The 121,896-nt window shown below is 50.8% G+C and overlaps 1 protein-coding gene and 1 non-coding gene across 6 annotated transcripts; one reads left to right on the forward strand and one right to left on the reverse strand.

The window, feature by feature from the left end:
- The first annotated feature begins 24,202 nt into the window (after positions 1-24,202).
- Positions 24,203-115,585, forward strand: SH3BP4 (SH3 domain binding protein 4). 5 transcript variants are annotated; one of them, XM_061188775.1, is made up of 7 exons: positions 24,203-24,326; positions 52,955-53,121; positions 54,049-54,284; positions 95,414-95,661; positions 100,253-102,612; positions 112,509-112,697; positions 113,512-115,585. In XM_061188775.1, exons 4-7 carry the CDS (start codon positions 95,544-95,546, stop codon positions 113,734-113,736), a joined length of 2,892 nt encoding a protein of 963 aa, XP_061044758.1. In that variant the 5' UTR covers positions 24,203-24,326; positions 52,955-53,121; positions 54,049-54,284; positions 95,414-95,543; the 3' UTR covers positions 113,737-115,585. The 5 variants fall into 5 exon arrangements, with proteins under 5 accessions (XP_061044758.1, XP_061044767.1, XP_061044741.1 ...); XM_061188784.1 differs by lacking the exons at positions 52,955-53,121; positions 54,049-54,284 and adding an exon at positions 77,214-77,289; XM_061188768.1 differs by lacking the exons at positions 24,203-24,326; positions 52,955-53,121; positions 54,049-54,284 and adding exons at positions 55,193-55,211; positions 77,214-77,289.
- Positions 84,307-84,379, reverse strand: TRNAW-CCA (transfer RNA tryptophan (anticodon CCA)). Its single transcript has one exon. It is a non-coding gene; the product is annotated as a tRNA-Trp (tRNA).
- Positions 115,586-121,896: the final 6,311 nt, after the last annotated feature.

A 121,896-nucleotide genomic window follows, 5' to 3' on the forward strand; every position in this document is an offset into this window, starting at 1 on the left:
CTGAGTAAAACTTTGCTGTCCTTTGCCAATGCTTCTTTCCTTGCCCCAGGATCCTGTTTTGCTTGGAGAGATGGGATAAGGGGCAATCTTTGCAATGGGCTCTCAGTAGCCCTCCTGGCATCGGCTCCCAGGTTTCCTAACTCTTCAACAAGGTTTGGCTGAGCAGGCGATTCCCTTAAGAGACGTCACTGGGGCCTCATGAGACCCCTTGCATCAGCCATGGTCTGTGCAAAAAGCTGGCTCCTTGCCACGGAGCTCAGCTCCACCCAGTTGTAAAGAACCTCAAGCGTGGAGTATCCTGAGTCATGGCTGGGTGGTCAACAGGTCCGAGGATCCCCAGGAGAGGACTGTGCCTCAGGGGATAAGAAGGTCCAGCCCATAGCCTGGATCTGCTCCCAGAGTGACCAGCTGGTCCTGGTTTGCCCAGGATGTGTCCTGAGAACTGACTTAGTTTTGGGCAAACAAGACAACTAGTCACCATACCTGCATTTTTTGTGTCCTTCTTCCCTGCTTTAGAGACCCTGGGTTGATGGTGGGAGGCCTTTCCTAGCTTTTTTTCCAAAGGCCTCAGAGTATTCCAAATAGAAAGTATCTCCTTCACAGAACAGCCTTACCCCTCATTCAAAATCAGTATGTATGTCCCACCACCATGAGAACTCCATCCTCATCTTCTCTTGCAACTTCTAACAGGACACAGAAGTTTCCCTCTTCTGGTGGTATTGCAATAACCAAACTATAACTCCCCTTCAAGCAAGCTGCCACCTCAGGCCCTTTGCACTAGCTGCTCTTTCTGAAATAGTCTCTCTGCTTTCAAACCTTCACATGGTCTATGTTCAGACCTCCACACAATGTTACCTCCTTAGAGTGGTCTTCCACAATCACACGTCTAAAAGTACATGTGCCCATTACTCTCCATATTCATATTCTGCTTCATTTGTCTTCATAGGTTTATTACCACCTGTACTTTATACATCTAATTATTTGCTTAATAGATGTCTTCTCCACTAAAATGTAATCTGTACTAGGAAAGGGAGTAACTACTCTCTTCACTACTGTGACTCAAAGCCCAGAATAGTATTTGCAACATAGTAAGTGCACAATTAAAAAATACTGACTTAATGTATAGACGTTAGTGTCACTCAGTCTCTTGGATTCCAGATAGAGTTGCTTTAAATCACTCTCCATATATTGTATAATAGTCCAATGACCCCTCCTCCCCCACGCCTTCTCCAGGTTTTCTAGGGAGGTCTAGATATTCCATGGATACTTCTGGTTCTTACCATCTGGGATTTCTAACAATTCAATTTTGGTACCTTGTCTCCACGCTCCTTGGGCTGTCTCTCTTCTGATTGCATTGAAATTCAGCCTTTTAAATTGGATTAGTCCATAAAACATTTAGAAAAGGCATTTGTGTTAAGGAAGATGGAAATAGTTATATTGTGGCAGTGCTGGCAACTTAAAAAGTGATACTGATAGAACAAATAGACAGAAAATGAGTAAAGATACAGGCGACCTGAACAACACTGTAAACCAACATAACATAATTGACTTTGCTAGAAAAGTCCACCCAAAAAATGCAGTTCTTTACATTCTTTACAATTATTTACAAAACATTCTTTACAAATGCATACAGACCATTCACCAAGAAAAACCTTGTGCTGTCCATAAAGCAAGCCTTAATAAATATAGAAGGACTGAAATCACACAGAGTATGTTCTCTAAACATGATGGAATTAAATTAGAAATCCATAAGAAAAAGAAATCTGGAAAACTTCCAAACATGTGGAAGTTAAATAACACATTTTTAAATAACCCATTGGTTTAAGAAAAAAGAAGATATACAAGAAAATATTTCCAAATGAATGAAAATAAAAATACAATATGTCAAAACTGCACTTATAAAGGAATTTATAGCTTAAATGCTTATGTTAGAAAAGTTTAAGTCTAGTAACAATTATTTAATCTTCCAACTTAAGGTAAAAATTAAGAGCTTTAGAACCAAAGTGAGTAGAAGAAATTAAAAAATGAGTAAAAGTGAATAAAATTGCAAACAGATAAATAACAGGGACTACTGATAAAACCAAAAGCTGATTTTTTGAAAAAGAATTATTAAAATGGATAAACCTTAGCTAAAGTCATTAAGAAAACAAAAACATACAAATTAATATCAGAAATAACAAAGAAGACATTGCTATAGATATTAGAGATATTAAAAGAATAATAAGGAAATATTATGAACATTTTCATGCCAATAATAACTTAGATAAATTCCTTGAAAAACACAAATAACCAAAACTGACAAAACAAAAAATATAAAATCTGAGTAGCTCTATATCTATTAAAGAGATTGAGTTCAAAGCAATAAAAATTATTTCCATAAAGAAAACACCAGACAAATGGCTTTATTGCTGAATGCTAGAAAAACTTTAGGAAAGAAATAAGACCAGCTCTATACGTTTGTTTGGAAAATAGAAAAATAGTAAACATTCCCCAACTCACTTTGTGAGGCTTGTGTTACCCTCATACCAAAACCAAAAAAGACATTACAAAAAAGGAAAATTACAGACATATATCCTTTAGGAACATAGATACAACCATCTTTGTTAGCAAATTGAACCCAGTAACAAGGAAACTACATCATGATCAGTTGGGTTTATGCCAGGAATGAAAGGTTGATTTAACATTTAAAAATCAATCAACATAATTTATTAACAGAATAAATTATTCTGAATAAATTCAGAAAAAATTGAAGAGAGGCAAAAAAATAAAAAGAATTTAACACAATCCAATACTCATTCATGATTTTTAAAAAACACCCTCAACAAACTGAGAATAAAAGCATCCCTCCCCAAGCTGATAAAGGGCATCTATTAAAAAACTACTGCTTACATTGTACTTAATGGTGAGAAACTGGATGCTTTCCCCTTATACTGGGAACAAGGCAAGTGTTTTCACTCTCACCAATCTTGTTCAATTTTGTCCTTGAGTTTCTAGCCAGTGCAACAAGAAAATAAAATGAAATAAAAGTATAAAATTGGAAAAGAAGAAGTAAAGCTGTTTTGTTTGCAGATCATTCATAGGGAAAATCCAAAGGATCTGATGATAACAAAGCTATTAAAACTACTAAGTGAATTTAGCAAGATCACAGGATAAAGTAACAATACGTATATGAAAAGCAATTGAATTTCTATATACTAGCAACAAATAATTGGAAAATAAAATTTGAAACAAAAACAACACCATTTACAACAGCATCAAAGAACTATGGAATACTGAGGGAGAAGTTTAACAAACTACATGCAAGACCTCTACGCTGGAAATTACAAAGTGCTGCTGCAAATAATTAAAAGAGACCGAAATAAATAAAGAGGTATATCAAGTTAATGAATTGGATAATCCAATATTGTTAAAATGTCAAACGTCCCCAAAGTGATCTATAGATTTAATGCAATCCCAACCAAAATCCCAACAAGTATTTTGGTAGTTGGGATTCTACAAGCCGATTCTACAATTTATTTGGAAATGCAAAGAATCTAGAATAGCCAAAACAATATTGAAAAAGAAGAATGGGTTGAAGAGCTAACACTACCTGATTTCAAGACTTATTATAAATATTTATGTTTGTATATTTTTATAATATTAAATTAGTTTTAAAAAATATTATGGCCAATGTGCCAATTCTTAGAAGTCCTCTACCTATTTTCACAACTTAGATTCTAGGTTGCCTACATCACTCATCTTCCCTTAGGTCTCTCATCCACTTTTTCCTGCATATCGTTTTAAAATGAAGCAGATTAGCTAACTTTTTGTCTCTCTGTACTTTACCATCCAATACTCTCAGGGTTTTAGATTTTCATCAAGTGGCTTATCACAGTATTTTCTTCAATAGACAGCTATTTTCCCAAGAAAAATTCTAGTTCTAATTCTTAAGCTAGTAAAATTTACACCTTCCTACAGGTATGGAGGATGATAGATAGATAGATAGATAGATAGATAGATAGATAGATAGATACATAGATAGATAGATAGACAGATAGATGGAAATGTAGACTTTCCTTAACAGTGCTGCATTTTCAAGATTTCAGGATAACATGATGCTAATTATTTCACTCTCTGTTAGAAGCTTCCAGTTTCTATGGTGATATAGTACCTCCAGCCATACCTGCCTGTTTGAGATCCCTTATAATTGGACTAAGACATTTGATATCAAATCTTTGACACACACACAGCTCAGTGAACAGTACATCATTTTGACCATGCATTTTACAGTGAAAGATAAATGGTTACGCATTCAGATGGTACATTAAACACATTTGTGGGATGTTAAATATTCAGAAGATAGGAATGCAGGGCTAGCACTATTCAGAGCTCTCTCAGAGTCATCCACAGTAAAACAGGGTGGTAGAAGCAGCCTCCATCTCCAAGTTCATTTTATTTATTATTATTATTTTTTTTTTTTTTTTTGGCCATGCCACGTGGCATATGGGATCTTAGTTCCCCGACCAGGGATGGAACCGGAGGCCCCTGCATTGGAAGGGCCAAGTCTTAACCACTGGACCACCTGGGAAGTCCCTCAAGTCCATTTTAGAGGGCAAATTCCTGGAAATACCAGGGGAAACATATTTAAAACTTGCTTCTCAACATAATCCCGAGTCATAATTTCTGTTACTAGAACAGCAAGTCTCCAATATACATCGTTTTATATTCAGTCTATTTTAGGAAACAAAGTAGGAGGAATCATGAGTATTTTGTAATTTGTTCCTGATGTGCTTTCCATTTTTCTAGAAAATGCATTCATCTGTATGAACTTTGTCATGGGGGGATTAAAAAGAAGACAAGAAAAGTAGATCTCAAGTGCCCACAGGTGGCCTCAGGAGGTCTCCAGCCAGTCCTTCACAACCGAGCTGGGCACACTGGGAAACGTGTTCGAGTCCCATGCCAGACTGGGGCACAAAAGACACGCTCCCCATGATCTGCAGGAAAACCTGGAATTCCCAGGGAAAACTCAAGGAGCCAGCTCTTCCATCAGTGAGAGCTGCCCCGTCTGTCTGGCCTGCCCGTAGCAGATCCTGGATGTACAGCTGGGTCAAGAGCGCATCACCGTGACAAAGCATTCACAGTGAAACTCCACGGCTCACCGTTGTTCAGAGGCAAAGGCAGTAAAGAAAGAGAACTGAGCTGTTGGTGGGCGCCCACAAGGAGCTCAGCTCTAGGGCCAAGCAATGGAGGGCAGCGGGGGGTGCTCAACCGCCCCACGGGGCTGCGAGACGGAGAATCATCCAGGTTTCTCAACAACATCCTCAAAGTGGCCGAAGCTAAAAACAGGCTCAACCACACAGCTGCTCCATTAACCCAGCACACCCTGTGGTCTGCTCTCCAGCCCTGAGGTGATGCTTTCTGAACCCCACGTCCAGGGTGAGTCCTGTCTGTGTAAAGAGATGGAATTTAACATTCTCTGTGAACACGTGACCTTGAAAGGAGAGGAGACCTTGTGCTCTGAGAGGAGAGAAGCAAATCGAATTAAAATTGGCTGGAACTTTACCCCGTGTAGACATTGTTCTCAGCCCTTCAGAGGGTTCTGGTTACTAAAATAATCCCTAATACTGAACAGATGAAAAGAAAGCATGCGAAAATTTGAATAATTAAAATTCTAAATAGCAGCTAAACAATTGGGTGGATACCCTATGGCAGTTGAGGAATAATTGCTAGGTGAATTTTAAAGATAAAATTGCTATTTGAAGAATACTGAATTTTAGACACACTCCCATAGACATCTAGAAGACATATTTTTCAGCAAAATGAGTAAGTAGGATAAATTCGTTAAGTGGTCAGTTTCACTAGATCTTGATGACATCACTCATTATTAGAACCTTCATAAATTATTACATTTCCATTTACTTGGGCACAGTGCTGGTTTCTGTTTGTCCGTTTTTTTGTTTTTAATTGAAGTATAGTTGATTTACAATGTTGTGTTAGCTTCAGGTGTACAGCACAGTGATGCAGTTTTATATACATATATATTCTTTTGCAGATTCTTTTCCATTACAGGTTATTACAAGATATTGAATATAGTCTCTGTGCCGTACAGTAGGTCCTTGTTGTTTATCTATTTCATATATAGTGGTGTGTATCTGTTAATCCCAAGCTCCTAATTTATCCCTCCCAGCCCCCCACCCCGTCTGTTTGTTTTTAACTAACGCGCAACTAAGCGAGTGCAGAGTATCCAATTTGTGGATTTCTATCATCAACATTAAGTTCTAGGTTTTCTCGTTTAGCCATTTTGGACACATTTCTTGTGACTGGCTACAGCTTGCTCACCACAAATGCGAATGCCGTTCAGTGTAACACTGACTTAAGAAAATAGAATTGGGCAGGACAATTGGTTGGAGACACACAGAGACACAATCTAAAGCTAAAAATAAAGACCATTAGGTTTTGCACCCATTTTGTATTGTCTTCTCGTTACCTCCTCCATTAGCACAAATAATTTAGTTGTATAAAGTACATCGAAACTATTATGACTCTTGTAATAAACGATTTCCTTAGCTCTGCTTAAAGGTTTCCATTTCCAATCAGACATCCAGCACCTTTCCCAGAGCTGCCTCCTTCACCTCAGAGAGAAAGAAAAGAGCTGGAAGCATTTTTGGAAAACAAGTGACATAATGCAGGCATCCTCGAGCTTGGCTCCCCCCCAGTTACACTGACCAGATGATGCTCACAGGCGTGACACAGTCCCGGGGCTTTGCCCGGGTGTAGGAGCAAGACCCTGCTTGCTGGCTGTCATTCCGATCCTCCTCCCCTTCCAATAAAGCAAAACACATGTGAGTCAGTAAGGATTCCATCCTGGAAGTAGCATCTCTGACTTGTTGTAAAGTAAGTCATTCACCAACTTTAGTCCTTTACACGTTGCCAGTAACAAATTACTTGGAGTACACCAGGCATGCAGGCTACCGCCGCGTGTTGCAACAGCCCAGATGAAACGAGGCACAGAGTATAGAATAAAACAACCTCGTCATCTTAAGTGACACACTCCAAAAAAAAAAAGGCAGTTATTTTGCAAGCAACTAAACACATTAAATCTAAGCCCAAACTCTCCTAGGGAGTTGGGGATAGGCACACTGAAGAATATCCATTCTCTTTTACCAAGTAAAGTACTGAAAGGCACCCAGCTCTGGGAAGATCACATTTTCCAAGCCCCAAATTGGAACAAATCTGCTGCAGATGGTCAAAAAACAGACTAAATATTTAAATTCAAGATGGTGCTGTAAAATCTAAGATGTCGTGAAGTCAGGCAAGGGAAGCACTGAGGTGCTCAGCCCAGATGGGGACAGAGGTGGACAGTTAGGGATGGAAAAAGATCCAGAGGGCAGAGAGGAGTGGGGGGAGCTGCCCGATCCATGTGAGCATGAGGTGTGCGTGGTGGGTGTGTCTTTGTGCCTGGCGAGGCAGCACGGGGCTGTGTCCACCAGCCTGCACTGCTGTGAACCAAAAATTAGTCCCCAGTCCTGAGTCTCACGTCCTGAGTCTCACGTTTCACTCTCCTCTTTGGGACTAACAGGAGAGCCCCTCCAGAGAATCTGCATGCATCTATTCTTGGATAAGTATTTCTAAACATTAGAACAACTGCATAAAACATGACAGCATCAGATCTACTCAGAAAATAGCAGCGAAGCCAAGAGCCAAACAAAGTTTCACCTCGGTTGTCAAAATCACTCCAGTCCCGTGAAGGCAGAGTTGCTCTCGCTTGTTCCGAGCACTTTTCTGAACAGAGCATTGTAAGAGGATTCCTAAGAAGTAAATATTTAGAAGGCATGTTGGCCGATAAAAATATTTCATTAATAAATATTTAGGGAAGTGAAAGTGTCTCTGTAAATGGTACCAAGATGAGCAATTCTTACGTCAAGAGGAAAATCTTTAGTTGGTAATAAGCAGTGAATCTATTTTAATTCTTGATTTTGGGAATCCGAACTTACTCAACAAAGTGGAAGAAATTCCAAAATCTTAGGAAACTAAAATGCCTGCAAAAGTTAAGCTTTGGGGAAGCAAAACAAAGGGATGCAGACAATTGAAGGGCAGGGGATGGGTTTTGTGGAGACAGAAGTGTTCCAGAATGATCTCTGTGAGAGAAGATGGCCAAATGGAATACACACACACACACACACACACACGCAGTTACGTATTGTCATTTTGTACTGTTTTTTAGAAATGTATTTAAATGAGCAAATTATTTGGAAGTTGCCTTGCATGTTCTGATGCTGTTATGTAGCACGGGAAGGTTCCTGACTATAATGCCATCATTCATGTATTCTCTCATCCAACCAGGACTGATTGAGCATCAGACACTGTGAGAGAGGGTGGCATACAAAGGCAAACACACCCAAGCACAGGCTTTGCCCTCCTGAAATTAGAGACAAGGAAACAGAAGTAAGCCTGGAATGAAAACAATCTGGTGAGCGACCCTGAGGAAAGTGGCAAGACGTCTCCCTTCTTGTGATGTCTTGTGATGGAGGGACTCGGGCTGACCGACCATCCTGGTTTGCCTGGGACTGTCCCAGTTCAGTGCCAAAAGTCACTCAGTCCTGGGCAAACTGGAAATTGGTTGGTCACCTAGCAGGTAGGAGTGGCCACTGCTGGGAAGGGGTGGTGAGCAGCCAGTTGTATGGAGTGGATAGGATGGATCTGGGCCTGAGGTGTAAATTAGGGGTGGTTAGCACATGGCTGATAATGAACTGGGTGCAGGGAGAGAATGCGAGTTCTCTCTCATCAAAGTGAACTGACCTCCACTTTCCTGGGGATGCTTCTCACATTAAACTTGTTGACAGTTACTAACATATCCTCCCTCACTTCCTTTTCAGTTCTCATTTACCTGATATGTGTTTGCCTCTATGTACCACTTCTTTCATCATCATATTTTAGGCCTGATTTTGTAAGGAGCATATCGTGTTTTTTTTGGTTTTTTAATTCAATTGTCCCCTTTTACTTAGAGAAATAGCCCATTTTTTCTCAGCATCATCATTTATATTCCAACTTGCTTCTGTCTTCTTGTTTTATGCTCTTTTCTTTGTTTTCTGATTGTTTGCTTTCTAGTCTATTTTGTTTGGGTAGGTTTTTGTTTTTCCATTTTTTTCTTTTGCAATACTAGACTTCTTTGTGATCTGTAGGGCAAATAGCCTTTTAATTCTGTTAATTGTCACATCATAGATTTTTAAAATGCATTTAAAATTCATTCTTAACCTTAAGGGAAACCAGCCATCAAAGTCAGCAGGTAAGCACACATTGTAATATCCCTTGAGGAAGACAGTGGGTTTGTTTAAAAATTACCTTTATTTCAGTATTTAACTCTGCTCACCCTCTGCCCTTTCCAGCCATGATTTCCTCAATTTTGAGTTCTATTTTAGGGCTGATTTTTATTTTATTCCACTATTTTTTAAATTTCTTTAATTCCACTACTTCTTTAATTATTGGTTTTGCTCCATCTCCATTCTGCACTCTCTTTCTGAAAGGCTATTATCTGTAATCTTTAGAGCTGTCCTTCATATAGTTTTTCTTTCTCTCTTAGTTTAGTCAGCTCAGGCTGCTCTGACAAATACCATGGACTAGGTGACTTAAACAATAGACTTTTATGCCTCACAGTTCTGGAGGCTGGAAGTCTGAGATCAGGGAACCAGCTCTGTCAGGCAAGGTGTGAACCCTCTTCCTGGTTTGCAGATGGCCACCTCCTCACTGTGTCTGCACATGGTGGAGAGCAGAGAGATGAGGAAGCCCTCTAGGGTCTCTCTTATAAGGGCACTAATCCCACAATGAGGGCTCCACCCTCATGACCTAATGACCTCCCAAAGGCCCCGTCTCCAAATACCATCACCTTGTGGGTTAGGGTTTCAACATATGAATTTTAGGGGAACAAAAACATACACTTACACCCCCGTTTATAAGACAATGGGCTGTGCTTCTTCTATTTGCTTCTAGCAGCACTGTTCCTGGCAGAAAATAGATATTTGCGGAAGCCAATTTTGTCAGCATACCACTTAAAAGGAAATCAGGAGCAGCAGAAGGGATGAAGCAGGAGGAGACTCTAATCCTGACTTGACCTCAGCGGGATGAATATTGAAGAAAGCAGATGCAGAGCCACCATGGTCCCTCCCATCACCCACCTTTGTGACCACCATCCCAAATGCTTCCGCCTCTGAAATGGTGCTCCCAGACTCCCATTCAGACTGCACCCTCTCATCTGTCTGGCTGCTGCCCCTAAAACCAACATACAGCAAGTTGAAAAAAATTGGTCACCCTCTTGTTATTGTCTTCCTTGTCCTCATCCATTCAGTCCAATTTCTTGAGAAAGTCCTGAGCACTGGTCACCCGCCTTCACTTCCTGTGCCTTGCCCAATCCCCTGCAGTCTGCCCTCTTCCCCCCTGCCCCTCTGCCATGCCATCACTAAAGTGACCCACGATCTTCCCATGGCCAAGCCAATGTTTTCCTGCATTCATCTTTTTAGTCATCTTTTTAGTCATCTCTCTGACATTTGACACTGCCGAACCCTTTCTCTTACTAGAAATATTTTCACTATTTTCCTTGAGAGACCCTTATCTACCCTGAATTCCTTTCTATGACTTCGTCTGTCCCTTCTCTCAACTACTCTTTGGATACTCATTCATTCACTCAACAAATATTTATGGAGCACCAACTATTGGCCGGTGGATAGAGCAGTGACAATAGTCTCTTCTCTAGTGGAACTTACAATCCAATGTGGGGGGAGGGAGGAAGAGCAAGGAGCGAGTGATGAATGGATAAGTGTGTCATCTGATGTCAAAGGGTCATAAGTTCTAGGCAGCAAAATAAAGCAAGGCAAAGCTAATAGAGAGTAACAGTGGGATGGGGATTAAGGTGATCAGAGAAGACCTCTCTAAGGAGACACTTCCTCAGAGCTGGAATAATGTGAGCGAGTGACGGATGTGAAGACCTGGGGGACCGTGCATCTGGAAAATAGAACAGCAAGTCCAAATATGCTGAGGTAGATGTCTATTAGGCATGTTCCAAGAGCAGCAAGGGGAATATGGTGGGAGAAGGAAGACGAGAGGGAAAGTGAAAGCCAAGGTGTCCAGGGGTAAATGACAAAGGCACCTGCACACCAAGGAGGAAGGCCAGTGTTCTCCAGGGAGCTGCCATTAGTCTTTTTTCTCTGTATATTTTCAGAGAGGGACCTCATCCAAGCCTAGAACTTCCATTACCACCTTCATCCCAGTGAAGCCAAGTCTACTTCAGCTCAAACTTCTCAGTGAAGAATCAGATCCTAGTTAAGGCAGCTCTACTCAGATGTGCCATATGCATCTCAGACTCAACATGTCCAAACCTGATTACATCATTTCCCCCCAGAACTTCTCCTCATCTAGGATTTGCCATGCCAGGAAAGGAGTCATGGTCCACTAAGGCCACCAGGCTGAACTTGAGGCCTCTCTCCAGACCCCTCCTCCCTCATCCCCCCAACGCAACCACCAAACTGTATCGTTTCTGCTCCTTTAGATCTACCACCTCTGCCTGTGCCCTCTGCTTTGTTACAATGCCACCATCCTGGTCCCAGTACTCAGCAGTTCTCGCCACAAATGTAACAACCAGTTAACTGTTCTCCGTGACCTAAATCTGACCCTCTTCTGGTCCATCCTGTATATGCCTGACAGAGGGGACATTTGAAGAACTGATTTCACTATATTCCTACCCTGCTTTAAGTCTAGAGTTTTTAGTCCAAATCACTTGGAAAGGGGATCGGTCCATCACTTGACTCTTAAGTGTACTCCTCCCCACACACACACACACACACACGCACACACACTCTTCCATCCCACCCCTGAGTCACCAGTTAGCCCTGGCTTTATCTCTTGCTGTTCTGTATCCCCATGCCTTCCCCCACCCGTCTCCCGTGTTCCTCTGCTTATAATGCCTAGAACCTCTTCAATTAGTTTATGCCTATCTTGCTTCAAAATATAGCCCCAGCTGGTTAAGTAAATGCTGGCACATCCATATAAAGAAACACTATTCTCATTAAACAGGAGGAGGCAGAGCTCTGTAAACTGCTTCAGAAGCATCTGTAGGATATTCTGTTTATGCAAAAAAGCAAGCTGCAAATGTTGTGCATGGGATGCTATCATTTGTGGGCAAAAAAAGAATATTAGAAATACAATAGCAGAAGTAAAGATAATTCGGTAGAATATTTGAAAAAGAAAATGGAGGTGATATTTTTAAAAACAGAGCATGCAAGAGGGAGGGGATGTGGGGATATATGTACACGTCTAGCTGATTCACTTTGTTATACAGCAGAAACTAACACAACATTGTAAAGCAATTATACTCCAATAAAGATGTTAAAAAAAAAAAAGAATAAAAACCACACACACAAAAAAAAAAGAGAGAAAAAAACAGAGCAAAGGACAAAGAGATAGAAAATAGGTGGGGGGAAAATATAAGAAAAACGGCATCAATCCAGGAAGTCAAACATCTGAATAACAGGAGCTCCAGAAAGAGAAAATGGAGTGACAATTTATTTCTTGGTTTATTAAAGAAAAAAATTCAGAAAAATTTCCCACAATTTAAAGATACGTGTTTCCAGATTGAAAGGGCTGTTAAATTATCCATCACAAACCAGAATAGATGAAAAACATCAAGAGAGAACTCAAGAAATTTCACAACCTGGAAACAAAGAAGTTTCTAAGTACATTGAGAGAGAAAAAATATATATCCATAAGATGGGCTCTGCACATTAGATGTGAAAACAGTCGGTCTCTCTGGATGAAGTGATAAAGTTCTTGTTAACAGATAACTTACTTATTCATGGGTTCCTGGGTTTTCCCTTCTCTTCGGTTGCCAGGGAGCTCAGAGTCCAATTCTAGACTCAATTGCAGGCACTCTGATCAGTCAAGTTTTGCTGGGGAAAGACTACTTCCATCTTTAAATAATATTTCAAGGCTCTTAAACATTTATTTTCCTTTAAATGGCTTTATGGCCTATGTATTATTTATCATAAACTGTCTAAATCCTTTGGGAGACACATGAGCATGAAAAATAAGCCTGAAGGAAGATCTCCCTTCTTTCCATCACAGCTTTCCAGGTGTGTCCAGCCCCTGATGGGGCTTACCTGCAGCCCAGGGCACCCCTGTTGATGGTGGGCACCCCTTCTTCTGAACTGTTCTTTCTTCCCTCTGAACCATTGATGATCTTCTTTTGCAACGGTTGTCATGTTTGGGGAAAGGAGAAAGAAAAACAACCAACCTAGACTTTTTTTTTTTTTTTAAATATTGCTACTAAGTGTTTTAAATTTATTTATTTATTTATTTTTGGCTGTGTTGGGTCTTCGTTTCTGTGCGAGGGCTTTCTCCAGTTGCGGCGAGCGGGGGCCACTCTTCATCATAGTGCGCGGACCTCTCACTGTCGTGGCCTCTCCCGTTGCGGAGCACAGGCTCCAGATGCGCAGGCTCAGTAGTTGTGGCTCACGGGCCTAGTTGCTCCACGGCATGTGGGATCTTCCCAGACCAGGGCTCGAACCTGTGTCCCCTGCATTGGCAGGCAGATTCTCAAGCACTGTGCCACCCAACCTAGACTTTTTAATGTAGTTACTTATTGTTTGTTTCCTCTACCAGATTTTTAATGCTGTGAGTGCGTACCCCCGGCTATATTCCCCATGGTTACAACAATGCCTGGCACATAGAAAGCTCTTCTATTCATCTGCTGGACTGTCATGCAAAATATCACAGACTGGGTTGCTTCAATAAGAGGTGTTTATTTTCTCACAGTTCTGGAGGTTGGAAGTCCAAGATCAAGGTGCTGGAAAATTTGGTTTCTTGTAAGAGCTCTCTTCCTGGCTTACAGACGGCCACCTTCTCACTGTGTCTTCACATGGCCTTTCCTTGGCTTGGAAAGAGAGAGCTCTCTGGTGTCTCTTCCTCTTCTTATAAGGACACCAATCCTCTTAGATTAGGGCCCCACCCTCATGACCTCATTTAACCTTAATTAACTCCCTAAAGCCTCTGTCACCAAATACAGTCACACCGGAGTTAGGGCTACAACATGGGAATATGGTGCAGGGGGGACACAATTCAGCCCATAACAGCTCTTCAATATTTGTTAAGTGAATAAATGAAGCTAGACTCTTGGAGCTTGAGGGGAGTTCAGAGATGGTCTGGACCATCTGCTTATTTGACCCAAACTTAGAGAGGAAAAGTAACCCATTCATGGCCACAGAGGCAGCAGTGGGCACACCTAGGACCACAGGCCTCACCTGTTAGGAAGCAGTGGCAGGTGCAACAGTGGCTGGTGAAGAACATCTGATGTTAAACAGCCCTGGGTTCAAGTCTCCGCTGTGCCACTTTCTAGCTATGTGTGATCTTGAGCACCTATTTAATCATTGAGAATGACTTTTGTAAAAATAAAAATAATACGAGGTCAAGCACGTAGCATAACATCTGGCATGCTAGAAGCACTCAAGAACTGTGAGTTAAATTTGACTCAGTGTTTCTTGGGGAAGAGCTGCCTTGGAAAGCATGCTCGGGATCCTATGATGATGGAGATCATCTGTGCCTTTGACTCTTTTTGCAGCTGCCTGCGAAGCTAGACCCAGAGGTGAGGGGATCAGAGAGTCCCCAAGCTCAGGCTAGGTGGTCCACCTGCACGGTGCAGAGCAGAATAAACGTCAGGAGGAGCTTCCCATGGAAACAACTGATAAAGACTTGGAATCCAAAGCTGGTATTCTGAGCAAGTGTGTAAACAGGGTGCCAATCACCTGGGCCTGAGAGTCCTCATCTGAGAGATGCAGTAACAAGGACCTAGTCACAGGGTCCTAATGTGGATGAAATAGATCAGCTCAGCAAAGAACTAAGAAACAACCCAGGAACCAGCATCCTGCTCCCTTAAGGCCACACCCTGGCCTCTAGGAGGAAGAACCAGAAATGGGTACCAGACACCTGGGCATCTTTTTTTGTGTGCAGTATATAGTTATACATTTGTAACATGTGACAGTTCTTGATCCATACTTCAAGAGCAAGTGCTTTTGCTGCTGTCTAAAAGAATCTCTAATGTATTCGACTCCAGAAACAGATGGCTCCCCTCCCCCATCTCTGAAAGTTTAGATTCTGTTGCTCAGAGTGGAAACAAAAAAGCCCCATGGGCCCTCTTTCTAAGTGCATCTGGACAGAGAATCTATCTGATTGCTGTCTCATGGCGGTTCTCTCTGAACATACCTGGTTATCTGGAGAGAGGGCAGGTCAACTGCCACTTGCTCTCTGCCCTACCCTAACCCTAATTTGGCCTTGTCTGGGGGACAGTGGCTGAAGCCCCTCAGGCTGAAACGCTGAACAATCAGCTCAAAGGGAGGCACTGGAGCGGGGATGGGGGTCACCCCAGGGCCAAGCCCAGAGCCGGCCACCTCCCAGCACCATCCTCTCCTCCTGTGTAGTGGTTCCGAGGATGCTTGACTTGCTGCTGACCAGAGGGAAGGTCTGCCTGACAGCTTCTGGATTCACTTCCAGGACCTTCAGATAAGCAGTAAGGTCTGCCGGTGGCTGGGGAAGAATGAATCATGAAGTCAAGGCTGAGACTGTTGTGGAGGCCCAATGAGCATGACCTCCCCTTGATGCCAAGGGGACTGGAGAAATAGGGCCCGTGCACTCGTCAGTGGCTGGAATCTCGGATTTTAGAGTGGGGCAGACCCAGAGTCAAAGTCTATGTCTATTCTTAGCTGAGTCATTCAAATTCTCTGAGCCTCTGTTTCTGGATTAACCATGTGGTACTTCGACACCTGGGGCCAATTCCTCGACATAGTAAACAACTTGCCCTGAAGCGTGCTTTTCAAATGCAAAGCAACCAGTCCAGAGTTCACACACGACCACCTCATTTATTAGGCCCTCACATTCCAGGCTATTATCCACCTGCCCTAATCACACTAGGGCCAGATAGCAGACAGCTAGGGGCAGCTCGTAAGCCCCAGAACCTGCTGCAATTATCCAAAATAGCCAGTCCAAGCCTGCTTACCCTGCCGTGCCCATTCCTTCCCTTGGAAAGCACAGTACAGCTTTCTCGCCCACATCCCCCTATTCCCTCTGCCTCCCACCAAAGCCTGGTGCCTCTCCATGTGGCCCTGGGGGCCACGTCTCCTGTTTCTAGGGAACTGCGAGTATGATAGGCTTCTTTGTCTTTGTCACTTCTGCATCTGCGTGTCCTATCACACGTAATTCGGACAAATCCTGGGCGCCCTGAAATCGGTGCCCATAACCTCAGAGTGGGGATGATGAGGGTTAGGGTTATGCCCACCTTCTAGGGCTGCTGTGGGGGCTGAGCCCAGTCACCCACCTAAGGTGCTGGCACAAGGCCCCTGCCAGGACTCGTACACTGTGGCAATTATCACCATCTTTATTACCTGGAAACCTCTACATCCCAGGGCCACGCTTCCAGAAAAAGTGACAGATTTATGTCCTGTTGGCTGACTTGTTCTGTGTCCATACCTAAGATGTGGAGTTTTTTTTTTTTTAATTTATTTAATTTATTTATTTTTGGCTGTGTTGGGTCTTCGTTGCTGCACGTGGGCTTTCTCTAGTTGTGGCGAGCGGGGGCTACTCTTCGCTGTGGTGTGCAGGCTTCTCATTGTGGTGGCTTCTCTTGCTGCGGAGCACGGGCTCTAGGCGCACAGGCTTCAGTAGTTGCAGCACACACGCTCAGTAGTTGTGGCTCGCGGGCTCTAGAGCGCAGGCTCAGTAGTTGTGGCGCACGGGCTTGGTCACTCTGCGGCATGTGGGATCTTCCCGGACTAGGGCTCGAACTCGAGTCCCCTGCATTGGCAGGCGGATTCTCAACCACTGCGCCACCAGGAAAGCCCCAGATTTGGAGGTTCTGATTGGCAGGGCCTAGAGCTGGGGGTGGGGTGAGCCCTACTAGGAGCACACATAGAGTATGATTCCCTGAAAGAAACCGAGGGGGTTTAGATGGTAGATAAGATAATCCAAGCACACACTAGAAGCCAGTAGTTCAAATGGTTGTTGTTAACTTTTGAAGGGTTAAAAACCACATGATGACCAGAACTTTATCTCTATCCAGTGAGAAACATGCTATTTAAATAGCCACCTCAAGTCCATTTTTCTCTCTGACCCCAAAAAAGACTACGAAAACAAAAATGTGGCTAAGATGGGTACAATGTGAAGAAAAGCTTCTTATCACAGAAGAGAAAAAGAGAAAGAAGAAGGAAGGAAAGGAGGGAGGGAGGGAGGGAAGGAGAAGAATGCTCTTCTTAAAATCTTATACATAGAAAAACCCATTCCACCAGAAGACATAACAGCAAAACAGAAGAAAAACTTTGCTAAGGAATCTGTGTCCACATCAATTCTCTGTCATTAGGAAGAGAGTCTAACTCTGCTTGTGGCCGTTCATGCTCTATAAAAATTGAAAAATTTATGTTGATAGTTGAGTTTTATGAAAGACATGGTGGGTTTTGGACCAAGGTACTATTTTCCAGTGTAATTCTCTTTTTCTTACAAACAATGAATTCTTATAAACAATGACTTCCCCCTGGAAGGTTTTAGACACCTAGGATTCTAAGGATTCTAAGGTTTTCCTTCCCGCCACGCTGACATATTTGAAATCCACCCAAGTGTCTTTCCCAACGGACTGCTGAACAGAAAGCAGTGGACTACGTGTTTTACGGCAAGGGCACTGCGAAAAGCAATCAGCACTCCCAATGGCAGCAGTGCAACAGTTTTCACTGGTTCTGGAAAATTCTAATCCCAATTTGAACCCATATTTAAGCCTAATTTAAACCCATGTTGATATGACCAGTAGGAACTGATTTTTTTGAAAAAGAAGAAAGCAGCATGCCCCTGGCCACGTGGAAAGCCATGTGCACACAATAGGAACAAGTCCAGGCAAATCTCAGACCTCCAGGCAGACTTTTCTGCTCTTCGTGCTGCTTCCTAAGCACCGCTTGCAATTCCCAAACTGACCTCACCCTTAAATTCTCAAACTGACTGAATTTTGTTAAACTCTCATAGTTTGACATTGAATTATTCACTGTGGTGAGGCCAGCCTTATGCAATTGGGGTTCTGTGCTGTGCAGGACACCCCAGGGTTGGAGCTAGCCTGTCTGTCCAGCCACAGCGTCCCTGGGGTCACACATCCCGCCTGGCACGACACCCAGTGAGCAGCTTGTTTCCTTCCCAGAGCAGGTTCTGCTTGGGACTCTGCCCCTCCTCCCGGCTTCTAAGCCTAAGACAAATTATACTTGCCCTTTGCAATCCAGCCCTGAGGATGCCCACCCCCACCTGCGTCCAGGCTGGGTCAGGTGGCTGTCCTGTGTGCACCCTAACACCTAATTGACTACTTAACGCCCTACAGAGTAATTTCTTGTTCCCACAGCTGTCTGATTCTTAGATAAAAGGATCTAAGTTGTACTTATGTTCTTATCCCAGGATCCTAGCACACTGCCTGCTATATAATAAGCACTCTAGACATATTTGTTAAATGAGTAACTGAATAAATGAGGAAGGAAATGAATATTTATTTAGAAGTATTTCTAGAAGTTTCCGGAAAGCCACAGAACTCCTTTCAGCTGACTTTTTTGTCTATCTCCCTTCTGGATTCTGCACATGCACCTGTGACACCCTAGTCATGTCCCTGTGTGTATGAATTAAGGATACCCAGCAGGACGGAGGGCTCAGTGTCACAGCATTTTAGGGTGGGAAGGATAGAGGCTTCCGAGAACGGCAAATAGGTCACCCAACATTTTCTGACCAAACAGAGACTCTCTTGCAGCTCATGACTTGTTGAATTCTGAGCTGAGGGGGCAGCAGCTGAGGATACAGCAGTATCTGAATGCCCCTTGATTCCCCGCATCCCTGCACAGTCACTGGGCTTTGGGGGCCCAGCACCTGTGAACCTCTCCACCGACACCTCTCATGGTTCTCCACCTCACTCTTTCATTCCAACTGCACTGCTCTCATGGCAGTTCCAGAAGGGCATGAAGCTTTTTCTAGCCTCTGTGAACTAAAATATTGCCTGCCGTATCAGTAAACAAAGGACGTTGCAGCCATCAAGCCATCACATTAAAGCTGCCCTGATGGTGAGCCCCAAGGGAACTCTGAATGGAGGCAGGATGCCCCCCCATCGAATCATCAGGCTGCAGCCACCCACCCTACGCATGTTGCACCCGAGGAGACTCAGGATAAGAGAGCACAGGACACTGGCCCCAGATAGCTGAGGTGCATATCAAAGGAATGATTTCAGTACGCCCAGACTCTTGCATCTTCCCATACGTAAAAAAGCGCTACACTCCTTAACTTGAGATACCTGGTTTTCCTTTATTAACAGTAGTCTTTTGATGTTCCGACTACCTGGTCTTTGTTGCAAAAACTCCTGTATATCCTGGCTCCCTCCACCGCCCTTGCCTCTTCAGAACAGTTTCTTAGCGTTCTCTGAGATGCTGTGTCCTGGGCTTGAAGTCCTCGGAATGTTTGCCAAATAAAACATAACGCTCAGCTCTTAGGTGGTGCCATTTTTTTCCATCGACACCTCAAAGTCTTCGCATATGCTGTTCTCTCTGCCTGGCATGCCCCTCCCTGATTTCTTTCACTTTGGGTCTGATGTCCCCTGTCCTACCTAAGTCAGGTGTCTCATTATCTCTTGGCTCAGGTGATTTCCTTTAGAGCATGTGCCACCCACAGGCTTGTCCCTCTCCTTCTGTCTCAAACCACCACCAGACTCTCAGCACCAAGAGAGCAGAGCTGATGCTGTCTCGCCCAGCCTCCTGTTCTCAGGGCTGAGCCCAGGGCCTAGCACACAGGTGTTCAATAAATATTTCTCAAGTGCACAACTGTCACTCTGTAGGCTTGTGGCTCACGCCGGGAGCATCTTCTCCTTCAACTGAAATCCACAGAGGGTACTCAGCCAGGCTAGGGTTTTCCCAAGAGCCCCCTCTTCACATTCTGAGTCAGAGACAGCAAATTTGAAATTCCATTCGGCCACATTGATGATATAGATTCCATTGGAAAAATACCTTATGCCTTACGCTCATCTTTTCTCCCTTAGCTGTGTTTTGTATCTTTTTATTCTCTTTTCCCCATGACGTGGACATTTGGTCATTACTGATTTCACTTCACCAAAAGAACATTATTCTTTCGATTTCCTTGTTGAGAATGCCCTTGTGCATAGAAAGATACTTTCACCATGAGCCCACCTGAGATTTCTGAGTAGTTACTTCCTAATGTGAAGAATATTTTTACAGGTGGCTAGAATGCTAAAACATTAGCAAGCTTTGGTAGAGTTCAGGGCAGTATATATCCCTTAGGAGTTATTCTTGTTTGAGCTGCTATTTCTGGCAGTGCTGTATGTACTTTGGGAAGCCCCAGGAATGAATCTTTGGTGGTGATGGTTGGTGTGGATTAAGCTCACACCACCGCTGCCTTAAATAAAAGCGCTACCATGTTGACGGCCCAAATCCACTCCAGCCTCCTCTAACTTCCTGTGCCTTTCACTTTCCTACACACAGGAGACTTCCTCAAACGGCATTTTCTCCGATACACTGAGTACATGCCGTTATAGAGGAGCCCATACTCCTGGAGAAATTTGGCAGATGAAGTCATTTTGTGAAGTCTGAAGGTCACTTTCTTGGACTCTCTGACCAACACTTTTCCCTCAGGGTAATGTGGTCAGCTCCTTGGGAACTAAGGTGGCTTGCAAAAAGGTATGTCTATGTACAGCTGATATAAAACCAGGAATGAAAGAATAACTTGTAAGTATGTGTGTGTATACATGATAACAACAGCTTATATTTATAAATGCTGTATGCTCTACGCTGAGCAATCTGCACAAAATATTTCATTTAACCCTTGCAAGTATTGTGCCCATCTCAAGATGAGAAAACACCCAGCCATTAAGTGGTGGGGCTGGCATTCCACCCCAGGCAGCTTGATTTCAGTACTCTGTTTATTTGTGCGTGTGTACATTCATATATGTATATGTACACACATCCACATCACACACATGTATCATATATACATACACACGTGCTAACGTATATGTAAATGCTTACGAAAAGTTTCCGGGTGGACACAATACTCTGTTAACTGTGGGAAAGGGTATGAAATTGGGGGTCGACGCCTACTTGTTACCCTAGCCACTCCTCTAATCATTTGAATCCTTTGAAACAAACATGGATTATTTCTGTACTTAAAAAAACCAAGTTATCGATTTTGCTGAATGTGTCTCCACTAGAAATGCTTACTGAGTCACTGAATGTTATGTATGGCTCACGTTTTTTTCTTTTCTTTTGCCTTTGGAAGGGCAAGTAGGAAAAACTGGCAGGATGAGAAAGCATAAAGTTAACAGGGAGCAGCATCTTGAGACCTCCTTGCCTTCCAGAACACCAAGGACAGAACAGTCCACAGACAACTTACCCCTGGCCACGGGACACTGTCTCTCCAGCTCATTCCTGCCTCAAATCCAAGAGCTTCGGCAGTAAGAGTACAAGAGAATCTGTTCATGTCTTTTTCGCAACTCTCTTTAAACATTCTGACTTCCATAAATTCATCCTCTCGAAGGATGCCGGCTGGTTTGAAGATGCTCATGGCACCACGATACCAAGTACTGGGTTGGTACAGCTGTGGACACCATGAGACATGCTCTTTGTGCCTCCAGGTGAACGGAGCAGGCGCTTTGCTTATTTGCACTGTACCCTGCATTTCTACCACAATTCGTTCTTTGTGCATTTTAACATCTCTTCCTCCCTCACTGATCAGTGAACTCAGCTTTTCCCAGACTGGACCTTGACTTTCTTATTTGATTGTTTTTGTGTTTTGTCCTTACTCCCTTCCTCAGCGTGGCTGCGAGCTTTTCCATGCGTTGGGCCATCTGTGTGCTTCTGGGAATTGTCTTTTCATACCCTTTGTCCATTTTCTACTGGCCTGTCTTGTTCAGTGCTTTACAGCCATTTTTACACAGTAAGGCTATTAGTCATTGGGAAAAGCAGTAATAATAGTAGCTAAAGCATAACGAATGCTACTCTGCGCCAGGCCCTCCGCTACGCACTTTACATGCTCCACTGAATTTTCATTCTCGTTTAGGAACCTCAGTCACAGGGATTCAAGCCCAGCAGGCTGGCTCCCAGGTTAGTGTTCCAAACGTGTTCTTATACCACTAAGGACATCCTGGGCCCTCACACGCCCTAGACACCCTCCTCCTCTCCGAGGCTTTTCTACCTGTCCTTTCAGGGTGACTGCTTCCTTTTGAAATCTGCAACATATATTTTAGGGCTAATTGTATCCATTTTCAGAAATTCAATTGTCCTAACACATAGATGACACCCAAATCAGAACACCAGTCTCCACCCTTCCAGATCCATGTCTCTATCTTCCTGTGTCTCCTTCTGAAAATTCAACACGGACTTCAAGTTGAGGTGGTAGAAAACCAGATCCCTGAGGTAAAGGGAGGTCTCCAAGACCAACCAAGCTGCAAGGGCTTGGGATCCAGAAAATACTGGGTTTAAATTTAGACTCATGCCCCAAGGGATCATGACACAGTACATAAGGTCTAAAGTCACCTACAAAATGGGAATAGTAATACTCTTGGCTTTGCTAGGTAATGGTGAGGAATGACTCAAGGAGTGTCTAGTTCTGGCCACGGAACAGCAAACGTTAGCGTTTCTCCCGCTGAAGACCCGTGCTTCCTTCTGGTTTCTGCGTTGCAGGGGGCTTCCAGGCCTGCAGTAGGGTAGTTGGTGGTCCCCGAATCGGTTAGAGCCCAACCTCTGGAGTGGCCTCGGGTCAAATTCTGGTTCTACCAGTTTGTTGCTGTCAAATTAATTCTCCAAGGTTCAGGCTACTCATGCGTGAAATGGACTAAGGAGGGTAGCCAAGTGTGGGATTTCTTGAGGATTAAATGTTCCAGTCCATGGAAAGTGCTTGCCACACAGTAAGTGGTGCGTTCATTCACAGAGCATTTATTGAGTACCTGCTACGTGCCAGGCATGTTCTAGGCGATGGTGACCCAGCGGTGTACCGGCCATTGAAAGTGTAAATGGCTAGACGCTATGTATTCCATTTGCGATCTGCTTAGCAGGAAGTTCTTTGTAATTCTCGATGTGACTGCCTTTTTCTTGTTCTTACTTTTTAAACTTTGCGCTGGTCCGCAGTCTCGCACCTGCTTTTTTTTCCACGGTCCTAGACAAGTGTGTTGTAAGAAGGATTTTGAGAATTAGGCGCCACCGTCCGCGGCCTGGTCAACGCCAGCTTGCGGATCCAAACCTCACCCAGGGGTCTCCGCTTGGGGCTCCCAGAGAAGGAGTGGAAGGATGGAGATGCCAGGGGCTTATGAGCGCGGCCAAAAGATCGCGATGCAACAGCCACTTCTAGATTTGCTCGGTATCAAGGACCACGATCCCGGGGGCGCCCGGCCGCCTGGACCTCGCTCCCTGGCCGGCGCCTAAAGGAGGAAGAGGAGGAGACGCCGAGGCCGGATCCCCGCCGGGGCTCGGGGAGACGCGGCGCCAGACCCAGCCTGCGCGCGCTCCCCCGCCCGGCCTCCCCGCGCGCCCCGGCTCGGCCACGCCCCTCCGCCCTCGCCCCGCCCCCGAGGACCACACCCCACCCCCGCCTCCCGGCCGCCGCGGCTCGCCCCTCCCCCAGCCTCCAGGCGACAAAGGCTCGGCCCCACCCCCTGCTTTTCCACCCCTCACCCCCGCCCTCCCCTCGGCAGCTTCAGATAGGCCCCGCCCCTCCACTATAGCCTCGCCCACTAATTATTCACACCCCGCCCCGCCTTTCGGCCGCCTTCTAGACCCCGCCCCCTCTGAGCTTGCCCCGCCCCCTGCTAGTCCACACTCCGCCCCTGCCTCCCGGAGGTCCAGGCTAGGACCCGTCACCTCCTTCTCCAGGTTTTCCTCCCACCCCAGTCTCCCCAGGGGGCTCGGCTCAGACTCTGCCGCCGCCGCCCAAGGCCCAGCGCCGGCGCAGGACCACCCCTCTCCCGCGGCCCCGCCTCCGAACCCCCGCCCCCTGGACCCCGCCCGGGTCGGGAGACCACCCCTGCAGCCGGCTCCCTGGTCTTGGTCTCGCGCGCCCCGCCCCCGCCCCCGCCCCCGCGGCCCCGCCCCGGCGCGGGGACCACCCTCCGCCCGCGGAGGCGGGGGCCAAGCGCTCGGGGCACTCTCGGCTGTCCCGGCCCTTCGCCGCCGCCGCCGCCGCCGCCGCCGCCGCCGCCGCCGCGTCGCCGCGCGGTGGTTTCTGCGGATCCGCGCGCGCCGCCAGCCGGGAGAGCTCTCAGACCGCGAGGAGAGCCGCAGGAACCCGCGGGACGCAATGCGAGCCAGGTAGGCAGGCTGCACCCCGGGCCGTCCCCTGCGGGCCGCTCCAGCCCCGCGCCCAGCCTCTCTCCCGCGGCGCCTGCTGGGGCTCGGCAGGTTTGCACGCCTCGCGGGCGCCGCTCGTTCCCCCGCCGCCTGAGTTCGGGGCTCCGGGGTGCCCGGGCGCGGCTGGCGCCGGACGGCTTCGGGAAGCCTCTCGCGCCCCTCGTGCTCCTGGGGGACCCAGTCACCCCGGCGCAGGCGGGCGAGCCGGGGTTCCGGGCACGGAGCGGCACTCATGGCCCCCGCGTGCGCCCGGGGGATCCCCCTCCCCTGGCCCTAGCGCTTCCCGAGGTCGGCCCTGAAGGGTGGCCCGCCTCGGCGACCGGACGCGTCTTCGGGGCGCTCGGCTTGGGGGGCTTGGGCGCTCCCAGGGCTGGAGGGGCCGGGGCTTCCTCTGGCGCGGCCCTGGGGAGGAGGGAAGGGCGCGCGGTCCCGGGTTAAACTTGGTGACAATGCATATTTCAAGTTCTTCGGAGACCTTTTATTTTAGGATGGAAATGAAAACCCCGATTTCTGGCTTGGCCGTCCGGGGACCGAGCAGCCGCGAGGTGACAGCGCCGGCGGCGGGCGGGTGGGGACGGCCGGCAGAGACGCACGTTGCTGAGTGGTGTTTCCCGGGAAGCCCGCTCCGCGGTGCGGATTGGTGGTCTGTAGGATCCCAGCCTTGGAGTGCGGCGGCTCCTAGCCCGGGGCAGGTCGTGCAGCCAGTGGGACCAGGCCGCGCTGGCTCTTCCCCGGGGTGTTGGGCGGCCTGCGGTGCCGCCAGGGGGGCGCAGCGGGACGGCGGCCGGGCTTCCTGCGTGAGGAGAGGCGGGTGGAGTCTCACCGGTCAATGAGATTTAAAAAGGGAACGCCGGGTTGCATTTTATCCGTGCTTATTCTTTCAAAGTTAGTGCAGCAGATCGGTACCGTGTGCTTTGTCAGTAATAAGAAGTTCGCATAACTTTTGTTCCGATCACAAAAGCAATATATTCTCTGGGTAGAAATCAGAAGTATAAACAGTAAAACAAACCATCATTGATCCCACAGTTCCTGCCGGCCTCAATATTTACACTTTGATATTCACGTTTCACAGGCTTGCCGATCTAATCGATAAGTTTACAAGTGGAGCCTCTCTTGACTAAATGAAAGCAATCCCTTTGTGCAACTCTCCCCTTCCCACCCTTCTAAATGGGTTTGTCTCCGAGCACCAAAGTTTGGGTGTATCGGCCAGGCTCCCGTCTCAGGCTGAGTCCCCTTTCCAGTGTGTGGTGTCCTCCATGCCTTCTGTAGGCTGGAGATGGAGAGAGAAGCCAGCAGTCAGCTAGACCACTGGCTCAGACTGGATTGGCTGTGGTTTTGGTTCCTTGCCTTGAAAAAATGAAGGTAATGATTCTCAATCTGCTGCTCAGGGCACCATAAAAATTAATGGGTGGTTTGCAAAGCGTTTTGACACCCTTGGGTGGACAGCGGCGGTGCTTTGCGGGGCTGGGGGTGTCCCTTGCTTTCGTCATCAAATAAAACAGTGTTATCTCCTACTTGGCCATCCTGACCAGGAAACGGGCGCCAGGAGTGACTGGTGGGGTCCGGAGAAGGTTCCTGGTTCCCTGCTCAGTACAGTCGGCCCAGGCTAAGCCCCTCAGAAAATGGGGGGGCTTGGAAGGAGACAGAACTCCCCAATCCACCTTCCCTGTCTGCTTTCTGCACGTGGGCAGATGTGGAGAGTGTAAGGGGGCTTTGACGTTAAGACGGGGACCCAGGGTTCACAGGCCTGATGCCCGCCCATCCAGAATGCCGAGGCTTGCTGATCCAAGAGGGAACAGTTAGTTCTGGGAGAAGGGCTCAGGCTGTGAACAACCCTGGCTTCCTAGGCATTTGTTTTATGGCTCTCTTGTTTACGAAATGAACAATGACCAGCTCAGATCTGCGGTGCCTGAGAAGCTTCTGTGAGCTTTAATTTTTTTCCTGTTGTCCCAAGCCTCTGGCATCGTGCTTTACGGGGCTTTTTAAACAATTGGGAGAAACTCATATCAGTTGTTAACGTCTGATACCGAAAGCGGGAGGTGCCACACAGGTTGCCTTTTGTTCCCCTAGCACAAAGCAGCGGTGATGGAAGCTCCTCTTTCTTAAGCAGGTCTCGAGGGCTCCAGTTTGTCATTTGATAGTTTCATTTTTTTTTTATTGTCGCTCCCACCAGCACTTTGTTCTGCCCAATGTCTAGTAGCTGACCACAGCCCAGACACAGGGGGGACCCAGAAAGTGGTCTGGACAAGTTGCTGACAAGTGTCCTTCCGGGGCTCATCGGCTCTTAGTACTGTGCCCCGAATTTTCTCCGCGTAGGGAGGAAAGGGGGAGTCTTCCTGGATCTTCTTCTCCACTGCTGTTTGCTAACTGGATTTCTGGTTACCCAGCAGCCTGGAATTGTTTTCCTGCCGGCTGCTTCAACAGACCTTTTTCTTATTCTGATGGTTCTAGTGTGATGATAAGATTTGCTAACGTAAGTGGGGTTTGTGCCCCGGGTCCTGGGAGGCCACTCCTGAGTTTAAATCCTGGCACCCGGGCCTGTGAAGTGTGGGAGGGTGTGTGCGCTTCCTTCTTCCCGGGGAGGAGGCCAGCTGGCTTCCCTCAGCTTCTTAAGGGGAGCCCTTGGCCCAAACAAGGTTAGGAGTTAACTGCTGTGTTGGGCCCTGGCTGACCTCACCCCCAGCTCGGGGCAAACCTCCATGGCTCCGTGTTTGAGGAACCAGCCTTGCGCCTGCCCGATACTCAACGGAGGAGAAGCCGTTGTTCAGCCAGTGGGCCTTGCTTCATCCACGTGGGTTTCCCTTAGCTTTGTTATTTTCAGATTCGATACCCGCATTGGGCCACGTTGCAGTTTTTCTTCTGAGAATTGGATTCAGGCCCCTGGGATATTTCCTAAGGCCCTGGAGATGGGCGCTAGGACTTCTTTGCCCTGAGGTCACTGCCTGATAACCAGGAACTGGGAAGGGTCACCGTGCAGGTAAAGTAGACTGCTTGGCCGGGAGGGGAGCCCGGGGGCCGTCCAGTGTCGCACTCAGCTTCCAGCGAGCTGGGTCTCCCGCCTTCCCAGCTGTTTGCACAGTAGAAGCCCCATGTCCTCCCATCACACCCTGGAGAGTTAACAAAAAAACAGTTCAGCCAGCCCTCACACACAAGGGAACCATCCAGCTACTTACTCAGGGTCTTCAGGGAGCCCGAGCCTGCTTCTCCGTGGGCCCCGAGGGCATCGTGTGTTATTGGACCGCATGTCTGATGCCATGAGGACCAGTGTCTCAGGGGAAAGGATGTCTGCGATGTTCAGCCTTTAGAAAGCAAGAGAACGCCTAAGGTATTTTAGAAACAGGGTGTGTGATGTGTTTCTAGGAAGGGTGAAATTCCTTATCGTGCCTCACTGCTTCCCATCCACCAGGTGTAAAAAAATAGCTTCCCAAACCTTCGATAAGAAAATATGGACTTGTGGGAGTAGAATGGTGTCCTGAGATCAACTAATTTAAGTCGAGATTCGGGGTGTTTTTTAACGGGCATCGCTTGCTGAGGGTTTGTGATAGACCAGGTCTGGGGTGCACACTTTTATCCTTGCAAAAACAGCGAGGGGTTCCATTTTACAGGGAAGCTAGAATTGAAGTAGTTGCTCCAATCTAATTGACCCAGTAAGTGCTTGATTTGAACCTGGACCTGCCTGGGCCCAGAGCTCTTCATCACAGCTCCCAGTGTGCCAGAACGAAAGAAACAGGTCACACCTTCGGAAGCGTGAAGACACAGGCATGGAGATAGCAGAGTGCCTGCCTCCCTTACACAATGACCAAAAAAAGGTGATGAAATCTTTAAAACCCTAAGAATTTTCGTAGTCTAAATGGAAAGCAACCCGTTTGCACCTTTGCTCCCCGAGAGCCGTGCCCTTGCGCCCGGTCTACAAGGTAAAGTTTGATGTATTTGGAAGTTTGCGATTTTGAAGGTGGGACAACTCAGACAGAATCTGCTCTGAAGTTTGTCCTTGTACCATGAAAAGAGGGTATTCTGGGCAGATGAGGTCACTAGAATAAGATTAAGATTATGGGAAGGCTGTTAAGTAAATGTAAGATAAGGATCCATCTTCCACTTTACAATCAAATAAAGGATATGCTAATGAGATTATTCTTATCTGCTCCATCAAAGCTCGTCTTCGGGGAACTCTCAGAGCTGATGCCTGGTAGCCCAACTCTTCTGAACAAATTGAAAAGAATCCTCTCCGTGAAAGGATTTTTGTGGTTCCATGTTCTTACTAAATCTCCCTCTCATCTCTCTCCCCTTCCCTGTTCTCCCAGTCTGCTTCATTGAGGAAAACCCTGCCCCATTCTTGTGAAACAGGGAAGCCTCCTAAGCTCTGTAGGCCTGGAAGGAATTCACATGTTCCCTTTCCTGGCTTTTTCCATGTTGCAGGTCCCTGAGCCTGAAGTGTGCTGGTCAACCTGCTCCCAGGAAAAAAACAAAGCGTCTTGATGGTAGCATCTGTCAACTGCCCTGGTGTAAATCCTCCCACCATGGCTGATTTCAAGCTGCCAGTTGGGTCTGGCAATATTACTAAGTATTTGACAATCTATGTAGCCAATAAGAGTGGGCTGCAGCTTGCCTTTCATTGCACTGAGCTCACCAGCACAGCCCCCCTTGTAGAATGAATGAAATGGTTGCCTGGCTTCTGCTTGGACCACGGCTGCCAGGAGCTGTATGTACTGAGGGGATTTGGATGTCCTTGAGTAGCCTAGTTTGGCCAGCAAGAGTAAAGTGCTTCAAAACTCAAGACTCCGCATTAAAATCACCTGGGGGATTTTAAAAGCTGCCCAGTGGAATCGGCATTCTGTGTGTATCCAGGGTTGAACTCCACTGATGTAGGGAATATGTGTAAGAAGAAAATTAGAGGTATGGTTTGGGATTAGGCATGGCAGACCCTGTATTTGAGGCCAAGGAGTGGAATGTTTTCCGTGTGGGGTGAGGGTAGGTTTTCCAGCAGAAGCCTCGGAGTGGAGGAAGGGCCCACATTTTCCCAGTTGCCAGTTGCCAGTCTGACTCCAGTGGCCTTCCACGGTGGCGGTTGACATTGTTTTGCCTTGGTTGCTTCTGCTGGTCTGGAACGGAGATGGGTCTTCGCAGAGGAAGGGGTCAGGATGAAGTGAGAGATCGCTTCTTGGGGAGACGGCTCCTTGGGTCGGTTTGGTGAGCTGACCTCGGATGTTGCAGCAGAGAGCTGGCGTCTAGAGGAGCTTCCCAGGACCACCCGAGTGAAGAAAGGAGAAACGCAATGGCTGAGGGCTCTTTAAGACTCTGGGCTTGGTTGCTCACGTAAGCTGATTACTTTTTCTCTGTCATAATTAGCAGTCAAATTATTTAACATGTAAGAGCTTCCTTGAGAGGCAGCAAGCGCGTGGGAAGGGGAGTGTCACTGAACTTCTGAGCCATTTTTGTGAGCAGGTTTGGGAGCAGGAAGGGGCCAGCCAGGCCCGCAGGTGCAGATTTAAGGAGGCATCACCCTTGGGTTGTACACACGCAGGGTCTGCCCTGCTGGTCAGGGGTCACCCGTGTGAGAGAGGACTGGCTCGGGCCTCACTTCCTTAGAGTCGAACCCGTGATCGTGGAAGAGCTCACTGCAGACTTGAGTGTGGAGTGGGCCTGGGAGCATGCTTCTCAGTCACCCCATGAAGATGGGGTGGGAAGGCCAAGGGGGCGGAGGAAAGAAGCAGCTGGAGGTGGGAGAACGTGTATCGTGTGTCCCTGAAGCCGAGGAGAAGGTTGGGGTGTGGAGGAAGGGGTTTGGGAGCCCCGTGCAAACAGGACAGTTCTGGGTTATGAATGATCAGAGAAGTAACACCCGGAAGTCTAGGGGCCACTGGGTTTGGCTTGTTAGAACCATGTGACCGTGGTAGTGGGGAAGCTTCTAGAAAACCAAGGACAAGGGGCATAGGCCGCTGAGTTAGTGATAAAAGAAAAAGGACTGTCTTTTGAGAATATCAAGGCAGGAAAGACCCAGAGTTGCGTCAGAGGGCCTGGGATGCTCCGGGCTGCGGAGGCCTGGTCGGGGGCTGACGGGGTGTTAGGACCAGCCCGGAGCGATGGAGGGTCCAGTGAGGGGGTGTGAGCGGCCCGGACTGTGAGGGAAAGAGGTGGGTGTGAGTGGTTGTCATCAGGAGGAACTGGTTAGAAGACTCCCTCGCCCCCCCCATGCCTTTTCACCAGCCTCTTTTGGGGGTTGGCTGGGGGCCTCATTTGCCCCTAAGTCCCAGCTCCCTGAGGCTCCTCATGGAAGCCTTTCCTGACTGCCCAGGCCAGGAGCTGACCGCTGCTTCCTCACCTGTCCGTTGTCCCCCTAGGCGGGGCTCTGCTAGGCATGGGGCTGCATCTTTATCTCTGCATCCTCGCTGCACAGACAGCACATTCCGTGAATGAAGAGGGACCAGCCAGGATGAAGACCGAGGGTGGGGCCTTACCAAGTAACCATACAGCAGCAACGCTGAGAGTCTTCTTAGACATCTTCACAGCTAAAAATTACGCTAGAGGACAGAAGTAACTTCTAGGAATAATGATCAGCTGACTTGTAAACGCTGTCCAGTGGCCCCCTCGCTGCTCTGCCCTTTACCGTTTCATTGAGTCCGGCTTCCCGCCTTTGTTTACCCGTTCATGCTGTTGCCCTTTTGGAAAGGATTTTAATTTTTATAGCTTTCGGATACAGAGAAATACAGCTCTTCCTCAACTTAGGCTGGGGTTGTGTCCCGATAAATCCATGGTACGCTGAAAATATCGTCAGTTGAAAGTGCACTTAATTACACCTAAACTACCCAACATCATAGTTTAGCCTTCTCTAACTTAAACGTGCTCCAAACACTTAGAGTAGCCGACAGTTGGGCAGAATCATCGAACACAAAGCCTGTTTGGTAATTGAGTTTTGAATATCTCATGTAATTGATTGAATATTGTACTGAAAGTGAGAAATAGAATGATTGTCTGGGTACAGAATAGTTTTAAGTGTGTCCGTTCCTGGCCCTGGTGATCACTCCCTGCCCTGCCCAGCATCATGGGAAAGCATCCAACCCACATACGCTAGCTCCAGAAAAGAGCAAAATTCAAAATTCGAAGTACTATTTCTACTGAATGCATATTGCTTTCACACCTTCGTAAAGTCAAGAGATGTAAGTCAAGGACCATCTGTAAATGGAATATCTGAAAAATGCAGGTACCTTTAAGCATTTTAAAATTATCCTAAGAATCATCGTTTTGACAAGTGGTGTCAAATATTTGTATATGTCCCTTACAGAAGTAGAAAATAAAGGTCCGTGTTTGAATTTAACTGGGAATAATGGTTGGAGCTGGTGTATTGATAGCACATATAAGTAATTCATGTAAAGGGCTGGGCCAGGGCCTGTGATCCAGGGCCACTCGGCAGCCTGTGGTGGCGGTAGTGATGGTGTAAAAGCAGTCGCCTACTATGGTCTGGTCTCACTTTTCCTCCCCATCATCCCGTCCCAAATATCCCCTTGCAGAAGTTGTGGTTTTTTCCCCCTTGTGACTTCAGAAATCAGTGTTTATGACATTTTTAGGAGGACAGCTCTATTCTGGTTTTGTGCCGGTTGGCAGCCATTTGGCTGTTTCACCTTTATGTGCTGGATTAGGAAACCAAAATTTCAAATTTTGGTCACATTTCAGGCCCATGTTGGAGTCTTCTGTAAATGGCTCGCTCTTTTCCGTCAACCAAATATGAAGCAACACGATTTGCACAACTGAAATTCATCATAGGTGATTCAAGAATTAAGTGACTAACCATCCATCATGTTCTCCTAAACACTGTTTTTTGTACCCAAGGCATCGTCAGGGAACAGAAATAGCTGAAATAAGTTTTCACCGACTGGAAGCTGACAAGTGAGGAGAGGGGTGGAGTCAGCACCCCAGTCCGAGACCTGGGATCCAGAATGCCCCTGGCTGGTAGGCTGGGGGGACCAGCAGCCAGTGGCTGGAGGCCTCTGTGCCTCTTTGCAAGAAGGCCTTACCTGCCCTAGCTACCTTGGGGGGTGGGAGAGGGAGGTGAAGCATCTTGTGTTCAACATATGTCCTTTCTAGATATACGAATTGTTATGGGAAGAGGGAAGGAGTTTGTTGTGATTTTTCATTCTTTTCTTAAAAAAACCCTGTCTGCTTAAGTCCCCCCCCCACCCCCCACCCCCGCAGTTACTCAAGTAATCGTATGTTCATCTTAGAAACCTTAGAAAATGCAAAAGGAGAAAAAAGTTTCATCAGTGGAATTCTGCCACTCATGGTAACTGCTCTGGGCATTTTTGTGTCTTTCAGGTATTTTCACATGTAAATCTAGACTCTTCCAAACAAAACAGGATGGTGGAGTGGGAACTTGTTTTTAGTTCACTAGATACCTGACGTGTAGTAATCCTTCAATCAGTCATTCATTGTTGAATGAACATTATGCTTTTTATTGAAAATTGTTGACATATCTCCAGATCAGTAAGTACAGGTTTGCATCCTCAGTTTTACCATCAAATTTATTCGGGGATGCACCCTCTTTAACAAGTCTACGTTCATGGACAGTTTCCAGTGACTTTGAAATTATAAACAGCACTGCAGTGAGCATCTTTCAATACATGTAAGTTTCTCCTTCCAATGAGTTTTTTTCTTTTATCCTTAAAATGTATAAAGAACTTTTAACTATATTAACAGTTGGGTGAACCGTATAATTGCTGCTCAGAAAAGCACGTCCAAAGGGAGTGATATTCAGGAAAGTTTCTCTATCTGTTGAATAAGACTTGGTGAACTTTGAGACCAGTCTTAGCCTTGCTGGGACTCCTTTGGGGGGAATTGATTTCTGATCATCAAGAGTGCTAATGTTCTCTGCCTTGTGAGCTTTGCGGGCAGGGGTTGGAAGTGCACATCTCAATTTTAGGGAGAGCACATACATGCCAGTTTCAGAGACAGTAACATATGGGGGAAACCGTGTGTCCTAAAACCTAGGAGATGTTTCTGGTGGACTTCTTCAGGGCTCACTCCTTCCCAGAAGGGGACGAGTCTGATTTCCATGCATTCAGCTTCAAGAACTGTCACTTCAAGCTCCCCAGGGTCCTGTCACTATGGGCATTGAGTGATTCGTGGAGCTGCGTCCCTTGATGAGCTGCAGTTTGATCTGGCACACGGTGATGGCACAGACTTCATTTTTGAGACCTTTGGGTTCATTAAGAGGAGAAAGTACTTAATACCTTCCACTGATGGTAAGGCTGTAATTTTGATTTCTAGCTGTGGTCTGGTGTCACAGGACTTCTGCATTCTGGCAGGAGAGGGAAGCTGAGTTATGGGCAGAATATTTGTTGGCCTGTGTCCTGAGTGTGGTTTTGCAAGGGGCCTGGCTGCCTCCTCTGTCTTGGCTCCGAGGTATCCATGAGTCATCGCCCACTAGTGTAAGATGAGGCGGCACTTTTCAGGCTGTCCTTTCGTGCTGGCTGTTTGTTCTGGGTGCCAGGTCCACCTCATGGAGTTTTGGGGGGCTTGAGAGCCGGGCCCTCTTGTAACTCTCTGGAACATTGCCCTAGCCCCTCTCCCTCCCCCCTTGTTAGCTCGTGTTTGACTTGAACTCATTCATTCCCTCCCTCACTCCAAATCCAGTGTATGCCAGATGGGGGGTGGGGGATTGGGGGGATGGAGAGACCACCAGGGACAGCCTCTGTGCAGGGAATCGGCCACCAGTGCCCCAGGAGAGGAGGTCAAGTTTCCCCGGGTGTGCTGGGGTTCGGGACTGGCTCCCCAAAGAAGCCCTACTAATAAGTAGGGGGACCGGAAGGAATTGGGTGGGTGCCCACAGGGGGGACTTGGGGGCGGTAGGTGGTTGAGTGAGTGCCGGGAACCGATAGGGGTGCTGGCTTTCTGGGAGCACCTGGTGGGGATGCGAGAGGCAGGTGGCAGGTGGCTGGAAGGGCAGGTCCTTCTGGGCTTCGGTCAGCTTTGAACTTTTATCTTAGGCCACCAGGAGACGATTACATGTGTGAGCCTGACTTGCAAGGGGCCCGGGAGGTGAGCTGATGACTGTGCCTCGCTCTCACAGCCCTGACGCCCCGCAGCCGCCTTGGGTTCCCCTCCTGGGGCTCCTGGCGCCCCACTCTGCGACCCACACGGGGCCCCTCTCCCTCCTGACCTGTTGTGAGAGTCTCACAGAATCATCCGATTGATGAAATGACCACCTTGTTCAGTTTTAAGAGTTACGCTTCTTACCCAAAATGACACTTAGAAACTGAGCCCACTGTCGGGTCGTTAAAAGAGTCCCAGCATCTTATATTCCAGAAAGGAAAAGGTACTGATGAAGATGTGGAGATTTTCCAGATAAAACAACATCGGAGGGACCCAGTGAGACAGATCAGAGCACCTCGCCCTGGTCAGTTGAGTCCCTGGCAGTCTCTGAGCGTGGCTGTCCCCCCAGGACACGGCTCGGGAGCACAGGCAGGGCGAGTCCTGGTTTTCCTTGTCAGGTTGCGAAACTCACCAGGCTGGGCAGTCATTCCCCACCTGACATCCCCCTTCTCTACCCCACTTGAGTTGGTCGCTGCAGAGTTGGAGCTTTGCTGGCCTTCTGGAGGATTTCTGTGTTTAACCCACATTAACCTGGCTAATCCTGTGTCTACTTCTGGGGAAAAACTTCAGTCCAACCTTCTGCTCCAGTCAGACAACCAGCTGTCCTCAACTTGCTCGGGGTAAAGCCGTGGCTTTATCAAGGTTAAAAGGGACAGAACTGAAAGCTGGAAAATGATGTCATAAACACCGCTTTTTTTGTCATTAGTGAAATTGTCAAGAAGTTGGCTGCTTGCTAAATTGAGGGTCATTATTATTCTGGAAAGAAGCAAGGTTATTTTGATGAGCAGGAAAATGGAAAGAATAGCAGTGATTCCCTTGGGGATCCGGTGTTGGCAGCCTGAGAGTAACAGGTGAGTAAGGCATTCAGGACAAAGTGCCGATTTGCGGCTTAGCAGATGATTGTAAATTAGGCATTAAGGGGAAAACTTGAGCATGTGTGACTTTGAATATGTCAGGTTGTTTGTGGTTGTCCTTTGCCTTCAGGTTTTACTGCTGGGAATTGCAGATAGGCCGCTCTGTAGAGCTGGCACACAGGGCTGGAAGGGAGTGAACAGAAATAACCGTGGTTTGGGTGTGAAAATTGGTGGGCAGGTCTGGGGCCGTCATCTCCCGCCCAACCGCAACCCCCTCCGATGTCTTTAACAAAACAAAGTAAACTGTAAATTTAACATGTTTTGGGGAGAAAGACGAGAAATGGCGGCTAATATTTGTAAAACACCTACAGGCAGTCAGTATACCAGGTCCTCTCACTTACACATGAGATCCTCCCAAAATGCAGAGGGGTAGGTGGCATTGTTCACATCTTACCGATGATGAAACTGAAACCGAGAGGATAGTTATTGTGTCCATGGACACAGTGAGTATCGGAATATACCAGGGAGTAAACAGTTTTATGTGGTCCTTATGCCTGGATATTAACCGAGGGGGTTATTTACCCAAAACATGAATGCCAGGCCTTACGTGCAGCTGTCCCATTGTGGATACGTGGGCTATTGGAGTGGCAGGATTAAGTGCATTGAAAATGATACAAAACCAGATGTGGCCCTGGAGGGTATTCATTCACGAGCACCCATCAGATCAGCGCTGCGACACGCCGCCCACTTCTCGCCCCTGTGAGCCCGTCTTAGACACCGGCATCTTGTTTGTAATGTTATATCGACTCTTTCTCACATCCTGCATTTGAGGATGCCTGCGCCTTGACTCTCTTATCTTCCTTTGAATTACAAGGATCCTCAGAAACTTCGGAAATAGTTCTTTTCACTGATGGCAAATAGTGCCCATATCAAACTAATGTGAACATTGCCTGTCTGCGGAGAAGGCATACATGCTCTCCTTAACGAAGCTAACGTTATCCTTGATAATAGGAGTAGTAAAAAAATATGTAATCCCACGTTGCTAGCAAACTGTGTTTACGTATCCCCTCTCCTTTGGGTCCTTGTCTGGCGTTCTTACATAGCACCTTTATGCTGTGCTCATAATGATGGTAATAATTAGGACATCAGTAGCACATGCCATATGCCAGCCAACGTCTTCAGCATTTTACCTCTAAACTATTCATCTTTCCATCCTACGATGGGAGGGACTCTTAGCATGTCTGGATTACAGGGAAGCTAGGGTGCCAAAGGGGAAGGGACTTGTCTGACCCATGAGTGCAGAAGCCAGGATCTGAGTCTGAGCCATCAACTTTTACCTGTTCTGCCCCGCACCGGGGGCCAGGTCTCCCCCAGGCAGGGAAATCCTGGGGCCAAGAAGGTGCTTATGGGAACCAGGCCGGGGGGCGGGGGGGACGGGTCAGGGAACGTGAAGTCTCAGGTGAGATGAGGATGGGCAGGTAACAGCCAGGTGGCTCGTCTGACGGGGACGATTCCCGACCCCCAGCCAGAGCCAAGGCTTGAGCACGGGGGAGAGACCTTAATGCTGGGGGTGGGGCGGGGGAGCTGGGCAGGAAGGAGGAGTCTCAATCTCCCCCCCGCCCCCACACACACTGCACTGTCACACTTGGCACACATGTGAGCCCTCCTGCTGTGGCCCAGTCCTCTCCTGCCTCCTTCAAAGCTGTCGTTTATCAACATCTGCACCCCATCAGGCCCTGTGCCAGACACTCGGTCAAGGTGTCTTCATGACTCTGCGTGGTAAATGTTTTAGAGGTAAATCTTTGTACCTAAAGAGCTTGTACTCAAGTAACTCTGTTTTATGGTGCTTTTCTGATTAGCCATTACATGTTCAACTAAGAATTAGTGCAGTATGGGAAGCTCCCTGCTTACCGTCATGGTGCCTCCAGTTTTTCTGCCTGCCAGCCATGGAGGAGCCCCACTGGACTTCCCTCCATCAAGCGAGGGCGGCCATCTGGTCCTCTGGGACCCATCTATCCACGGCTGATGGCATGAAAGGTGGGCTTTGGTCCACCAAGGGATCTGGGACTCCGGTTACCTTGGTGACCACAGTGATGACTGATGAAAGGTTCCAGATCTTGCCTCTTTGGCCGCTTGAACTCATGGGGGAATATTTGGAAGTAGCAACATCAGTAGAGCCATTGGTGGGCCATGGGGTGGGTGGGTTTACAGTGGTGTTTCCGTGATGGGGTACTCTGGAGAGGCACTTGAGTGCCTGGCGCCAGGTGGACCCCAATGCCGTCCTTGTTGTTTTCTAAGGCATCTCTCATTTTTATTTTAATATCCTCTTTAACCCAAGAGTTATTTGTTTAAGTATTTAATTTTTTTCCTGGTCTATTTTCCCCTTTTTCCTCCCTCTTACTTTCTAGTTAGCTTCTGGTATGACTGCATTGGGGCCAGGGGCTGTCCCATACAGTTTTCTAATTTGGAGAGTTTTTTGGGTTTCAAGAATGCTTCTGAGTGTTTGCAAGCGTTCCTTGGATACTAGCACGGCCTTTGCATTTTCTCCAGGATGCGGAGGTGGGTGTGGAGCATTTAAATTATGCTCGTTGATTATGTTATGTTTCACGTTGTAACCAGATGATGCTCTGTCCGCTGCGCTGTCAGATTCGAGGGTCGGGCTCCTGTTTCCCAACGTGACTGCAGTTTTGTCAAGGTCTCTGGATCAACTCTAGCAGCTTCTCCTTTGTACATGTTAGTTCTTTCAGCAACTCTAGCAGCTTCTCCTTTGTACATGTTAGTTCTTTCAGCAACTCTAGCAGCTTCTCCTTTGTACATGTTAGTTCTTTCAGCATAATTGGATCTTTTGATCGCTTCACCATTTTGTCAATCAAAAAATGCTCTTGTGTGTGTATTCAGTGTTTGTGGTCTGAATTTTACCTTTTCTGATACTGCTTTACTGTCATCCCTTCTGGGTCGTTTTCAGGTGTGTTTCACGCGGAGACAAGTGCTTCTCCTCACTGGGTTAGAGCCCCTTCCTGGGTGATTCACGTTTGGTGTAGTAACTCTTACGCTTGGTTCCATTGCTGCCCTTTTCCTTGAAGGGCTTGCTTCTTGCTTCCTCTTGCTGACTGTGGATTGGAAGGTAGACCTGTGGCCGGTGGCTTAGTTACATTCATTGAAAAGGGGAAATTCCTGCTGTAAGTGCTTGGTGCGTGTTGAGAGCCGTGTCAGGACTCGGGTCTGCTGCTCCCCGGACAAAGCGAGCGTTTCAGCCAGGCTTCCTCCCCCAGGTCCCCCCTTCCCAGGGTCCACAGGCGCTGTTTTCCTCCTGCGATGTTGCATCGGTGATGCTGCCGAGTTCTCTGGTTCTCTAATCGGTTGGGGTTTGCGGTCTTGAGTGTGGTTTGATTTTGTGTGTGTACCACTTGGATCTGGGGATGACTGAGGTGCAGGCAGAGTCTGGCCTGTAGACTTTCGGGGCCCCCTCCCCAGCGCTCGGTCCCTTCTGTGTGTCTGGGAGGCTGTGTGTTGTCACGTGGGCTGTGGGTTTCGGTGGGACCCCGTGGTCGCATGGCACCGGGTGCTGGCCTCAGTTGTGCCTGGTGTGGCTCTGTGACCTGCCTTTGCCTGGGAGGCCGACCCCCTCCTCTTCCTCCTGCTCATTCCTTGGTTCCCTCAGCAGACACGCCTGGCGGCTTCAGCGTGCTGGACACGGTTCAGCCATGACCTTTGCCCTTTGCCCTTTGCCAAGAGCTGAGAACACAAGCTGATCGTGTTTCTTCCTGACCTGCACATTCCGAGGCCTTCCTGGTTTCACAGAGTGAGCCTGACCTTTTCAGCACGGCATTGGGTCTGGCAGGCCAGCCTTCGAGCTTTCTGTCTGGTCTGCCCGTCTCTGCAGCTGCCCGCTGGTCCCTGAGATGCCACAGTGGTCCCCAACCTGATGCGTGTGGACCCTCCTCCTCAGGCCTTCAAGCTAAATGTCACACACACACACACACACTCTCTCTCTCTCTCTCTCTCTCTCACTCACTCTAACCCCTAATGTCTTCCGGTTTTAGTTCCAGCTACATTGGTCACAACAGTCGCAATCATTGGTATTGAGGACTGGCCTGGATGCCATCCTTCCTTTGCTCCTGAACTTAAGGGGGGTCTTGGTGAATCTCTGTACCTCAACTGGGCTTCTCTCGTTCTCCAAGCATCACATTCACCAGTGAGGGTTGCTCAGGTCCCTCCCTTAGAGTCAGTTGGCCTTGGGCTGGGCCCCTTGCATCCTTCGTTTTAAAAGCATCCTAGGTGACTCTATGCCCAGCTTAGAGTGACCCCCATTGGAACCCATGTCTTGAATGGTATCATTCCTTAGATGATGGTTTTTCAGAAATGTCGCTGTGCTTGTTAAATTGTTTTATTGTAAGAATAGAGTGCTTTTGTAACAATTCCAAATATTACCGACACCTGGCAAGTGAAAAGTGAGTCACTCGTCCCCACTGGAGCAGGCTGTGTCTCTGCTTTTAACAACCTTCCTCGGGCTAATTCCATTGTGTTGTGGATTCTTCTGCCGACCTGTATCGCTCAGGTTTCCGAGTCTGTATTCCCAAGTGGGGTTTAGGTAGAGGTTCCTTTTTTGTTTGTTAGCTTTAGGGGTCAGGATCACTTTTTGCCTCATAAAGCGATTGGCAAGGAGACTTTTTTTAAAACTGCTTTAGACCTATCTTGTGGGGCACCAGGCCCCAGTGGAAAGGAGTTAGGTGTGTGTGGCTGCAGGGCGTTGCCAGACTCAAATTCCAGAAACTACGTGAAGAAAACAAAATAGGCTACTGTATAGGATCTCCCTCTCTTTTTAAAAATTTTATTTATTTTGAATTGTGGTTTTAAAAAAAAAAAAACCTAGTAAAAAATTTACCATCTTAACAGTTCTTTAAAGTGTACAGTTGAGTAGTGTAAATTGTATTCACATGGTGGTACAACAGGTCTTTAAAACTTTTTCCTCTTGGAAAACTGAAACTTACCCATTAAACTTTTCCCCATTTCCCCCTCTCCCCTAGCACCCCCTGATAACTAACCACCGTTCTACTTTGTTTCTGTGAATTTGACTCTTTTACACAGCCCATATAAGTGGAATCATATAGTATTTGTCTTTTTGTGACTGGTGTTTATTTCACTTATAATGTCCTCAAGGTTCATCCAGGTTGTAGCACGTGACAACTGCCTTCCTTCTTAAGGCTGAAAGATATTCTGTTATATGGAGAGACCACAATTTGTTTATCCATCCCTCTGTTCTTGGACATTTGTTTTGTACCTCTTGGCCATTGTGAATGATGCTACTATGAATGTGGGTGGGCAAATATCTCTTTGAGATGCTGCTTTCACTTCCTTTGGATAGATACCCAGAGGTGGGGTTACTTTATTATAGGATAGTTTTACGTTTAACTTTTTGAGGATCCTCCATATCGTTTTCCACGGCGGTTGTACCAGTTTACATTCCCACCAACGCCGCACAAGGGTTCCAGTTTTTCCATTCTCGTCCACACTTGTCAGTTTCTGTTTTTTGCCCGTAGCCAGCCTAAGGGGTGTGAGGTGACAGCCCATGGTTTTGATTTGCATTCTCTAAAGATTAGTGGTACTGAGCATCTTTTCATACGCTTATTGGCTTAGCCTGCCCTTTTTAAACAGTATTTAGTTAGATTTTCTTTAAAGTGTTTTTGAGGAGCCTTTTTCTTTATAGGTACTTGTGGTAAAAACGAAAACTCAAGTGAATTGTTGTAGATTTTGAGGGATTCTCCCACGTACATGTGCTGGGGGAGCTTATTTCTGAATAGACCATTTAGAAGGAGGAGTTCCTTGTGAAAAGTGGGCACACCCCCGCTCCCACCCGCCTCTTCCCCACATTCATCCCAGAAAGCCACTTTCCCCTTTGCAGGTTGTTTAAGGAGTCGATATAGTTCAAGTGCATTGTGATGGATGACACCTGTGAAACACGACTGTCACCCTGTAGACTTGAAATGTGAGAATTGAAGCCACGCACGCAATGCCTCTAAAGAGGGGCCATCGCTTGTCTCCTCTGTTTCTTTACAAGTAATCCATGCTTATCACAGATGTAGAAAATACAGCCTGCAGAAGAAATGAAAAGTCATCGGACTCCCTGTCACCCCATCGCTGTCACATGGATGTGGTGTTAGAAACGGGGTCATTCGTGCTCACTCCTGCAGCCTGCTTTTTTCACTCGGCAGCTGTGAGGAACGGCGTCCTCTGGCCACACCGATGTCACCCATGCCATGCGGCTCCTTAGCCGTCCCTGGGACGAGTTGAGTGCCGTGGTCTGAGAAGGTGATGTCAGCACTTCTTCACGACCCCTGCATTGATTGAAAGCAGTAGCTCACCCAGTCCTGTGCATTCCTGTTTGGACATCTCCCTCCCAGCCTCGCTGCCTAAAGTGGAATTGTAGCAGGCGTCCTCCGGCAGGAGAAGCACCTTCGCGCTGCAGATTGGTAGCTTCCGTGCTCTGTTCCGAAATGGAGCCAGCAAGGGGCTAGCCCCTCACTGCCTGTCCTGCGGTGGCACCAGGCTGGAAGTGACTCCAGCTTCCGGGGGAGAAATGCACGTTACACAGCCTCTGGGACCGTGAGGCTGCCTCACCCCTTCGGCCGGACGCTTCCCAGAGACCCCCTCCTTTTTCTGAAGCCTGAATTTGGGGGCTGTGGCTCGCACTGCCCACACGGAGTGCGGGCCAATCTCGAAGTGTTTTTCCTGCGTCCACTTTGGTAGGTGTGGTTTGGAACCTTCGAGAAGTAATGTTTTCACTTGCCTCCGTGGGTCAGCTCTTCACCTGGGGGAAGGTCAGTTGGAGATTCGGGAAAGGCGTGAACTGGATCCTTTGCTGCCCCCTAAAATGTGCAGTGTCAGGGGCGGGTAGGGTGGGCGGCCCTGTGGACTCGCAGCCCTTGGCTAACAGTTAATCTGAAATGCAACTCTGGGTTTGCCAGGCCCGCTGGGAGCCCAGAGGCTTCTGGAATCTTTAGCTCCACTTGGCCCTGAGGCTCCTGCCTTGATGGGCTGGCCCTTCAGCTGCTCCGCGAGGCTGGAGCTCCGTTCCCTCGCTGCATGGACCAGCTTCCTTAGCTCAGAAAGAGTGAGGGGTTCGTGCCCAGCACAGCTGCTCCGGCTTCTCTGTACCCCCCCCCCCACCGGCTTCCCCATTCTCTGGCAGGTATTGGGTTGCTTTTGGCCCCTGGGTGGGAGGAGGGGCAGGAATTAGGTGGCTCTGAGCCAGTCTGTGTGCCCACCCTGGGGCATGCAGTTCATCCTGAACCGCTCAAGCCTGCTGCCCGAGACATGTGGCGATTTGTGATGGGGATAATTGTAAAACTTAACCCCGATTACAGGCGCGTGTGGAGTGTGCCTGGCTCATGTCTCAGCCCAGCTGGTAGCTGCCTGGCACCCCGAGGAGACAGGGCAGGGACATGGGTGTGTGTTGGCTGGGGGTGCGGTGATTTCTTGCGATTGGCTTGGTGCAGAGCTGGACGTGCCTGCCAGTGTCCAGCGGCTCTGTTTTGGAGAGCTCTTCGGGAGAAAGGAGCTTGGTTTGGGTTGAGTTGTCTTCCCCAGCAGGAATCCTTCCAGCCTGTGAGCTCGGGGGCAGCACAGTACCGAGCCCTCTGCCCTCAGCTGCTGCCCCTTGTCACTTTCACAGTTGGAAGAACTTCCCTGGGGAAGTTCAGTCACATGCCAAGGCCACCGTGGCAGACCTGAACCCAGACGTCCTGCTGCCCCCGAGCTTGGGGCCCCTTCCATCCAGGGCCTGAATTCCATCCTCTAACCAGCTTTCACCTACCCTTGCTTGGAGGCTCATGCCTGGTTCTAGAATCCTACCTAGGAAGCAGGCCCTGTGAGCGTCTTCATTCAGCGTTTGGGGAAACCGAGGCATCGAGAAGTTCCCCCAAACTTTGAGGGTCAAAAATCGAACAAAAGTGGATTGACTTGGAGCATTCTCTCTTCCCTCCCCACCCGCCCCAGCCACTTTGCTGCTTCTCTTCCAGAAAGGAGCTAAAAGAGGATGTGTTTCTTTCCTCCCGTCTCATCCTCGGGGATCCTCCACCCAGAGTTTCCAGGTCGCACACAGACGCTGAGCACTTCTGTAAACTGATTGATGACTCCAGAGCACAGGGGTCTGGGGCAGAGTTCAGTGTCAGGGACAGTGTATGTCCCCATACATGCCGGCGTCTCCTAGGGTTCGGGGCCCAGCTCTCATCCAGTGACCCCTCTGAAGGACGCCCCCAGACTTGAGGGACCTCATCAGGTAATCCATCCATCCGTGCCGCGGGGCCCCCCAGGTCACCTGGCCAGGTATGTATAAAGGCCCAAACAGGACAGGTGGTATTTGGGCCCTTCTCCTGGAAATTGCTTTTTTATAAATACAGGCCATGTTTTCACTTCTATTTATTTATCCAGCCTCTCAGGTTGTGACTTCCTGTTGATGTTATAGTCAACTGAGAGTTCTGAGTCACCAACTTAAATCCTTAGGAGAGTGGAGGGCAGTGTGTGTGTGGTTGAGAGGCCTTTACATAGAGCTTCCTGCAGCCATGCTAGGCCTTTGTTCTCTTGCACTTGGGCTGAGCACGTCTGTTGCTTGTTTTATAATAAATAGAAAAGCTTGTATTTTTTGCCCTTCTGGCTGGCAGTGGATGTAGGGGGATCTGTCAGCGGAGAAGGAGGGAGGGGCCTGGAGAAGGGGGTTCGTAGAGGCCAGGCCAGGTGACCAAGGTCAACATCATCAGTATTAAGTCCTGTTGACAGTACGTGCCCTTGATACGGTGTGATGAGGGTACTTCACCTCTGCCCCCTTCCTCCCCTGAATCCACAAACCTAGTCTCACCATGAAAAAACCATCAGACACATTCCAGCTGAGGGGACACTTACAAAGAACCTGCCGAGTCCTGCTCAAAACTCTCAAGGTCGTTGAAAACAAAGAGCCTCTATGGAATTGTCACAGCCCAGAGGAGCCTCAGGAGACAGGGCTAAATGTCATGTGGTGCTTGGATGGGATCCTGGAGCAGAAGAAGGACATGAGGGAGAAACTAAGGGAATCTGAACAAACAACTGGACTTTAGATCGTAATAACGTGTCATCCTCATTCGTTGGCAAACGGGCTGTCCTAGTGCACGATTTAATCATTGGGAAATTAGGTGTTGGTTGGCATATGGGAACGCCCTGTGCTATCTTTTCTATAAATCTAAACCTATTCTGAAAGAAAGTTTATTTTAGAAAAGAGACAAAACAGCGGCAGGGAAGGCCAGTGGGGGGCAGGGATTCCATGGCACGGCTCTCAGGCCAGGAATGGCCCTCTGCTCCTGCATCTGCTTTGTGCAGTGACTGCAGCTGGTGTCCGGAGGGCGCCCTGCAGTGCCAGCCGGTGGTACCGGCCGCCCCCTGCCAGGGAGAAGCCCAGGCCTCCACACCCGGGCTAGTAGCTGCCTTTTCTGCCAAGCATGGTGCCCAGCCCCCTCCAGGTCAGGCCACGGCCTGTCTCTTCCGGCCAGCGTGTTCTTTGTTCTCTCCTGGACCGGACTTTGAACGGTGAGCTTCTCTCCCAGCCAGCGAGGAAGCTGGCTTCCAAACACAAACACAGGTCATCCCTGCCAGGTGAACTTGAGAAAGGCAGCAGAGCAGCGGGGACAATGGGCCTGCTTATAAACTGCTCTCAAATTCGGAGTGTGGAGCATTAGGCAGGCGGTGGGAGTTGCGGTGGTGACTGAGGGTCCCGCTAATCCTGTTAGCGGCTCAGGGGTTGATGCACGGAAAATGGCATGAGATGGTGAGACCATCTCTGCTCCGAAGATGGCTGATTAAAGTATGCACGGCTGCATCGAGGCATCGGCTGCTTTAGGTACTTTCTGCTGGTGCGGTGAGTCAGGGCTCAGGGAGTGAGCACTGTTACACGCCCAGCACCGGGAAAGTCACTGAGCGCACATGCACACGTGTACACACGCACGCAGGCACAGGGCCCCTGCACTGGAGCTTGTAATCTTCTTAGGCCAGAAGGCTTTCCTAGAGGACCGAGCTCCAGGACGGCATGGGGACAAATGTCCATCTCCAGCTGGACCTGCCGTCCTCCGGCCAATCTTACGTGCCCAGGAATCGCCTGGTACAGGGGCATTCCCGACCAGCTCCCGAGTGACAGGGAGGAGGTGGCCGGCCTGGGGACTGCACTCTGAGTGGCAGAGGCTCAGTCTGGGCTGGTGTGGGGTGACTTCTGGAAGGAGTGGGGCTCATGCTTCTCCTTGGGGGCCGGGACTGAAATTTTTTCAGGTGGATAAATCGGGAGATAAGCCTGAACGTGAGTACAGGGGTGAGATTCAGCTGGCAAGCGACAAGGTGGTGGCAGGTGGGAGAGCAGGAGAGATGGCAGCCGTCCTGGGCGGCCCTTGTGTGCACCCGTGGTCCCTCATCGGAGAGTAAAACCGCGAGCACCTATGTAGTGTCGGCCGGGGACCCCGAGCTGTTCTAAGCGCTTCACGTGTACCGTTCACTCCCCACAGCAGCCTGCGAGTTGGATGTCCGTTTGGATGCCGATTTTGCGCCTTTTTATTTATTTATTTTAATTAATTTTTTTGGCGGGGGGGGGGCCATACCGTGTAGCATGAGGGATCTTAGTTCCCTGATCAGGGATCGAAGTCATGCCCCGTGCAGTGGAAGCGCGGAATCCTAACCACCGGACCGCCAGGGAAGTCCCTTTTGCACCTTTTTAGAGACGAGGGCAGGTTTGCTCCTTGCTGGAGTCCCCACTGGTGGGGGCGTGGTGGGAGCTGCGCTCCTGGACCCCGGGCAACCCACCCAGCCCGGCACCTGCTCAGGTGGGGTTTCTCAGCCTATGTGTTTACACGGACGAGCATCCGACCGGAGCTTAGGGTCCCTGCCCTGGGTGAGCTCTGGGTCCCGGGAACTTCTGGGCTCACCGTTCTCGCAGACGAGCGCTGGGTCCAGAGGCTCACGTATGTGATGGACATAGCGCTGGGATGGCCGCTTTGGTGTTCTGACCCCACCAGGGGCCTCTTCCTTGCTGTCTGGGCTTTCCCGAAGGTTCTCTCTTCACCACTCTTTGCTTCCCAAACTCAGGTGTGCCGATCTCATCCCCGACTGAGACTCACAGTACGTTTGAGTTAATACCACCACATTCCCCAGCCATTCCTGGAAGAAACTCCTCCAGATTCCTTACATGCTTAGGGTGTGCTGCGAAAACACCTTTTCTGGTCTTTTCAGCTCTTCAGGGCAGGCAGGCTGTGCAGCTTGTGGAGGGTTTTCTACAGAGAGCCTGATTTTTCGGTACTGAATGTGCCCTGTGTCTCTGCCGGCTGTGGGACAGGAGCCCCAGGAGCAGGGTGGCCGCCTTGCCGTGGTCCTCAGGGGCTTTGCTCTCACGGCCAAGAGCAGCTTCACCTCCCTTCCTCACTCCATCTGGAAGCACTTTGTCACTCATTCATTCAACAAGTATTTGAGAGCCCGCTGCGTCCGGGGGTGTAGGCGGTGGGCAAAGGGCAGGGCTCCCGGCACAGTCTGCTTTCCGTCCGTGGGCAGCAGGGACCAGATACCCTTTCCCTGTACCCCACGACCCCCCAGGCCCAGCTGGCGTGCACTTGGCCGTGTGTGCTCACCGAACAGGGTCACCCTGCGCGCTGACCTCTGGCTGGGCTCCTTCCCTGCTGCAAGCTGCAGTCTCGCCCATCAGCCCGCGTAGAAAGTTCTTTTGTTCCATGATATTGCCATGATTGAATCCATGCCGCAGCCAAACAGGATGTGGTCTGGGTCACTCCCAACTTCCAGCAATCGAAGGTTCTTGTTTTCTGCTGCCTGAAGAGGGACAAACCCCACAATCACAGGGCACTTCAGGGCCCTGGGTGGGGAGCCCTGGATTAATGAAGAGCCCAGCTCAGCAGCGTCTGGGACCTGCGCCTTTAATTGCAGGGGAGGGAGCGGGAAGAGGTGGGGCGAATTCTGAGAGTCATAATCCAGCCCAGGAGGACACGGCTTCCAGGTGAAGCTGGAGGCCTGTGAGTTTGGTTTGGGAGGAGGATTTCTAGGTGGGGCCCTACTTCAGGTCGCAGCTGGTCTGTTTCTCTGCAGGGCGAGGTGAACGGGAAGCAGTGGCTCGATCCCCAGCCCAGCAGTGATACCCCTATTCCATGGGGTATCAGGGGCCAAGCCATGTGGTCCCTAAATCTTGAATAGATACAAATAAAATTTAAATATCTGGGGTGAATAGCAAATTGCAGAAACAGTGAACACTCGTATAGACTGGGATAGCCTCTACCAAGGCCAAGAAGTGGAACTTTACCCTTGTACCCTTGACTTAGAAGTTCTGTTGCCCCTCCCCAATCCCAACACCCTCTCACCTGCCCCCTTCCAAATGTGTTTTGTCTAATATGCCATAGGTGTTCAAGGTAGTCCCTCCAGAATTTTGTGGTTGTCATTCCCTTGCTATTTATAGTTGTACAGCATAGCTAGCATCGTCTCCTTAAGCAATATCGTTTGTTTTTCACGTCTTCTCATTTATGTAAATGGAACCACACGCTATCTGTCAGTGGCTGGCCATCCCTAATGTGGCCCCCGTGATCCCCACCTGCAGGCATTCACAGCCTTGTGTCATCCTCCCCGGATGTGGCCAGCCTAGCAACCTGCTTCTAACTGATGGAATTCATCCAAAGTGATGGGTGTCCTTGCCACGAACAGGCTACATAAGATTATCACGTCCTTCTTGAGAACAGACTTTCTCTCTGGCTAGCTTTGGCGAAGCAAGCTTCCATATAGAGGGGCCCACATGGCAAGGAGCTGAGGCCCTCAGTCCAACAGCCATCCAGGGACCGAGTGCTGCCATGAAGCATGGGAGTGTAGGAGGAGAGCCTTCCCCAGTCGAGCCTTCAGTGAGACCCCAGCCCGGCCTAGGCATTGACTGCAACCTGAAGCAAAGGACCCAACTAAGTCACACCTGGATTCCTGTTTGTGGTCTTTTGTTACCCAGCACTAGGTAACTGATAGACGTCCTTCTGCATGTTCCCTTTTGGCTCATGTGTTCTTGAGGTCCACAGCTGCAGTTCTCTGACACGGTTTTCCGTGTGTACTAGACCTCAGTTTCCTTATTCCTTCTGCTGTTGGGGATCAGAGCTCTTTTCAGCACTTTGCTGTTACAAGTCGCCTTTTCAGCATAGCATCTCTATACCCATCTATGGGACAAATCTGGCTGTGGGATGGAGGGTGTCCCCTTCACGTCCCACCAACCACATTCCAGGTCATTCATGTTGTTACACATCCTCACCAGCCCTCCATCCCTGATGTTGTCTGACTGTTCATTTTGGGAGGAGGTCTGATGGAGGTGAGAGGGCTTTTAATTTATGCTTTCTTCATTATCAGCCATAAACTAATGTTTATTGGCTGCTCCAGTTTCTTCTGATCTGAAGATCGTTTTCATGGTTTTTCCTATTTTTCTTACCGTATTGTAGTTCTTTGAATTTTCTGGAAAATAAGCCTTTCTTGGCTGTGAGCATTGCAAATATTGCCTCCCAGTTTACTTGCCCACACGGGCTTCAGAAATCCAATGAGGCACTTCCCGAATCCTGTCCTGGGCGATAATTTGCAGAACTGTTTTCCAGGCGTTTCCAGTTCTGGCCCATGGGTCCTTGGTCTTGGCCAAGGCATCGTGCCTGGGAGATTAGGTCCCACTTATTGTAATTATTTGTTGCTGCCTTCCCAAGGCGTCTCTCGCTTTCTGTTCCCCTCTTGGCTCACCCTCTGGTCTGGGAGTGCTTTCCTGCTCAAATTGCTTGCTTTAGTCTCTTAGTCATTTTTGGAGAAAATCTGAGTCAGCGCTGGACCTCGGGCGGGCGCGGGGTGCACCCCTCCCGGCCCTGCAGCTTTAAATCTGCATTTCACTGTGGCCCCTGGAGGTGGGTGTTTTACTAAAGGAATACGGGGTCTGGGGAGCCTGGGCCCAGCGTGTTTAGAACGAATGCATTCCTGGAGGAAGTTAAAATTAGAAAAAGCGGCTACACTTCCTGCCATTCAGCCGCAGTTGGCTGGTGTTTGTTTGCACAAGGATTCTTCTGGTAACAATCTGGGGTCGGTTTCTGGTGGAATGTGAGGTGAAGTCATGATTTTCGGGATGGAGGTGATCCGTTTCCATGGCAGTCTTTGTTGTCAGAATCACGGCTTTGTTTGTGGATTCTTGTAGAATTATGCCGGCATGAAAAAATGTTCTTGAAACGACTCCTTTTTATAGCTAGCAAGAAAGGTTTTCTTTTTTGAGAAAGCTCTTTAATGGGAAGCTGATACCGTGGAGTGCATCTCTTTGTCAGTGAACTCTGGAAGGAGTGGACCTGGACCCATGGGGGCTTGGCTCACCCTGCCCCCTCCCAGGGGGGCCACCTCCCACCTCTCCCCTTGAGGCTGGACTTCTTGGGGAGCCCCCTCTGATTGGCACAGCCTGGGGGCCCACCCTCGCACCGCCCTTCCTCCAGGTTTAGCAAGTAAAAATGTACTACATCCCAGTATGTTTGACTATTTGGGACATACTTAGAGTAATAAAATTATTTGTTGTGTATCCGAAATTCAAATTTAACTGGGTGTCCTGGATTTTATCTGGAGGCCCTAACACCCCCCCTCTCACCCCTGGCGATACTTTGTGGTCCTCGGTCTTGGTCTCTCTTGGTCTCTCCCAGATGAGGAGGGATGTCGCCTGCTCTTGGCTGGCTGGTGGCACCTGTGGCTTTTCCAGGGTTGTCCCTTTTGTGTTTGGACACTTCTTCGTGCCGGCGCTGGGCCGGTCGCTCTCACCTGCTGGGGTAAAGCTTGCGGTCAGGCGGTCATGGATCGTGCTGTGCCCATTTTATGGATGGAGGGCATGCTTGAGGGCTCGAGTAGCTCATAAACTTCAGAGTCCTCCTGCGTTGTCACTCGAAGCCCAGAGGCTGGAGGGCACAGGAGAAACGGAGCGTCATCTTCCCTGGAGAACAGAAGTGCTCATCAGAGGCTCACGCCCAGGGAAGCAGAGGCATCACAAGCTCGCCTGCACCGCACTGCCCGGAAGTGCCGTCCCTTAACCGGGGGAGGTGGCTTGCGTGTCACCAAGACCTGGAATCACGGGTCTCTTTGTGGGAGCCCTGGCTAGCCACTGGGCCTTGAAAGAGGAGGTGGGATGTGTGTGTAGGAGTTTTCTGGTGGGAGGCTGATCTGGCCGGAGTGAAGGGAATTGGCAGTGGGTGCTAAGGAGGCTGGTGGGGTGGGGCCAAGCTGGGGGGAGCTTGAGCTGGGGCAGAGAAGCCTGGCCCGCAGGTGGGGTGGTGGCAGGAGGGAGAAGGGCACTTTGTGTTCATGGGTAGGGGAATAATCGCCGAAGGTGAGGGAGCCGGAGGATGGATGGTGTAGGTGCAGCTGGGACCATCCGGGAGATAGCTGATCATTTGCTCCAAAACTGGGATGCAGATCACAGGTACCTGGGGGACTTTTCTTTTATGTTCAGGCAACAGGTACTACTAATAGAGCATCTTACCTCGTGCTCCGTGCAGGGGCTGGGATGCAACATTGAGCCAGGAGGGTGGATTCCTGCCCATGGACCCTACAGCTGAGCTTGTGAAAGATACAGATGCTGATTCCTTGAGGGGATTCTGTAGCAATTTACTGAGTGTGTGCTGTGTTCCAGGTGGTTCCGGAGGTACAGCATGGAGTCCTTGCCTTCAAGGAGCATTTTCTCTGGTGGAAGAGAAAGGACATAAACAGATGATAAACAAAGAATGTTGGGAGTGATCCCTGAAGCCAGGTGGAGGCATGGGCGGAAAAGCTGTGTTGTTTTGAGAGGGTGTGTAGTAGGCTGAATAATGGCCCCCCAGGGATAGTCACATGCTAATTCCCAGAACCTGTGAATGTGACTTTAGATGGCAAAAAGGACTTGGCAGGTGTGATAATTTAAGGATCTTGAGACGGAGAGATTACCCCGCATATCCGGAGGGGCCCTGAATGTAATGTAATGACCAGTGTCATTTTATGAGAGAGACAGAGGGAGATGTGATTACGGAGCAGAAGACCATGTGATGATGGAGACAGAGACAGAGTGATGGGCTTTGAAGATGGAGGAAGGGGCCACACGCTGGGAATCCAGGTGGCTGCTAGGATGCCAGCAGGGAAACGGATTCTCCCTTTAGAGCCTCCACAAGGCACCAGACCCAGCAATACCTTGACTTTCGCCCAGTGAAACTGGTTTCAGATTTCTGGCCTCCAGACTGGAAGAATAAATTGGTTTTAAGCCACCGAGTTTGTGGCAGTTTGTAACAGCAGCCCAGGAAAGTAACACAGAAGTGTGGGGGTTTGAGGAGGTAGCATTCGAGCAGAGCCCTGGGTGTAGGTGACCGAAGGTCCTAACTCATGATGCTTTCAGAAGGTGGGGGTGGGCTTCCCTGCTGACCTGTGGGCTGGGACCATGGGGCCCGAACCGGGATACAGGCCCAGCTTAGAGTCAGAAGTTCCTTGAGAACCATGAACTCTGATAGCCTCCAGCCTGGACCTGAGTGAGCCGCAGTACATTTATACGTTTTTAATGTAAAAACGTCAGTCGGGATATAAATACTCTTTGCTTTTCTCCAGTTTTAGCTGAGTGTAAGTGTATCTTATTAATGGAACCAAATATTTCCTTGGCTTTCTAAATCGGGAATTTCTAACAGTACAAAATAGCCCACCGGCTTTGACCAGAAATGACCGGGAATGTGCACACACATCACTCAGCTGGGCTCGTGTCTTGACCAGAAGGCCCCCAGTGGCCTAGTGCCAGCTTGACATTTGCCGTCTGTTCTCGTTTGGGACCCTCGAGTGCAGAGCCTGAGACGAGGACTTGGGGATTGGTATTCTGGGGAGAGGTGGTCCCCAGAAGCAGGAATGGGACGCAGGAGGGCGACATGAGGAAGTTGGGGAAGCACGTGCAGGGTGAGTTACTGCTGAGCTCGTGGTCCCCTGACTGCTGGGGACCCTCCCGAGGAACCTTAGCATCATCCCTCTGGAGGACGGGCTGTCCCGGGGAGCGTGTCCCTGCAGGCTGAGTGAGGGCTGTGGGCCTGGCTGCTGCGGAGGGGTGGTAGCCGCCCATTTGGAGGGTATCTTGACAGCACAGCGAGGGGGTAACTGATTGCACACAAATCCAGTACGGTGTGGCCTCCACGAAATCCAGCCTTGACTGTTCCCTGTGGATCGTGAGAAAGGCAGGTATTTCAGCCCCATCCAGCGAGAGCTGAGACAGGTCTGACCAAGGTCTGTCCTCACGACTGTCAGTCACCAGCAAAGCACACGGTGTTCAGACGATCATTGGAGAAATTTCAGATGTGTGTGGGGAGTGATGGGGACCCAGAGGTACCGAGCACCTCACCCGCAGAAGGACTTTCGACCCCTGTGTGTAGCATCCTCTCTTGATACCTGTTTGGAGCCCGGTCAGCCCAGGTGGTACCCTCTCCGTGTCCCAGGAACCCCTTCTCCATCCAGGGGTTCTCTCTCCATCTAGTTCTGTACTCACACCAGCAGCTTTATGTCCTGGCATCTTCTGTTTTCAGCCTTGTCTTTTATTTAGGTACCTGCTTTCTCTTAAACTTCCATTCTAGACCGCAGGACCCACGTGTTGTATTTATGTTGTCCGTCCCTCTGTAGCTTGCAAGGAACAGAGCCGAGTGAGGATTTGGGAGATGACGGAGGGATCTGTCGACACTCTAACCTCATGTCCCTCAAAGCCAAATGCGCACCATCCAGGAGAGCTTGAACTGTGTTTAAAGTTGTGTTATCCTTTTACACCTAACCGGTGGTTGCTTGTGACGAAGGTAAGAATAAGTAGATATGCAGAGCAGTCACTGGGAGGAGAGACTCATCATAGAGCTTCAGATGGCTCTGGCGGGGAGTGAGGGATGGTAAACACAACCCACCTTTCATGTTGCATAATAACTACCTGGGCTGGAGGGTTCTGACCAGGACCTGATTCCACAGTTGCTCACTCGTTCCAGCCTGTAGTTAGGAGCTGGGGGATAGGAGAGAAATGACCCCATGGAGCTGTGCCCTTTGCCCAGCCTTGCTGGTGGTGGGAAACTGTGGTCACCCAACCCTGTGTCCACTAATGCAAGCATCTGCCCAAATGCCCACCACTCCAGTGGACAGCCGGCCATTGAAATGGCTTCTTCAAGTTGGCTTTTTTTTTTTTTTTTAAACTTTTTTGGGGAAGATTGCATTTTTTTTAAAAGTCTCATTCAAAAAGTAGGATATTCCGAGGTTGGGGACCGCCTTGCATTTCTGGATAGCATTGTGCTTATCTCAAAGAAGTGATTAAGAAACTGAGGATTCACTTTGGGGGAAAAAATAAAAATACAGAATGGTCCTCTTATAACCAGAATCAGGTCGTGGGCTTCAGAAAATGTTTGTTGCAGTGATTCTGTTTCTGACCCAGTTTCTACATGTCTTTGAGAGTAGGACTTGTTATCTAAAAGTAGGGAGTGGTCTGTGATATTGCAATACGTAGCAGATTAACGAATTACAAATCGTTCGATGCTCTTATAAAGTAGGTATTCCGCCCTTTCTCCACCGCTTTGGCTAGGTTTATGGAACTGAAATGAGCCCTCTTTGCAAAGCTCAGCGGGGAAGGGGCCTCTCGGGGGCCTTATTCTGGGTGAGTCGGGCGTGGAGGGGAATTTGGGTCAGCTGGACAGGTCCGCTTGGGTGGCTCCAGCTGCGTTTCCCCCCTCCTGCCTTTTTCACAGTTGCTAAGGTGAGAGGTTGCCCGGGTGAAGGTCCCCAGGAAGAAGAATCCAAGAGGTCAGAGGGTGGGTGGTCCTCATTGCGACAGCTCTGCCCCAGCTCTGCCCGAGGTCAGGAGGCGTGAGCCAGCAGGAGGGCAGCTTTGAGGAAGGAGGTAGCTGCTGGGATTCTGGCAGAAAGGGACCAGCGCTGGACACCATGTGTGCAGGGGCCGAGGCCGCCGCTCACACCAGGCCAGGTAATTCCCCGCCCCACCCGGCACCGAGGAACAAGGGTACACATCCCAGGGTCACACGTTCAGGGGCCGAGCCGGGATTTGAGGCCCTGTTCAAACAGGGTCTGAGCTTCCACCACGGACTTGTCCCAGGATTTTCAGCCTCTTCTACGTTTGTCGGGAGGCTCTTTGCTCTGTGCCATCTCCCAGGACTGGCACAGAAACTCCCTTCCTGTGGCTCATAAACATCAGGCAGGATGTTGCACTTCTTCCTACTTAAGTAGACTTGGGAAGGGGGTGTGTGGTTATAACTGCTGTCTTGGAAGAAGGAAAGAAGGAAGGCCGCTCAATGTTGGAACCCAGGCCGGCATTTTATACCCTCACAGGGAGACATCTGGTTTGACTGCAGCCTGCTTTGTCTTTTTTTTTTTTTTTAATATTTTCTCTTTTTATTTTTTGGCCAAGCCACGTGACATGTGGGATCCTAGTTCCCTGATCAGGGATCGAACCCGCGCCTCCTACATGGAAAGCACAGAGTCTTAACCGCTGGACTGTCAGGGAAGTCCCTGCAATCTCCTTTTTCTGCCTTTGTTTTCTCTGCACTTGACTGTTAGTCTGTTCATCAGGGTCACGGGGGCTGCTTTGCACCGGGGGTTATGATCCCAGCTTCCCATTTCTTGACCTCGGTCAGTCATTGAACCCTGTCAGTTCCCTCGTCTGCTGAAAAGGACACAGTGATGACGGCCTTGCCCACCTCCAACCACCAGGAGGCCAGCTGGAGAAGCACCTTGTCAGCTACCGTGCGTGATAGCAGTGGTTTTCACAGTGTGGTCGAGGAACCAGCTGCACCAGCATCACCTGGGTGCAAGTTAGAAATGCGTATTCTCAGACCCGGCTCAGGCCTCGGCGGGTGGTGGAGACCGGCAGTCTGGGTTTGAACAAACCCTCCAGGTGAGTCTGATACGTGCCCGTGTTTGAGAACCACTGCTTTATTCACATGTAAGAAGTTAAGTTCTCAGCCATTTATGCTATAAGCATTTTGCGAGTTTTCCACTATGTATTTGGCTTAAATCTCTGGACTTTTATGTTTCAAAGAAGAGAAAGGCAGGGTCCCTGCCCTCAAGGTGGTCCATAGGCTAGTAGAAAAGAAGGAAAGAGTATACTCTCATGTGATATGGAGATAAAAGATGATAAAGTAGGAAAAAAGAGAGAAAAGAGTAATCTCTCGCATGATATGGAGAGCCCTTTTACACTTGAGGGAGCCAAGGCCCAGAGCCAACTTAGGTCATGGAGCAAAGGTCATCAGGCCAGTGAAGGGCGGCGCTGACCTGTGAGCTCACAGGTCTGACTGGGGACCATCTCAGAAGCCTCCGTTTCCAGACTGCCTTCCTTCAGGTGGTAGCTCCCACGCCCAGCCCCGGGCTGGTGCCGGCTCCCCGATTATTCAAAGGAGCAGGTTACGGTCAGAATCAAAAACCTAGGACTTCCCCCGGAAGCACTCCCTCATCAGCTTTTAAGTGGTGATCATCAAGACATTGGATTTAAGCCTCCAGCCCCGCTGGGAGCCCAGAACTGTGACCCGGGTCAGATTGTAAAAGTCCCTAAGTCATTGGTCAGTGAGTAGCAAAAGTTAGTCTAAGCCTGGAAGAAATAGAATTTTTTTTTTTTTTTTAAGTGGAAAAAGCCAGTGTCCATGGATCTTCCGGTCTTCCTATATGGGGTGAAGGTCTTTCTCTGAGTGTGGGTTTCATGGCTGTGTCTGGCATGGACCACAGCCTAGTACATCCTCTTGATTCCCCATTTAAAGTCAAGTGGCAACACAAAGGCTGGCGAAGCCGTCTGAGTCCAGAGTTCTTCTGGAGTTTTATTGTTTTCTCCTTAAATGTTTAACGTGGTCTAGTTTGCCAGCCTGTTTTTAAGCGATTCCCTATTATCGAGTCTTTTACAAAATATTCCACCTGACCAGTCCTGGAAGCTGCTCATCTCACATAATTATTTATGTGATAATTAAATCCATTAAAATGTCCATAACAAGGCCCACCAGCTCCATCCAGTGGGAGCAGAAGCCTAAAGGAGGAGGAGAAGGCAGCCTTCTGGCCACAGGTGTGGGCGTCCACATACCTGAGAGGGAGTGGGCACAGGTCACACACAGGGGCCTCCACCCTCTTCCCCGCCCTGCCAGGGAGGAAGGATGCTCAGAAACGCCGGCCACGGACAATGAACTAAACCACCCACTTGATACCATGTCAGGCACCAGGTGGGAACCCACAGATGTACAGGGTGAAACCACTGTGGGCGTCCGGTTGATGTGTGTCTCAATAATCCCCCTTTTGTGCTTCATATTCAATATTGGTTTCATAGACGAGAGAGGAAAGGATATTCCTTAATGCACCATCTATGCCATTTGAAATGTTCTGAAATTTTAGGAGAGGTGAACCAGTTCTGTATTCTGTGTAAGAACATTCTGCCCCATAGATCAGGCACGGTTTCACTTGGCTGCGTCACCCACCTCGTACCTAAATACTGTTTCAGTGAACAGTTTTACTAGTGTTTATTTTGTTAGCATTAAATACAAAGGTCAGTCTGCAGAAGCGTGATTTTTCTCAGTTTTGTCAGTTGGTTGCCTTGTAGTTTCTTCCATAAACAATGAAAAACCAAGGGTGAAGTCCACGGCCAGGCCACAGGACCCCGATGTGCCTTGAGCATCCCTTGCGAAGGGACCGGACCATGGTGCTAACCTGCGCTCAGGGCTGGGGGCCTGGAGCCCTCCTCTCTCGAGGTTAGAGCCAGCTCCAGGAGACAGTTTCCAGCGCATGAAGTTTACCTTTGGGCCGTTCCTGTGTCCGTATGGAGCCACACCTCCCATCGTTTGCCTCCCCTTCCCTCTTGCCGTCTCAGATCCTACCTGCTACCTGGCCAGCCCTCTGCCATTCGGCTCTGCACCGTGGGTGCTGCCCACCTCTCTGTGGCTTGAGCCTACCCCAGCCTGGCCCTCTGCCCCGTGGCCTTTGTAGGGCTGGTGTAGACCAGAGGTTGGCACACTTTTACTGTAAAAGGCCAGGCAGTAAGTATGTCGGCTTTGTGGCCCCTCGGGTCTCTGCGGCAGCTACTTTTGTGTGTCATTGACACACAAAAGAACCACAGACAAACCGTAAAGGAACAGCGGGTGTCCCTGTGTTCAATAAAATTATATTTCTGGACACTGCGACCTGAATTTCATATAATTTTTATGTCATGAAATAGTCTTTTGATTTTCCCCTCCAACTGTTGAAAACTATTCTTCATTCACGGGCAGAGACACGTGTCGGGCTGGGTTTGGCTCTGCTTTGTGCTTTAGCGCTGCTACTTTGGTGTTTCCAGGTGTGGTGGGTCAAGGGTGGGCGAGAACCGAGCCCTGCCACGGAGAGATCCCAGTGTAGCGATTGTCAGATGCTGGATGTAAAGGATCCTTTGGCTGGTGGATCTGTCTGTCTCCATTGTGACGGTTGGAAACCTAAGGAAAAAGCTTCTTGGTTTTCCAGTTTCCCCCAAACCACCCTGGAAACGCTTCCCCTCCAGCTTTGAAGAACTGTGCTGGGCGTCTGCGTGGATATAGGGCCACTGAGCACATACTGGGATTGTAGGAACAAAGCACGCAGGTGTGGGTGTTCAGTGACATCAAAGGACCACGTAGGTCCTGCTACGAGAGGCTTGGTCCTGCAGCACGGACGGCTCTTGTGGGGTTAACACAGGCCAAGCTGTAGGTCGAGGTGGATCCGAGGTTACAGAGCATTTTTGAATCTGTCACTTTCAGCTCTGAAGATAGGCAGCATGGTGAGAATTCCTAATCCCGTTTTGCAGGTAGGTTGTATTAGTTTGCCAGGGTGCTGTAACAAAGGACCACAAGCTGGGGGGCTTAAACAACGGAAATTTATTGTCTCACAGTTCTGGAGGCTGGAACTCTTAAGACTGAGTGTCCGCAGGGTTGGTTCCTTCTGAAGCTGTCCCAGAGGAGCTGTCCCAGGTCTCTCTCTGGCTTCTGGTGGTTTGCTGCCAACCCTTGGCTTGTAGAAGCATCACCCTGACCCCTGCCTTCATCTTTATGTGGCGTTTTCCCTGTGTGTGTATCTGCCTCCAAATTTCCCCCTTTGTAAAGACATCAGTCATATTGGGTTTAGAGTCACCCTAATGACCTCATTATAACTTGATTACCTCTATAAAGACCCTTTCTCCAAATATGGTCACATTCTGAGGGTCTGGGGGTTAGGGCTTCAACATAGGCATGGGCTGGGGGGCATAATTTCATTCATGACATAGGGCAAGTGGAGAGAATGGCTGAGTGTCTTGTTGGGGCCTGTCCTGGGGTGAGAATTGAAGACAGGGCCGTCATCTCTGTCTTTGTTGGAATAGAGTCTACTGTCTAAGTTTCTTGAACCTCTAAGTTTACCTACCAAGCTTTCCAGACTTCCTGAGGTAGGATTAACTCTGTAGCTACGTCATCAGCCGAGATTGTAAGCTGTGGCTAAAACAGCTACTAAGTGATGCGTGAGGGCGACCTCAGTGCTGTTCTCACTGGACTGTACTCATGCTTGGAGGCTCTGGAAGACAGCAGAGTCTTCTCAGCATTGCTGCTTACAGCTCTGTGATTCTCAGAGATTTCCCCCAAACCTCGGCTAATAAAAGCACTGATGTGTCTGGAAACAAACCAGAAAATCAGGGAATTAGGCATGTTCTACACTCCAGAGCTTTGGGCTAACCTGATCCACACACACTAAGTCCCGTGTTTTCTTTTGGGGGCCATGGGGACTGATGGGCCCCTGGTGACTGGCGGCTCCCTCTTTGGCCGAAGGACCACGCCCCTCTCCTGTCAGGAAAGCTGGTCTTTGTGCAGAAACCTGGGGCTTCCAGAGAGGTAGAGCCTGGAGCTGGGGAGGTGGAAAGGGGCCAGCTGGTCCTGTTCACCTAATCCCCCCACCCTGGACCTCATCGGCATGACTGTTCACGGCCAGAGTTGTGAACACCGAGTGGGTAGAGGGCTCCAGGTGTGCACTTGTACCTGCCCATGGCCCATCCAGGAACCTGCCAGGGTCCATTTGAGGGAATAGAGCTCGGCTTCAGGGCCGTTGGGCTGTAAACAGAAGCTCTGTACCCAGGAGCCTGCTGGAGTAGACAAGAGCAAAGCCCAGTGGCTCCCTAGGCCCTTGCCCCAAGTGCTGAGCGGCCCGGCGCCTAAAGCCGCAGTGAATGAGGATGCTGCAAATGGACAGTGAGGGGAGGCATCCTTCTCTCTTCATAAAGACCTGGTGGCCGTCTGCTGTGGTTCCGCAGAGTGTATAGTTACTCTGTGTCTGGGAGATGGGCTTTAGCGTGAGCGGTAACGTGGATGCCAGAGGCTAAGGCCGTTAGCCGCACGGAGATGCTCTTTGCAGGGAGACCCCGTGGCCTCGCCAGCCCCCAACCACTTCTTGCCCTTCCTGAAGGGCCTGCAGGTGGATCCGTGCAGGGGTCAGAGGCCCAGCAGTGTGGGCCCCTGGTCGGGATGTAGGGTAGAAAGTCCCATCCCCCAGCCTAGATATGGGGGCTTTGGGGTTTATAAAGGAAAGGAGACATCCAAGTTTTTAGGCTGGTATAGTGACTTGAAAAAAAAAAAATACAATAAATGCATACTATTCTCACCATAGAACAAAGTGGAAAGATTAGAGAAGTCTGAAAAAGCAGACAAACACCATAAACCCACTTCTGAGAGGCCACCTCTGCAACGTTTCACTTCCCCCGGGTCTTTTCAGTGCCTCCGCCCCCTAATACAATGAGGTTCTCACCTGCTCTGTCTTGACAGTCTTTGGGGTCCTGCGGGCCATCTGATGATAACCCGAGGTCCTTGGACCCAAGAGCAGCGTGGCGGACGCATCCAAAATCCGCGTGATGGGTGGACAGCAGCCTCTGAGTCCTGAGCATCCTCCCCCATCCCCGCATTTTCTCATCTTCTCAGGATCTAAATCTTTTGTCACATTTGAATATATTTCCTCGGTCGTTGCTGCCTTTTTCGTAGCGTTCATCGATCTCACTGGAGTTTTTGCTTTTGCCTTTGTGGTTTCATATGTTGCTTGTACGCTTAGGTCTGTCTCTACCTCGAGAGTTAACTGTACACCTGCCGGATTTTCTCTTTGCTTCCGGTTGATTTCCTTCCGTGCCTCCCTCTCCCTCCCTCTGGGCTTTCTGTACATCTGGAATTCAATATACCGTGGAAGCCCCAAGGGGAAACGATGTTCTGAAGACCGGCCAGCTGCCCCGGCATCTCAGGGGATAATTCTTGCCCTCTGGTGATGCTCCTTGTAATTGCATGTGAATCATTTACGCAGCTGAGGGTCTGTTCTGGGCTGTCTGTTCCGGCGAGGACAGTGATTTAGGGAAGGTATCCAGGATGAAATTTTCTCCTGTTTCACAGTCTGGCCAGGTGCAGGGTTCCTGTAAACCTCGGAGCAGCTCTGTTACTGCCGTCCAGAACGTCGGGGTGGCGGGGGGCTGCCATGCGGTGGTAGTACCTTCAGTTCTACCATCCATCACCATCCTTGTTTAAGGAATCTGTCACAGACATGGCCTCCATGGTTACTTGTTAGTAACCGCCTCCTAAATGACCAGCAAGTGGGGAGGAAACCCCACTGCTGGGAGGGCATCGGGAATACATCTTTTGGGTTCAGCTGATAAGATTATTCTGTTGAACCAACACTGCCCGTCTCTGCAGCAGAAGTAACAGCAGGTGAGGGAAGACGGAGCAGCATCGGGGAGAAACAAGCAAAAAAAGCCCTTGTGGCAGGTTGGGCTCCCAGAAGCCAACGGTGACACAAGTCACCATGCAGGTTTACTGTGACGCCCTCTTGGGGTCGGCCCCCTTGGAAGGGACTGGGGGTTGGGGGCAAGGGGAAGCCCTTGGAGACCCCACAGACACTCCGCCCCTGGGACTGCACTTCCCACTTGTCCGGGTTGGGAGAGGGGTGGCGGGCATCCTTTCACCCCTTCGTAGCTGCCCCAGGGCGGGGCCGTGACCCGGGGGGAGGAGTGCCTCTTTCCAGGAGGCAGTTCTAGGAAGCCGGCCACACTCCCAGCAGCCGGGATGCAAAGGGGTCCCGGTGCCCCATCCCAGCGATCCACCGCCGTCCTCACCTTCCCGATAAATGCAGTTTAGAACATAATCTGCTCTTGGCATGGAAGAGTCTTGGAGGGAAGAGGTGGAAATGAGTTCTTCAGCTGAATGAGACTCTGAATCTTAGTCACGTTTCCCCCTTTTGTCTGGTAGCATCTTCCTGCTCTGGACAGAAGGCCGGGTCCTGGGACTGGTCCTCTGACGTCAGAGAGCTGGGCCCTGTTGCAGGTGAGTGCTGCAGACAGGGCATCTGATGAGCAGCCGGACCGGGGCCTGCCACAGGGAGGTGGCTGTGTCGTGACCGAGAGGCACAGACCCGTGTCGGGAGACGGGCCCCGCGTGCCCGCAGAGCCTCTCGAGAGGGAGAGGTCGCTTCCCCGTGACCTTTCTCGGCCTTTCCCGGCTCTGCAGCCCTGTCTTCACATCCTCGTCAGCTCTCCGTGTCCCCACGTGGGAAAGTCAGATGTCGCCGGTGTGCCTGGCACCGGCGAGTTCCCAGAACAGCCCCTGGTTTCTGTTTACCTCCACGACGTCCCTCTCTGTGGCCACCAATGGAATGTTCTTGCTCTCCCCAGAAACCAGCCGGGCAGCTTGTCCTCCTCCCCGACAGCACAGCCCGGGGACGGAGCCCAGGTTGGCTGTCCTGTGTGCTTACACAAAGGAGTTATTCTTAAAACCTAAGAGGTTCTGAGTTTCCCGAACAATGGGCACCAGTGACGAGGTGCGACGCGTTTGGCTGTGTGGGTCTGGGAGAGGTTAGTCCTGGGAAGGAGTACCATGGCAGAAAATGTTAACAGGAAGCATTAGCCCGTGTTCGGGAGGAAGAACGGGAGGCATCCGGCAACTCCCAGCAGAAGGGAGAGTAAAGGGTGGCCGGGTAGAATGTTCTCGGATATTTTCTCGGCTGTTCTTGATCTTCCTGTGGCTGGCAATATTGGTAGGAAAAACCATTTTGTAAAATCAGTTGAGTAAGATCATCTACATAATATGGTGCAGGCTTCATGTGTTTAAAAAAAATGAGACTTTCCTCTCCAGGTGAAAGGAGTGGGTATAATTTAAAGGGGTCATTTGCAGACCCGGGGTGAAGAGGGGAGTTGAGACGGAACAGCTCAGAGACTGCTTTCTTTCAGGGTCAGGTTTGAATAATAAAAGCCGTTCCAAATAAAGTGCCTGAATTAGTGAAGGTTATTCTTTACATCATGTGCGCCTTCTGTTCACCTGGGGGAAGATGATTGGCTTTGGTTCAACTTTCTTCCCTCCCCAGCTTTTATATCACATTTCTTTGTTTTCCAGTATCAGCCTGTGCTTTAGGACCGAAAGAATGTTTGGGGACGTTTGCAGGTTATGACCCGGGGGCTTTTAATGGTGAGTGAGGAATTCAGGAGTGTTCTGGTCCCAGGGTTAATCCTCACCCCACTGAGGTCTTAGAGACTTAAAATATTTCTGCCCAGGAAGCAGCCATCAGCAAGCCCTGGAGGCTGTGGTCTGTTTGGGTTGCAGTGAAACCCAGTGAAAGGCATCCACATTCCTCGCATTCTTTTGGACTGGCATTGGCCTGAATGCTGGGGTTTCTGAAGTCCAGCAAGCAAGTATGCAGCTGGGTTCTTTTCTGTAGATAAACGTGATAGATGCCAGCGGTGGTGCGGCAGGGCTCCCTGCCTGACCCCCACAGGATGCCACTTCTGCATTTGAATTGGGGGTCTGGTGCAGACCCCCTCCTGAGCAAAGCAGAAAAGGAGGTCAATGGGGCCCCGCCTGGGACCCCTCTCTGGCTCTGGCACTTCCCTGGGTGTCACTTATGTGGTTTGCTTTTTCCAGCACTGAGCCAGGATACCCGGGGCAGCGGGACCTCTGGGAAGAGGAAACAGGAGGTTGAGATGGAGCCTTCCATCTCAAGATGACCTGAAGCAGTGCCCGCTGTTCTCATCTTGTCATTAGGGGTTCCTGGGAGTCTGGAGGATCACCTCTGCTTGCCTTGGAGATGACAGACGGGCCCTGTGCGGAATTTAGGGGAGTGGGCATGTGTCTCCCAGCATTTAAAGAGACCACCCACACTGGCTGTGGCCAAAATGGGATCTTGACATCTGGCCAATTTTTGTGGCTTTTTTTCCTCCAGAAACATAAATGCAGTGTGTCCTCTTTGCTTCTTAATATTCAAGATCTGATTTGTCTCAAGTTCATTGTGAGGCAGAGCTTCCCAGGGTTTTGCTGGTGCCTAATTTTGTGATTTGAATGTAATTCCACCTCTGTTATCGCTGTCAGGAATAGTTCATTGAAGGGCTGGTGGATGCTGCTTTTCAAGGTGATGGACCAGGTGAGGGGGCAGGAAAGATGCCTGGCTCCAGATCCCTTCACTTTAAGACCCCTGTGAAGGACCGGTGTAACCAGCAAATAGCAGCTTGGCCCGACAGCTCCTTGGGGGGTGTGCCAGCCAAGGAGGAGCCCTGTGGGGAGACAGAGGTCAAGGCTGGTTTCCATGGTCCTGCCAGTGGCCGTGGAAGCGGGAGCTCCAGCCTCCGCTCACCCTCGTCTGTCGTATCTCCTCCAGCCCAGGAACACTCCATACGTCCTGCCCATTTTACAGACAAGAGGTGAGGCTCAGAGAGTGCCTCATTCAAGTTCAAGTTCAGAGAGTTATTAATAAGCCTGTTTGCGTGCCCCAAGCCATCCTTCCTTATTGGGAGGACACATGAGCTACGTGGGCCAGTATCCCCAAGTCCCACTCCGGCCAGTAGCTATCAACTGTGAGTCACAAACGTGAGCCACGTAGGTAATCTTTAGAGTAAAAATAAACAGATGGAATTAAAGGTTTTCTCTTAGAACTGTAAATTTACTTAAAACGGGATGCAGTTAGGAAGTGAGCTGGATGATCTCAAAGGCTGGTGCTGTCCAGCTGCCTGGACTTGTCCGCTCTTCCTGTCGGGGAACTCTGGCCAGGCACCGTCTGGACCACGTGTGCAGTCACTGACAAATTCTTGCTCTGCAGGGGTTACTTTTCAGACCCGGGATCTTCACATTTTCTGACTGTGAGTTTGTTTTTTTCATGTGAAATTCACATAGCATTCAATTAACCATTTAAAAGGGTACAGATTGATTGGCATTTAGTGCAGTCACAGTGTTGTGTGACCACCACCTGTCTCTGGTCTCAAAACATTTTCATCACCCCAGAAGAAGACCGCCCTCCCCATTAAGTAACTACTACCATTGCCCCCTGTCCCCATGCCCTGGCCACCACTAATTGGTTTACTTTTGAGGTTTGAATTGGGGGCAATGTATGTAAGGGAGATCCTGACTTTCAGGTGTCCTCAGGACAGAGCAACCAAGGCTGGCATCCCAGGCCTGCAGGGCCCCTCTGGAGGTGAGGTCTGACATCACAGTGGTCGGCAGGTGATCCACTGCGGGGATGGGGACCCGGCCACGCATCGCCTGAATGTGAGGCGGTGCTCAGCCTCTTTCAAAACCTCTGTATGAATAAGCCTCACGTAAGCGCTGCCTCATTAAATAAAGGCTGCAGTTGACTGTGAGTGAGGTCAGGTGCCAGGGAGTGAAGCCTGGAGAATGCGGGCGGGTGAGAAACCCACGAGCTCCCCCAGAAACGGCATCTGCATCCTTACAGGCCTTGGGTTTTAGTCTCATCACCAGCCTGCCTTTTCACCCTTCTTAAAGCAGGCGTGTCATGAGGACCGCTGAGACATTTTTAACATACTTGAGGCTCTGGAGATAAAAGAGGTGAGTCAAAGAAAGATTCCACCGTTGTTTATTTCCAGAGCCTTCCAGTCTCTCGCTGAAACCTGCTTAGACTACAAAGAACTTCCCAATCTAATCAGAAAACCCCAGTTTCCCTATCTCTGGCTGGAGTTTTTCCCCTTTTGTTCATTATTTAAAGTTGACTGGGCCGACTGCAATTTAGGAAGGACAGAGTGACTGTATTTCATTCTTGGGTCAGAAAAATGGCTATGCAGAGAGCTTATCGCGTTGGTCTTTTCCAAGCAGAGACAAATTTCAATTAGGAGCACATAAGCATTTTGCATAAATTAATTTCCTTGGTCCTCGGTTTCCTCATCTGTAAAGATGGAGCCAGTCTCAGAAGGTTCTCAGAGATAAAAAGGAATCGAATATGCACTCAAACTTGCTCAAGAGAAAAAGTGGGAGGATTGTTGGAAAGATCCAGAGATCAAGCCTCCAGATCACAGAAGATCTGGGAACCGGGATTTGAGACGTGAAACTGCTTTTCAAGAATCGAATTGCATGTTCCCTTGTCACCCGGCCTCTGCCGCTCAGCCAGCGTGCACCTGGCCTAGGAATGGCCACCAGCCAAGGCCCAGCAGTCCTGTGCAGGATGTGCCCCTGGGCCGCTTTTGACTTTCTCAGCTCCCTGCTCTTAGAAGTGGGTTGGGCCCCACTGACCCTTTTGAGCTGGTCCTCAATTGCTGGGTCGGCAGGCAGACAGTGGATCGGTTCACCTATACGTGGTATCTGTGGCTGACCCATCGGAGGGGCGGGGCCATGGGGTGTCCAGGCTGGGGGTGTGCCTGGACCGGGCAGTGAAACTCCCAGGAGAGTGAGGAGGTGTCTCGAGGGCTCAGTAGTTGCGGCACGCGGGCTTAGTTGCCCCTGTCGACCACCCGCACAGCATCTCCGATTTTCAGGTATGAATCAGAGCAAGCCCAGGTCGGCTACAATCCAAAGGTGATTTTCATAAGCCAGGTCCTTCCCATTCTGTAAAGGACCAAATATCATTGGGACTGAACAAAAAGCAACAGAAATAATAACCAGATAAAGGAAAGAAGAGTTTCGTCTGGGCTTGGGCTGAATAATACTCTTGGTCAAGGGCAGACCTTCAGGCCCTCAGTCAGACCCAACATGGGCTTATCTCCCGGTCACCTTATCTCCAAGCCGGTCTTAGGCCTTCCTCCAAGTTAGGGGTTTCGAGGGCAGAAATCATTTGAGGACTCTGATAAGGGCTATGGGCTTTCCCTTTAGAAAATCAGCTATACCTGTAAAGTTGTACCTATCATTTTGGGGTCTTGAGGACCCTCTAAATGGACCGACAGCTAGAAGCCTCACGGGGACACACCTGTTACTGATAAAGATTGTGTTCAATGGGCCAAGGCCCAGACCACTGGGCTCCGTCAGAGGACACCCCAGGGATCTCTAGATTTCCAGCGGACTTAATGTAACCTGAGAACCGGGCCTCCCTCTGCTTGGGCATAAATACTAGTCGTGAGGCAGGTTTGCATATGTCGCTAGGAAATAGTTCGCCCTCCTTGGGATGCTAAGTTTTGGTAGACATTCTTCAGGGTACCACTCACGAGTGGGCTTCAGAGTGAATCTCACTAAGCTCCGGTTGATGGGGTCCTGGCCACAGGGTGTGGCCTGGGCTCTGAAACAAGCCTGTCCGCATGTAGATCTCAGGCACTAAAGCTGTGTGGCTCTGCCCACCGGCCCTCAGTGGTGCCTTAGTTTGCTCTTCTGCAGAATGGGGATGGGGGCTGCAGTTAGGGGAGGGCGGTGCCTTCACAGTTCGCTCCCGCATCGTGGTGGAGAAGTGGATCTGGTGTAATGAAGCTGAACCCACAGGGGTGGGGACGAGGGCCTGCAGGTGGGGGGGCCTGAGTCTCTGCATCCAGGTGGCTCCAGGCCCCCATCCTGTCCTCCCGCAGCTTGCTTTGGCTGCCCCAGTCTGTTCCCATTTTTGCTTAGCGAGTTTGAGTTGCGTGTTTAGAGTCCTAAACACCCCCCACCCCCGATTCCCCGCACCTGTCCCTACTGGGGATGCCTTGCCCTAGTGGGACCACAGTGCCTGGGGGCTCTGGGTCAGCACCCTTGACCAGCGGCTGCCTCCTGGCCGTAACTGGGGTGCAGTTCGCCTTGATTCCTCCTGTTATGGCTTCTTCCCTTTGCTGGACCAGCCTCCCTCCTGACTACATGTAGGGGTTTTTTTCTCCGTCCTTTAGTAGTTTACCCCGATTATAACAAAAATATATCTCAAATATATCTCAGTTTTTTAAATAAAGGTATCTTTTCAGATTGTTCTCCGTGCACACACACATTTTAGCCTGAATTGGGTTTTTGATGGGCACATTTTCAGGTGTCCCGATGTGGTGATACTTAGTATATTCACGAAGTTGTACCACCACCACCTCTAGTTCCAAAGCCTTTTACCAACCCAACAGGAGACCTGGGAGCAGCCACAGGGCATCCCTCCCTTCCCCAGCTACTGGCAGCCACTGACCTGCTTTCTGTCTCTCTTGATTTGCCTCTTCTGGGTATTTCTTATAAGCAGAACTGTACAATACGTGACTTTTTGTGACTGTCTTCTTCCATTTATCGTAGTGTGTTCAAGGTTCACCCACATTGCAGCATGTGTCAGAATGTCCTTCCTTTTCGTACTGGGTGATATTCACTGTATGGAGGGACCACGCTGTGTGGGTCCATTCATCCGTCACTGGTTCCTCGGGTTGTTTCTGCCTTTGGGCTCTTGTGAATAGCGCTGCTAGGACGCATCATACTGTGATGTTCTGACTTAATTTTAAGAGCCATCTTCTCTCATCTCCAAGTTCTTGTCGAGATCCCTAGTTTTAGACTCCAGCTCCCTGCCCCCACCAGCCCTGTCCCTCCGCCTGCACGCCTGTCCCTGGTATCTTACAGATCTCCAAGAGCCAGGGCTTGCCCTGGACTTGAAGTCACCCTTGGCGTGGACTGGCTTGGGTCACTGTCGTGCAGTGGCTGGTCTGGTGCTGTCCCCTGTGGATTCACCCATCTGTGAGCTAACACGGCAGTGCCGGGAAGTGCTGCTTACTGAGTGAGGGGCGTCAACAGCAGGCCCAGGCCAGGCGTCTCTCCAGATGTGGCCCCTCGGTCGCCTGCATCAGGACCGCAGGGAGGCTTGTTGCGAGAAAGCAGCCTCCTGGGCCTTGTCTGCGGTGGCTGCCTTGGGGCTGCCCCTCGTGCTCTTTCCCCCCCGTGCTCTGCGGGGGAATGGGGGTGTTGGCCCGGGGGTTCATCTGAAATCAGTGCATCAGGTGGGCTCCCTTGCCTCCAGTAGAAAGGCCGGGGGGAGAGGAGGTCGGGGGGAGGTTGGAGCAGCCCTTCCCTGTGTCCCCAGATTCCAGTACCTTCCTCCCCCTCCACCACCCCACTGCTGTCACTACCCCAGGGCATTCCTGCAACCTCCCACCTTGCTGTCATTGTACCTTTACTAAACTCGACTCAAATGATGCTAATCTGAGTGACAGCTCAGCCTGTCTGTCCCTACCCAGTGAGAACCTCAAGGTGGGCCCAGGAACCTGTGTCCTGCGAGGGAGGGGTTTTGACCTCCGGGTGGGTGGGGAGCAGGCAGAGCCCCTGCAGCTGTCCAGCTCTAGCCCTCTGGCTCCGACCCTAATCCTGTCCTGGGCTGGCCGAGTGGGGGCACCCGAGAAAGCTGCCCTCTCTGTACTGGGAAGCCGTGCTGGGAGCGTGCTCTCTCTTCCTGCGGGGGGCGCGAAACAGAGAAAGGACGGCATGTGGGAGGGGGGCTCAGGCTCGCCCCCCCCATCTCTTCCTGCTTTGTTCCCATAGGGAGCTGCTGCTTCGTTTCCTTTCTTTTTTCTTTTCCTTTGGGCCTGGGCATGTTCAGAAAATTTCATAAGGGCTACTTGCTGCTTTGGGGGTATCGTACCTGACGTTCCTAGGTTTTGATAAAGAATAGATCAACCGGAAACCTCTGGCGTAGCATTTTTATGGGAAACAAAGTATATTCTTTTTCGTTTTTAATGATTTGTAAGTGTAATACAAAAACCTTCCAGAAAGGAAACCAGCTGGACCGAGGCAGCCAGGACCACCGGATGCTCAGAATCATGGGTCTCACTCTGAGATGCTGCCCGGGGCTGCCGGCCTGGATTTCTGCTGGGCCCGTGTCCCCAGGAGGGCGTGAGCCCGTCCGAGGATGCGAGTGTTGGCCTGTGCTGCCGCGGGCCTCCAGCGCCACCCCTCTGTCCCATGGCCCTGCCCGTGGACCCAGAGGGGCCGAGACAGGAGATGGTGGAGGGGGGTTCCAGGGGGGTCGGGCAGTGACAGCAGCGAATTGTCCACATGGGATCCAGGTAGGATGAAGGTATGGGGTCCACGCGGTATCTGTGTGTCCTAGGACAAGTTGCTTCTCCACATCTGCTTCGTTATCTCTACTCACCGGATCCACTTTGGAGATTTAAATTAGTTGGTAAAGCCTGTAGCACAGAGCCCGGCCCAAGATAAAGGGTGTTATCTTCCTAGTTAGGATTCAAACGATTTCTGTTTTTGTAGGGTCAGGGTGGGCTCGTACCTGAGAAATTGAGTAGGGGGTCCAGATGGCAGGCAATTTGAAGGACGTGGGTGTCCAGGTGAGGCATGGGTAGTGCCCCAAAGAAGGCACAGAGGGGATGGGGAGGGGAGCCGGCCAGAGAGCAGGTGACGCCCGGAGTAGGGGCCAGTGGGGTGTGGCCTCAGGACCAAGTGGACCAAATCCTGCATGCACCCTGCTTTTGTAAATAAGGTTTTATTGGGACCCAGCCATGCGCACTCACTGTCTGTGGCCGTCTTTGCCTTTCAGAGGCAGAGCTGAGTGGCTGGAGTTGAGGCCAAGTGGCCCACGAAGCCCGTGATCTTCCCTGTCTGGCCCTTTCCAGCAGTGGTGTCCCCAGGGGACATTGGCAGCGTCTGGAGACATTTTTGCTCGTCACAGCTGAGGTTGGGGGCAGCTACTAGTGGCTAGTGGGTGGAGGCAGGTGTGCTGCTGGCCATCTGCAGTGCACAGGACGGGTCCCACAGCGAAACATGATGGGACCCCAAATGTCAGTAGTGCCAAGGTTGAGAAACGATGCTTTCCAGAAAAAAAAATTTCTGTTTCAACTAGAGAACGGACTGGTTCGGGGGAGGTGGGCGGTGCTTTTGTTGGAATGGGGATGCAGGAAATGGGGCAGGGTCTGGTGGGGGAAGATGAGCCAGGCATGCCGGCCCTGAGGTTGCCATCCTGAGGGCGTGTGGGAGGTGCTGCAGAGACAGGGCTGCCAGGCAGACCAGGCTTTGGGCATCAGCAGAGACTAGGTGGTCCCATCCCCGCCCTGTTCCCTGGGGTGGCTAGGCCCCCTAAGGAGAATGCTCCAGGGGACAAAAGCAGAAGGGCAAGAGGAAGGATGGGGCAGGGGGTGGCAGCAGGGAGAAGATGCCGCTAAGAATCCGCTAGACGGCTGGGTATGAATGGTGACAAAACAAAGCAAAGGATGGGAATGGTTGAGGAGGAGCCTCTTTCTACGGTGGGTAATTTTTTTCTTCCCCTGATCCTTTTTCTTACCCCCTGTATAAAATAATCATTCTCGGGCACTTTTTAGTTGGAGGCGAAAGGAAAGCTCCTCCGACTGCCCTCTGGCACCAGGTCACACTTTCTCCCTGGCCAAGCGCCCCTCCTGTGTCACCCTCAGAACTGGAAGGAAATTAGCTGATTATCAAAAGGCCAGGGACCGGGATTCCAGGGCCTCTGGTGAACTCACCCTCCCCGCAGGAAACCTGTCGGGTCGGTTGGATTCCATTTCATCTCTGCCTGGTACAGACTTGTAGCAGAGGCTCTGCAGAAAAACAGCGAGTGATTTCACGCCATGTTTGTTAATTTATGCATTGATTACAAAAACAGAACAAAACCACAGAGCAGACACTTAGACTATCGTGCTAGCTCTGCCCGGCAGCCCAGCTTGGGGGTCCTGCTCTGGTCTCCAGGAGCCGGGCTGCTGTTGGCCCAGCGGGCAGGGGAGGAGCAGCTGGTGGTCTTGGAATGGTCTAGAAAGGAGCTGCTCCAGCCCCGCCGTCTTTGTGCTGGGCTCACACCAGCCTCGGGCTAACGCAGCAGGCCCTGTGGCCACCCAGCTGGGAAACCTTGGACCAGTGACCTAGCTTCTCTGCACCTCGGTTTTCTCGACTGTTCGTTGGAAGGAATGATCAACCGTCTGTGTAATGGGGTGGCCGTGACATGTAAATCAGTGGGCACAGGAGCACTTAGAATAGTGCCTGACACACGACCAACAAATGCTGTGAGTGTAGGGCGGGGCGACAGGCACCCTTATTTTATTGCACTTCGCAGATACTTTTTTTTTTTTTTTTTTTAACAAATTGTAGGTTTGTGGCGACCGCGCATTGAACAAGTCTGTTGGCATCCTTTTTCCAGCAAGAGTTCCTCACTTTGTGTCTCTGAGTCACGTTTCAGTAATTCTTCAACTATTCCAAACTTTTTTTTACTTTTTAAAATAAATATTTATTTAACTATTTCACATAATAACTATTATATTTGTGCTGGGGATCCATGATCAGTGATCTTTGATGTGACTGGCAAAAAGACGATTCACTGAAGGCTCAGATGATGGTTAACATTTTTTAGCAATAAAGTATTTTTTAATAAAGGCCTGCACATTTTTTTATTTTTTAATTTATTTTTATTTTTTAATAAATGTGTTTATTCTATTTATTTTATTTTTGGCTACGTTGGGTCTTCGTGGCTGCGCACGGGCTTTCTCTAGTTGTGGCGAGCAGGGGCTGCTCTTCCTTGCGGTGCGCGGGCTTCTCATTGTGGTGGCTTCTCTTGTTGTGGAGCACGGGCTCTAGGCTCTCGGGCTTCAGTAGTTGTGGCTCGCGGGCTCTAGAGTGCAGGCTCAGTAGTTGTGGTGCATGGGCTTAGTTGGTCCGTGCCATGTGGGTCTTCCCGAACCAGGGCTCGAACCTATGTCCCCTGCATTGGCAGGTGGATTCCTAACCACTGCGGCACCAGGGAAGCCCCTGCACATTTTTTAGACAATGCTGTTGCACAGTCAATAGACTATAGTACAGTGTGTAGAGTAAAACTTTTCTATGCACCAGGACACCAAAAAATTCATGTGACTCGCTTTATCTTGATATGTGCTTTATTGCAGTGGTCTGGAACTGAACCTCTGTTATCTCGGAGGTCTACCTGTAGTTTCCCAGGGCTGCATAACAAATGACCATAAACTGCATGGCTTTGAACAACAGAAATGGATCTTCTCAAATCTGGAGGCTGCAAGTCTGAAGTCAAGATGTCTGCAGGGCCATGTTCCCTCTGAGGGCTCAAGGAGGACTTCTCCTTGCCTCCTTCCAGCTCGGGTCGTTTACCCACCATCTTGACACCCTCTGGCTTGAGCTACATCACTTCCATCTCTGTCTCCATCGTCATGTGGCCATCTTCTCTCTGTGTGTCTGTGTCTCTGTATCCCAGTGTCTTATAGGGACACCAGTGATTGATTTAGGGTCTGTCTGTGATTTAGGATTCGAGTATATCTTTTTTGGGGGGACACCATTCAGCTGACGGCAGTGGATGTGGTTGGCTGTCTTACCTGTATTATGGTTTCTGTTGTAGTTCATGTCTGTGTCTTCATCATTTCTGCGGGCCTGCTAAGAGTAGGATGATCTTGCTTTTCTTTGTGTTCTTGCAGCAGCTAACAAGGTGCATGACAAGTGCTCAGCACCCCTGTAGTTAGTGACTTAAAGAGGACTCCACTTCTGATAACCTTCAGGTTTTCAGGACAGACGTGAAGAAGGCTGTGAACATAAGAAGTCTTGCTTTGGAGAAGCCGCCCCATTCATATACTGTGAGATTGGAGCAACCTGTAAGCCCTTGGTTGGTGTAAGTGCTACTCATTGAGAATTGTTGCTGTGTGCCAGGGATGCTAGAGGTCCTTGCTGATCTCGAGCTCACGGCCTGGTTGGAGAGACACACAATTAAAGGAGCAGTTACAGTCATGCGATCAGGTCCTGTTGTAGGGGAGCCCGGGGTGCCAGGGCTGGTGACCACAGATACGGTGTTGGCAGAGGGCAGCCTATTGCTTTAAGGACTTGGGACGTCCCTCAGACTCTGGCAGCTCCCCGTTTGCCCTAGCATGGGCACACAGGGGACGGGAACGTCCCTGCACCTGCCCACGGGTCCCGCGGCCCCCGCGGTACGGCAACGTTTAGTGACTGACGCAGCGACTGACCCAGCATCTTCGCCAGACAGTCTGTCATCAGAGTGGGCTCTGTTTGCCCCGGTGAGAAGCGTAATAGTTAAGAACGTGCTCCGTGAAGTTCTTTTAACCGGAGCTGAGGATGAAACCCGAGTTACCTGCCAAGTTTTCACCCATATTGTTACTGGATTCCCTTACGTGCATGTCTTAGGTAAAGAAGGCCCCAAAGGGGTTGACACCTCTGCGTCTAACTGGGCATGTGACCGCTTCACTAGACAAGAGGGACGTTCCCTTAACTCCCAGCCAGCGTCCCACAAAGTCCCAGACCGCTCTCACAAGGGCCCAGGTCTCACCTGCCCGGCTGGCTAGGCCGAAGTCCCCGCGGGGCTGCTCTGGGCAGGAACCAGCCCGCCGCCTGCCTCTTGCCTGGCCTTCCCCCGACCTGCCTTCCCTTGTTACTCGATGTCCAAGGTGCTATCGTGTCCCCGGAAGGTCACGTCTACTGGCACCTCAGAATGTGACCTTATGTGGAAATAGGGTCTTTGCAGATGTAACTGGCTTAGTCAAAGTGAGTGGACCCTAATCCCATGACTGGTGTCCTCAGAAGACAGCCACGTGGAGACACAAGGAAGAAGGCCACGTGAGATGGAGGCAGATTTGGGGGCATCTGCAAGCCAAGGAAAGACAAGGCTTGCCCGTGACGCCACGAGCCAGGAGAGAGGCCTGGATCAATTCTTCCCGAGCCTTTGGGAGCAGGGCCCTGCAGAGACCTTGATTTCAGACCTCTAGCATCCAAAGCCGGGAGAGAACGGTTTCTTTGTTTTAAGCCACCCCATTTGGCGTGATTTGTTACAGCAGCTCGGGAACCAGCCCGTCCGAGGCCTCGCTGACCCCAGGGCACCTTGACGAGGTGTTAGCACAGCACACCCCGGGAGCCCCCGGGGACTCGGAGCGGCCACGTGGGGCGGGGGAGGGGGAGGGGGAGGGGTGGTCAGGTAGGCCTCTGTCTGCGTGGTTGGAAAGCCGATCGTTGAAGACCCTGGTGCGTGTGGGCACATGGGGGCCAGGCTTGGGGCATCAGCTGCAGGTGATGCCAGATAATTCCGTCCGGCGCAGTGAAACCCTCCAGTCAGTGGAGGCTCCCCGGAGGCCTGGTTCTCAGCCCAGCTCTGTGATTAGCTCCCTAGCTGCAGGCAGAAACCCCACGTTTCTGCTTCGGTTGCTTCTTTATACTTCTTTATACTCTGAAAGGCGTGTCATGTCATCGTTGCACTTCTGTACGTCATGCATCCTTGAGGTTTGACGCCTGCGTCACCCACACTCCTTCAAGCTGTGTCCCCATCACCCAGTGGCTCCCTGTGCCCCTCCCCATCTGGCCCCGCCTCCTCCTGCCATCCACTCTTGCTGACGTCTGCGGGTCCACCTGCCTGTTCTCATACATCCTGTAAGACACATGCTCCTGGGTTTGGCTTCCGTGTTCAGCTTCATGCCCGTGGGCCACCTCAGTGTGGTGTGGATGTGTATTTCCTATCAGTGGTACCATATGAATGTGCCGCCATTGGTTTATTTTCTCCTGTTGGTGGACGTCACAGTTGTTTCCAGTTTGGGGCCATTATGAAAAATGAATCCAGTCCAAACATCTGTACGCGAGCCCTTCTGTGGACATCCACTTCCTTTTCCCTTGGGTGCGTGTGCCTGGGGTGGAATGGCTATGTCTGGTGCATGTAAAGTGTTTATGCTGCGCTTCGTGCAGGTGGATGGTCAGTGAATGATTCCTCCATCTGGGGTAGGAAGTGATGGGGCTGGGCAGGCGGCAGGTGGGCTAGCGGGTGGACCCGTCTCCTCCCCAGACCTGTTCTCACGCCTCCCCTTTCCACCCTTCTGACAGAGCTGCTTCGTATTTACCTAGTTCTGGCTCAAGGTTTCTGCAAAGGTTTTCTTTGAAGAATGTGTCCTGCTTCTAAAAATAAAACCTTGCATGCTCCCTGGGCCCTTCTGATACAGGGAGTTCTCCCAGGTGCTTGGTATTCCTGTGATCTGCTTCAATTCAGACTCAACGCCCAGCGAAGTGCGGTTGGATCTCTTCTGGAGGCAGCGACACTGACACCAGGTATTGGGGTTGAAGGCCACGAAGAGGTCCTGGGATTCCTGAGGCCACATCAGGCTGCTCCGTACTGGGCCTTCTGTCTGGCCTTCAGCCGTCACTTACTTGTTAAAACACATGTTGACCCCTTCAAGGTCAAATGCTTTTTGGGCACAGTGGCCCATGGATTCGCAGAGCTTACATCACCCGCATTGCAGGCTTGTGCCCTGTTGGGGGATGAGTCATCTGGAGAGTCCCTGTGTCTGTGCCTTGTGTACGTCTGCGGAACTTGCCTCCAGGACTTTAGTTCCCTGGGTGTGTTGACCCAGGACCTTGTGTGTAAGACCCAGAAACTGCCCTTGGGTGGTTTTGTGATGGGTCGGGGTGTGGAATCAGTGACAGCAGAGCATTCCAGGGAGGATTTGTTGAAGGGTAGATGGGTTTGGCCAGGGTTAGAGGAGCCAGAGAGAACCTTCCAGGTAAGGTGAGTAGCATGCCCAGCTGAGTGTGCCGAATTTGGGGAGGAGACCTGTTAGCTGGCCATTGGGACCCTTGTAGCTGGGGGTTGGGTGGGCATGAAGCAGGGGGTTGAACAAGTGGGCTTTTTTCCAAGCGGTCGGGGGGGGACCTCGGACCACCATTTGAAGTTGAGGCAATGGGGCCTGGGTTCTAAGTGAAAGGACTGTTGTAGGTTCTTTGGTGGCCGGTGAGTGAGTCCGGGCTGCACGGTGATTCTCTGCCCTGTGTGTGCGTTAGAATCACGGGAGAACTTTTTAAAAATACTGCTGAATCTCCCGGGTGGGACTGTATTATTCAAAAGCCTCTCCAGGTGGTTGGCATTGGCATCCAGGGTGGGGAAATTATTAAGGGGAGCCCTTTGGGGTGCAGGGGTGCCGGGCGTGGCCATGGGGTGGAGCGTGGGAGGTGGAGATTGGAAATGGAAGGAAGGGAGCCAGAGAGAAGAGGTGGCAACACACCAGCCGGGCTCAGACTTAAAGGTAAAGGAAGAGGATAAATAACATTAATAACAATAGCCCTCACCGAGGACAGTGGTTATCAGAGGGGCGATATTGGGGGACACTTGGCAGTGCCTGGAGACATTTGGGTTGTCTGGGGGTGGGGATGCCCCCAGCTTCTGGTGGGTGGAGGGCAGGGGTGCTGCCAGCCATCCTGCAGTGGGCAGGGCGGTCCCTCGCAGAGCATGGTCCCACCCAAAGTGTTTCTGGCACCAAGAGCAGGAAACCCTGACTTGGGGAGAGCTGCGTGCTGGCTCTTCCCTAAGCACTCAGCGTGAACCAGCAGGTTTTATCCACACGCTTTGAAGAGGTCAAGAGCGTAATTTTCCCCAAGTTATAGATGAGGAAGTGGAGGCCCCAGGAAGTTAAGTTACGCCCATCTGAGGGGTTCCACCAGGGATGAAGGGGAGGTCATCGAAGGTGAGCAGGTGGTGACCTGGGTTTTGAGTAAATGCCAACGCCTCCAAGTGAAAATGCAGAGAATTTGTGGTTTGCAGGAGACTTTGTAAGTTGGTTTGAGTCCGTGGTACATCACTGTTTGCGGACATCAGTGCTGGGCCAACTGGCGTTCATCTCCAGGCACGATGACGAGGAATGGTCCTCATTGAGCGCCTCCTATGCGCTCACCTGGTGAGCCAGATTTTACGATCTTCCTGCTGCAGGTGATACAAATAGACGCTCAGAGAGGTTAAGTCACTTGTCCAAGAGCACACAGCTGGAGCTGCCGGTCACATTCCGATCTGGCTCCAAAACCTTGTGTTTCCTTCTTTATAGGATGCTGTCAACCTTAATTTAGTCCTGCCTACAGGTGAGGAGGAGGAGGAGGAAGACGCTGGTGATAAAGGATCAGGTGAGGAAAGCAAGGGCCACGCTAGAAGACCAAGCAGGGCCTCAGGGAACAGAGCTGGGCCTTTCCACATCCGGGCTGGAGGCAAGGTGCTGAGCGTGCAAACCTGCCATGTCTCCCCTTGGTGGTGCCGGATGAAACGAACTGCTTATCTCCTAGGCTGTAGAGACGGTCGGCCTGGGGGGAGAGGATGAGCTTATATCCGCTCACAACAAATGTTTCCAAAACAGCCTTTTCCTCCCTGGCGTTTTCCCAGTATTGGTGTAAGTTGAGGAATGAGAGAAGGTGGGATTCGGCTTGTGCCAGAAGACATATTAAACCCCTAAATGCCCATCAGCAGGCTGTCTGGCCTGCAGGCCTCTGCTCTCCCCGCCGGCCTGGCATTCCCTCAGCCGGCCTTTCTCCTTCCGGACAGCGGGTCCCATCGAGTCTCCGTTGTATTCGGAGCTGTGCTCTCCTGCCCCCTCCGTCTCCGTGTCCCTGGGGAGCCCGAGTGCCCCCTGCAGCCTTATCTGTCGCCCTCAGCTGCTTTCCCGCTCGGCTTCTACCAGCGGCTGGAAGTTTCTGTCAGGGTTTTGCCTCTGCACTGTGGCTACACTGGGTGTCTTTCCGTGTTCCTAAATGTTTGTGCCTTTGGTGCATGTCCTGCTGCAGACCCGTTGGGCCCCCTCGGAAGGAACCTGACCTCGTGGCCTCGGAGCCCCTGCGGTGGAGCCCGGGGCGGGGGGCTGTCCCCGGTTCTCCCCGCAGCTTAGGGGGCACTGGCCTCCTATTTTCTAGTGGTTCCAGTGTGTTCTCGGTGAGTCGAAATGTTCGGAGAGCCCCGGAATCTTGGTGAGAGTAGCTTGTTGCACACCCCGACTTATTTGGTTGCCACCGAGAAATGCCTCTGCGGGGCGCTTGCGGTGACTTAGCAAGATTTTCCACAGTAACACTCGGGATATAGGGGTCCGATTGCCCCCGGCGTCGGACTCAGCCGTCAGGAATGTGAGGTGAGTGGCCGTCGGGCGATGGCCTGATAGTTTGGGATCTTAGGAGAGAGTGTTCCGGAAGCGTGGAGGCAAGACCACACTTTGCAGAGGCCGGGACTCTGTTTTGGGGTCTTGGCTTTCATTTGCTTCGTGGAGTTCCATTTGTGTTAGATGTGACAGAAAGAGAGGAAGCCGGGGAGAAGTTCGCTGGGGGCAGGAGGCCACGCCGGCCAAGGAAAGTGAGGGTCTGAGAAGCCGAATCTGTGTCCACACCCCTAGGAGGGTGTGTGACTTTCCTGAGACTGCCAGAACAAACTGCCACACAGTGGGTCACTCAACACAACCGAAATTCATTCTCTCATGGCTCTGGAGGCCTGAAGTCTGGGACTGAGGTGTCGGCAGGGCTGGCTCCTCCTGAGGCCGTGAGGGAGAAGCTGTCCCGGGCCTCTCTCCTTGGCTTGCAGACGGCCGCCTTCTCCCTGTCTCCACGTCATCTTCACTCTGTGCCCACACTTCCCCATTTTGTGAGGACACCTGTCATATTGGAGGAGGGCCCACCCGTAGCACTTTATCTGAACGTGGTCATCCGCAAAGACCCTGTTTCCAAATAAGGTTGTATTTGCAGGTAGTGGAAGTTAGGACTTCAACATCCTTTGCGGGGGACACAGTTCAACTCATAACAAGAGGGTATTAGAAAAATGTGAGCATCTGTGACTTCTCAGTGCCGTCCTCTCCCCAGCCTGGTGGCTTTTAGGTTTTAGCCAAAAGATGCTTGCTTAAGTGCTTGACCTGAACCCCTTGGTCGGGCCTTAAATAGCTCAAGCAAATGGAAATAAGGTACAGTGATACTAAACTTTCACTACCCACAACCCACAGTTGTAGTAACTAGCAATGGAGATAGAATTTATGAAGTGATTAGTGGTTTATAAAGAAATTATACTACCTCATTTAGTAAAGCACCTATGAGCCAAGGAAGTTTAGTTCTTTCCTGCAGTGAAACTCATAGCATTCCAGACCATGGTGGTGTGTAAAAAAAAAGAGGTGTGTCTTGAACTTGGTGAAAAGTACAGGGCTTATGCGTGAACTGGGTCAGTGTAAACAGCATGACCACAAACTCGGGGGGGGGGGTTGTACCGTGCCCGGGGGCCCCTGTGCCCTGTGTGTGCACACGTGATTCCCATGTGCAAGCTCTCGCTATGGTCCTCTTGCACTTGGGGACATTGAGGCACAGAGGTCAGACTGAGCATGGCTACGTTGGTGAGTGGTCAGGTGGGTTTTTTCTGAAGTGTGACATTGACCCGAGTCAACCTGAGTGGCAAGAGTTGTCAGCAAGTGAAGTTTGCAGGACAGAGCTTGCCAGCCAGAGGGAACTGCCAGTGCAAGGGTCCTGGGACAGAAATGAGTTAAATTCAGAAACTGAGTGCACAAGAAGGAAACAAGGTCGTGGAGGAGCAGGTGGGGCCATAGTCACGTAGTCCCAAGAAGGAGGTTCGGTTTATTGTGACTGCAGGGAAATGCCCCTGGAGAGACTTACTTTGCTGAGGGGCCCAGCTGCTCTAAGGAGAATGGTTTCGTGGTGTGTTTTGGGGGCCGGAGGAGCAGGGAGACCAGGTGGGAGGCTGCTGAGGTGAGTCCAGAGAGAGACGATGAGGTGCTTAGCTGGGAGCAGAGAGCAGAGAGAAGAGGTCAGATCCACATACTTCGGAGGTGGAACTGCCTGGATGTGAGGGGTTTTGACAGAGTCCGTATGGTTCCCAGAGCTTAATTTACACTCTGCCCCTTTACAGGAAGAGTGTGCCAGTCCCTATACACTGTCCTGGCACTCATTTTTAAATAAACAGAGACCCACCCTATTTCTGGAAGAAAAGATAAAATAGTATAAAGATGTCAGTTCTTACCATTGCTGTGCCAACAAAAACAAAAACCCAGTGGGGTAACTTTTTTGAAGGAATGAAGAGGTGGGAAGACATATTACTTAATTATTCCGAAGTTCATTTGGAAGGAAAAAACAGGTTCAAATAACTGATAGGAGACTTTGAAATAGACTGGTTCTTGGGGGCTGGTCCTTCCAGATGGCCAAACTTGGTAAAACTCCCGGAGTTACATAAGGGCTGGTGTTGTTATAAAAATAGGCAGACTCATGACATGGAATTGGCCAGATTCAAACCCTGGTGTCTATACACATTTAAAAAGCATTAAGATGACATCACGGAGGGGACAGATTGTTCGGGAACCGATAAAGGAGTAATCGCTTAGCTGTTTGCTAATTAATTTTGTAAAGTTCCTTGCCGAGCAGCAAAATAAATTCTTTGTACATTGATGTCAGTCCACACACCATTTATTTTTAAATAGAGGAAAATAGATGTGAAATGTTTATCAAATTTTTCATAAGGGGAGTCTTTTCTGTGCTTCAGGGTGAAATTACAAAGGAAGGATTGATAGGGTCAGAGAGCTGAGACTTTACCTAAAGTTAGCAAATGGATGGGTGTGCCTGAGCAACAGTGGGGAAGATATTTGAAACTGATATGAAATTTCAGACTCTAATCAAGCAAAGGATGCAAAATGATGGTCACGAAGCAGGAAATAAGACGTAGTCCATATTTGAAAGTTTCTGACCGATGGTCAAAGGAATGTGAATTTAAACTTGGTATTTCGTTGCCCAGTTGTCATATTAGGGAAGGCTTTCTCAGATTGCTGGCAGAAGGGTGAAAAGGGACCCCCCCCAGTGCTGTGGCGAGGATAAATGTCTGCAGCTTTCCAGGAAAGCATTTGGCAATGCTTCTTCCTCTACTAGAAAGTCATCTTAAGAAAATAATCCAAAATTCAGAGGAAGATTAGGGATAAAGATGGTCACCAACCGCCCTGCCGTTTATAGTAGTGGAGAGTCGGGAGCCTTCGGTGAGCAGCAGGTCAGGGAGCTCCCCCGCCTCAAGCCCCGCTGGTCGGAGCTTTGGTGATGACTTTCCATCAGGAACGATTCTGTTACTGAATCAGGTCCAGCTGCTTGTCACATGCAACATCAGTGCTCACAAGTGTTGGTAGAAAGGAAAGATGCCCTTAATCGGAATGCCGGCAATCTGGGGAGATGGTGGACTCAGCGTCCCCCAAAAACCACCTCCAGAGATTCTGCTTAGCCATGAAAGCTTTTGAAGGGAAACAGGGAAGTCATCTCAGTTAATCACTGAGGTAGGGGGGTCAGCGCTGTGGCCATCCCCCACTGTGTACAGACTTGTCAACTCCTCGTGATCTTTCTTTAGATACTATTTTGTTCACAGTTTGTTGGCGAAATTACTGAAGGGGGAGCTGGGGAAGAGATCTCGTCATCTGTTAATTACTTATTCTTCATTTCTACTTCTTCCATCTACGGACAGAACCAACAGATTAGGCAGAGTATTTCGTGATCAAAAGATTTGAAAGGTGTGCTAGGGCCAGAGGTGAGTAGTGCATGGGGGCATCTGGTTTAAGGTTAATGACAGGACAGAGGGGCCTCCTGCAGAGAGCTCTTTCCTCCAGAGGGCTTTCTCCTGCCAAAAGCGGCTGCCAATTCTCAGGCACCGGCTGGGTGTCCAGCCAGTCGGCTCAATTCGGACACTCTCTACCTGGAGATGAATGAAGTCTGGTCCCACAGGTTGAGGGCTCAGTCCCACAAGACTGCCCCCCACCTCCCCACTTCAGACGCGCATGACAAGTCCATGTTGTCACCTGTGCTTCTGACCAACTGGCTATAGATTGGAGCTTGCCATGACCCTCCCTCCTTGGGTTTGATTAATTTGCTAGAGCAGCTCACAGAAGTCGAACATTTTACTAATTAGATTACAGGTTTAGTATAACAGGATATAACTCTGGAACAGCCAGATGGGAGAGACACGGAAGGCAAGGTATCGAGAAAGAGCACGGAGCTTCCACGCCCTCTCCTAGCATCCCCTCCCCAAATCTCCGTGTGTTCACCAGCCCAGAAGCGTTCACAACTCCAGCCTTGGGCTTTTACCGGGGGCTCATTATACAGGCATGATTGATTAAATCATTGGCCATCTGTAATTTATGCAACTGTGCAGCCTCTCTCCCCTCCGCAGAAGTCAGAGGGCAGGACTGAAAGCCTCCATCCTTAGGTTACCTGGGGACGGCCCCAAAGTCACCTCATTAACATAACAAAAGATACCTTTACTGCTCTATTTGCTTAAGAAATCCCCCAGGGTTTTAGGAGCTCTGTGCCAGAAATAGAACACAGACCTATATATATATATAATATATATCTATATATATATAATATATATATATTTATTTATTTAATATATATATTATATACTATATATCACAATCAGGTATCCTCTGTTTCTTAGTTAGTAGAATCATGAGGCCAGGGGGAATAGGAATGCATTTTTTTCAGTTATTGGGAAAATGACTTTCCCCAAGTCATGGAGCTGGAATTGGAAAGGCTGGATTTAGATCCACTGGGATTAATACATCGTTCTAGGCGCTCAGTCAAGTGTTTGAAGGTGTTTGGAATTAACCCCGCAGATGGCATACTGTTATACACGCTCAGAAAATGGCCTTGCAAGGCTGGAAAGAACCTGCTGGAATCACGGTGTTTGGGAAGGAGAATGGAAGTTTATTTTATAAAATGTGTTGTTGTTTTTTTTAATTACAAAAAGTAGAAAACTTAGGAAAAATAAAGAATAAAATGATCCATACGATTGCCACACCTGGACGTGGTCGCTGTCAGCATTTGGTGTGAAAATTACTCTTCTTTTTTCTAGTAAATATACATTTCTAAGAACAAAGTGGAATGAGTTTTATTGTGAAGTTTGTGGATTTCATTTTTCTCAGCGTTCTGTTGTATGGGTTTTCCATTCTGTTGAGTATTAGAAAACAGATGTTAACAGCTACGTAACCTGTCCTGGAGGTAGAACCCCCTCCTGGATCACTGTAAACAGTGCTGTACGTAAGTCACTTCATCCACATCTTTGATTTCCTAAGGACAGATAGTTTGAGGGGCAGTGGGATGGGAGACAGAATAAGAATCCTGTCCTCTCTACTTTCCTTAATAAATATTGATGAAGTATATAGATCAGTGATTGGTGCATTGCCCTGGATATCTCAATTCGTAATTCATGGACACGGTAGAACTTCTGTAAAGAAATTCGTTCATTCCATGAGTTTCATTGGTTGTTTACTGTGCTAGGTGCCAGATCCTTGATAAATGGGTGGATAAAACCGAAACAGTTCTTCCATCCAGGGGAGGGTCTGGCTGAGAGGCAGCAGTGAACCAGTCAGCTGAGCGCTGACCTCACCTGGGTCCTCAGGAGTTGGGCCGCATGTAGCCGTCTCTTCCCCAGCTCTGGGGGCCCATCGACAGGCTCTCACTGTATTTGCTGGTGGTTTTCAGTGGTGTCGTCTGGTGGGCGTGGCTCTGGTCTCTGCCTGGGGAGTGTTCTCACCCTGCTCATCACCCGCCCCCCACCCCCATTACCACTTTGGTCTCTGCAACTCTTGCCTCCTCCCCGGTCTTCACTTAAACTTGAACTTGAGCCTCAGACGTGGCACGTCTATCATTAATGAGAACCATCAGTAGATTTGGGGGCATCACGAAGCCTTAGGAGCTGCCTCCCCAGGCAAGCTAGCTCGTCTGAATCTGGCATTTTCATCTGAGTCTCAGAAATGAACCCCAGGGAAAACCTCTTTCAATAAAAACCAAAAAAGCCTCAGTTTCCTCACCTGTAAAATGAGTGGCACCAGCTACTTTGTGTTTCCCAGAATGGTAGTAGCTAAGATGAACTTTAAAAAAATGTTTTAAGTTAATATATACTGGAAAAGATTTATCAGTATATCTAAGGAAGACCTTTCTTTTTAAAGGATAGAAGCTTCCTTTTTAATGCTATAGAAAGCTGCCTTTAAAATAACTTTCTGGAATAAACTTACATTGTTAAAGTAGGTTGGTTTAAAGAGAAATATTAAATAATTTGATTTTTAAAAACATTTATTTATTTATTTATTCATTCATTTATTTATTTGGCTGCTCCGGGTCTTAGTGGTGGCATGTGGGATCTAGTTCCCTGACCAGGGATCGAACCCGGGCCCCCTGAATTGGGATCACGGAGTCTTAACCACTGGACCACCAGGGAAGCCCAGTAATTTGATTTTTTTTTTTTTTAAGGAAGACAGTAGATCAGCGGCTAATGTTTGGAAACCACAAGTCTTTCCAGTGCTGATGTTTTGCAGTTTTGTTGAACTCATCAAACGGGGGTCAGGAATCTGAGTCTACCCCCAGCCAGCCGGTCAAGTGAATGGGCCTCTCTTCTCATGTCTTTTGTAACATCTGCAGAGATAATCGTGCTTTTTCTTTCTAGTCGCTGGCTGGGGACCAGAGTGGGGAAGTTTTTCTAGTCTGGGCTGATCACAAGATTTTACTTCCCAGCCTGTCTGCTGCAGCTCTTCCCATGTGACTCGGGGAGGCTGACCCCACCCCACCAGACCTCCTAAACCCCGTGCTTGGGGAGCGCTTGACATGCACGTGTCGGGTCATCTTTGAACTCCTTGCCATTGTCAGCAGCAGGGTGATAGGGCAGGAGGACATGTGGGTGGAAGGCGTCCACATAGCACACACGGTGTGTTGGGCAAACCGAGGTGTCTGGGCTTCCGGTCCCATGCAGGCCCAGAAGGTCCGTGCAGGCCCGGAAGGTCCCGAGCAGGCCCGGAAGGTCCTGAGCAGACCCGGAAGGTGTGGTGGAGACATCACCCCTCCCCCTCCTCTTGGGGTCAGTTTCATACATGTTGTCATGCCAACTAAATGCTCAACAGTTGAGGGAAAAGACCAGGTCTCCATCCACTTGTGTCTTTGGTGGTCCCCGCTGCACGGTGGTGCTGAATAAATGTTTGGATGGAGCATTTGTCCTTTCAACAGATGGCACCACACACCAGCTTGGGCCAGGCACTGTGCTTGGTGCTGGAGGATTACAGAGGAGCCAGGTATCCAGTTGGCTTTCGAAGAGACGAGGGTAGTTGTTCGGGAACTAAGAAATCGCGTGCAGAATCACAGCTGTGATGCCCAGAATGCAAGCAGTAAGTACCCAGAGAAGATGACGGATGAGTCCCGAGAGAGCTCAGAGAAGAGGTAGGATTCCATCGGCAAAGGCACTGTTTGACGGGGGTCCCTCTCAAATGGGTAGGTCCTAACGTAGCAGAAACTGGGGGCACTGTTGGGTCTTCAAGTCAGTGGGGTGCGGAGAGGGATGGAGGCTTGAGGTCGGGGGATGGCTGGGGGGGTGTTTGGAGCCGAGTGAAAGAAACAGTCGCTGTGCTTGGAGAGCTCAGGGCATCCAAATGAGAGTGTGACGCAGACATGGAGGGTAAGTTAGTGCAAGGAGGGTCTGGAAAGACAAGCCAGGTTTGGATTGACTTCTACAGACTGTAGGAGCCTCTGAGGAGGCTGAGATTGTTGTTGTTTTGTTTTAATTTATTTATTTTTTATTTTATTTTATTTTTGGCTGCTTTGGGTCTTCGTTGCTGTGCGCGGGCTTTCTCTAGTTGCGGCGAGAGGGGGCCACTCTTTGTTGCAGTGCACGCTTCTCATTGCAATGGCTTCTCATTGCAATGGCTTCTCTTGTTGCGGAGCACGGGCTCTAGGCACGTGAGCTTCAGTAGTTGTGGCACGCGGGCTCAGTAGTTGTGGCACGCGGGCTCAGTAGTTGTGGCTCGCAGGCTTATTTGCTCTGCAGCATGTGGGATCTTCCCGGACCAGGGATCGAACCGTGTCCCCTGAATTGGCAGGTGGATTCGTAACCACTGCGCCACCAGGGAAGTCTGAGATTGTTGTTTTTACCCAAGGAAATGATGGGATTGGTCCAGCCCGCCCTGAAGCACAGTCTCACAGCTGGGCATCAAGTAGACTGGAGACAAGAGACCAGGGCGTAAGAGGCTCAGGCCCCGTAGAGGCGGTGGAGAGGGGCTTGGCCACCCCTTCCCCTCCCTGACCCTTACCCACAACCCGTGATTCTCCAGACTCTGATTTCCTTACTTTGTCACTGGCTGGTGAAAACGCCCCGAGTCATTGGGCCAGCTCTCTCCAACGATCACACTTTACACCATAAAAGCAGCAAGTGAGAAGCGGGCACCCACAACTGCGGGATCCCCTCCCACACACCCCGTAGAGCCTGAGGGGGTGTTGAGCTTGAGTCACCAGCTTTGGGTGAACAGAGAAGGCCTTGAACGTGTGCATGTTGCCAGCCCAGCGCCTGCACACGAGAGCCTTGTTCCTAGAAGCAGGTGCAGCTCTCGTGGGCTGCTCACCCAGGCACTGTGGTCCCCTGCTCGGGAGGTGCCCAGGGAGCAGGACACACGATTCTGCCCGCGAACCTCATTGCTCTGCCCGGATGGCCGGCTGGGGGCCTCCGATACCTGCGCTGCTGCTCATAAATTGAGGTCACTGTTGAGCCAAAGTGAAATGCATCCCAAACACTGGAACAACCAGCTGATTCCCTGTGGTCCCCTCTCTCCGGTGGGGCCATGCGCTTTCCCCCCAGAGGAGGCAGTGTCCCGCCACCACGATGGGAAGGTTCGAGTTTCGCTGTGTAGGACCATGCTCTCGTAACCGGAGCCTGTGCCTTCCCTGCCAAGAGAGGAGAGCCTGGAAAGGGGACACCAGTCACGTTTTGCCTTTCCACTTGGGCCGTTGCCCAGACCGGTTGGGTCAAGGATCAGGAGGCTGGGGGAGCTGGGGTGCTGTTTGGAGTCTGTGGGATGGGCCTCCCTCCAGGGCAGTTTGCTTTGGAGGGAAAAGGATGTCGTAGATGTCTACAGGCACGCAGACAGGCTCACTGTCACCCCGCTGGGTCACCACCGGCTCGCCTTCCTCACGGGATCTTCCTCGACGTGGGGAGGTGTGAAACCAGGTGTCCCTGGTCCATCCCTGCAGCCTGACGGGGCACGTCAGCTTCTCCGCGGGGGCACGTCAGCTTCTCCGCGGCGGCCCGTCAGGTTGGGAGCCCAGGGCGTTGGGTTTCGGGCAGTTGCTCACAGGAAGCAGATCAGCTTGGGAGGGAGAGTATCTCTGGATTACGTTCATCCTTGGGAACATGTTCTTTCTTGGGGAGAGAGTGAGGTGGGGACAAATGGGTTGGAGTGTTTGTCCACAGAGCCTGGTGACTGACATCCCCCGGAGCGGGTCGAAACTCATGCTTTCTTTTTAACCCAGAGGAAATCTGATGAAATCAACATGATACTCCTACTCCAGAAATTAAAATCAAATGTGGAGAATGAGTCATCTTAAACAAGGCACGAACAGAATTCTCCAGGGAGGAGCCCAAGGCAGTCTCGATGCCCGATGCCCTCCTGCGGGAGGGGTCCAGGCCCAGCGCCTTCCTTCTGTACCTTCCTGGGTCTGGACCACCCGGAGGACCTGGCGCTTGGCTGTGCACACGCTGGGGTCCTGACCAGGGTGTTCTCCACCCTGCAGATGCTCGTGTTCCGTTATTTTTCTTGGTTGGTTTGTTTTTTAATTGTTCCTCGGGCAGAACGTTGGCATACAGGCCCCTACAAGAATATTCTGGGATTCTAGGATCTGGGGAGTGGCAAATCCACGGGGGTAGCTGAGGGGCTGTGTGCGGGGTCGCGAGTTTGCCACCGGAATCTGTAACTAAGTCTGTCCTTGTACAGCGGTGTCGTCTGTTCAGAGGCCAGCCCTGTAGTTAGCAGGGAGGAGCTGGCAGCAGGCTCTTTTCTCTCTAAGTGAATTGGCCTTTATACTAAAGACAAGAAAACCTCATTAGCTGTGGCTCAGACATTAGTAAGCTTTAATGTCCCTTCCTGACTTCTTAGACCTGACTTCTACCATGTGGAGGTGAAGGGGGGAGCGGGAGGCTTCCCAAGTCGAGGCGTGGTTCCGGGGGTGGGGGATGCAGTGGCTGCCACAGCCTACCCTTCTGAGATGTTCTGAGGTCCAGTGCCGGCCGCCCTGACCAAGAGTGCGTGCAGCTGCAGGCTGTCCCCGAGAGGTGGTGGCTCCTGGGGCCCGTGGGTGAAGTCCAGACCCTAGTGGAGGGTGGCCAAACTTGTAGGCCAAGCTGCCCAGGTACATCCCAGGTGCCCACCCAGCTAACCCATCAGTGTTTTAGAAATGTATAACTTGGATTTCCAAAAGAGGGTAAGATTCCTAAATTTAGCCTGCTGAGTATAATTAAGTCACATCAGCCATCTGGGGGGACATTTGACACTTTCGGGGGATTTGGGCTCTTTCAAGGAGATTATCCCAGGAATGCCTACCAGATAGCTCCAAAGCTGTATTCTTTATTTAAATGGAGTTCATTTGCTCATTCATATTTGAGAGCCTGCTCTGTACAGGCCTATCACAACCCAGGGAGCGAGGAAACAGGCTGAGTCCCGTGGCCTCAGAGAGCTTACGTTCTCTTGGAGAAATCAGGCTAGAAAGCGAAGAGCACAGGATATGTCTAGTGTTAAAAAGGAAAGTAGGGGAAGAGGGTGGGCTGAGGGATGCTGCTGTTGCAGACACCTGAATGCAGTGAGGGATCCAGTCTGGCGAATAATAGGCAGGGGCCTCCCAGGATGCAGGAACAGCATGTGCAAAGGCCCTGCAGTGGGAGGGAGAGAACATCAAGAAACGGGACCAAAGAGCCAGCAGGACCCAGGATGCTGGCCTTGAGGGCATTACAAGCACGAAGACCTAAGGAGCTTTGGAGGGTTTTGAACAGAGTCCCGACTGACTTTTTTAAAGTCCTGGCTGCTAATTGAGGGGTGGACTGTGGGAGGGCAGAGCTGGACGCGTTAGACCTGGTGGAAAGGAGCTGATTAGTGAGTTGAGAGGTGACAGTGGCGTGGAGGTGCTGCGGGGAGCTCAGCCGGAGCTGCCCGGGGTGGCATGTGCACGCCCTCCACGGAGGGGGGGGGTAAGGGAGGGGCTGCTGGGGAGGGACATGGGCTTTGGGGCTGGCTGAGTGAGCCCTTCACCCGTTGGCTGAGATGGTGAAGTTGGGGAGGAGGTTTGGGGCAAACCCCAAGTTGGGTTTGGACCTGGGAGGTGCTGGATGCCCATCAGTCCTAAAGGGGAGCCCTCGGTGATTGAATCTGGCGTTCAAGGGTCACTTGTCAATAAGTGGGAACCCAGCCACGTCCACTTGTGCTTTGAGGGGGCTCAGACCGCCTGGGCATTTAGATTTAGGGTTCCTTAGAGTTTTTCCCAGTCAAAAGAAGACGCACACACACCTTCATTCCTGACACATCCCTCTTGGAAAGGCAGGTGATGAAGTTTTCCTAGTATTACCTTCCTAATTTTAAAAAATGTTTTGTTGTGGACATTTTGAAATATGTACATAAATAAGAAAATGGTAAAAATAATTAATAATGAAAGTAATAATAATAAAAATTAAATAAGAAAATAGAGAAATGGTTAAAAATAGAAAAAATAGCATAACGTATAGTAATATATACTAGTAGTATAACATACAGTAAAATGCAGTGTTAGTGAACCTTTGTGAGCTTATTATAAAGCAGATCAGAGCATCAGGTCATCTAACCCACGTTATTTTCTTTTTTTTTTAACATCTTTATTGGAGTATAATTGCTCTACAATGGTGTGTTAGTTGCTGCTATATAACAAAGTGAGTCAGCTATACATATACATATACATATATCCCCATATCCCCTCCCTCTTGCGTCTCCCTCCCACCCTCCCTATCCCACCCCTCTAGGTGGTCACAAAGCACCGAGCTGATCTCCCTGTGCTATGCGGCTGCTTCCCACTAGCTATCTATTTTACATTTGGTAGTGTGTATATGTCCATGGCACTCTCTCACTTCGTCCCAGCTTCCCCTTCCCCCTCCCTGTGTCCTCAAGTCCATTCTCTACATCTGCGTCTTTATTCCTGTCCTGCCCCTAGGTTCTTCAGAACCATTTTTTTTTTTAGATTCCATATATATGTGTTAGCATATGGTATTTGTTTTTCTCTTTCTGACTTACTTCACTCTGTATGACAGACTCTAGGTCCATCCACCTCACTACAAATAACTCAGTTTCCCACATTATTTTCTAATAAAGCAGGGATTAATTCAAGTGGCGTGGCCTTGAACTTGGGCCACTTGAATTTGAGGCTCCAGGATCCTGGCTACAGAGCTGAGGTCAGCATATCAAGTCAACCGGGAGCTTGCAGGGCTGTGGGGAGGAGGGTGGAGCAGAAAGAGGGTGGGGAGAGAGAAGGCGGTGTTTCTGGTGCCACAGGTGAGGGCAGCGAGCTCCCGGGAGCAGAAGGTGAGACACGCATGCTTGAGAAGTGTGTCCCTGGTTCGCATGGGGGTGGAGGTAAGTGATAAACCTGGGTGCCCAGGTGAGCCTAGCAGTGGAGGGCTCTGAGTGCCAGGGCGGGAAGTCCACCTTTAAAAGCGAGTCACACCTGGAGGGTTTTGAGCTGCAAGAGGGACCTTTGAGAAAATTAAGGTCACATATGGATTGCACCAGGGAGGGAGTATTCAGGGATCTGACGGCCACCGGCGGCCGCAAAGGTGTGGTGAGCTCTGTTAAGCAGGGCGGGAAGCTGACAGCATCTTGTAGCTGCGCCTCCGGGCAGGCGGGTCCCTCCAGTGGTCTCTCCACGCCGGGGTCTGGAGGAGGTGGAGACACAGAGCCTCAGCCCTGAGCCCTCACCCTGAGGGTGCCAGGAGGGGCGAGCCCCCCAGGCGTGGCCCAGCCAGGCTGCCTGCCTGTCTTTCTCTGCTGTAAAATAACATGCCCGAGGCGAAGGTTGGTGTCTGCACTCTGCGAATGTATTGGTGGATGTCAGGACTGGGTCCAAAGACGGTCTCCCCCTGCCCCTGGGAAAAGTTGCCATTCTGGGCTGTCCACGGGGCATTGAGCATCACGGGACAAAAGGGTCCTGGTCCCGAGGAAGAGAGAGTGAATGAGCGCATTGAAGCTCCTGTGAACGAGGCTTCTGGTGGTCCAGGAATCAGACTCAGACTTCAGTCCCTGGCTGGTAAGTGGCGACATTGTCAGGGCCGCGCAGTTAGTGGCTTCCAGCTTCCTTGAATGGCAAGCTCAGTGCGTGTATCTGTGTTTTAAAAGGACTGCACATCTCTTTATGTAGCTGCTAACACACAGTGGGTCAGGGTAATCACTGTGTCCCCCATCAATGACCAAACAAAAACAAGGATCTGTCTCCCAGAGTCCCAGTGGTGGTCTGTGCTCTGTTCTCCCTGCCCAGCCCTGAGGCCCTGCTTTCCGCCCCTCTCCCCCCCTCGCCCCCGGCCCTCCTGCCTTCTTGGCAGGGGCGGCAGGAATCTGATCGCTCTTAAATGTTAATTTCCGCTTTTCTTGGCCGCCCTTGGCAAGCTGTCTCAGTGTCCTGTAGGGGCCTCAGCTGAGTTCTCGGCTATCACGCTCCCAGCCCTGGGTAAAATCCGCCCCATCCGGACTTCAACCAGCCCCTCTGTTGAGGACGTGGCCGTCTGTGCGGGGCTTTGAGGCGGGCTGGGGCTCGTCTGGATGTCCTCTCTCCGTTGCCATGTCCACCTGTGTCTCTCCCCTCCACCAGGTCTCTTAGCGGCTTCTCCTAAACTGTGCCAGTAGTTTTCAAAGACAAAACGGCATTGCTGCTTCCGTTTATGTCATCAGCAGCCAAAGTCTCTCGATCAGAAGCCTTCTGTGGCTTCCCGTAGCGTCCAGGGCCGAGGCTAGACCCTTGGCCGTCACGTTCTGGCCCCTGCCCTCCAGCTTCCGCAGCGCTCAGCCCGCCGTGTCCTCCAGGCCTGCGTGCCCTGCTCTGCCTGGCTATTCCCCCCGCCCACCCCGCTTAGAACCCAGGCGCACCTCACCTCCTCTGGGCAGCTGGCCCGGTTCTGCGGAGCCTCGCTGGTACAGCAGGCCTTGGGGTCCTTGGGAGCAGGGCTGTGCAGTAAGGCCTCGAGATTGTGCCCATCTCGGCTTCTTTTAAAACCCTCCACTAGATGCTCCCCACCCCCGTAGTGAGTGGGACTCGGTAATACTCCCAAGGGCGGTGGGGGGCAGGGCTGGCGCCTCTTTCACTCCGATCTCTCTCGAAGCGTGGTCAGGATGTGCTGCCCTGGGAGAGCCCTGGCGTCCTTTGTCCTGACGCGCACCGCTGCTGGGGTCCCCGTGTCCTGAGCAGGAGCCTGTGGGGTGGGGGGCCTGGAGGACGTGGAGCAGGAAGGGCGGTCCCCTCTCTGGGCGTGCCTCTCAGTCCCGGGAGCAGCCTGGCCTGGGCGCGGGCTGTCAGATCCCGCAGCTAACCGCATCCCCTGGCCGTAACCGCCGCCGCCTCCCAGCTCCTTACCCTGTGTCCGGCTGCCGCCTCCCAAGAGGCCCTGTCAGACCCAGAATCTCAGGTAGGAATTGTCATTAATGTGACAGCCCACCCATCACACGCAGGCTGCGGGCTCAAAACCATCATAAAGCTCTCCTCCCTCACCCGCCCACCCACAAATCCCATTTTATCCTCTGCGTTGATTCCCACCAGGAAACGAGGCTTCATCTTTTGGATCCGAAGTATTTTCACGTTCTCTCGTCTCAGTAAATGGCTCCACACGCGGCCACAGGTTGCCTGGTCGGGGCAGAGCCGTGCCAGCCCGGTGACCAGACCTCTGGTCCAGCTCCGACACAGCCTGTGCGGACAGAGCCGTGCGGCCACCGTGACTGATGGGCGGGGGGGGGGGGGGGGCCGGTGTCCCCGGCTGGAGGGTGGACTCTGGGTGGGGAGGAGCCATGCGAACTGCGTGGGGACCGGGAGACAAAGCCCGGCAGCACTTCCTGGCCCCAGCTGCCTCATGCCTCCAGCTGGGTCAGTGCTGTCCTCTCCTGGAGGCCCAGCTCCGTGCACAGTTCTCTGCGGAGAGGAGCCTGGGGGCGGGAAAGGGAGTCCGAGCGCGTGGTCACATCCGTTGTAACCTCACAGGGCAGGCATGGAAGTAATCTGGGATCCCACTCAACTGGGGAAACCATCCAGGTGCTTCATCTCTTCCTTCAAATAACTGGCATGTTTGTGAGTGCTGATGCATGAGTCACAAATAGAAGTGTGTGTGTGTGTGTGTGTGTGTGTGTTTTGCGGGGGGGTGTTCCGGATGGACTGGGGAACTCCAGGATGGGAGGTGGGTGGGAGGAACGGCGGTCTGGGCGCAGGTTGGGCATGTTTTTAAGGGACGCGTCACCCCCAGGCCCCCCTTTGCTCCCTCCCCAGAGAGGCAGCCACTGCTGTCCTGCCTTCTGTGCATGTGTGTCTAGGTCCCCTGGCCCTGAGGATGCCAGGGCCCTTGCTCTCCCCTTCTGCCCTCCTCACACACTGTATGAGTCAGCTAGGGCTGCTGTAACAAAATGCCGTAGGATCGGGGGCTTGCCCAATGGAAATTTATTTCCTCACATTTCTGGAGTTTGCGAAGCCCAGGACCAAGGTGCTGATTTGGATCTTGGGTGAGGGCCCAATTCCTGGCTTGCAGACGGCTGCCTTCTTGCTGTGTCCTCACCTGGCAGACAGCAGAGAGAGAAGTGAGCTCTCTGGTGCCTCCTCCTGTAAGAGCCCTGATTCCACCCACCTCCTCTAACCTCATCCCTCCCCGCCCCCCGGCAAAGACCTCTCCTCCAAATATAACCACATTGGGTGTTAGAGCTTCAACAAATGAATTTGGAGGGGGATGCGTTCAGCCCATAACCCAGGTCTTCTCTCCAGGGTGTTCAGGTGCAGGAATGCAGCCTTCTCTGGCCTCGGGATGACCTGGAATCCACCCTAGAGCCACTGCCAGCGGGTCCCTCAGAGCCAGGACTGGGGCTGCTGATGCCCGCCTGTGTTGGCCGAGGCAGGGGGGGTTCCAGTAGCCACTGAGCCCTGCCCCCTTGTTCTCAGCGCCTTGCCTGGGTTCTCTTTTTCTCCTTCACACAAATCAAATCAGAACAGTGCTATTACTACCCCATGTTACAAACATGAAAATGAATCTTGTGTAAGCTATTTAACTCAGGGTCATCCCCGGGAGCCATAGAGTGTGGACGCAAACTCGGCCTGCTGGCTGCATGCTTACTGCACGCAGAGCCTGGGGCCGGGCTATGTCATCCCCACTGCAGAAGCTGTGGAGGGTGGCGCTGGGCCCCCAGGTCCCTCGCATGAGGAGGGCCACCCTCCTGTGTCAGAAGACGAATTTCCAGCTGCCTGTGGGCAGCAGTCAAAGAACAAGGGACCTGAGGACAGGTTACATGAAGCCAGCCATACTGGGGTGAAATTCACCTGCCCTCGGGTAGCCCTCTGCTCCAAGTGCTGTGGCCCAGCTGTGGCCAGCTGTGGCCAGCTGGAGCGATGTCTGCCCAGGTCCGCTCTGGGAGAGCATGTGAAATTCCCTGCTCTGAAATTGGCTCCTGGCAGGTCCTTTCCTGTCCGTTGGCCCTGGTGAGAGGTCTGCGTGGAGCCAGTCACCTTGTTCACCTCCAGAGCCCGCCACATGCCCGGGTGCCCCTTTCCCAGAGAAACCGAGGCCTTAGGAGAGAATCTGTGTTCTTTCCCACAAACGTTTCCTTTGCTGACTTGGTAACAGCACAGTGATCCAGTGAATACACCACGTTTCATCTGCAGAAGTCACACAAGAATACCTTATATCCACAAGTGGCCACATGTGTCTTATTTGTGTTTGTTTATTTGGGGTCCAGGGAGGATTTAGGGAGCGTGTGGGCAGGGAGCCGTCCCCTCAAATCCACGGCAGCGATGCCGAGTGCTGCTTGCCCAGGGCTGGAATCACAGCGGTGGCTGTTCCTACGATGGGACCAGCCACTTTCTGGGCAGAAGGAGATTTATTTCCCCTTCCCTGAACCCTGGAACTCGCGGTGTGGACAGATCCTGTTTTGTCCTCCTCTTTGACCGTAATGAATGGGCCGGCCAGGTGCTCAAGCAGATCTCACAAGCCTCATTGTGCCCCAGGAAGAGGGAGTGCAAACAGCAGGGTAGGGAACACTGCCGGGGCTGTGTGCAGCAAGAGAACAGATGAGACGGGCATAAAGTGGGCATAGAATCCGGGGAGTGAGCCCTGCCTGCTCTGCTCCCTTGGGCCAGGAAAAGTGACACGGCCTCTGGAAGAAAGAGGATTCCCACTTGCCATCAGTTTACTCTTGAACCGTGTTTCACTTGCTCAAGGGAAATTCCTTTCTTCTTCCCCTGCTCACAGGAAGAAGCACATTGGAGGGCCGATGCCGTAGCGCAGCACGGTTGCCTGAAACAGAAGCTTCAGCAATTGCTGGAATAACTGGAGGGGAAATATGAAACCTTAGCCGTTCACCCGGCAAGAGAGTTTCAAGATGGCAGCTCAGCGCATCCGAGCTGCCAACTCCAGCGGCCTCCCGCGGTGCAAGTCCGAGGGGACCTTGATTGACCTGAGTGAAGGGTTTTCAGAAACAAGCTTTAATGATGTCAAAGGTGAGCTCCTGGGAACGGTACTGGCTGGGGTTTGCAAGAGCTCTAAGACCCAAGGACTCCTCCTCTCCTTACAGGCTGCCAAGTTCACGTTCAGATAATTAAATCTCAGCTCTCTAAACTTCATCGTGTTATGAATTCAGCCCTGGAACAATATCCACTTGTTTTGTTTTGATGGGTTGGGGGGTTGTTTTGAATTTTCCTCTTTGTAATGAAACTTCTTCTTAATGCAGAATATGTTTCTCTTTTCGTGAGTTTTGGTGACATGAAGGTAAGAGCTTGGTGGTGTACAAAACTAAGGGGAAGGAGAGTGTACTAAGTCAATGAGGTCCTGAGAGCCACTGGAGAATAAAAAGGGTGGCCGGGGGCAGGGGTCAGCATGCTTTCTCTGCAGAAGGTCAGAGAGTGAATACTTGAATCTGTGTAGGCCGTACGGCCTCTGTCACAGCTATTTAACTCCGAGATTGTAACGAGAAAGCAGTCACGGAAGAGAGAAAACAAATGGGCATGGCTGTGTTCCAGCAGAACTTTACAGAAACGTCCGGCTGAATCTGGCCGGGGGGGCCAGAGTTTGCCAAGCCCTGGTTTAGAGGTGGCCCTGGGGTTTCCCTAACAGCCACGTAAAACTGGGCTGGTGATAAAGCCTATCTTTTGGACACCGAGGTGGATGCCAGTGGGTCATTTTCCTTCTAGAGTCCATCCGGCCCTCACCGGCCATGGTCAGTGTCTCCCGTGAGCTTCCTGGCATCTTGTGTTTCATCGTCCTCATCACCATCACCACCATCAGTTGACTTTCCCACCACGTTTACCGAATTCTGTTGAAATGATCCATTGCGCTGCCCACAGACAGCTCAACGGCAAGAGCTTTCGCTTTACCTTTGTGTCGTTAGCCCCTGGCACAAAATCGGTGCTAAATAAATATTTCTGGAACTAATCTGCTACCTCCCAGATAAAATCATGATGCACGACCCCGATGTGCTAAAATCATAACGTGCCTGTTTCTGCCTTTCTTCTTCTCTCTTCCAGTTATCCTCAACTTCCTCTTCTTCCTGTCTGTCCTTTATGCTTGTGGCCCTGAGCATTGCTTAAAATGTTCTTTTAAAGAAAAGACTAGCAAGGGAATCATGAGGTTTTATTAATAAGAGCAGCGGACCTGTTGGGTGTTGCTATACATAATCACGCCGTTTGTTTTTCGTGGTCTGGTAATGGGCATTGTTTTCTTACTTTGTAACCCAGCTAGTCATGGTTGAAGTGGGAAACTGGGAGCTCAAGTCGTGCAGTTTGGGCTGGGATTTTGAAACGAGGGGCAGAGAGCTGAATTTTAAAAGATAATGATGATGCCGCTGCTGATCTGGGAGGAACACTGCAGCTGGGGGAGGAAGGCAGGAGAGACAGCTGGGGATGTGGGGAGGGGCTGGTTAGCTGGGGGCGGGGGGGTGAGAGACCCCCTGACTCCACTCCCGAGGGGCAGCGTGTGGCCCAGGCAGCATTTCGGCCCAGCTGCTCCCCACACATGCCGATGGTAAAGCCGGCTTCAAGGTGGGAATCTATTCCAGCCAGAATATCTGCTGCAGAATCTTCTGCCCTAATGAATGTTTTTCCTGCATAAGAACCGAGGCAGAGGGTAGGAAATGTATTATTCAGTGAACTGAACCTCCTGACACCCAGGGATGTTTTTTTTGTACTAAAATCAAGGTACCTGGGAATCTGGGCAACACTCTCCAGAATTCATTAAGATGGAATTCGATACGGATTTTCCTGCATTTGATTGGATGGAAGCCCCAGCCTTGTGTACACCCCAGGTGTCTGTGGCCCTTGTCTGATAGAGGGCCGGGTCTTGGAAGGGAGCTCACACCGCGGTCCACTTCCACGGGGGCCCGACGGGAAGGGGCGCCGTCTCCCATCAGACAAGCCTCATCCTTGAGTGGAATATCTATTACTACTCCTCTCCTAAGGAGAGTGCTTGGAATTTTGAGTAGAACCATTTTTATTCTCCAGTCTGGTAAGAAGACTAAAGTGATCATTTGCACTGATATGTTTTCTCAGGTTATGTACACAGCCTGCCTAATAGCTTTGGTTTTTAATTTAAAAAATATTACTGTAAGGGAATTATTCTGGAGGAACATAATAGGGATATAACTTTTGAGGAACTCTAACAAGATTTTAGTAGCTGGCCAGCTTTCTTTGATTTTCATTTGGTTTAATTTTTATGTGACATTTTCATTAGATGTGTCAAGGTAACTGGAGCCTGTGACTGCAAAACAAAGTGGGAGGGAAAATCTCATATTATCCCCTGACCCCAGCTGACCCATCTGGCTTCTTCCACCTCCCCTCGAAGCCATTATCTTTGACTTGGCTGTTTTTATTCATTGGCCCCCTTCAGTATTAAGTGATTGCTGTCTGGTGTGATTTTATAGCAGAAGGGCACAGCCCAGGGGGATTCTAACTTAGCCTTTGGACAACACCTTGTCCCAAAAACATGGATGTGGTGTCTCTGTTGTAAGCTTACAGGATGAGCATTCATTCCACGGATGTTTACTGGGCACCTGCTATGTGACACAGGCCCTGTTCCAAGGACACCACTGCAAGCAAAACATAGCCTAACAGAGCTTACACCCTAGTGGGGCAATGGAGCCCTCCCCGACAAAACCAACATAAATATGTATGGTACATTTTATATTGGTTAATGATGAATGCTATGGCGAAAAATTAAATTAGGAGAGGGCCGGAGATGCCTATTTAAACATAACATTTTGTGAGTCTTTACCTTGTACTAAGCATCATCATGCCAATCACTTCATCACCATCATCTTGCTTAATCCTCGCCAGAGCCCATCGAGGAAAGGTGGTTCATCCATCGTGAAGAATGTCAGGCTCCGGAGATCACACCGCTGCTAAGGGTATAGATTCAAATCCCAGGTCTGGTGATCCCAGTACCAGCTTCTACCCAACACCCCAGACAGGGTGGTAGGTGACAGCCTTCGAGGCCCAGATTCACACCCTGCTAATAAGCATATCTCTGTAATTTAGTTAGTGTAAATAAATAGAAGCTTCCTACTTTATTGCCTGAGACTTTGCTGAGGACATGCAATTTAATTTTCATTATTTCCTTTATTTATTTATTCTTAAAGTTTTTTTTTTTTTTAATGTGGACCTTTTTTATTTTTTTAAGTCTTTATTGAATTTGTTACAATATTGCTTCTGTTTTATGTTTTGGGTTTTTTGTATGTGGGATCTTAGCTCGCCCACCAGGGATCAAACCCACAACCCCTGCATTAGAAGGCAAAGTCTTAACCACTGGACCACCAGGGAAGTCCCCTCACTATTTCCTTTTAAAGGAAAGGGAAACTGGCAAATGATTTTTTTTGGGGGGGGGGCCAATTTGGTAGAATAGGATGTCTGTTGACTTAATCATATATTAGACAAGATGTAAGTGTAGTTCCACTAAAAATGTAGTCCTTTCTTTGTTTGTTTACATAAGCAACTAAAAAAAGTTTACTTTCATTTGTTTGTTACAGGAAGGCAGCAAACTCCGTAAAACAAGGGACAGTTGGGATGGGGGGGTTGGAGAGAAATATATGGGCTTATTTCCATCAGAAAGAAGTTTCTTCATCCTCTGAGTATATGTACTTTGTTATGTATGGGAGGGAGAGAAAACACTTAGGTTTCTAATTATCTGTTATTTTTCAAAACACACCCTACTTGTTTAGATGACTTTTTTTTTTTGCTGTTCCAATTGCTGTTTACCTTGGTAAAACGCAGTTGAACGCCAAGAACCATAAATTAGCTTGAGTCACCGTTTAAAGTGTTGGGATTTTTCAGATTGCTTAAAGAGTTGTTCAAAAAGAATGTGAATTACGACCAGACCTAAACCTTTGATTTTCAAGGGATGACAGAGAGACCATTTCCATGTTGTTCTGAATGATCGTTTAAAAGAGGTTGAAAGAGACCAACCTCAAAAATCTTATTTCATATAAACAGTTTGATGAAGAATGGGTTCAACTTGGAAACTAGGAAACAGGCCTGATAATCAAGGGAACCTTCCCCTTGGTTTATGTATTTTATGCTGAAGGCAGGACATGGAATCAGCTCTTAGACACCGAGAGATTCTGTTGCGGGTCTTTTCCAGTCCCTGGTTACATGCATTGGATCACTTAACTCAGCATCACTGTGTTTTCTAAGTAAATCACATTCAGCTTCTCTTTCGACCTAGCAGCAGTCCTGGTAAGTTAGTAACATAAAGAAAAGTTGGGTCAAAATGAGATGTTTAAAACCTGGGACATATTGATAATTCCATTATGCTGATTCATGTTTCTGTGGATGGTGGAGAGACTCTCTGTGGCCTTTACACCTGACTCAGACTGTGCATTGGGAAGTGATAGAATCTGGGGAGACAACGGTCAATTTAGGCTGTCGGCCAGGTGAATCGCTCACCAGATTTTACTTTGGTTTGTTTCTGTCGTTTACTTGCCGGACTCGTTGTCTCCATGTCGGGGGTGATGGTTTTCCAGACCTCTCTTCTCCCTGGTTTTGACGATGCTCTGCCTCGCCCTGAGGGCCCGCCCTCACCTCCTGTTCTTTGTGTTTTACGCAGTGCCTTCTCCCAGTGCCTTGCTCGTAGACAATCCCACGCCCTTTGGAAATGCAAAGGAAGTGATCGCAATCAAGGACTACTGCCCGACCAACTTCACCACCCTCAAGTTCTCCAAGGGCGACCACCTCTACGTCCTGGATACGTCAGGCGGGGAGTGGTGGTACGCACACAACACCACGGAGATGGGCTACATCCCTTCCTCTTACGTGCAGCCCTTAAACTACCGGAACTCCACCTTAAGTGACAGCGGGATGATCGACAATCTTCCAGACAGCCCGGACGAAGTAGCCAAGGAGTTAGATTTGCTCGGAGGATGGACAGATGACAGGAGGGAGTCGAGCAAAACCTACAGTAATAATCCTTTCTGGAACGGTGTCCAGACAAACCCGTTTCTCAATGGGAACGTGCCAGCCATGCCCAGCGTGGACCTACCGACTCCCAAAAGCACCGTGGACTTGCTCCTCTTCGACACAGGCACATCTTCGTTCACCGAGTCCAGCTCAGCGATGACCAACAGTGCCGGCAACATCTTCGACGAGCTGCCGGCCACCAGCCGCCTTCACGCGGAGCCGACGGTCAGGCGGGACAACCCTTTCTTCCGGAGCAAGCGTTCCTACAGCCTCTCGGAACTCTCCGTCCTCCAAGCCAAGTCTGACACTCCTGCATCCTCGGGGTTTTTCACGGGCTTGAAATCGCCGGCCCCCGAGCAGTTCCAGAGCCGGGAGGACTTCCGGGCTGCCTGGCTGAGCCACCGGAAGCTGGCCCGGTCCTGCCACGACCTGGACTTGCTGGGCCAGAGTCCCGGGTGGGGCCAGACCCAAGCGGTGGAGACGAACATCGTGTGCAAGCTGGAGAGTTCGGGGGGCGCCGTGCAGCTTCCCGACACCAACATCAGCATCCATGTGCCCGAAGGCCACGTGGCTCCAGGGGAGACGCAGCAGATCTCCATGAAGGCTCTGCTGGACCCCCCGCTGGAGCTCAACAGCGACAGGTGCAGCTGCATCAGCCCGGTGCTGGAGGTGAAGCTGAGCACCCTGGAGGTGAAAACCCACATCATCTTGGAGATGAAGGTTTCAGCTGAGGTGAAAAGTGACATTTTCAGCAAAAGCACAGTGGGCCTCCAGTGCCTGAGGAGTGACTCCAAGGAGGGGCCCTTTGTCCCCATCCCACTCACCTACAGCTATGGGGACACGGTCCGGGTCCAGCTGGACAACCTGGAGCCCTGTATGTACCTGGCCATCGTTGCCCACGGCCCGAACATCCTCTACCCTTCCACGGTCTGGGACTTCATCAATAAAAAAGTCACCGTGGGTCTGTATGGCCCCAAACACATCCACCCGTCCTTCAAGACGGTGGTGACCATTTTCGGGCATGACTGTGCCCCCAAGACCCTACTGGTCAGTGAGGTCACCCGCCAGGCCCCTAGCCCGGCCCCAGTGGCACTGCAGCTCTGGGGCAAGCACCAGTTCGTGTTGTCCAGGCCCCAGGATCTCCGAGTCTGCATGTTTTCCAACATGACCAACTACGAGGTCAAAGCCAGCGAGCAGGCCAAGGCCGTGAGAGGGTTCCAGGTGAAGCTGGGCAAGGTGAGCCGCCTGATCTTCCCCATCAGCTGCCACAATGCCAGCGAGCTCTCCGACTTCACCTTGAGGGTCCAGGTGAAAGACGACCAGGAGGCCATCCTGACCCAGTTTTGCGTCCAGACCCCACAGCCACCCCCGAAAAGTGCCATCAAGCCGTCCGGGCAGAGACGGTTCCTCAAGAAGAACGAGGTCGGGAAGATCATCCTGTCCCCGTTTGCTGCCACCACCAAGTACCCGACTTTTCAGGACCGCCCTGTGTCCAGCCTCAAGTTCGGCAGGTTACTCAAGACAGTGGTGCGGCAGAGCAAGAACCACTACCTGCTGGAATACAAGAAGGGCGACGCCATCGCCCTGCTCAGCGAGGAGAAGATCCGGCTGAAGGGGCAGCTGTGGACCAAGGAGTGGTACATCGGCTACCACCAGGGCAGGGTCGGCCTCGTGCACGCCAAGAACGTGCTGGTGGTGGGCAAGGCGCGGCCCAGCCTCCTCTCCGGGCCCGAGCTGAGCACGGCGGTGCTGCTGGAACAGATCCTGCGCCCGTGCAAGTTCCTCACCTACATCTACGCCTCCGTCCGCACGCTGCTCATGGAGAACATCGGCAGCTGGCGCTCCTTCGCCGACGCCCTGGGCTACGGGAACCTGCCGCTCACCTTCTTCTGCCGGGCCGAGCTGGGCAGCGAGCCCGAGCGGGTGGCATCCGTCCTGGAGAAGCTGAAGGAGGATTGTAACAGCACAGAGAGCAAAGACCGGAAGTCCTTCCAGAAGGAGCTCATGATGGTAAGCGCCCGCTGGGGCTCGGATGCGCGGAGGATGGGGCTCGGTCCAGCCTCAGCCTCTCCCTTGCACGTGTGGGAACGGGTGTGGTGTCGGGAGTCCGTGGACCGGTGTCTGGGCCCCCGTTCTGCTCCCTGAAACTCACACACACCTGGGGATAGGCATTGACGTGGGACCGGTAGGGGCCCCCAGACAACTCGGAGCCACTGCGGCGAGGGTCGTTCAGGTGTCTTCCTGCTGAACTTGTGAGCTCCTCTGGAGGTCCAGAATGCATCTCTGCCTGCCTGGTCGGGGACGCAAGGGGGCCCTGTGCTCCACCCGCCCCTGTTTAGGTCTCTTGGGACAAGATCCATCCTTTCATCAGACTCCCAGCGGGATCTGTGACTCGAAAGTTTGATGAACCACCGCCCCAAAGTCTGACTTTATCTTGTTGTGAATTTTTCTCTCCAGGCCTTACGTGAAGGTTCTCCTCTCTCTCTGTGTCATTTCCTCTTCCTCCTCCTTGCATGTGTTTGAGTTGGGGTGAGGACGGCCTCTGTTTTGCCAGCACAACTGGGAACTTGGACCCTAAGAAGTAAAGAGGGGGGAGTTAAGAGTCCCACTGCTGGGCACAGCCGGCCCACAAGCCAAATGGGAAGCTCTCTGGGCCTGATCACGGCCTGCAACAGGCTTGCGCTCTGCACTGCTCATGCCGCCCACAGGTGGTCCACTCTAACTGCCGGTTCAGTTGTGGTGGCCTTGGAGGAGTTACCTGGGAGAAGCCTAATGTCCTCTGGGCATCCCTGGTCAAATCTGTGCCGGACATTCTCTGTCGACTTCTTTCTATGATAGAAGCCGTCTCAGGTCTCTTCCTGGTCCTCATGATGTGGACACGTCCCTAGTTTTTGTTCCCACGGGAAACCCCCGGGACTCGGTCATAGGCTTTTCTCTCGTGTTCCGCCGACTCCACACGGTCCTTTCCGCCTCCTAATCTCTGTAAGGTGTGACTCCCAGCACCCCTGAATTTCTGCCACTTCAACTCCCCTCCTTCCCCCCAGCACTTGCCATTCTGAGTGAATGCCTGTTGGAACGGATGGGCCAGGCGTGTCTGCGTGAGTGAGGATGCACGCGTGGACAGAGGTGTACAGCTGAGGGTCATCATTGCATGCACGTCCTGGGCTGCCCTGTGGGGCTGGGGGGACAGAAGGTATACGGTCCATGGTGGCATGGCCCCTGCTGCGGGGAGTATGCTGCATTGCAGCCTGGCAAGGGATCGGGGCGTGAAGAAAGACCCCTTGTCGGTGGCCCCAAGATACTAGAAAGTGCCAGATGCGTGGAGCAAGATGAGAACCTGACATTGCCCAGAGGAGGGAGACGGGAACTGGAGGTGGCAACCGGGGGGTCATTGGGGGCATCCATCGCTGATGGGTCGCCGATGGCAGCTTCAGTTGAGGGGGCGGGGGAGGAAGCCGGTTGTCATGGCAATGGGGGGTGAGGCGGGGGTGGGGATGGGCAGCAGAGGAAGCTCCCCCTGCGCTGGATGGGGCTCCTGCACAGCGGGGACCCAGGACCCTCCCTTCAGGGGCTTGCCTCGCCGGCCCACCTGTGAGATCAATTCCCGGAGCTTGCTTCCAGCCCGAGCTGCCCGGTGCCCTTGTGGATGGACCTCGCACAGTGGGCGGGGTGAGCGTCCAACTGGGATCCTCCGTCGATGGTGGAATGGTGTGCATTCATGGAACATAAAGGGTATTGACCGTTCCTTCGTCACAGCTAGAAAATGCCCACCTGGAACTGGCAGAGGTGCAGGATGCATCAGCCTGAGTGGCTTCCTCCCGCCCTGGACAGAGGTGGCTCTCACTTCCATTTCCTCCTCATTTCTTTTCATCTTTTTTTATTCAACTTGGAGAACTTTCTCTGAGAGCAGGTTTTTCAGGTGGCTTCCTTGGGTTAGTGTGTGTGAGGACGGGGGTCTGTGTGCATCCCAAGTCCCTCTCCCTGCCCCCCCCCCCGCCAGCCCCACACCCACCAGGACTCCCAGAGAGGAGGAAATGAACCTTGACCTTGGCAGGGACTTGGCCCCGAGACAGGTTAGATTTGCGGTACAGAAGTGAAACTGGTTTTGCAGCATTTCCCCCGCTCCTCTCCTATCTCTTCATCTTGTGGGCTGGCAGATTTGAATGGTTGGCCAGACTTCTAGAAACCACAGGCTGATTTATCCCAGCGTGTCTCAGGAGTCACTGGAAACCAGGTGTTTTATTTCCAGGGACGTAACAAATCACTGAGCAGTCAGGCTTCCTATGGCCTCAACCACTGATTTAACCCGCCCCCTCTCCAGCCCTGTCACAGCCAGACCACCTCTTCCCCACCCCTCTCATTTTGAAGGTAGTTTTCTGTTTAGTATGGCTCCTTGGTTTGGAAGCAGTGATTGAACGAATTAGAAGTGGTGAAGGTTTGGGATGGTAAATTTGTGGGGAGATGGGAAGGAAAAAGGAATCAAGGACTGAGTTGTCCATCCCTCCACTGCCCTCAGCACGAGGTCCAGCCCCTTCCTCTGCCCCACAGGCCCTGTAAGACCCAGCCCCGCCTATCACACCCCGGGGACCCCTACCTGCCCCTGCACACCGGCCACTCTGGCCTTTTCTCTGTATCTCGGACACACCCAGCTGCCCTGCCCCAGGCCTTTGCACGTGCTGTTCCCTCTGCCTGGAATTCTCTTCCCCCAGTTTCACGTCGTGGCTTTTTATCGCCCTTCAGATTCCAGCTCAAATGTCCTCTTGTCAGACCTTTCCTGCAGCCCTGGATAAAGCAACCTTGTGTCTCTGGGTCACTGACCCTCTGTGTTATTGTATCATTGTCTTCACAGTGCTTTCTCGAATCTGAAATGGTCTTGTTTACTTGTATTCATGGCTCTTGTCATTACCCTAACTGGATATGAACTCCACGAGGGAAAGGATGCTGGCACATAGGAAACAACCAGATAGTTGATGAGTGAATGAATGAATGGATGCAGGCTAAGAATCTGATCTGGACGCAGTCTCGTGAGGTCAGACGTGTTTCTGTTGTCTGGTTCCGTTCCCTCTTTCTATTGTTTTAGTGCGTATTTTCAATCTCAGAGCTGGTCCAGAGGCATCTTATGTAACCGTATGACCTCCCGCTGTGCCTCTGCTGCCCTTGCTTACCTGCATGGTGTGACCACCGTGGAAAATGCCCCTCTGTGCCCGGTCCGCCCAGCTCTCCAGTAGAAGCCATGCATGTCTGTGACAGAGGATGGCCATCCAACACCAATGATGCCCCCCACGACTATAATGAAAATGGGGGGGAGGCATGATGCTGGGCTGACCCCAAGGAGAGTGACCAGGGTGGACAGAGCTCCCAGAGTCCCCAGGCATTAGAGGGCATTGAATGAACCCCTGGGCATGTCTTAGCTGTGGGGACTTGTGGGTTGGAATGGGCACCACCTATTTGAAGAGATTTTGAAGTCAAATTCTGTTGTCAGAAACAGGCCAGCGAGAACTGGTGGCGGGTAGATGGCTGCAGCTTCTAACAGAGCTCGGAAGAGCCATCACGGCCAGGCAGGGGCAGGTGTTTGCACTCCATACTCTTTCAACATTTCTTGGGTGCCTACTGTGTGCTTAGTGGGGATGCTGGGTGTTGGGCCTTTCCCTGAGGGAGATGCGGAGTGAACAACCACAGGAGTGCAAGACAGACTCGTAATGGGCCCCGAAGAAAAGATCCCCTTGGCGTGGGTAGACCAGGGAAAGGCAAACATCCCCCCTGACTCAGGGGGGATGTGCAGAATCCCATCCAACAGGCAGGGGCTGTCGGGTTGAAAGCACAGTATGGGCAAGGGCCAAGGGTGCAGAGGAACAGGGGATGGGGTAGAACCAGAGGCTGGGAGAGGCCGGAGGCTGGGTGAATCAAGTTGATGATACATGGGGGGATGGGAGGGAGGCACACAGCCACCTGGGCTGGATAATGCTTGTGCTTTATTCCGTGGGCATTGGGGAGGGGTGTGTTAAGTGTTTTAGGGGACGTGAAGGGGAGCCAGGTGGATCCAGGTGTGTCCCTGTGCCTTGGGGATCTACCCAGGTGTGTCCCTACTCCTTGGGGATCCAGGTGTGTCCCTGCACCTTGGGGATCTACCCAGGTGTGTCCTGTTCCTTGGGGATCCAGGTGTGTCCTGCTCCTTGGGGATCCACGTGTGTCCCTGCTCCTTGGGGATCCACGTGTGTCCCTGCTCCTTGGGGATCAGGTGTGTCCTGCTCCTTGGGGATCCAGGTGTGTCCTGCTCCTTGGGGATCCACGTGTGTCCCTGCTCCTTGGGGATCTACCCAGGTGTGTTGCTCCTTGCTGCCTTCTAGTCTCAGAGCCACTCAGGTGACAGCCAGTCTCCACCCCCCCACACACACACACACCCTCTGAGTATCATTCTTTCAGAATACCAGGACACCTGGCGGTGGAGGATCTAATTTTCACACACATCCCTGGATTCTCCTCTTGTTAAGGCAATGAGTGGGCGGGTCATTTTTAGCAGAGGTCAGAGATGAAAAGTACAGGTCAAACGGAAGTGCTGTGAGGCGGGGAGCCCCTCACACGCTTGTGCCTGGATCCCTTGGCTTTTTACCCCCATCTGCCTTCAGACCTGGCCGACCTTAGCAAGAGGGCACCCTGTGCAGTAGCCCTGGGTTTTTTTCCATCCTGCCCTGGCGGGTGGGGATTGGATGGCCGATGGCCCTGGGTCTGGGTTGTGGCGTGGCCGAGAGGGGCAGTTCCCAGGCCACATGCACATCGGTGCTGACCGTCAGAGCCTCTGGGGTCCTGGGGTCTGCCCCGCTGCCGTGGCTCACCCCAGGTTTTGCTTTTTTCCAGAATGAAGATGATCCTCATTGACTTTTCTGTTTGTAAAAACAGCAGATGCTGCTTTTTGCGTTGCTATTTGCCAGTCCTGAGGAACAGCAGCAGAGAAGGCCCCCGGCCCGTCTCCCAGAGGCAGCCTGTGTTAGTGGTCTGCAGTGTAGACACTGCGGATATTCCTCAGTCCCCTGAGTTTGCCCTGCGCTCTCCATATTCTGCATTCTGTACACGCCTGGAGAGCATGTACAGGTGGCTCTGTGTCTGTGTGGAGCCTGCGGGCCCCCCCAGCTGGGCAGGTGCTCTGGTCCTCAGTCTCCGGTAGGGCAGTGGCGCCTGGTCTCACCGTTACCACCGCTGCTCCGAGCCGGGTCCCGGCCCCGTGGCTCTGCACGCTTGTCCCTGTGCATTCCATGACAACATGCTGCAAGCTGTAGGAGCCCTCCAGACACAGGAGGAGCCAGCGTTGGCGCGTGGCAGTGGGTGTCACTTCGGGGCGTGCAAGGCCTGAGAATGACAGGGGATGCTTTAACAGCCCTGCTGGTGTCAAGAGCTATTACTGCAGCGACCAGACTGGACAGCCCTGCTGGTGTGTATACGCTCCCTCACCTCTCTGAGCCTTGGGTTTCGATGTCGGTTTTTGTTTTGTTTCATGAAGGCAAGAAACGACGGAGTACGTTCCTCTGTTTTTAGGGCATTAATGTTGCTTCTGATACACTTTGTGGGTTTGGGGAAGGGTTTTCTGAGTGTGGTCGAAAGCCCAAGCGGAAGACATTGCTATGTGTTTGTACCAGGACTTAATGACAACACTCAGCACTGAGTAGAGAGAAGGATTTGGCTCATGCTGTAGAACTGCGTGGATTGGGGTGATGGCCATCTCGTGCTCGTGTGTGTGTGTGTGTGTGTGTGTTTGGAGGGTGGCAGACAGAACCCTGAGGAACCCAGCTCTCTGAGAACTGGAAGTGTTTTCGTTCAACAACACGCTTTCAGTGTAAGAGATTGTTCCCGACTTTGGGGATTACAAGAGGCGCAGTGTCTGTCCTCCTGGCCGGGAGGGAGGGAAGGAAGGAAGGAAGGAAGGAAAGAAGGAATGAAGGAAGGGTGCTCTGGGCTCTCGGAGAAGTTTCTCTGAAAAAGGGAAAGTTACTGTAGAATATAAGTCAAGGTGGGTGGTTACTTTAGGAGTGAGGTGCGGGGTGAAATCAACACCGAGAACCTTGAAAACTAATGGAAATAAGGGGGGATGTTGAGATCGGGGAGAGCTAGGGCTGGAGAGGATGGTGTGGAGCGATGCTCTGAATCAGGAGCAAAAGCTCTTTATCCCCCAGAAGAGGACACAGTTAACTACCTGCTGTGCACTTAGGGAGGTTCCTGGGGACTTCCTGCCAGGTGGTCCCAAAGCCCAAGGCTGCTGATACAGGGAGGAGCAGGGTTGCCATGGTGACTGCCCTTCTGGTGTTCTAACATCTCAGGAATGGGAGCATGACTGGGGTGAACATACAGCAAAGTGATGTTTCGTTGTATTTTCGTAAGAATGTCTCTTCAAACAGGGATTGACACACTGGCCCGCGGGCCACCTGCTTCTGTAAATGAAATTTTACTGAAACGCAGCCCTGCCCACTCGTTCAAGTGTTGTCGTGCTGTTCTCACGCCCCACTGGCAGAGTCGAGTGGCTGAGGCAGAGACACCATGCCCGCAAAGCCAAAAATAGGTCCTGTCTTGCCCTTGGAACAGACTTGGCCGCCCTGACTGAAGTCATGGGTCACTCCAGCTCGTGGGAGTCCAGCTGGAACCAGCCTTGTGCTTTATTTCTGGTATCACCTGTGTATACTGCCGTGTGTGCAGAAATTAAAGAGGATGCTTCAGGGAAAAGGTTGCAGCACCATATCCCTGCCACTAAGGAATTGTCTTTTGCTGAGACTTGGTGGGCACCCAAAATGTGCCATTCAGAAAAAATAAATGCATGAACTACCCCTTGGCGGTGGTGTGGGCAGCGCTCTGCCCCAGCTGTGACCGCTCGGGGCCAGAGAGAGGGTTTGAGTTTCTCAGGACCTTTGTGCCTGCACCCAGTGCCCTGGGAGAGAGCAGCTTTGATCGCCCCCGCCAGGGATACCCGAATCAGAAGCAGGCGACTCTGAAGTGTTCTGTTACCTGGAAAACAAGGCCACCTGTAGAGCCTGGCAGCTGAGCACACAGACACTGCTGGGACACTGTGAGGAAGCCTGGGTGGGACCATTGTCACGGGAGGTTGCCCAGACGCCTTCTCAGGACACCGGGCGTGGCTGGAGGGCACCCTGCCTCTCCTGTGTGTCTGGGCTCAAACCACACCACGCCGAAAGAATTTCTTCCTAACTTTTTTTTTTTTAATTTATTTTATTTAAGTAGAGTTGAATGACATTGTTGTGTTAATTTCTGCTGTACAGCAAAAGGGCTCAGTTATGCATATACATACATTGTTTTTCATAGTCTTTTCTATTGTGGTTTATCACAGGATATTGAATATAGTTCCCTGTGCTATAAGTAGGACCTTGTTGTTGTTTTTTATTCAAGCAAAAGAATTTAAATCCAGAATTCTACCAGTTTATCACACGTCTCCCCCATACCATAAACACATCCCTGTATGCTCTTCACATCTTCCGCAGCACAAATCTAGTAAACATTTAAGTTTTTTCAAACAATTTCACTTGAAGATACCAAAGTTCAGAGACCATTTCTGAAATCTGTAAATCGTTGAGATGAAGCCTCGTGCTCAGTTCCTGATGCCACGTGGTGCCCACACAGTTGGAAAGGCCATTGGCCTGAGCACCGAGAAATCTGGACCTGCCTCCACTTCTGTGCCCTCGAGCTGTGGGACCCTGGACAAGCCACCCAGCATCTACGGGGTCTATAAAACAGACACAGTGCAACCCACACGGTGGGTAGCAGCTGGGGAAAGGCTGCCTGGAGGCCCTCACCAGGCCTGGGAGCCCCTCCCTTTCCCTCTGATTTTACCTGCAAATTGGGGTGAGCTTGGCTTCCCTTCATGGGGGTTCTGAGAGGTAGATGCGCCCTGCACCCGGCTCACTGGAAATACTCAGTGAAGGTAGTTTATTTAAAATCAAAAACAAAAATCAGAAAAGGACCACGTGGTCCTCAAGCTCCCTTCTTTCTTCCCACCTTTATAGCCCCCTCGGACCCAGGACGGCCTCAGATTGATCTTATGTTTTAAAGGCAAAGATTGAGATGCTGGGGCATCAGGCTCTGCATTCAGGGACTCCCCCAAAAGTCACCATTTCTTCATTTGTTAAGTTGCCCCCAAATAAACATAAAACGTAGGTGAGAATACTCAAAAATAGCTGCGTTCTTTCAAGTAGCAGCCCCACAGATTGATCCTGCACAGATGCCAGGCTGCCTGCGTCTTCACGAAATGTTTGAAGGGAGCGCGTGAGCGGCGTGTTTGGCTCAGCTTGGCGGGGGTGGCTGGCTGGTCGGTCGGTTGCTGTCTTTAACACTTTCTCTTCGGAGCCTTGAAGCGACGTCAGGTGCTTGGACAGAGCATAGAGGGACAGAAAGAAGGCCGGGCCCGGTGACTGGTAGCAGCATCTCTTTGGTTGCATCCTCGACGTCCGAGGACCCAAGGGGGTCTCAGACCCCGTCGCTTCTGCAGGTGTCAGGCTGTAGCCCGAGGATGTGCTGGATGGCAGAGGCTCCGCGGATGAGAGCAGGGCGAGCCGCGCCTTCCATGGCCCAGGAGAGCTGGCCCTCACCACGCCTTCTCCCCCTGCCTGGGGCTCCATCCTGGCCGCCCAAAGCTGCACACTCATTGTACCGGCCTCACCGGACCCGCAGCCCGACACCCAGCAGCCGTCCGTGTAGCTCGTAGCTCGGGGTGATGCGTGCGGACAGGAGGCCTGTGGGTTTGTGCTACTGATGTGGCTTTGTTTCCTTAAGCCAGAAACGCTCATGTGACACAGCCTCCAGCCTGGGGCCGCACAGAACCCACAGGACCTCGAGCCCTGTGTTGGAAGCCCGCCTGACTGACCAGCCCCTTTCCTGGATGGGGGATCGAGTCCAAGGTGGCCCTGTGCTGTTCGGGCCGAGCCGGGACTTGGGCAAGGCTCTGCCCGTTGCCTCCTTCCCGGCTGACGGGCGTTTGTGTCCCTCCTGAGCCCCTGTCCCTCCATAGTCAGTGATCCCCATCCTAGAGACACTAGAAGGCTCTCGCAGCTTTGTCAAGGGAGCGTCCCAGCAATTCTGGAGACTTTCTTGATGGTCCTGTTGGCCTCCCCTCCACGCGAGGCCTTCGTGTGTCTCCAGAACCTGAGAGGCCTGGATCTGAGCCCTCCCCTGCACCTCTTCTGCCCGTTGGGGCTCCCCCCCTGCTGACGTCAGCTTGTCCTGCTCTGAGCCCCAGGCCGTGCCGAGCTGGCTGTCTGGGCAAAGGGCATCACCTCTCCAGGTGCCCCAGTCAGGGAGGGAACAGATGAACAGCTGTCATCCCACGCACCCTGCCTGTCAGCGTCCCGGGGCTGCCGCGACAAAGTACCGCAAGCTGGGAGGCTCCGAGCCGCAGAGGTTTATCCTGGGACAGGTCTGGAGGTGTCAGCAGGGCTGGCTCCTCCTGGAGGCTCTGTGGGGGTCTGGCCCGTGCCGCTCTCCCAGCTCCTGGTGGCTCCAGTGACGTGGCTGCATCACCCCACGTCTGCCTCCATCCTTACGTGGACTTCTTCTCTCTGTCTCTGCATGTCTGTTTCTCTCTTTATGAGGACACCAGTCATTGGATGAGGGGCCCACCCTAGTCCAGTGGGGCCTCATGTTAGCTAATTACATCTGCAAAGATCCCTACTTTGGCATTCGGTCACGTTGGGAGGTTCCAGGAGGACGAGAATTTGTGGGCGGGGGACCCGGTACCTCCCACAGATCGTGGTTTTTCCTGCACCTGGGAGTCCCGGCGGTGCTGGCACTCAGGCCGTGCCGCGTTGAGAGTACTGGCTCGTGGTCTCTGCGGTGCGGGCTTCCCATGAATCCGGAGCCTGCCCTCTGTCCTGCCTCACGCCTGTTCTGCCTCATGCCTGCTCCTTCCTCCTTAGGCCTTACTGAAGATGGACTGCCAGGGCCTGGTGGTCAGACTCATCCAGGACTTCGTGCTCCTGACCACGGCGGTCGAGGTGGCCCAGCGCTGGAGGGAGCTGGCCGAGAAGCTCGCCAAGGTGTCCAAGCAACAGATGGACGCGTACGAGTCTCCTCACCGGGACAGGAACGGGGTGGTAGACAGCGAGGTGAGTGGGGCTGCCCTTCCCTCCACCTGTAAGATGCAGTGATGACAACGTCTACTGTATAGCATTTTTACGAGGACAACACAGGTAAAATGTGGAGGCAAGTGCTTGGCACATAGTAGGCTCTCGCCGAGCGGGAGCAAGTCTCATCCTTCTCGGGATCCTTAGTTGTGAGCCGGGCCCCGGCGGCGGCAAGGCCACTCTCCCGTCAAGTGGGACGTTGGAACGGCATCCTCGGAACTGCCCATCCGTTTCTGATCCTGATCTTAAATTACCTTCAGCCCGATGATGCTTGACGGAGCCCTTTGTGATCAGTTCTGGTTGGGGCTCTGCCCTGCACGGTGTGAAATGCATACCTGGTATGTTGTCAGCTTCGGCCAAGGCTGGTTGGGTTCCTGCTCAGGGAGTCTTTGTTTTCTCACTTGTTTTGTGGTGGTCACTTTAAGTTTCTGGAAAGACCGTCAGGCTTGCAAGACCTCGGAAGCAGAAGTCCCAAGAATAAGGGCATCCTTTATGCATGTGATGAGTTTCTAAATAAATGGAAAGTGCTACGGGAGGTTGGAAGGAAAGAGAAACCCATTCTGTTTGTTCGGTCACTACTTGGTACTATACACCTGCTCTCACACAAAGTGTGTTCTTCCCTCTGAAATGTGCTGGCCCGGGACAGAGGCGGCCTCTTTGGGTTCATTTCACTCTTTAAAAAGTAGCATCAGTGATGAACAGAGATGCTGGTACTAGGAGAGGTTCTAGGACCCAGTCTCTCAGTGTCCCCTAATCTTTTCTCTCTCTTTTGGTTTTGGACAACTCCACTATCCAGGCCATGTGGAAGCCCGCGTACGACTTTCTACTCACCTGGAGCCACCAGATCGGGGACAGCTACCGGGATGTCATCCAGGAGCTGCACATCGGCCTGGATAAGATGAAAAACCCCATCACCAAGCGCTGGAAACACCTCACAGGGACCCTGATCCTGGTGAACTCCCTGGACATCTTGCGAGCGGCCGCTTTCAGTCCCGTGGACCACGACGACTTTGTGATTTGAACGGGTCTCCGACCTTCTGATGCCCTCCCGGAGGGCTGCTCCGGGGCGCATGCCCTCTGTCTGCCCAGGATGCCCAGGCGGGCACGTAGAGCTGGGGAGGGAGGGAAGGTCAGCTCAGACAGACCCAGGGTCCCTCCTGGCTGGATCCACACCCAGGACCGAGCACACGCGATGTTCCACCCGCCTCCTCTGTCACGGGGGAGACCTGAAGGGAATTTCTACTGCAGGTTGTTGCCAATCAAATAGCTTTCTATTTGTTAAGTATAAATTGAAATTTAAATCACTTTTTTTTAAAGTATGGGGGGGGGCGCGTACGAGAAAGGTGGTATCTAATTTTTTAATGGACCATAAAGGTAAAAAAAAAAAAAAAAGAAAACACTTCATAGGGGCAGATGCTGTTGAGGTTTTTATGTTCTATAAAGACCTTTTTAAATTATGTTACAGATGTATATATGTATTTAAGGGTCATGGGGGCATTTCTGATTGCCGGATTCTCTTTGCATTTCAACACCTAGCACGGAAAGACGCTCGTTCAGATGTTGGACCTTTTTGCCTCTGTACTTGTTAAAAAAAAAAAAAAAGAAATCAAATAGGAAACTTGGTGTTTCAGTAAATGAGTGTGGTCCATGCCCGTTCTTTCTGAGGCTGTCCTAGTCCTGCGATTCCCTGTGATTTTTATTACCTTCTGTACCTTGGCCTCGTGTTGCAGTAAAGAAATGGCCACAGCACAGGGGAAGCTTTTTTGAGCTTTAGCAGGAAGAGTGAAATCCAACAGGAGCAATTTGGGTGCACTTGAGATGAGAGGGCGGCGGGCAGGTGGCATTCTCTATGGCCCCTGCCTGTGCGCCCTTAATCCTGCAAAAGAGCTACGCCATTTGGAGAGAGGTGGCCCCTGCAGCTCTGAGAGGTCCTGCTTCTCCCCGGGGACAGGGGAGTGCTTGCTGCAGAGCTCGAAGCCTCTCCTCTGGGCACAAAGAAAACATCACCACAAGCACACCCTACGCTGACGTCCAGAGGTGCCTGCTGCCATTTGCCAAATTCTCTACTTCATTCCACCTAAAATGTAACCCCTCTCCCCTCCTGGTGTGCCCATCTCTCCTTGGAAATAAATAGCATAGGGAAATCCTTTTTTTTTTTTTTTTTTTTAAACAATATGAAGATTATCTGAGCAGGATGAATATCATCTGAAAATGTTTCCCACATAAAATCTGGGACTTGGCGGACTGTTGCATTGATAACCTTGATGGTTGGAGATCAACTTGGCTGGGCTGAATTCTACAATTGCGTTGTGGATGCATCTCGGAAGGGAGTGAGGGACAGGGATGAAGAAATACTGGCAGATCAATAGAGCTGATCCCCAGGAAGGGGCCAGGATATGCGCTGTGCTTACATGAGTGATGCTGGGCCATCTGGGGTTCCAGCATCTCATTCTCTAAATCTGCTTTCTGGAAACATGCTAATTACTTAGTAGAATCAATGTAAATCCCTTATTGGGCTAAAACATTCTTATATATCTATTGATTCAAATACGGAAGACCAACTGACTAGAAAACAACAACAACAATAAAAAAAAAAAACACTACATGTTTTATGCTGCAAGAACCAAGATACACAATTCCCCCAAATCATCACATGAAATCACCTTACGTACTGGTTCTTCACTCTCCGCCTTCAGTCTTCCCAGAGAGCGTCTCTCACTCTTCCCCAAAGAAGAAACAAAACCAGTCGCACCTTAAATATTGAGATTTTTCCTCAGGGGCTTTAAATAGTTTCCTATGCAACATGTCTTGTAGCACAAGTTCAATTCTACAGAAGTTGCAGTAAATTTTTTTTGGATATTTTAACATAAGTGTGTGTGTTTTTTTTCTGTACCCACCCAGACTTTTAATAAAACACAAAACCTAGTGTAAGTACCTGTGCATAGAACAATGGCTCCGTCCCAACCCGGTCTCCCCTAGGTGACAGTGTGACAATTGGTTTAGCGGGTATCTGTTTTCTTGCTATTGATTTAATTGTTCTTGGAATATAGGGATCTCAGTCATCAACTAACTAATGGGAATCAGTGTTGCCTAGAGCACACAAAGGGTGCAAGTGGGTGGCTTGCCTTTTTCTTGGTCCTGTGTACCTGGAATTGGCCAATCCCAAACCCACAATACACAGCTGAGGGCCGAGCCATTTCTGAGTGCCGGGCATCTTCAACAGGTTACAACAAGCTGGACTCCCACGGGCCCTGCGCTCACCACGCCCTCTGGACCAAGCCCAGGGAGAGAACAGGATGAGGGTAGGGGGGCAACTGATGGAGACCAGCCCCACCTGCAGGTGGTGGGGAGGAGTGGGGCTAAGGAGAGCCCCCTTGAGAAGTAACTTTAATCCAAGGCCAAAGGCTGAGTAGGCACCAGTGAGCCCAAGGCCAGGCCAGACCTGGGGAACAGGGTGTCTGCAGCATTGAGAGTACAGGGACCACAAAGGGCTCACCCCCTCCCCACCACGGGCCTGGGGCGTGTTGTACAGGGGTGCACCTGTACCCTCCGTGCTTCTCAGTTCCAGCCCCGCCAGCCATATCCTGACACCCATTTTGCAGTTGACTGACTTACACGGCTGGTGGCAGAAGTGGTGGTTTTAATCCAGAGCTGCTGTCTCAAAGTGCCACATACCGGGTGGCGTAAAATAACAAATTTATTTTCTTGAGGTTCTGATGGCCAGAAGTCCCAAGATCAAGGCATCACTTGGCCGTCTGCCCCGTGTCTGCATCCAAACCTCTCTTTTCTTAAGGACCCCAGTCATGGATGACGGCCCACCTGAATTGAGTGTGACCTCATCTTAACTTGATTACTTCTACAAAGACACTATTTCCAAATAAGGTCACATTCACAGGTTGGGGGGATGGGACCGCCAACAGATCTTGAAGGACAGAGTTCAACTCACAGCCCCGCCTCCTTCCCCGAGGCCTTTGCATGTGGCTTGCTTGGGGGAAGGTAGGGAAGGAATCCAGCTGGATCTATCTGGAGGTCTCTGCCCAGGTTAATGCAAAAGTCAGAGGGGCAGAGGAAGGTAAATCTTTAAAAGGGGAAACTACTTCGGATGGGACTGGCTAGGTCACCAAACCTACTTTCTTCCTAAGCAAACAGCTCAAGTGTTTTCCAACCCCCCTTGCAAGTAAGTGGCCGAGTGACTCAGCTAGTGGCACATGAGTGTTGGTGATACAGGCGCCATCAGGCCGGTCCCATAGAACCTTCCGGGCACCCCTCCACTGTCCCAATTGAACAGAAGGAATTCCAGGGACCTAAAGGTGAGGAAGAGTCAGGCAGCAAAGCCCAGGTCCCCAAATGACCCCTTTGAAGGTTTGCTTTGCAGCAACCAGTTTACCTCCAGGCCCCGGAGGCTGTGGCGTTATGGCGGCCGGCATCCCTTCAATCTCAGGTTCCGTATTCCCAGATGACTGCTGTAAACGGAAAAGCTGGAGGGGTGACGGGTTTGCTCTTAAAAGGGAAACATCCCTCTCACACCTGGATGATGTCAGGTAAAGATGAGGAGAACTTAGTCACACTAGTTTTCCTTGGCTTGCGCACGTCCAGAATTGGGCACTACTAGTCTGAACATGAACGACTTTTCTACTTTTACTGAATATTCTCTAGGCTACTCCCAAGAAGCTTGGTTAAAATTTCCAGTCCTTTATTGATGTTGATTTTGATATTGATAATGGTAATAATTGGCATATAAAGTTATGGTGTTTGTAGGTGTTTTTGAGGACCAAATATTCAGAAGAAAGACTTCGTTGAAAAAAGCTGTGCTCTGATTTCCCAAGAAAAGGGCAATTTTGCGCCTGGTCAATTCCTGCCTTGGTCTTCGCCTGACTGTCGAGCAGTCACGTCAAGCGGGGCAGGCACCAGATCGTTTACTTTGTGGTCACCAAGACCCCACCCCTCAGGTAGTCTCCGGTCACCTGGCCGCGGCCGCCAAGCCCAGTTTCAGTCCTGGGACCCTCCCCTCCAGGGGTCTGGTCTGCAGATCCCCGGAGCCCATAGTTGGTCTTCCAGCCATTCCTACTGCCATGCCTGGACTTAACGACCTCTGCCTTGTGCCTTTGCTCTCATTCCTTTTCATGGCCAAGCTACTCCAGCGCCCTCTCACCTAGTGCACCTGCCCACTCTCCTCCCCACTCCATGGGATACAAAGGAAGACCCAGAGACGCTCCTACGGCCCGTTGTGCAGTCAGCTCTGGGTTTCCCCACGCCCAATTGCGGAACCCCCTTGACTGTCTCCCCTTCTCAGAGCTCCCTGCTTTTGCCTGGGCTCTTCTTGAGCTGAAACACCTGTCCTTCCTTCATCAGCCACACTGAGCTCCTTGGGGCAGTGACCGTGTCTAAACTCGTCTCTGAGTCCCCAGAGCTTTGTGCAATAAATGTGTGTTGCATGAGGGAACTACCCATATCTCTGCCATAAAAATGCATCTCAGAATGTGGATGACTTTGGCTATTGGAGTGGGTAGAATGGGCTTTGTGCTGGGTTTACAACCCGTGTTAAAAATAAGTGAAACTTGTCCAGCAGTGAAGGCATCAAACCCAGCTCATATTTTAAAAAGAGTTCAGGGACTTCCCTGATGGTCCAGTGGTTAAGACTCCACGTTCCCAATGCAGGGGGCCCGGGTTCAATCCCTGGTCAGTCTGTGTGCTTCGACTAAGACCTGGCACCGCCAAATAAATTTTTTAAAAGATAAAAAGAGTTCAAAGGGAAAAGCATGGCAGGGATGGAACTCAATGGAGTGTACACCAACAGCAATGACACGCCCTAATGATTCATCTCCTGGCACAAGGGCAACATATATCTGGACCTTGGTTTTTGCTGTAATAAAATTGAGTTTTACATAGAATAGATTGAAATGACCTCATCCTCAATAGTCAAGTAACCTGAATGTTGGGGCAAAAGGGAATGCCAAGTGCCCAGGCTTTGCTTAGCACCTGTGCTCTACGAAAGGTTGGTTCTGTTTAACCCCCCGGACCACCTTGGTTTCACAAATGGGAACCCTGAGACTCAAGGAAAGCGAACAGGCCCAGCTGGCCCAGTGGCCAACGCCCAGCTCTGTCCACCCCCAGCCGTGCCACATCAGATACAGAGCATTAGAAGCAGGAAACGGTGTAAAAGCCATTGCTTGAGAAGCAAATGCCCAAAGCCAGAGCCGGGGCAGTTTCATTGAAAACCCGGCTGTGGGTCAGGGTTAGACGGGTGTCTCCACTCTGCCCTCACGGATCTCTGGCGGGATGTGTGTGCACGCTGGGCATTACTATTTTGTGGCCGTTTCCCTAAAATCAGGAGTATTTAAAATATTTGCACTTAGCCAAAGTTTTCCCTTTTGGGTTTGTTTTTGGAATTTTAGCTTTATTGAGGTACAATGAACATACAAACAAAGTTTTCCTTTATTAAGACCCAGTCATTCCCACCCGAGGGCTCATCCTCGGGGGGCTACACGGCAATATGCGTGTGCTCGACGCTGCTGAACTTAGTGGACCACTTAAAAATCAGGAAGACGGTAAATTTATGTTCATTTTACCACAAGTTTTCTAATGTGAAAGAAAAAAGTTATAGCTCCAGTTCCCTGCACCCCCAGGGTCTGGTTATGAAAACTAGGGAGTGAGATTCAGGGCTCTTAACTCTTTTTGTGCCATGACCCCCTTGACAGTTTGGTGAAGCCTGTAGACACCTCAGAATCACATAAACGCATCAAGTAATGTGCATTCGTGACCTGGGATCACAAATGAAAGCAATTATTCTTACATACAGTTACCCGAAGATTTTTTAAAATTGTGATGTGCTGCTTTATGCACCAAATAACATTGCGTAGTAGCAGGTCTCGTGTCCCCCATAAGCTCCACGTAGTGAAGAGGATTTCAATAGCTGCAAAAACATTAATGGGCATAAAAATATCTGAGATTTAGAAGTTGTGTACAAAATCACAGGAATTTCTAATATTACAGAGGTTCGTTGCCTCCATGCATACTTGAAGGAAATGCTAATGTTCAGTTAAAAGTTCATGAAAATAAAGACGCAATTTTTTCCCTTATTTAAAAAAAAAAAAAAAAAAAAGCTCCTCCTAAGGAAAGTGAATCCCCAAGATTTGCTATACCTGTTGTTTGAATTGCTCGTATTAATATTTTCTGCTGCAGGTTGGCAAGAATCGTCTTTTTAAAGCTCTGCTTCTCTGAGCCAATAGCGTACCTAACAGGGGAGAAGAAAAACTGGAAGAAATTAGCTGGTTGTGTCTATGACTTTTTAAATATCTCAAGTCATTTTTCTCAACTTTCTATTTCAATTGGTTTACTTTTTATCAATACAAGAATACCTATATTCATGTCATATGTATATGGTACAATTTTCAAGGCAATTTTCACTTTGGGGACAGCAAAAGAACCACCAAAACTGAGGGAACAGCGTAGACTTCAGCGGGATGCAGGCCGCTTGGCGGAAGGGCCAGCGGGCTGCTCGTCGGTATATGTGGTCTGGGTGCCGTCGTGGGCATGCAGAGGCTCAAGGGCGACCCATCAAGGGAGAGGAGTCAGCTCCTGGGCTTCCAGGAGTCTGTAACCCAGAGCAGGGGCAAATATTCAAAGCTCCAGGGAGATTGAGGCACTGTCATGAGAGTGGACCAAGAAGGAATTCCAGGGAGGGTGGAGCCTGTTGGGTGACGGGGGGCTTTGAACGAGAGTGTGGTTGTGTATTTGGGGGTTCTGAGAAGAAACCCCAAGGTGGAGGGGAAATCCTGAGAAGATTCTGGAAGGGCAGGGGAAGCGGGTTCCTAAGAGATGCTGACTGAGTACCTTCTGTTTGCCCGGCACTGTTGCGGGCCCTGGGGGTGTGGGCCCTGTGCCCATGGAGCCCACGCGCTAGTGGGGAAACAGCCGGTGTAGATCAGGACGGCCTGGAAGGCCTCTGATGAGGCGAAGTTTGGGGACAAGTGGGGGTTCAGAGGCGCCGGGGTTTACGCTGCTCTACGAAGGGCCGGGGGAAGGAGAGTGGGGTGAGCAGGCTTGATGCCAGGTTAGACGCAGAGGGAAGGGGAGGCTCTGGGGGATGGGAGTGAGGAGGTGACAGACCCGGCCAGGAGGTGTTGGTCGGATTAGCGGAGGAGAAGCCCAGAGTCCCAAAGCCCCTGCACTGACCTGGATGTCAGGGGCCGGAGGGTGTGGGCCACGGAAGGGGGAGAGGGACTCGGTGTGGCTTTTTTTTTTTAGTATTTGTTTATTTATTTATTTATGGTTGTGTTGGGTCTTCGTTTCTGTGCGAGGGCTTTCTCTAGTTGCGGCGAGCGGGGGCCACTCTTCATCGCGGTGCGCGGGCCTCTCACTGTCGCGGTCTCTCTTGTTGCGGAGCACAGGCTCCAGACGCACAGGCTCAGTAGTTGTGGCTCACGGGCCTAGTTGCTCCGCGGCATGTGGGATCTTCCCAGACCAGGGCTCGAACCCGCGTCCCCTGCATTGGCAGGCAGACTCTCAACCACTGCGCCACCAGGGAAGCCCTCGGTGTGGCTTTTGATTGGGCAGGAGCAGCGAGGCCAAGAGGGGCCTCTGAGAACACGGCGGGTCAGGGCTGGGGGTCCCAGGCGTGGACGAACGGCTTCACTGGGAGGTGGGGAGGGGTTGGTAGGGAAGCTGTGGAGGACGTGGCTGTCGGGGGCAGCAGTGACGGGGGAGCAGTTCTAGGACCCTGGCTCCAAACAGAAGAGTGGAAGGCGTCACTCAAAGAGTTTAGATCAAAAAAGCCAGCGAGAAACTGGAGCAGACCGTGTGGAAACCTGAGCGGACATCCTCCACGGGGCCTCCCCTCCCATCACCCGTGCCATCACATCGACCTCTAAGGCTCCTGGGTCGCCCCCTCTCATTTCCTCTCCCCTCTCTCCGGGGCTCCACCTTGGTCCTGGCCACCATCACCTCTCCCTGTACCTGCATCTCCAGCCCCACCCCCTCAGCTCTTCCTCCACACGGCCGCCAGCATGGTGCCTGTGAACTAGAAACCCATGCCCCTTGCTGCTTAACCCCACCCTTGCGGGCCGACGAAGGCGTGTCTCCCAGACGCTGGCGCACAAGTTCTTGTTGGCCCTGCTAAGCTTCCACCTGCCCCCCAAAATGAGAGGAATAAGGACAGTGCATGGAGGGCTTTCGTGAAAGC

The sequence above is a fragment of the Eubalaena glacialis genome, chromosome 1 (assembly GCF_028564815.1).
Source record: "Eubalaena glacialis isolate mEubGla1 chromosome 1, mEubGla1.1.hap2.+ XY, whole genome shotgun sequence".
Classification (NCBI taxonomy): domain Eukaryota; kingdom Metazoa; phylum Chordata; class Mammalia; order Artiodactyla; family Balaenidae; genus Eubalaena; species Eubalaena glacialis.

Excerpts from the sequence above, each read along its gene's own strand:
- SH3BP4 (XM_061188775.1), top strand. The coding sequence starts at position 95,544 with ATGGCAGCTCAGCGCATCCGAGCTGCCAACTCCAGCGGCCTCCCGCGG. Across the intron at positions 102,613-112,508 it reads TCCAGAAGGAGCTCATGATG|GCCTTACTGAAGATGGACTG; the intron begins GTAAGCGCCCGC and ends CTTCCTCCTTAG. Across the intron at positions 112,698-113,511 it reads ACGGGGTGGTAGACAGCGAG|GCCATGTGGAAGCCCGCGTA; the intron begins GTGAGTGGGGCT and ends TCCACTATCCAG.